The 144,179-nt window shown below is 43.0% G+C and overlaps 1 protein-coding gene across 1 annotated transcript; it reads right to left on the bottom strand.

Annotated features, from left to right (window-relative positions):
• Positions 1-40,017: 40,017 nt before the first annotated feature.
• Positions 40,018-138,325, bottom strand: LOC128939981 (contactin-3-like). The gene is made up of 21 exons (XM_054281301.1): positions 138,283-138,325; positions 116,488-116,626; positions 93,052-93,147; positions 79,381-79,584; positions 77,474-77,576; positions 76,339-76,523; positions 68,242-68,378; positions 66,138-66,267; positions 64,869-65,019; positions 57,202-57,329; positions 55,279-55,454; positions 53,046-53,163; positions 51,810-51,968; positions 50,938-51,087; positions 50,049-50,119; positions 48,712-48,946; positions 47,827-47,942; positions 47,018-47,204; positions 43,066-43,178; positions 41,412-41,577; positions 40,018-40,873 (listed from the first exon to the last, which is right to left on the bottom strand). Exons 1-21 carry the CDS (start codon positions 138,292-138,294, stop codon positions 40,770-40,772), a joined length of 2,880 nt encoding a protein of 959 aa, XP_054137276.1. The 5' UTR covers positions 138,295-138,325; the 3' UTR covers positions 40,018-40,769.
• Between the last annotated feature and the right edge of the window lie 5,854 nt (positions 138,326-144,179).

The raw sequence follows: 144,179 nt of genomic DNA, 5'->3' as shown, positions 1-144,179 counted from the left end.
AAAAATCCCAGCATCCCATAAAGCTCATCAGCCCATAGATCCCATACATCCCACCATCCCAGCCCAGTGTCTGGTGCTGCTGTGCCCATGGATACTGCCCTCCTTTATCTGCCCTGTGTAACTCAGCCCCTTTCCATTTCCATGCCTTGTTTGTCCATGGAAGTGTTGCTGTTTCACCCCAATTCTTCTCTGCTCTTCCTGCCCTGTCTCTGCAGCCTGCTCGTCCCCTATGTTTGGGTCCATGCCCTTTCTCAGGAGCACTGCCGGTGTCACCTCTCTGTCCCACTCACTGGAGCTGCCAAGGTGCTTCTGACTCTGCCTGACTTTGCCACCTCGACTCTGCTCACTCACATTTTCCACTCCATCACACTCAGATTCCTCATCCTCTCTTTTATTTCTGTCCAAAATTCTTCTCTTTCCTGTTTTAGCCATAGAAATTTTCACATCTCTTGCTTCCTTTTTGTTCCTCTGCATCAGTGCTGCTGCCTTTCTCTCCCAGAAGCTTCAGTTCCTGCTCAGAAATGCTCCCCTTGCCCTTTGAATTAATAGTTTGATTTCCTTCCTCCTCTTTAGCCCATGCCCTGGTGAATATTTGTTGATTTTACCTTACCTAATGAGCATTTGATGTACTTAAATAATCACTGGAACACTGCTTGGGACCCCATGTGTCCCCTTTCCTGGATGAATGCTCTGAAGAGGGGCCAGATGACGATGATTAAAAAAAAAAAGTAAAATAAATTCACTCTAGGCAGCAGAACAAATCTTTAGCTGTCCTCTGCAAAGTGGAACAGCTTCAGCACAGCCTGCAGGCTGGCAGCCAGGGCTGTCTTTTGGGAAACAGGAGATATTTTGAGCCCAGCAGCAGAGAGAACAGAACCTAAATTGCTGAGCTATTAGCTGAAGGCAGCTCTGCTGTAACACACCACTGATCTCCCTCCTCCCTCCTTTTGTCTCTCAGGAAAAGGTCTTGGCTCTGTGCTGTGAGGAGCTGGCTCAGTCCTGCGTGTCCTGAAGGGAGCAGAGAGCTCCCTGCACTCTGCATCCCCCCTTTCATCTCCTCCCTGCACTCTGCACCCTCCCTTTGATCCCCTCCCTGCTCAGGGCTGGCTGCTGGCCCAGCAGAGCTCCTCAGGTCACACTTTGGGTCCCAGCTGGCCCAACCCACCCTGGTGTCCCTGGGGACCATCAGGGGGGCAGGACCATCATGAATCCAGGCAAGGGAGGATGCTGAGATCAGTTTGAGTTTCGGGTCAGGTGCAGCCTGGATCCAGCCTGGGGAGGATTCTGAGCTCAGGGTTGGTTTTGGGGCAGGTCCAGCCTGGATCCAGCCCAAGGAGGATGATCAGGGTTGGTTTTGGGGCAGGATCCAGGCTAGACCCAGCCTGGGGAGGATGCTGAGCTCAGGGTTGGTTTCAGGGCAGGCTCAGTGCTGTCTGCACCTTGTGGGTTTGGGTTTGGATGTTTCTGGCACAGCAGGGATGTTCCTGGTGGCTCCCAGCTCCTGGAGCACTGGGCTGGACCTCCCAGGGCTCATCCACATTCCAGCCTGTGGCATTCACATTCTCTGAACAGAGAGAGAGAATTCTCTCTCCCAAGAAGCACAGAGAGAAGAAGACAGAACAATTTTTATCCCTATTCTCTGCTCCATGTAAAAACATGCTGTTTTTACACATGTAGAATGTCTTAGGAAGATTGTTTACCTGAAGAGATTTGGTAATTGAATTCTAGTGATAGTCGTTTATATTAATTAACCAATCACTGTGTCCTGGCTGTAGCACACAGTCCCAGGTTTTTCTTTAGCATATAATTTAGTATAGTATAGTATAATGTAATATAATATAGATTTAATAAACCAATTGTTCAGCCTTCTGAATCAATAGTCAGATATCAATAATTTCCTTCATCAGGGACACCCTGCCTTCAATCCCACCCCCATCAGTGCTCGGGACTGGCAGTGCTGCCTCTCCCTGTCCCCCCCCAGCCTTGGGACAGCTCTGTGCTCTTTGCCACTGTCCCTTTCCCCTGTCAGGACCAAACTGTGACTCCTTTCCATCTCCTTTCCATCTCCTTTCCATCTGCTGAGGCAGATCCCAGCAGTGGGTCGGGGGTTAAGGCAGCATCTCCTGGGGAGGGAAATCCACGTTCCTCTATCAATGTCTGCCCTGCTTTTACCTCTGCTTGACATTTTCTCTTTCCCACATGGTGATCCTCAGCCTAAAATAATTGAAAAGCAATATAAAGTGTCTTATTTATCTTTGTTCAAGATAGCAGCTTGTTCTACCCTAAACTCTCTGAGGACTCGGGGGCAGATTTTTTCCAAGCCCTGCTTTATTTCTGGGTGAGCAGCACAAAGTTTTCTAATGTCTATAAAACTTGGGATTGCTTTCTGCACACTCCAAACAGGTGATCGTGCAGCCCTCCAATCTTTCACTTCTTTATGGGGTTATCATCTTTTGCCTCTCCAATTTTAAGGATTTTTAAAGTGCTGCTTCTCTGCTGTACTTTCATTTTGCCAAGATCTCACATCTTGTTTGCTGCAGGTTCAGGACTTGGCAGACCTTGTCTTTCTGCCATAACTTTTTGGGATCAAAGCAGCTTTGTCTTTAAAAATGCAATTGGTATTGAATTATTTTATTTTTATTAAGAGTGTTGAAAAAATAATCATCCCAGCAATAACCTAAATGGAACATTGCAGCTCAGTTATGTAAATATTTAAAATTTCTGTCTCATTTTAGGTAGAGAGAATCCAAAATGTCTAATTCTTATGGAATGAGGACAGCTTTTAGGTATTTGTTCCTGAAAAACCACACTACTAATTAGTTGTGTGTTTTACTTTCCTTGATCTTTTTTTTATACCAGCAATAGGTTAACAAAAACCTGTGACCTTTTTTTGGTTGCTCTTGAACCTTGTCTTCTAGTTTTAGCAAGATACTTTAAATGATATATATACACACACATCTATATATCTATATCTATATCTATCTATCTATCTATCTATCTATCTATATCATCTATATAAAAAACTATATAACTATATATATATATAAACTATATAACTATATAACTATATAGTTATATGTAAGTATATCTTGATATTTTGTGTCTGTAATTACAGCTTTATAATATTTGCCAAACTAAGTTGCCTTCTTACTAAAAATGAGACAAAGAATTTGGGGTGTCACGCCTCAGGGTTTGTGTGGTTTTTGGGGTTTTTTTTGTTAGGCCCTAAAAATGTGTGTATGCTTCAGATCCTTTATGGGCTGCTGTTTTTGCTATTTTTCTTTAGAATTTTTATTTAGAGATGACTGAACAGGATCCTTGCCCCATAAAGTGCATGTAAGGTAGTGAAGTTGAACAGGAGCCAAGGGGCTGTGAAGTGGAATGGTGAAATGGTGAGGTTTGTTAATCCCAAATAAAAACCCTTAGCAGTGCAGGGAGAAGACAACTGTGTAAAATCAATCATTCAATCAACCAGAGCCCCACGTGCTCTGCTGGCACCACTTAATGCAGCCATAAAATTAACCATAAAATTAACAGTTCAAATAATGAGCACGTCAGCTCCAGAGGGGGAGGCAGAGCAGGAGCAGGGCTGGTGGAGGAAGCTCAGCACAATGAGAACATCCAGCCCTGAGCTGCTGGGAATTGGGTCTTGGAATGGTCTGCACAGAGCCTTGCAGTGCTGGGATGGGAATTCTGTGGTTTCTGAAGCTGTGGAAATGGAGTGAGGAAGAAGAAATGTCTGAGGAAAGGGTTGGAGGGCCCTGAACAAAGAAATGCCCAAGGAAAGTGTTGGAGGGCCCTGAACAAAGAAATGCCCAAGGAAAGTGTTGGAGGGCCCTGAACAAAGAAATGCCCGAGGAAAGGGTTGGAGGTCTCTGAGCAAGGCAGGAGGTGCAAAGCCAAGTCCCTGCAGATATTCCATGGTGCAGGTGTGGTCCCTGTCCTGTGTGGGACTGGGATGTGGAGCAAGGATGGATTTGGTGAGGGAAAAGCAATGGGCATGTAGGGTCTGCCCCTTCATCTGGCTGCTCCATGCTGTGTGTCATGAAAACAGTTCAAAACCAGCTCAAAAAAGTCTCAGGTTCGAGAACAGAACAAAAAGTACTTTGGCTACTCATTGGCACAGGTTCCTGCAAGGGGAGATGAAAAGCCATGAGGTTTGGCAGAAAGAGGATGGAGGGATTTAAAGCAAGGGCTTAAAAACAGGACAGGGAAGAAGGGAGGGCTTTTGGCTGAAAATCAGTGGATTTGGTTAAAGTGTAGATAGCAGTGGACATGAACAAGGAGAGGTGGGGATGAGCCTTGGTGACACCTCTTTGGAGCAGGGGAGCCTGTCAGAATGTCCACAGGGTTGTGCTGCCAATGTCCATCATGGAAATCTGAGCCATGTGATACCTTGTACATTCTCACTGTGTTCTCTGTCTCCTGTGATCTGGTGAGGAACTCAGGATCATTTTTAAGCACATTTCTAAGTCTCCTAATAAGCAAAAACCTGAATGAGGCACTCCAAAGCCAGGAGGCAAAGACATTGAAAAGCTTTTAGTGAAAATCCTTCATAATTCGGGGGTTTCATTAATTTTTTTTAAATTCTTCTCTCAAGTATTTAATTTCACCCTTTGGTCTTCCTGCAGCCATCATGTTTCAGCCATGCAGCATCCATTTGCCTGTAATTACAGTCGTGTCATTCAGCTTTCAAACACCCCCTCAGACACTCTTATGGCAAGTGGAATTTTAAATATAAAGCGAGAGTTAATCAGCAGCCAGATTGAAGCATTGCAGAAAGACAGAGAAGCTGCTTGATATTCCTAAGAACTCTGGTGGCTGTTTTATGTGTGTTTTAAACCACGCTGTGCTTGATGACCTTGTAATGATGAAGTCTGAAGGGAAACAGGGACTGAATGATCACTTCTGAGCCCGATGCTTTCGGCAGAGCCTGATGCTCTGTGTATGGTCACAGAGAAAAAAACTGTTTTCAAAGGTCAGGACGTGGATTTGGCACCAGGCCCAGCTACCTAGAAACATCTGCAGACCTGCTGTGGTGCTGCTGATGAGCAGCAGGAGGTGGAGATCCAGATGTGCTCATTAGCAGCTGCTTTCCCCAGTGCCTGCATTTCCCAGAGCTGTGCCATGCCCTGCCCTGCGTGGTGTTCCAGGAGTGACATTAGCACAAACCCAGTGTCACTGTCGGGGCAGAGCTGCAGGAATGGAAGTTGGGGGTGTTGTGTTAGGGAACAGAGTCCCACATGCTCAGGGATTTAGACTCCAGAACGGGCAGGTCCCAGCTCCTGAGTGTTTCAGTGCCCTTGCTCAGAGCACAGGACATCCAGCACTGCTCAAGTGGCAGAGCAATGAGGCACTGGGGGAGCTCAATCCCAAAATCCAGCCCTTGCTTTTGGCACCTTTGGCTGCCCCAGGGCCCTTCCCCAGGAGAAAGGGTTTCATTACCCCAGGCTGCAGTGCCAGCTCGACCTTTCCTGGCATCTCCCGTGTCCTGGCAGGGTCCAGCTCATCCCCTGGAGCTGCCAGAATTTCCTGATGGCAACAGGCTGGCTCCAGGCTCTGTGCCATGCTGAGGGCTTGCCAGCTCCCAGGTGTGTGCCACAGGGCTGTGCTGTCCCTCCTGCTGCTGATGCCTCAGGATTTCAGCTTTTCTATTTTCCATATATTTGTAACCCTGCAGTTTTTTAGTGTGTAACTCCAAACTCCACACTCAGTGTGAGCTGCTGCTTCCCCATTTGGGGCAGACACAACAATTCCTCTCCAGGCCTGGCAATCAAGGACACCTCACTGCCTCAGGCCCAGAGATGGGAACAAAAGGGAGTTGGGGGAGCAAACTTGGGGTCAATGACTTCATTACCTGAAGCTGGAATTGGCAGATTCACCCTCAATGTGCAAATGGACCAAACTTATAAAAGTGCGCAAACCCTGACCCATCATCCATTTTTGGGTGCAGCCCCTGGGGCTGCCCAAACTGTACCTGAAGGCCCTTCAATAAACAGAACAGCTTCAATAAATAGAACAGCTTTTTATTTCCGCAATTCTGTCTGGCCTCTGTTTCTAGGCAGCCCCATAAGGCATCACTGCTCTTGTCAGATATTCTAATTTGCAAAATCTATAAAAATTTTATGCACATAACCCAGTCTGTGCATCTTTGGCATTTTCCACCTGACCAATTGTGCACCTAAGGATCTTTATATAAAGGTAACCCCTTTTTATCACCCAAATTCTGTCCGGTTTGTGATTGTAGGGCCAGAGAAAAAGGCATCAGCCCCATCAATCCACTCTGCCCAACCCTTGAAATGGGGTCAGTGTGTTATGTCCCACCCAGATCTCACCTTCCTGCCACTCCACCAAGCCACCATCACTTCCCTGGCCCCATTTTTGGGTGCAGCCCCTGGGGGGGGCTTTGTCTGCCCTAAATGCACCTGAAGCCCTTCAATAAATAGAACAGTTTCAATAAATAGAACGGATTTTTATTCCCTTAATTCTTTCTGACCTCTGTTTTTAGGTAGCCCCAAAAGGCGTCACTGCCAATTCCTCCATCTCAACCTCTCCACTCCAAACAGCTGCAGGCTCCTAAAACCAGTGCAGGGAAAGCTCTGATCCCTCAGTGTCTGCCCCTGGACCCCACAAGAGCAGGTATTTGGGCAGGGGGATGATTGCTCCATGGTGAGACAGAGCTGGCACCATCCCAGGTAAAAGTGAGGGCAGGGAATTGTTAGCAGAGCCCCCCCGGCTGCCAGAACGTGTCTGGAGGGAGAGCAGCTGCTCCAGTGGGCAGCCAGGGCTCCAGGGAAGGAGTCCAAGTCCCAGCCAGCCTCTGGGAAAGGCAGAGATGCATCACCTTGAAGGCCTGTCCTTGGAGATGCTGGCTGCTCCCTGGTTTTGAAATGAAACAACCTGGTTTTTCTGTTTTTCAAAAAGAGAGCTGAAATATTTTGGATACTTGATTATATAATTAGCTTTTAGCTGCTCTGAATACCGTGGCTTAATTATTCTGGGTTCCACTGTTAAATAATTAGAGCTGTCTTGTTTACTAGGAAATGTTCTGTTTGTTGCTCCAGGGTGATTTGTTTTATATTAATTTAAGTACCCAGGGCAAGTAGCATTTAAGTGTCCCAAATGCCAGCAAAGAACTGGGCTGGTTTGTTTTGCCTCTGGTCAGGTTTGAGATGTTCCCAGAATGGACATAACTAACAAACTGTCTCTTGGTTTAAGATCCTTCTTTTTCCCAAAACCAAATCTTTCTTCTGGTTTGGTTTTTTTTTCTTTTTAAAAAATGTTTTATCTGGAATTCTGTGTTGCCTGAATTGTGATTGGAGTTAATTCCAAGCTGAGAATTGACATAAAAACTTTGGCTTTGCCCCAGCACCACTTGGATAAGTTGGGATGAGACTCTTCCCCCTTGGGACATGTGCTGTCAGCTCTTCTAGCACATCATTGAGTTGACAATTTCTTTGTGCTTTGGGATCACCATTGCAGCCCCAGCTGGTCCGAAACACTTGGAGAAAACTTGTAGGAAAAAGAAGAGGATAAAGGGAAGGTCAAGATTCAAACTCTAAGGATTACAATAATTTTTTATGAAGGTTGTGGGTGAGAGGAAAGTCTTGTGAGCACCCCCAGGTCCTTTCCCAGAGGAGAATCACAGCCATTAAATTATGAGTGTGTTTTGGAGAGGCCCAGGTTTTGTCACTCAGCCAGCTCTAACTGTGGCTCTCTGTTGACAAAACCTGCACAAATACACTTTATCTTTTATCTTAGATGAGGAAGAAAACAAAGCAAGAGAAGGAATTGTCTGAAGAAAAGCCTCTGTCTCTCATTTATAAATGTCTGTGCAGAAAACAGGGGGAGAATAAAGCAGCCAGGTCAGGGGCTAGGCTTTATACCAGGTGCAATAAATGAACCAAAGGCAGAATATTGACATATTTTTAGGAACAAATCCATTGCAATGCCAGGTGGGTGAGACCTCTCTTCCCTCACAGTGGTCAGCAGCAGCGACTCCTGAGAAAACCAGGGAAATCTATAGAGGATTTATATGTTTCTCCTCCTACATGGAAATTTATGTGTCACCTATTCATTTGGGGTTTTTCCAAGCCTCTGCAGCATCTATTTGATGCCTGGCAAGGGGGAGGAGTGCGTGTCCTGTAAGGCTTGGCAGGCAGTTTGGAGTTCCATAGGCAGTGTGCTCACTCAGTTATTTTTAGCCTGTTATTACTGGGCTGCTCTGGATTATTTAATGTTTGATATCGACACCCAAAATCCTCCTCCCCCTGCAGGCTGGTCTGGCTGGAAGGAGCATCACCCATCTCCCTGCCTTCTGCTGAGCCTGGTATTACAGAATCACAGAATCACTGGGTTGGAAGAAACCTTCAAGATCATTGAGTCCAACCCAACCCCAACACCTCAACTCAACCCTGGCACCCAGTGCCACATCCAGGCTTTGTTAAACACACCCAGGGATGGGGATTCCACCAGAAATTTATCTCCCTTTCTGTAAAAAAGCTTTTTCCTAATATCCAACCTGTATTTCCCTTGGTGCAGCTTGAGGCTGTGTGCTCTGGTTGTGTCAGTGCTGCTGGAGACAGAGCCCAGCCCCAGCTGAGCACAGGCACCGTTCAGGGAGCTGTAGATAAGGTTACTTTACCTTTTTGCAAAAATACCTGTCTGAAATAAGATCTTCACCTGTTGAAAGCAATGTGGACTCATTAAATAATTTCAAACAAGTGGGGCTTGAAAATTAAGCCTTTAAATGCTAGTTATACAGAAGAATTTAGAAATTTAAAGATGCAGATAGTCACCTTGTAGGGTTTTAATTCTGGCTGCTTCTGTCAGTATTTAAATATTTATGAGAAAGTTCTGGAATGTTCTGCCTGGGGAGGTGGTGGAGTCCCCATCCCTGGGTGTGTTTAACAAAGCCTGGATGTGGCACTGGGTGCCAGGGTTTAGTTGAAGTGTCAGAGCTGGGTTGGACTCGATGATCTTGAAGGTTTCTTCCAACCTGGTGATTCTGTGATTCTCTGATTCACTGTGAAAAGACCCTAAATTTGAATTTATTTGAATGAAATTCATTTGAATTCTCTTAGGGCTCACCATTGCCAATGGATCTATCCCTGGAGGGCTGCCATGGGCAGAGTGGGATGCAGCTGTGGGATACTCATGGTGGGGGAGCCCCACAGGGCCCTGACCCTGCCAAGGTGGGACCTGCTCCTGGACAAAGGTTTGAGTTTAGTGCCAGGAGAGAGATTCACTCCTGAGAGGGGGAAAAGCTCAGGTAGAAAAACCCCAGGTGTTTGGGTAGTTTTACATCTTTCTGGTAGTTTTACATCTTTCTGGTAGTTTTACATCTTTTCTGGTAGTTTCACATCTTTTCTGACCTGTGGGGTAGGTGAAGGCTCTGTCTGACTGCAGGCTATAAATTTTGCTCAGTTGTGTCTGTGAATTGCCATAAATTGTTACCAACGCTAAGTAGAGAGAAATGTGACTTTTTTATTGTTGTTTATTTTTTAGTCAACCCTGTGTAAACCTGTGCACACTTCTGTCATCAGAGACCCTCTTCCTTTTGCCCTTAGTGACATTTTTCCTGCCATCCTGAAGACTGACTGTCCTGGACTGGCATTTTTCCAGTGTCAGTTTTTCTTCTTGTCAGCTTTTCTCTTCTTTCTTTCCTTTTTTTCTTCCTCTCTCTTTGGTGACATTATTTCTCTGTTCAGCCTCATTCTGTGCTAGACTCTTCCCCACCAGAACCCCCATGCTGGGATTTGGCTGCATGTGCTGAGGAGAGACAGCAAAGCCTGCTTGCAAGTGGCTCTGGATGCTCCAACACATGGGAGACGTCTGCTAGCACAGGAAATGTTTAACTGCACAGAAATCTACACTTCAGTGGATTTATGGAAATAAATGTGACTGCTAGTCAGGCCTGGAAGGTGTAAAAGTGTGCTGGAAGGAGAGGTTTGTCAGAGGGGAAGTGCATGAAATGGCTGTGCAGGAGAAGGGAGAGCAGGGAACGAGGATGTGGATTTGGGGCTTTGTTTTGTTGTGCATTCATCCATCAGGGTCTGGATTTGTTATTTTTTCCTGTCTCACATGAATAGCAGTGTTTGCTCCTGGCCTGGCAGCCTCAATCCCCAGCTCTGTGCCATTCCTGACTGGACGTGGAGCTGGAGCTGTGCTTTCACATCCTGAGTTCCTCCTGCTGTGCTCCTGGGACAAGGAACACATCCACACAGAGGATCTGCTGCCTGTGTAAGTGCTGGATGTGGGAAGATTTTAGGCTTTTTTGAGTGCACAGGGCTGGAATGTGTGACAGTGTTCACGGGGGTTTTCAGGTGAGGGAAGAGACGAGAATGTTGACTCCATGTACGGAAGGTTGATTTATTATTTTATGATATTCATTACATTAAAACTATACTAAAAAGAATAGAAGGAAAAGTTTCATCTCAGAAGGCTGGCTAAGCTAAAAATAGAATGGAATGAATAATAAAGGGTTGTGTCTCGGACAGAGTCCAACCTAACTGGGCTGTGGTTGGCCATTAATTCTAAACATCTAAGATGAGCCAATCCCAGATGCACCTGTTGCATTCCACAGCAGCAAATAGCCATTGTTTACATTTTGTTCCTGGAGCCTCTCAGCTTCTCAGGAAGAAAAATCCTGAGAAAGAATTTTTAATGGAAAGATGTCTGTGACAGGAGTGTGTGTGGCTTTCCTGCAGCCCCAGTCTGCCATGTCCTGGCACAGGGCATGGGCTTTGCGGGATCTGTGTTGTGGAGGAGGAGAAACTGTTGTGCTCCCCCTGCAGAGCCAACTGTTGGTCAGGACAGCAGCTAGGAATGATCACAAGGCACCCAGGGAAATGGAAGGTGGGAGCACCTTCCAGTTGTGAGGATCTGAACATCTCTGGTAGCTGAGTTGCGTACCTGTGTCAGCCAGTGGGCTGACAGCCAGAGTTTGGGCTGCACCGTGGGCTGTCAGCACATCCATCCACTCACACCAAAGAAAATCTGGCTTGGCCATTTGCTTCAGACCTTCCTGACTTAGCTGTGCTCCCCAGGCAGCCTGCAGGGACCCAGCCCTGCCTGTGCTGGCCCTGCTCAGCGTGAGCAGCTGCCCTGGCAGGGTTTGTGCTTTCCTGTGCTCAGCTCTCAGCCCAGCTCCAGCCCCGTGCTGGGGGCAAGCTGCAGGCTGCAGCTGCCCCAGTGACACTGAGATGTTTTCTAGAAAAGCACTGTGAAAAGTGCTAGCAGCTTAAGTGCATGAAATTCAGTGGATATTGTCCTAAACAACGAGGGTGTGTCGATCTTTGCTTGGGCACATCATGGAATTTATGGGGTGTAAAACAGTCTCAGAACTGACAGTGCAGAGAGCAGAAAACATTGTTGTGCATCTGGAAATGCAAAGCAATGGGAGAGTTTTGTGCTGGGAGAGGGGTTGTGCTGTCAATCCCTTCCCCAGCTGAAAGCAGAATTGTTGTGGCAAAGAGTGACAGTCATGAAATCATCACAGAATGGATTGGGTTGGGAAGGACCTTCAAGTTCATCCCATTTCCATGGGCAGGGACACTTCCACTGTCCCAGGGTGTTCCAGCCCTGTTCAGCCTGGTCTTGGGCACTGCCAGGGATCCAGGGCCACCCACAGCTGCTCTGGGCACCTGTGCCAGGGCCTCAGCATCCTCATGGTAACAAATTCCTTCCTAAAATCTGATCTAAATCTCCTCCCCAGTGCTCCAAGTGGAGCAGCCTGGTCAGTGGCTGTGAATTTTCCAGTGGATGATGCCCTTTAATTGAGTTCAAATGCTCAGTCACATCTATGGAAATACCAGTAAACAAAACAGAACTGCAGTAATCAGTGGTGGCAGCAGCAGCTCTGCCTTTTCAGATGCTTTCCTGGCTTGGTAATTTAGGGGAGAAAATCAATTATGAGCTGATGGAGATGATTTGGGTTTGGCCTTTGGGGGATGAGGTCTCTGCTGCAGGTGCTCTGGACAGTGGGAATTTCTCTGTCTTGTCTTGGTTCAGTTGATCAAGCAATGATTCCTCCTAGGAGTGCATGGATAACCTTTTTTAAAACAACATGAGTGATAAAATATTTTAAGTCTGGCAATTTAGGGAGAAATGGGACTGTTTAATCCAGGCAATGAGAACTGGCAGCAGTACTCTGAAATACTGGACTGGTATTTTCTTGCAGGCATGGCTGTAGATAAGAACAAAGATAAATTTGTGATTGTTGCAGTAAAATCCCTTTTCTCTGGAAGACTTCCTTATAACTCAGCAGAGATTCAGAACCCCCAGTCCCAGCAGAGGGGAATGGGTGCAGGCAGGGCCAGGAGGAAGGGGGGATGTGGCAGGATGGAAATGCCTCATTTGGGAATGCCTGTGGGGTAATGATGTGAACATTTGGCCATTAATAGAGAATTCAAAGACTCTTGCTGGCGGGAAGAAACTTAAAATAGCCCAAACAGGTGAAATTAGCAACAGCAGGGGAAGCAGCAGAGATTTCCAAAGCAGGCACTTGGGAAGCAGGGACAATAAAGCTCAGTAAACAAAATGCAAAGCTGTTTGGAAGGTGGGTATGCTCTTGAGAGGTGTTTCCACAGTGGAAAGGCTCATTCTGCATCTGTTTGTACATTTCAGATGGCCCAGGGCAAGAGTCAGAGGAGGATTTAAGTGTTGCAGCTTTGTTGAGTGCAGCAGAATTTAGGAAGCTCATCCTCACCTTGAGCCTGCTGGGTGCAGGGGAAGAGTTCCTTTGGATTAATTACCTGTAATTGTCATTAAAGGAATGAGCAGATCTCATGTTTTCCTTGGCTCCAGTCTTCCGCTCTCAGTGGCAGAGAGTGTGGAATATGGAAATATTCCATTTATTGTTCAGTGTTGCCTCTCCTTCAACGCTCCCTGCAGAAGGTTTTCCTGAGGGAAATTTCAGCCCAGAGTTTTATTTTCTCAGGATGCTCAATTTACCTTTCAGAAGGAGCTAAGAACAGTTTTTTTCAGCTTTTGGTAGTCAATAGTTTCCCACATGCAGATCTTAAATGAAAATAAATTATTCTAGTAAAAGATGCTGTCAGAAATTAAGCTGGCGTTAAATGTGGATGAATTATTTTATTTTTTTATCCTTGTTTAGGCTATGTAGGGAGGAGACTACCAACCAAATGTGAGAAATCACATGTTTTTCATGTGTATATTTTTCATGATGGTCTTTAGCTGCTGCTTCCTTTTAGAGGATGAAACATTTCACCTCTTCTCCACCCCAATGTATGCAGTTGTGTTTGATTTCCCAGGGCCAAGCATATCGCAGACCTTGCAACCCTCAGTCAGGCAGAATAGAATCTGAATTCCTGACCTATCCCATCCATTCCACTGGGGCATTGCTATAAGAAAAGTTGGTATTTTCCCTGTCCATCTAATTACTTTGTGTAAAAAATATCTTTTTTTTTTTTTTTTTTTTTTTTTTAATTAATCCACTGAATCCAGGTTATGGATGGGTCCAGTGAAATTCCCAGCAATTCTGGCTGTAAATCTTACTTTACCAACAGCCAGAAATCCACAGCTGCTTTTTTTCTTTACAGTTCCATTACTTGTTATTATGATGTCAAGAATTAGTTCAGTTGCTCGAGAGTGATGTCCTTAAATTGTGCTACAAGCCTGGTTTTGGCCCTGGTTCTGAGCCCTTTATTTCTGTGGCTGGGGAGTTTCCCTGGCTGTAATCAATGCATTTCCTGAGCCCAGAGCTGAGTGCTGCAGGATGCAGCCCCACATTTCTGTGGCAGGCTCTGGAGTGGTGGCATTGCTGCAGGAGCTGCCTGGCAGCTGTCAGGCTCATATTGATGGCACAATCCATGCAGGGCTTTGCTGGAAATGCTGGCATTGATGTGTTTGTGAGCAAGGATTGGAGCCCTGGCTGCCAGGGGGCTCAGCTCTGCTCTGAGCAGCAATTCTCCAACATCCCCATGCCACCCTGGGTTTTTAAGATTTTCTGAGCCTTCTGATGTTGACATTTTTGTAGTGAACTTTCTCACACACTTTCTGTAAATAACTCATTGTTTTGCATGCCTTTATGGAGGAGGAGGAAATTGATGGACTGTTGGGTTGACCAGTGTCATTGGAGAGATGGCTCTGTCACCCTCCAATCCACTGTCACTTTTGGAAAACTATAAATGTTGGAGTCAGAAAATAAACTTCCCTTTTCCTTCACCTTGAGAGCAGCAGTGTGCACTTGTGTTCTTTCATGTCCTATAGTGACATCCCCATTTATTTCTCCCACTCTCATGTTCACCCTCAGCCTGACTTGGGGAATCTGACTAAACCCAAATTCCTGGGTGGAGGAGAGGCCTGTGCTCGTGGTGCTGCTGGGTTCCTTCTGAATCTAAGCAGCTTCAATCCTGATTTTTCTGGTGCTGTGCCAAAGGATGTTTCAAAATGGCTTTAAATAAGTGTTCTTAAGTAATTTAATCCTTCCCATTGTAGCACAAGCTGTATCTGGTGTCTTGGCATGGGCTCTGGGGCAGAGCTGAGGGGCTGCAGGTGCCAGGGAAGTGGTGGTGCCTTGGTGGACTGGCAGGAAGGTGAAATTTGGGTGGGACACAACACACTGACCCCATTTCAAGGGCTGGGCAGAGTGGATTGATGGGGCTGATGCCTTTTTCTCTGGCCCTACAATCACAAACCAGACAGAATTTGGGTGATAAAAAGGGGTTACCTTTATATAAAGATCCTTAGGTGCACAATTGGTCAGGTGGAAAATGCCAAAGATGTACAGACTGGGTAATGTGTATAAAATTTTTATAGATTTTGCAAATTAGCATACCTGACAAGAGCAGTGATGGCTTTTGGGGCTACCTAAAAACAGAGGCCAGACAGAATTGGGGGAATAAAAAGCTGTTCTGTTTATTGAAGGGCCTTCAGGTACATTTAGGGCAGCCCCAGGGGCTAGACCCAAAAATGGATGATGGGTCAGGGTTTTCACACTTTTATAAGTTTGGTCCATTTGCATATTGGGGGTGAATCTGCCAATTCCAGCTTCAGGTAATGAAGTCATTGACCCCAAGTTTGCTCCCCCAACTCCCTTTTGTTCCCATCTCTGGGCCTGAGGCAGTGAGGTGTCCTTGATTGCCAGGCCTGGAGAGGAATTGTTGTGTCTGCCCCAAACGGGAAAGCAGCAGCTCACACTGTACTAGAGTTTTACACTAAAGAATTGCAGGATTACAAATAGATGAAAAAATATAAAAAGCAGAACCCTAAGGCATGAGGGATGACCTGGACAATGGCACCGAGCTGCCCCTGTCCCTGCAGGCCTCAGGGGTGACAGCAGTGCCGGGCAAGGCCGCGGTTCTGAGGAGGTGCAGGGGAAGCTCTGCAGGACATACTGGGAGCTCATCTTCCAATTACAGCTCCTGCTAATGAAGTAATTCACCACAGATTTGCTGCCCCCACTCACTTTTATTCCCATCTCTGGGCCCTGAGGCAGTGAGGTGTCCTTGATTGCCAGGCCTGGAGAGGAATTGTTGTGTCTGCCCCAAATGGGAAAGCAGCAGCTCACACTGAGTGTGGGGTTTGGAGTTACACACTGAAGAACTGCAGGGTTACAGGTAGATGGAAAACAGAAAAGCTGAAATCCTGAGGCATCACAATGAGCACCCAGCCAGCATTGATACAGCCAGGCAGGGGAGGTGACAGCTCTGCTGGCTGTCCCTGGCCCTGGGGCTGGCACCAGGCTGGCCAGGAGGATCATGGCACATTGCCACCATGCCCTGCTCCTGCAGTGCTCCGTGCCAGCAGGGCTCCTCACCACAGTGGGACTGGGGCCAACAGGAGCAGGAATGTGTGCAGATTGAGCAGGATGTGCCTTCCCAAAGCCAGCAGTGCTGAGACTGAGCTCTCCTGGCTGTATGTGCAGCCCCTGGCACTGCCCCAAAGCTGCATCTCCACTCCATGCCACCATCTGTTGGGAAGGGCACTGCCTCCGTTTGCATGCCCTCAAGCCTAATTTGCACATGAAAAATAGTGACCCAGCTGCCCATATGCTCCTGCAGGTGAGACTGTGCCTTGGAGTGTCTGAAAACAAAGCCACACATTCTGGTGGCTCTCCAAAAGCTGTGCTGTGATTGTGCCACCTCAGTGCTGGGCTGTGGAGCACTCCTGGTTCTGGGAATGCTGCTGCAGACCCTACACACATCACCCTGATCCCAAATGTTCTGAGAATGCTGCTGCAGCCAGCCTGGCCCTACAGAGCATCCCTGTGATCCCAAATGGGCTGGGAATGCTGCTGCAGTCAGATCAGCATCACTGTGATCCCAAATGTTCTGGGGATGCTGCTGCAGCCACATCAGCATCACTGTGATCCCAAATGTTCTGGGGATGTTGCTGCAGCCAGCCTGGCCCTACACAGCATCACCCCAGTCCCAAAAGTGTGATTGGTGTTGAAAGCAGTGTCAGTCAAAGTGGGTGGTTTCTGCAATATTGTGATCTGCTTGGCAATTACCTGCTCCTAACTCAGAAGGGAGCAAAAGAAGGGACATAAAATTGCCTTTGTGCTGGATTTAATATTTACATCTCAGACTTTGCCAAATAGGTTTGTTATTTATAGCAGGAGCAGCAGGAATATTCATCAGTTGCCATGGACATATTAAGCTCACCAAGTACAAGAGTGGAGCACAATCTGCACTGGAGTAATTTTAAAAAGCTTTCATGCCGAGCGAAATAGTTTGTATTAAATTTAAGAGTTAAATGCTGGGTTCCTCCAGTGCTGTTTCTGGGGTTTCAGATATAAAAATGGAAATGCTTTATTGGAAATTTAATGGGAAGAGCAGTGCTGTACACAGGAACCCTAAGAACTCCCTGCCAGCAGGCAGCGTTCAGGATCACAGTTTACAGGGCTTAAAAAGCAGAATATGCAATGAGGGTGCCCAGAATCCCATTAATAGGGATATATTTTTTGATGAGTTGAAATACTAAATGTAAAATAACATTTTGTAATTTAAATGGAGCATTTTTAGGGGCTGGGCACTGCCTTATTGCTGTTGGCATCTGTATTTGAAATATTGGTTGGTGTTTCTGACCTGAGGCAGTAATCACACATGACCCAATCCTCCTGCTCTGTTTTTGGGCAAGCAACCCTCGTTTCTGAAATGCCAGGCTTCCAAAATATTGCTAGAGATGCAAGTTTTTCTTTCTTGGGCTAATTTAGGGAGAGAAAAGACAGAGAAATTATCCAAGGCTTTGTAGTCAGAGCCTGTGCAAGGGGTTAAACCTCAGCAGATATTTGCTGGTTCTGCACTGAACCTGCCCTTCCCCAGCCCAAAGAACAAATCCAGCAGTAAAAGAACAGCTGAAAGCTGTCAGGCTTTAATACCCACAGATAAGGTCATTCCTTAGGGGAGACCTGCTCAAATGCATAATAATATAACCAGGAACTGTAAAAGACACCGAGATATATTAAAAGATAAAATAAAGCAGACTGAAGTTCAAACGCAGAGAAATCTAAGCTTTATGTGGTGAAAGGTAAAATATTCTCACAGATAAGTGGAGGCTCTTGAGAGAGGAAGTGGGAGGCTGGAGAAATCCTTGGGGATGAGAATTTGAGGGCTTACATGATCCAGATAATGCAGGATGAGGGTTGGGAGGGGACCTGTGAGGGATGAACTCACCTGCCACAGTGGTCAGGGGGTCTGGGAGCACAGCAGGGACTGGAGCATCAGTCTGGAAGCACAACAGGGACAGGAGAATCACTCTGGAAGCACAGCAGGGACAGGAGCATCACTCTGACCAACTAGGGGAACATCAGGTACCTGGGGAGAACACCCAGGTACAGAACAATAACCCCAAAAGCCAAGGAGTACAGAATAATCACCCTAAAAGCCTCACTCGTGGTGTGGCACAAGCACTGGAGGCCAAGGCTGTCTCCAGGGCTCTGGGATTTTCTTCTCCATTGTAGTTTGCAATTTTTTGTGTTAGAACTGAGAAAGTCTGAATTGGATTGTGGGTATCTGTTTTGAAGGGATTCCTCTCCTAAGCCTTTTTGGCTTAACGTTGGCACTTTTTTGTTGTTGCTTTTTGTCTTTCACTTGCAGTTTTTTTAATGCAGCATCATCCTGTAAATCCTCTCAGTGGGGCTCCAGGCTGGGCTGGAAGCTCCAGCTCAGAACACACGTTTGATGGGGTGTCAATATTCCATCTGCCCTGGAAAGGAGCCTGCTGCTGCCTGGATTTAAACCCCTTCCCACCACACACCTGAGGGGCAGCCCAGGGATGGATTCTCCGGCCTTCAGGAAGTTCAGTGCTCTTGGACAGAATTTTCCACCTGGAATTTCTGCAGGGACCAAGAAACTGGTGTGGGATAGGGCTCAGCATCAATGGCTTTTAGGGGATGGTGCCTTGGGACAGTTTGGGGGGAATCCTCTGGTTTCTGGGAGAGCTGAAGGCTGCCAGGATGCCTCGGCACCAAGGTTGGAGCAGGTTATGCTGTGGGAGTGTAGCCCAAGAAGGATTCAAGGCTCAGTTTTGCCAATGAAATTGCCTGCACTTGGCCCAACACTGTGGAATTTTAATGGTTCTGTGGTTGAAGACACAAAAGTGATGATGAGCTGGACTGGGGGAAAACGAGCTTCTTGAAAGTGATATTGCAAATGGAATTACAGAGTTGGGAGTGTCACACCTTGTTGATTAAACTTTTGGTCCTTGCTAATTAAATTTTGGTCCTTGTTGATTAAACTTTTGGTCCTTTTTGATCAAAATTTTGGTCCTTGTTAATTAAACTTTTGGTCTTGGCTGAGTGGTGCCCCGGTCCTTGCAGGTTGTAAGTGGCTCATATTCCTCTCCAAACCCTTCCTTGCTGCCAGAACAGCCTGGAACTGTCACAGATATCTTTTATAGAAAATCCTTTCCTCAGGATTTTTCCCTCCTGAGAAGCTGAGAGGCCTCAGGAACAAAATGTAAACATTGATTATCTGCTGCTGTGGGATGCAACAGGTGCATCTGGGATTGGTCTCATGTGGTTGTTTCTAATTAATGGACAATCACAGTCAGCTGGCTTGGACTCTCTGTCCGAGACACAAGCCTTTGTTATCATTCTTTCTGATTCTATTCTTAGCTAGCCTTCGGATGAAACCTTTTCTTCTATTCTTTTAGTATAGTTTTAATGTAATAGATATCATGAAATAATAAATCAATCCTTCTGAAACATGGAGTCAGATCCTCATCTCTTCCCTCAACCTGAGACCCCTGTGAACAGGGTTACATGGAACCAAACAGGTTTCCCTTTTCTTCCTCAAACAGACCAAGACATACTGCAGGTATTTTACAGTTTTAGCATGGATTGTTGTGCTCAATGTGCAGTTGTTATTTCCTTGCAGCAATACTCTGCAATGAGCAGCCCTTTCACTGCTGCTGGGCTCCCTTCCCTCCCATACAATGAGTGTGGGAGGGATTGCTTCCCTGAGGTAGACATGAAATCCCACACTGAGCTCTTCAATGTGTTTTTCTTACAAAGAAAACAAATATGAAGAAGAATGGGGGGGGGGGGGGAAGAAATCAATGTTTCAGTTGTTCAGTTTTGTATTTTCTCAGTGAGTTTTTCATCTGCCATCTTTCAAGTGTGCAAAATGAAAGTAGAGGGAGAACTGTAGGTTTGAAAAACCTGCTTATAACATTCAGCGTGTCTTGATTCTTCAAATACTGTTCCTCCTCCCTGAAGTGCAGGGCAAAGGGGCTGAATTAACTCTCCAGATTATTAGGAAAAAATGATAAAACGCAGTGCAAATGATCCCTCCTAGGTGTGCTCACTGCGTCTCCTGAACTCCTCCTGCTGCCCCTCAGGGCCTCTTTGTGCAGCAGAGAACTCCAGCAGGACCAGTTTTCCTCCCTGGGTTCTGTCTTTAGCTATTCTCCCCAAATATGAGCACATTTTGTCTAGACAGCTCACTTTTGACTCTAATTTTAGAGTTCACCTGATTTCAGCTATCCTGGAATATTAAGCATGTCTTTCTGAAGGCTGGGAAATCCCAGCTGTGTGGGATTTAGTTAGAATGGCTCTTGTTTAAGCAGAAATGATCTGAATTGAGAAAAAAGAAATATTTTTGAAACCTCTTTGGAAGTGGGGAAGTCATCAATGAGGTTTGTGTGTGTTCACTGTTTCCATTTTGTATTCAATAGGCTTAGCCCCAGCTGCTGCAGAAAAGTTGGGGAATTACCACTTGCAGATAAATCTTGTGTCTAAATTGTACTTCTTGGTTGCTAATTTTGCTAATTAAAATATCTCTCACCCATGCACGGCCTCAGACGGGTTTAAGATAGGAGCATCACTGTCTGTAATTTAATGAGGAGCTGTACATGATCTCAGGTTCTTGCCTCTGCTGGGTTTTATCCCTATTTTGAGGATGTGCTGGGTGGATTTGGACAATAATCCACATTTTTGTGGGAGGGTTTGGTGGTGCCATCCCTGAACCACAGGGAGCAGTGACAAGAGGACAAGGTTAATGGTTTGAAATGAAAAGAAGGTAGATTTAAACTGGGTTTAAGGAAGAATTGTTTTGCAGTGAGGGTTGTGAGGCACTGGAGCAGTTTCCCAGGATGGTGGTGGATGCCCCATCCCTGGAAATGTGGAAGATGAGGTTGGGCAGCACAACCTGATGTGGATGGAGCTGTCCCTGCCCATGGCACAGGGGTTGGACACAGTGGCCATTAAAGTTCCTTCCCAAACCAAACCAAGCCAAACCAAGATTCTCTGGCTCTGGTTCATCCTTTGGAGCTGCCAACAGTGAGACACCAAAATGTGTGTCACTGAGCTCTGCTTGCCCAGCCTGGAGCCTCAGAATAATGTTTTTGTGGGAGTTCTCATCAGATTCCTGCTGGGTTGTCTCCTGAGGGAGGAGAGCTGGACCCTCCTGTGCAGGATCTGTTCACCTTGGGACACTCTGGGACACCCCTTCTCCCACTGGGGGGAGGTAGAAAAGTGTTTTATCTACCCTTATCTACCTTTATCTATCTATCTATCTATCTATCTATCTATCTATCTATCTATCTAATTTTTTCTACCTCCATGGAGGGAGAAAAGTGTTTTATCTACCTTTATCTACATCTATCTATCTATCTCTCTATCTATAGATATATATGTAAAAATTAGATATAATTTTTTCTACCTCCATGGAGGGAGAAAAGTGTTTTATCTACCTCTATCTATCTGTCTATCTATCTATCATCTATCGATCCATCTATCTATCCATCCATCCATCCATCCATCTATCCATCCATCCATCTATCTACTTTTTTCTACCTCCATGGATGTAGAAAAATGTTTTATGTTCTTTCTCTCCTGGACCCTCACCCTCTCACCCTGGCTGGCCTGGGCACCAGGAAATGTTTTCTGCTCTGCCTCTGCATTCAAATGGGAGCCAGCATTCCCTGTGCACTAATGTGCATCATCAGTCTTTCAGAGATGCTTGATTTCTGTTTGATTCTTAATTATTATAATAGTTAAGGCACTTAACATGCTTTAGTGATTTACTCCATTTAATTGGGTGTAGTGATTAGAATATCTTTTATATTGCCCTCGCTGCGGTTTTAATTTAAGATTATAATCTCATGGTTCTTTTCAGCTCCTCTGGCTTTCATTTAGATACTGCTTTTCTTTTCTGATTTCATTTGTTTATTCGTTTTTCCTGCTGATTCAGTAAACATGCTGCTAGGATGATTTCCTGGGAAACCTGAGTGTGGTTATAAATTCTTTCATTCAGTGCAGACATTAATTAATTAAAAAAAGATATGAAAATGATGCATGAGCCTGTGCTCAGCCTCTGGAGTTGTCTGTTGCTTTTTGCAGTAATTTGCTAGAATTTAAAAAAAAAAAGAAGAAGAAGAAAAATAAAAGAAATTACTCTCTTGATGGGGAATATGAAATGAGGAGATGGAAAGGGGTAAGACACTCTGTGTGTGTGCCAGTGAGGCTTTCCTGCCTTTGCATGTTATGACCCAGAGTCTGAGATTCTGGCATTGTTTCCCAGAGGAGGAGCTGCTCTGGTGAAGGGAATTCAAACCTGAGGCTGAAGGTTCAGTCACCAGTGCCCTGAGCTGAGCACACCAGCACAGGCACTGGGGAGGAGAGGACAGAGTGCTGGCCAAGCTCATTCTGAGTGATTTGAGGAGCAAACAAGCGTTTCTCTGCAGGCACAGTGGCAGATTCTCCAAATTAGTCTGACATGTACAAAAGCATGTTCATTTTTCCTCTTGGTGCTGCCCAAAATCACACAGATGAACAAGCTGGTTTGTCACTGTACAGATATACAGTGTCTGTATTTTTTCTCTGTTCCAATGCCAAATTCCAGGAGTCCTCCATGGCTGTGGTGCTCCTGTCAGAGGGGAAGGGCCAACACTTATTCAGGCATGCACAGAAACTTGGAGGACCAGCAGGAGAGGAGTGACTGCTTTGTGAGAAATTCCCACTTGCAATTAGGCTGAGAAAGCTGAGACATCCATTTTAAGGGCTGCTCAGTGCTTGGGGCTTTGTCCAGCTCAAATCCATGGAGGTGGAAAAGTGTTTTATCTGCTTTTTCTCCTGGCAGCACAGATATTGCAGCAGGGTTTGCTTGAATCCTAGCACAGAACAAAAATTGCAAAACCCCCAATCCTTATCTTTAAAGCATCCCAGGGATCCTGTTCAAACAGAATAAAGGATGGGGTGCCCTGTGCAGGGCTCCTGGTCCTGCCCAGCAGTGGCCACTCCAAGAAGGGAATTTCCTCATCCCCTTTGTCCCTCTGGCACCAGCAGTGCCCAGGGCTGGCAGCAGCTGCAAACCCAGGGCTCCTTTTTCTGCCAGGACACCTAATGAGGTGGGAGCCAGAGATCCATGCAGGGCTGAGGAGCAGCCTTTGATGAATTAGTGATTTAGCCTGGCTCCTCACACTTGTGTGCCCTTCCAGACTGTGGGAATGCACCTTCCCATCCACAGCCCCTGCCTTTCATCCCTGGAGCTCAGCTTTGCTCTGGGAGGGTTCCCAGTGAAATCAATTAGGGTTTGTGCAGATCAAGGTGCACCTCAACACGATTTCAGGTACCTGAGCCTGGCCCTGGGCCACCACAGCATCTGCTCTGGCCGTGCTGGAGTATCCCAGTCACTGCCTTGCCATGAGACATCAAAGTAGCTCCAGTGCTTGGGACTGCCAGCTGTCAGGCCTATGATACAAATCCTAAAGCTCTTAAAGGCTTGTTATGAGTGTAAAAATATTAACAAATCGTTGGTTATTTAAAGGGAATCATTTAGGGCTCATCTGGCTAATGAGGAAGAAAAACCAGAGCTGAGCACTGGCTCTGAGTTGTAGGGAGATGTCTGAGATCAGCTGTGGTGGGAAGCTATCAGGGAGCACACCTCGTTAGCTCCCTTGTGGAAAACCCCTTATCTGCCTCTTATTAGGCTTTCATTAATTAAAACTCCAGCATTCAGTATTTTTTTGTTAGCTGTTCTCTCAGCATGAAATTCAGCTAATTCTTCTACTATTGGAAACAAAGCTCCCAGGATGAAGTTTATTCTTGCAGTGTTCTTGCAGTTATTTATTTCATAGTGCTGTCATGCATGGATGAATTTATATGATGCTCTGATGACCTTTAGAAATTCTTCTGATTAAATGCTGTTCTACTTCATTATGACATTTCTGTACTTGTAGTACCCGATTTGATGTGTACAGCTTAATAACACAACTAGACATGAATGCTAATAACTTTACAATTCATTGCATTGCTATTTTTTAATGTAGATGAATTTTAAAACAAGTTTCTCTTGCTGCAGGCTTACATGAATCATATAAATTAGAAGGTAACAAAAGAACATATTAGCATTTGTTAGCCTGGATGCACAAATTTTGTAGTAACCATTTTAATATGTACTACAACTTTTCCAGCCTCGAGTTTAATATGTACTACAACTTTTCACCCTCGATTTTTCAACCAACATCATAATTGAATTGGTTTCCTTCTTGCCTAAGGATAATGATTTTACACTGATGGAATCATTATTAGATTCTAAGGATTATACTGATGATGCCTGTTTTACATAGAGCTAAAAAAAATTAAAATTATTCAACCGTAAAACGCTTTTCTACACAAAGGCTACTGTAAGTTGGAGATAAATGAATTAATTATTGTGTTTAGAGCTGTTGTTAATATCCAGCATCCATAACTGGAGCCAGCTCCTTGCTGCAGCTCCGTGCAGGGGGTGTGGAGGATTTTGGAAAGCCTCATCCCAGGGCGTGCCCTTGAAGTGCTGCAGGTGGGCAGGGGCTGTGGTGGAGCTGCTACTGGGCGAGCATGTGTTCATCCAGGCAGGAGAGAGCTCCTGCAGGCCTGCAGGGCAGGCAGGAAACTCCTCATCCACAGCAGCAGCACAGGAGAAGCAGAGGAGAGGTGGGAGAGGGGGATGGAGGAGGATTTACCGAGGGTTTTACTGGGTGTTGGTTCTGGTGGGCTTTGGGAGAGCTGCCCCTGCTCCACCTCACCTTGCTGAGGGGAAAAATGCCTTGAGTTGGTCCAGAGTGGGTGAGACCCAACAGCCCTGCATCCATCACTGCTCCCTGAGCATCCCAGCGCCGCTTCTGGGATGGAGGGAGGGGAAAGCGAGCCAGGTTAAGCATAAATGATGAATTTCTGCTATCCTGAAACCCATCAACATTTCATGGGTAATTACACTTCGGGCTGCAGAAATAGCTGTTGAATTAATTGATTTTGCAGTTCCATCCTGATGTGCTGAGTGGGTGTTGGTCTGTGTGGACGTGTCAAAATAACATCTTCAAAAGTCTCTGGGGTGAAAGACATTTCCCTCTGTCTGTTGAGTAATCAGCAATTAGAATGCAATATAAATATCTGAACAAGAGGAAGAAAAGCCTTTAAATGCATGAAATACTTTTACAATTTTTATCTGTCAAATATAAAAGTGCCTGGAACTAAAATTCAGCAAGTAGTCCTTTTCCTCTGGCTTTTTAAAGCTGGAGGTTAACCTCAATTAAAAATTTTTTTAAATCATGGTTTTTTAAGCATCTATTTAAAATAATTTTCAATCACAGGTGAGAGAGCAGTCAGTATAACTCCAAGGGACAGAATTTCTGCATGGTATTAAAAAGCCTTTGTGCTTCATGATTGCTGCTGGGTGTCACTGCTGAGGTCAGGGAACATGATTGCTTCCCCTCACTTTAGTTTTATTCACTCCAAAAACAAGAGCAAGGAGCTGCACCAGCTGTAAACTTGCACTTACTCCACTAATTGTGCACAGAGTGATCAATATAGAAATCAAATGCTATGTCTGTGCTGCATTAAAGCATTATCAAACCCCTGTGCTCCTCAGCTCCTGTGACGGGGCTCCAGGAGCAGCACAGGGCTCCTGTTGTGCCTGGTTCAATAGTTTCCCTAAGCTGAGATGTAAACTTGTCTCTAAAAGAAAAAACAAGCTGACCTACAGGTAACAGAGCTGCATTGAATTCATCTCCAGCACATGTTAAATTTTCTTGACACCATTACCCTTTTCCTGAGGAAACTTCAGAGTGGTTTTGATTAATAATGAAAATAAGGAAAAACAACCTGTAAAAGCAAACCAGGAGAACTCACTGGCCCATCTGCTTTCAACCTTTTGCTCTTTGTATTCTCAGCAAAAGAAACAAAATCTCATCAAGCTTTCTTTTCAGCACTGCACAGGACTTTAGACTATTTCCTATGCTCAGCTCTTTGGAACAACAAAACAAAATAATTAAGGTGTTTCCAGCAATGTTAAACCAAGTCGATAACAGGAGACAAGATCTCCAGATCCCAGCCCAGGCTCTGCAAAGCACTTATTGAACAACCTGGGCTAAATTGTTTCACCTATTTGCTGCTGCTCCCCTGTCTTTAAAGTGAAGGCACACGAAACTTTCCCTGCCCTGGCATCCATCGCTCAGGGTGTTGGTTTTTGTTTTGGGGGATTTTGGAAACCCAGGGCCAGAAACATCCCTGGAAAAATCCAGGGCTATTTCCAGCTGATTGAGGTTTTGATAGGCACCAAGGCACAGGTGAGACACCCTGAGCCTCAGCTGGGTGTGGATTCACTCTTTTTAGCTCAAAATGTAAATCCCCTCCAGCCTAGCTGTGGGAGCAGAGCAGCTCAGAGAGCACTGCCCCACAGCTCTGATCTCTGCTACTCACCAGCAGCATCAACCTTGGGGTTTTCTTGCTTCCCACAGCTTGAATTAGTCTAAAAATTGGCCAGATTTCCGTGGATCTCTAGAGGAAGAGTAAAATCTGTTGTTGCAGTAAAGGCGCATTGTAGACGTGGTGCTGTGTTTCATGAGGGATCAGTTTGGGAGCATCTGTCACTGCTCTGTCACACAGGGTGAAGAGTGGAGCTGCAGAGAAGCTTCAAGTTGAGTTTGGGGGATTGGGCACGATCAGGGACTCGCTGAAAACTTGCTGTAATTAAAGGGCTGCTGTCAGAGGCCAAGCAGGCAGAAAAATGTTCCTTCCTCAGCTGCTGTGCCCTCTGGTGAGTTCATCCTGACTTCCAGCCTTTGATGGAAAATTAAATTTGGAGTGGAAGAGGGGATGCCTTGTCTGAGGGAGGCTGTGGTGACTCGTGAGGGTGTCCAGTGTGCACAGGCATGGAGGAAAGGAGCTGGGGCCCTGATCTCCCCCCCAATCCCACAGATTACCCCAAAGGCTCTGCAGGGAGTGTGCTGTACCCCAGGGTCTGACTGGGACAGGCCACTAAAAAATCCTGGCCCCCAGGCTGGGAGAATCCCTTTTCCTTGGCACAGGTGACCCCAGGGGGATCTGTGTGAGGAATGCCCAAAGGCAGGAGCTGTTCTAGGGGATTTTGGGCACAGCAGTTCCTGAGTTGTGTCTGTGCTGTCAGGGCTGGGGTTGGGATGTGTGGGACTGCCGGGATCCTGCAGTTCCCTCTGAGGAGCTGGGGGCAATGGCTACATTTCAGCCATTTCTGCATCCTGCAGCCGCCTGCTGCTCCTGTCCCTCTCAGACCATGCCTTGAATGATTTGGGTGCATTCTGCTGGCCTTGTGGCCTCCCTCTTTGCAGAAAGTAAGATTCTGCATTTTTAGGAGAAAAGATTCATTCTTCTGTTGTTTCCTTTCCAAACATTTCCTTTGGTGCAAATGTGAATGTTCCAAGTGTGGCTTGGAGTGTGGGAGCTCATGTTAGTCTGAGCCTTTAGTGTACAATGCACATAGCTGGGATGGATGCATTAATCATATTCCTATTGCCTTTGTTATGGTAATGGCAGAAACAGGCTCTTGGGGTTTTTTTTAATTAAAAAAAAGGAAAATGGGTTAGTTTTTTTTTTTTTTTTAAAGATGTGTTATATTTCAGCAGCTAATGAAGAGGAAATAATGATGACTGTGCACTGTAATGTGTATTAGAGCACTAATTAGACTATAGCAGAACTGCTTACAGATATCTTTTAAACACCTGCCTGGTAATTCTCAGCCCCACGTGCTCCTCCATTCACCAGAGCAGTGGTGGGAGGACTGAGGGAACACTGAATCATGGAGCACAGCACACATCAGCCCCCAGCTCTGTCTTTTGTTTGCCCTGCTCCCTGTATATCTGTAAGAAAAGGATCAGGTGGATCATTGAGGGGCCCTTTGTGTGGGCTGGGATCTCCATTGCCCATGGCAGGTATTGGGAAAGGAGTCAGATACATTATCTTATTTCCTTGTGCCCACCCAAAGGCTGTGTGATTCAGGACAGGAATTCCCAGTTCAGACTCTGGTCCTGCATGTCTGTTACTCCAGAATGTTCTGTATTGTGCCTCCAGCATTCACTTTTCATTGATTTACTTAGTGTGTGTTTTTGAGACCGTTAGAAGCCCTAAATCTGGAAATAAGTTGCCCTTCATCTTTAAAGCTGTTTTGCAGTTGTCTTTTACTGCCATAAGAAACCACAAATATTTTCACTCTGTTATCTTATTTGCTTTTACATTTCTGTCAATTATGTAAATAATTGAAATCTAAGGATGAATTACAAATGTGCCCAAAATCGAGCAGACATTGGTGGGACAGTGTTCACAAGGGTCTGAGGATGAGGGAAGAGATGAGGATCTGACTCCATGTTTCAGAAGGCTGATTTATTATTTTATGATATATATTATATTAAAACTATACTAAAAGAATAGAAGAAAGGATTTCATCAGAAGGCCAACTAAGAATAGAATCAGAAAGAATGATAACAAAGGCTTCTGTCTCAGAGAGCCTGAGCCAGCTGACTGTGATTGGCCATTAATTAGAAACAGCCACATGAGACCAATCCCAGATGCACCTGTTGCATTCCACAGCAGCAGATAATCAATGTTTACATTTTGTTCCTGAGGCCTCTCAGCTTCTCATTTTTCATAAAAGATGTCTGTGACACACTAGAGTTCCCAACTCAACCACACCTGTGATTCAGCTTGTTTCTCCCAACTCTTCCCAAAGGAAACCTGCCCTGACTCCACGTTCAGGTGTTGGAGGGTGTGGAGCTGTTGGTGCCTGAGATCTGAGCACAGCCCAAATGAGGTGAGCAACTCTCATTCAAAACCTCTAATTTTTTTTATCTTTACAATGAGAATTTTCAGCAGATGCACTAAATCCTGAGATAGTCACATGTTTAAATGGAGTATGAGCACATTTTTCATGGGATAATGCATTTAACTGTTACCAGCAATATTTTCATTCATGGGTATGTCAGATATGTTTTCCTGTCTTTTGAAATTTTTTATAACTACCTGCAATTTTACAAAAACCCATTTCAGGTGGTCATTGAGAGCTACAACTGATCTCATCCCCTCTGAGGGATCAGCTCTTCCTTGCACAGGTGCTGCTGCTTTGTGTAACTTCTGCTGTGAACCCTGAATGCAGCAGCAAAATTTGGGTAACTTAATGCAACCCCCAGAGACAGGAGAGAGCTGAGGAGGAGAAAAGTTCTGGGGAGTTCAGCTGTCCTTGGTAGGATTGGAGTCCCAGAAGAGGAGAAGATAAAAGGAGCAGGTAAGAGGTGAATGCAAGTAGGATCTGATGCCATAGGCAGATGTGGAGGTAGAGAGAGAAAAGGAGAATCTCCTTTCCTCTTCCTCCCTCTTCAGCAGACCTGTCCAGGCTATGAGGCAGATGTACACATTTATACCTGCTGCAGAGGCACTCTGGGAGGCAGACCCCTGGAATTTCTCAAGGTGCTTTGGGGCTGGTGGCTGAGAAAATCCCTGAGGTTTCACAGTGCCCAATATCGATTGTCCTGAAGGGATGCCCCAGGGACTGCAGACTGCCCTTGGGTGGGTGGTTTACAGGCAGAAAGTAGGAAAAAAATTACTCCAAAAATAAAAGGACTTACTTGCATACAGCAAGTAGCTAAAAATGCCAGAACAAAGCCCCAGCAATCTTTGTCATGTTCCTCACTGGGATAAGCGATGCTCTCAGCACCAGCAGTGCTTGTGGAGGCAGCAGAGCAAAGCAAAAATGCATTCAAGCAGGGGACCTGGGAGGGCAGGAGCCAAGCCTGGCAGAGCCCCAGGTGGCTGCTGTGCCTCGCTGAGCAGCCTGGTGGCTTGGTGATGCCATCTGCCTGTCCCCAGTGCCTGGGTGGCACTCAGGAGCCAGGCCTAGGACCCCCAGGGCTCCTGAGAAAGGCAAGCTCATCTTCCAGTGATGCTGCTGGGGCTGTGCTTCCCTTCAGCTCTGTGGGAGGGGAAGGTGAGGGGACTTGAAATGGGCATTTTAAATGCCACTGTGGGCAGCTGTGCTGGGAAATCTGGGGGGTTTTGCCTCCACTCTCACTGCTGGATGGATGTGAGACAAGTCTGTGCCCACCTTTCCCTCCCTTGTGCCTTCAGAAGGTGTGTACCCTCTCCAGAGGAGATGGAACCATGTGCCACCTCACCAGCATGAGATAAGTGACCAGTCCTGAAGAGCTGAACTAAAACCCGTCTAGAGGGTGTGCGCTGCTTTATGGGGCTGGATCACTCCCTCCAGGGGCCCTTCCCTCCCCAGTGCATTTCAGGTGAATCCAAGGATCTTGGCTTGTATTGCTGTTTAATTGCTCACCTATCCTAAGACATGAGCCATATATATCTAATCACAAACCCAAACAAAGCAGCAGTCACTCCACTCCTTTATCTATTGGCAGGCAACAGCAAGCCCTCATCTCTTATCCACTCTGCATACACACAATTTTTCTGCAGCCTTCGCCAGCACCAGGAATTCAACAGCTGAGACCAACATTTATCTCAGTAAATCCAGCATGTGTGTCTGCCCCTGCCCTGACTATTCAAACACGCTGCACATCAGAGCTGCTCGTTTGGGAGGCGATGACAAGGGTCATCATTTTATTCTTTATCTCCCGCTCCTGGATGCCAAAGCAAGGCAGGAAACAGCATCCTGGGGAGCTCGGGGGTGTGCATGACAACCCTGCCGTGCCTGGCTGCTCATCAGGGTGTCACAGGAGGATGAGGAGCAGCGGGAGGCAGAGCTGAGCATCTCCCGTGCCCGCAGCCGTGGTGCCAGCCCTGCCAGAAGCCAAAGGGCAGAATTGCCATGTCAGGTAGGAAAGCTTCAGCCTGGTCAAAAATCAGCTTAATTTCTGACGATGAGACAGGTTTGAATTGAGTTTGAATGTCTCACACTTCCCCCAGGGCTGTATTTTTGGGAAGAAGGCTCCGTTTGGCTGCTTTCCACTCACGCGGCATTTACGTGCCTGAAAGGATTCAGCTGGCAGAGCCTGACAAGCGCTGAAAAGCCCTTGTTAAGGTCACTGGTATCAGAGAGATGTCTCTCCTACAACATCCCAGTGAAGCAGGGCCACTGGCACTGGGAGACAGGGGCTGATGTGGGGGCCCTGTGCTGCAGATGGGACCGTGCCCTGCTGTCCCAGCACGGTGCCTGCTCCCAAAGAGAGCCGTGCAACCCTGCTCCAGCTAAGTGCAAAAAACCCCAGCTCTAAACATCCCTGACCTTTAAATTCCGGCTGCAGCGAACAGATCTGCTGCTAACCAGGCTTGCTTTCATGTGCCTGAGCGTTCAGGGAATAGATGTAGCTTAACATGCAAATGCTGGGCTTCCTGCAGCACGCCGCTGCTTTTCAAGCTCTCTCGTTTCGTGCTGTTACCTCCATCCCTGCTGTGTCTGTGAAAAGAGCCTCTCTGAGGAAAAGTTTCCCACAGACACAAAACCTGACTGATACTGTTAAAAAAAAACCAAAAACCAGTGAGTTACAGTTTAATTTGTAAATGCAGTGTCCATCTGCAGCCTGGCAGTTGGCAGCATCTCTGCTGCTGGCGTGTGGAGAAACCAGCCCCTCGCTCCCTCAGGTTTCTGGGTGTGTTTTATGTATTTATCCTCGTGTTTAAGTGAAGAAATCCTGAATTTGTGAGCCAGGAGTCCTGTCCTGCCATAGGTGTGCAGGGGAAGGTTTTCCCTCTGGAGCAGTGATGCTCCAGTGCCCTTTGATCATCTGAGCATCTCTGTGTCTGAGTTCCTGTGCTCACAAAATTCAGCGTTCTACACAGAGTGGGAAACAGATATCTCTTGTCCCAGGTAACGAGCCATAAGAGAGGGAAAATGGCCTCAAGTTGTGCCAGGGGAGGTTTAGATTGGATATTAGGAAGAATTTCTTCCCTGAAAGGGCTGTTGAGCCCTGGAACAGGCTGCCCAGGGCAGTGCTGGGGTCACCAGCCCTGGAGGGATTTAACAGAGGTGTACATGTGGTGCCTGGCGATGTGGTTTAGTGGTGACCTCGGCAGTGCTGGGTTAATGGTTGGACTTGATGGTCTTAAAAGTCTTTTCTACCCTAAATGACTCTGTGGTTCTCTGTTCAAATGTTTTTTTTTCCTTACCACCACTGAAAAATGCCCTCCAAGCCCATGAACAGCAGCTGCTGGGCAGGTGGGACTCACCAACAAATAATGTTTTCTTGGCACTTCAAATACCTTCCTTGAACCTTTCTTGAATCCTTACAGCAACACATGAGGCATTATTGACAGGTGAAATAGACAAAATGTTCATTATTTCTCTAATTCTCTTTTTATTCTCTTCTAATTTCATTTTTTCCCCATTCTATGCCACCAGCATATAATCCAACATTTTAAGCAGTGTCCCTCATAGTGTCTGCTTAAATTTACAAGCTTGTCTGGTTATTTTGGGCACAGGAGACATTCCACCAGCAATTGCTCTCCTGTGCTGCCCCAGTAAGGGCAGTGAGTCAGGAGCAGCTTTGGGAATGGCAGGACTCACATGGCTGCGCCTCAGCTGGGCTGGGACTGGAGAAAAGAGCACTTGGAATATTGGAAATTAATTGAAACTTCATAGAAATGGGGGTGGGGGGGGGTGGGAAGATATTTAAACGTGATTTTCAGCAATTTAGTCTTGAAGTTGTGGCTGTATGTAAGGGAGATCATTAACAGATGATCCAGGCCTGGAAATCAAGCCATGGTCTCTGAAATCTGGGCTTCCATCCCAAATACGCAGCTGGGTGTTCATGCTCCCCAGGTGTAAGGGAGAATTCTGATCCATGAGGCTTCAAGAAAATCAAGAGATATTTGGTTGAAAGCCCCTGAGGAGGGGCCTGACCCTCGGTAGAAGAAATATCAATAAATGTTTTGAACTGCCCATTTTGTCTGAGTTTACCAGAGCTGGCTAGAAAAGAGGTGAATTCTTGAGAAATATCTTGTGAAAAAACGTCTCTAATTTTTTTACTGCAGTGGCCAGCCCCAATTCAATCTGTGTTATCTCTCGGGAGTTCTATTCATAGTCTGCTGCCCAAATTGGTGGCTGCAGCTGAGGAGCTCAGAGGAGGTTGAAGCAAAGCTCTCGTCTTGCTTCCCAAGCTCTGCCTGTCCAATTCTGCTGTTTCTGGCTGCCATTTCCCAGTCACTTGTCTGTGGTGGGAAACTTTATTTTCTTTTCCTCTTGTGCATCAAAATGGCCCCAAGAGATTCTTCTCCTCCAGGCAGGAAACACTGGATCTTTTCAATTAGCTGCATCACAAACTGATTCCCAGCCTTGTCTCTCTTCTCTTACATGAGCTATAAAATCCCTTCTCTCCTCCCCAGCTGAACTAAAAATGGACAGTTTTTAACCTGCTTTTTACAAGCGTGTCTGCATGGTAGAAATGAGGAGTTCTGGCTTATCTTGTGTTATGTAAATATTTTTGTGCTTCCCAAACAAAGTTTTTCTTTCCCTTTGATCTGGTTTTCTTGTAGCCAGTTTAACCTCCAGAAAGAGTCAGGAGATTCACAGAGATTGCTGCTGGCATTAGTCCTGAGGAAAACTGGAGAGAGAAAAGAAAACTCCAAATTACTGCTGTAAACAGCTCGTTTAGAAGTGGATGCTCACCAAAGGAAAAAAGTTGTCTTTCAGTGTCCTTTTAAAGCAAATTTTTGCTTAAAATAGCTGGGACCAATATAAAAATAGCATTTGCTTAGTGTGATAGAAGATGAAAATGGTGCTTTTCCAGGGAGGTGGCTGTGCCCCAGACTTGTGCTGTGGGCAATATCTCAGAATTACTGGAGTTATTTTATTACTGGAGATATTTTTATTCTTCCATACTTTCTGTGCCGAAAGTTTTCACTGATTGCTTTGGGCTGTGCTGCCAGGGGGGCGGAGCATTCCCAAAAGAAACTTTTGTGGCAACTTCTAACTCCTACAAGAAGAGGCTGATTCCAGTTTCACTGATTTCACAGAGTTATTTATTGCTAGAGTTATTTCACAGAGTTATCATACAGAGTTAGATTTCCTAATTGTAAAACTAGCACCAAAGCACCAGTACTAGAAGGAGAAAAACCAACATATGCATTTTTATCTGTAGATAGAAATGTTTAATTCCACTTAAAAGTTGTTATTATACAGAAGATGTAACAGTAAAGATTTTGGCAGTATTTTGTGTAGAATGACAGCAGAAGGTCTGGCTCAACTCCTGGTTCTGTGCCAGTGGCCAGGACTACCAGAATGGGTTTTATGTGGAGAAAATATAATTATAATATAATATAATATAATATCATATCTATATATTACATTATATATATTGTATATAATATTGCATATTATATTTTTATATAATATATAATAATATATAAAAATTAAATAAACATATAAATAAATATAGATTATAAAATATAAAAATAAAATAAAATTTTTAAAAATATAAATATATATACATATACACATGTATAATTATTCATGTATATATATTTATAAAATATATATATATACACAATAAAATATAATTTTATATATATATAGGACATATATGATATAGATAGGATATATATATTATATATATATATAATATATATAGGAGATATATATGATATATATAGGATATATATTTTATATATATTATATATATAAAATATATATTATATATATTTTTTTAATATATATATATATATATGGGATTTATATAGGGCTTGCATATATGTTTTCCTGGACGTTTATCAGGCCTGCTGCTAGTACCTCCTTGAAGAAAAAGTGCATTTATTATAAAAACCAACCAGCTGTAGATGTTATTGAGGGCATGGATGTGAAGGCAAGAGGAACCACAGCCCTGGGAGCTGCCTGGAGCCTCTGGTGCCACTGTGGAATCAGAGCCAGCAGGAAAACTTGGCAGAGTTTTGTTGTGCCTCAGCCCTGCCCTGGTTCAGCAGGGCTGATTGATCAGCCCGAGGCTGCAGAAATTGGGGTGAGGGATTCATTAGCCTGGGATCAGGCCCTCAGCACTGCTTGCTTGAAAATTGGTAATTAATGGTGCTTTATTTTTCACGTTTCCAAGGCAACACAAAGCCCCAGGACATTGTTTTCCAGCCCATGAACTGATGCTTTTGGCTGCTGCAGAAGCTCCCCCATCTCATCTGAAGCTGCTGAAAAGGTACCAGAGCCATATTTTTTGTCATGATAGTCTATTTAAATCCTATATCCAGAAAGTAATGATGATCAGATGGTGCTGCTGAAATGATGTGCTCTCACTGCAGAACTCATTCAATCAGCAGAGAGCTCTGCTATTCAAATAGATAATTAGTGTTGTGACAAGGGTGACTGTAAATGCCTCAGTTTGGTGGCAATGTTAGAAGTGTGACAAAAATTAAATTATTTGTCTGCCTTAAGCATGGCCCTCCTTGGATTGCTAATGAGGGGAATTCTTGTTGAACACATGTTCAGACTCCTTTAGAGGTGCTGGGAAAGTGATTTATTCTTTCTATCATCAGGAAGGGCTTTCCCCTGTTTTCTCTGACTCTCTTTTGTGCTTTCACCTAATGTAAGAGATCACTGCTTGTGTTCCAGCACTAAAGAGAGATCCCCCAGGGACAGCAATCCCAAGGGACACCTTTCCTGCCCATCCAGACCCCATCTTGAGAAGGAATTGGTTCAGGAAGATCCTTTGGGTGCTCCAGTCTGAGGGGAACAGTCACAGCGAACAAAACTCACCTGCAGCTCTCTCCTCTGTCACCATCACATTTTCTGGAAAATCCCCTTGCCCAGGATTTCTCTCCTGGGAAACTGAGAAGCCTCAGAGAAAACGAAAATAGTATTATCTCATTTGCTTCTCCTGTGTTTTGCTGCTTTGGAATGTGTGTGGAGATTGTTTATCCAACAGGGGAATTGGTTTTACTCGTTGGCCAATGACGCCCAAGATGTGTTGAGGCTCTGGAGAGAGTCACGAGTTTTCCATTGTTATCTTTTAGCCTTCTGTCCGTACCCTTTCTCTATTCTTTAGTATAGTTTTAGTTTAGTATTCTTTAATAGAATATAGATCATAAAATAATAAATTAGCCTTCTGAGAACATGGAGTCAGATTCATTCATTTTCTCTTCCAGAAAATGCCACAGTCCAGCATCCCAAGGAGTGTAGGATTTGGGAGGATCAGACAGCAAGGAGATGGACTCCTCAAAAGTTTCTATTCCCTGATGGCCATTTTTGGCTGTCCCAACTATCCCAGGAGCTGTTTTGAGTTTAAATTGTCACAAGCTGAGTGAGTGAACATCCTGAAGTTGCATCCTTTCACAGGCTCCCATGTGATGCTTTTGATTGTTCCTTTTTCAGCCTCTGCCAGTGCCTTGATGTTCTCCCCCCACGAGGGAATTAATGGCTGGGAAGGAATGGAGAGCACAGCACGAAGAGAAGGCATGGTCCAGGCCTCACAGGACTAATTATGCTCTTAAAGGGTAAGAAAATAATCTTGGGTACATTGGGAAGAAAGTGTCTCAGTGATGCTGCATGGGGTTACAGGCTTGTCTCCTACATTTGTGCATTTGGAAAAAAAATTAAAAGAGCCTCAAAGACACTTCCTGACCTCAAAAAGATCAGTGAGGAGTTCAAGAAAAGAAAATTTAATTCCAAGTTGGGTTTATCACGTTTTCTTGACCCTTAAGGATGGAAAAAGCAAAGGAAGGATGCACATGAAGGTCCTGTGAAATTCTAATACTAAAACACTCTCATGCACAAAGTGTGAAGTCTGAAAACAGAGTTCAGACCCAGAGCAGGGTATGAATTCCAACGAGGGCACTGCAGACACTGCAGCTCAGGCTCTGCAAGAGCAGCCAAAGCAAAACTGAGAGAGGTTTCTTTATTGAAACACCAAACTCCAGCTCTGTGGTGCAGCTGAGAGCCAGGACAGAGGAATGGCACCCACAGCCACTGGCACAGAGGGAAAAGCAGGGAATTGGATCCCAGACTGGTGCAGGGTTATTTGAGAGGCACAGTGGGCTGTGTTTGTGGCAAATACTCGTGCACAGACACACTGGTGCCCTCTGAGGGCATCTCCAGGGACAGTCCCCTGGCCTCAGCCACCTCTGGAAACTCTTCCAAGCCAAAGGTAAGACTTCAATAACTGCAACAGAGCTTGCTGAGGCTGCTGGGAAGGAGTTCACAGAATTCACAGAATGATCATGCTGGAAGAGACCTTCAAGATCATTGAACCCATCTCCAACAGCTCAGCTGAAAGGTGCCTGTGCTCAGCTGGGGCTGGGCTCTGTCTCCAGCAGCACTAACACAACCAGAGCACACAGCCTCGAGCTGTACCAAGGGAAATACAGGTTGGGTATCGGGGAAAAGTTTTTTACAGAAAGGTGATAAAGTTCTGGAATGGCTGCCTGGGGAGGTGGTGCAGTCCCCATCCCTGGGTGTGTTTAACAAAGCCTGGATGTGGCACTGGGTGCCAGGGTTGAGTTAAGGGGTTGGAGCTGGGCTGGACTCGATGATCTTGAAGGTCTTTTCCAACCCTGTGATTCTGTGAATTCTGTGAGCTCAGCCTGGAAAATGAGACACTCTGTGCTCTTTCCTTGGCTGCTCCCTCCTCCCCAGAGCCCCAGGCTGTGAGCTGTGGCATTGTCAGGAAATCCCTTTTCCCAGAGCTGCTGCAGAAGCTCCCCATCCATCCCTGCAGCTCCCAGGTTCCAAGTGCCTCTCTCCATCCATCCATCAGCCCTGATAAAGCTGCAGGAGGTGCACTCAGGTCTGTCTGTGCCGAACACATCCCCCTTTATTGATTTGCAGGAGTTCACAGCATTAGCATAAAACAATCCAGGCAGTTGTTTCCCCTAAGAGAGCCAGGGCCTGTTTACAAACTCATTTTATTTTCACAATATTCCATTGTTATTTATTTCAGGCAGAGCTGTCAGATGAATGCACTCCCTCATGCTGGACAGCTTGCTTTATTGCCTGTTATTAAGACATAACAGATATAACCTGACAGGCACTGCCCACATCTGCCTGCCACCACTGAAAGGCAAATTAAGTAGAAAATAGAGATCTCCAATATTTCTTTGGCCTGAAGTGATATTAGGTTTTGACTCATTTTGTATTCATAGAGGATCCTGCATGTTTGTAACATATCCCACAGTATACTGTTCAAAGGAAAAGTTGGGTTTTAAAGAAATTCTTACTCCAAGTACCTCTGAGAAATTCAGGCTTTAGAACACAGCTCTGATGTTGGATGGGGAATTGAAAAGAATGCAATTTTGAAAGCTATGACTGAAGCCTACCATTGTTCCTTATGAGATTTCAAATATTAGATGTGACAAAGTGTTGGTTATTTGGGGAAGCCCAAGCCCAATGGAATGGCAGAACCACCTTCCCCACCACCTCCAGTTCTCATTATATAAGTAATTCTAGTCACATTTTTCATTATTATTTTTCTTCCTTTTTTTTTTTTGCATCCCAGGACTGAGTTGCTAATTTGGGATGGTCACAGGAGCTGCTCTGGAAATGCCTGCAAGAGGTAGGATTCTCCCATTATCCCTTAGTGCCTCTCCACCTTCTCCTCCTGCACCTTCCCAATGCCAGCTTGTTTTTTATCAACCCACTGGAGAACCAAGACACTTCTATTAATGCAAATAACCCTGAGCTGCATTAACAGGATAGGAGAAAGAAAGAGAAATAATTTTAAAGAAAGATTAATCTGGACACTGGGGGAGGCAGAGCAAGGGAGGAGTGTCCACCTACAACCATCTGACGGGAAAAACCTGATTTACACACAAGAGTGGAATAATTTTTCTTGAGTAAGTACATACTTGTGATTTGTTTGGATCGTTAGTAACCCTTATTGCAGCATCTGGATCAGCTCCCTATTATGCAGGTAGAACCCACACTTTAAAAGCTTAAAATAAATACTTGTGCTGTGCCTGTGTTCCCAAGGAAAAGGTTTCAGTGCTGGAAAGCCTCAGGTTTAATGGGAAGCTGCAAGTGTGTAAGGAACAGGCAACTGCAGCAGCAAACAGGACCTGCAATTTAATGCTAAATAGTGATACACTGAATAAATTATTATAAAAAACTAACTCTTCTTCAGTGTAGTTACAGTGGGGTTTTTTCCACTTTAGGGAAGAGTAAACAGCCTGATTGGATAGATGGCAAATGAAGCCAGGGAAATGGAGGTGGATTTTTGCCCATCCTGATGCAAAGCCAAGCAGAGGAGGAGCTCAGCAGCTTGAGCAAAACCATTTTTAGATGTGTTAAACCCCCAATGTGTAATGTTATTGTTCCACGCAATAATTACGTAAATGTGTAACAGGAACAAGCAATAACACTTTGAGATATTCTATTATCCCTCAATGTAATAAATATTTTATTAGAGCCATAGAAAAGAATGCATACAGATAACCATAGGATACACACACAACTGGAAGTTCAAGGATAAATTTCAGCCTTTTCAATATGAAACAAGGTACTGGGTACATATCTCATGGAGATATAGAACTAGAAATCAAGTAATAATACAATGTAAGTGCATGAGAAATGGGCAGTACAGGAACCTGGACTAGAATTTTGTGAAACAAGAGAAAGAGTCACCCTTTGTTGCATGAAACAGAACTATTTACTCACTAGGAACACCTGGATTTCCATGTCCCACCCACCCCCCTGTTTGCAAGTGTCTGAAAACAACACTGAAAAGCAACTAATTTTAAACTCATTTATAGCTCTCTATGTACAGTATTTACAGCTCCTGCTTTCCTCAGCAGCACTTGGTCTCATCTGGAGCTCATCTGCCAGCTCAATGCACATCAAGGTATTTTTTCCAAAGTGCTACCATAATTTTATTAATCCTGGTTCTCCCTTTGTACTTCTGTGTGCTGTAGTAGTATTGTGAAATTTAAAAACCCCAGTGTTTAAGAGGAGATGATGCTTTATGTCATGTGAACAGGGAACAAATGAACCTAAAAAGGTTGATTTGACTGAAGCCACAACTCTAGAAGTCAAATGGACCAGGCTGAATGAATCTTTAATTTAGTGCCACGAAAGAAAGCACAGATTATTCTTCAATAGCAAGTCTGAAGTGTTGTTGTATAATTTTTTAAAATCTTACTATTGCCATGAACTTCCCAGACTCAGTGACAGCAGTGGGGTGCAGCTGAGAGCCAGAGCAGGTGGAACAGTTCAGAAGTGGTTCCAGAGCAGCAGGAAGGAGAGGCCTGGCTGTGGGTCTGAATTCAGGGTGTTTGCAGTGCAATGAGCAGGGAATTTGGGGCTGCAGGGCTGGGAGCACCAGGGAAGGAGGGAGGGATGGGTGTCCTTGTCCCCAAGGCCCTGATGCCCCTGCCAGGGGTGCCAGGTGGGCACCTGAGCCCCTGGACACTGGCAGCAGGGCAAGCACAGCACCCTCAGGGTGGGAGAGTTTGGCTGTGAACAAAGAACCTGGGTAGGGAAGGCATGGTGGGGAGATGAGGACATGAATTTCAGAATTTACTGAGAGGCAGCACAAAACCATCCCCAGATCACAGCTGGGAGATCATTTCTCAGCAGCAGCACGGAGCCTTTGCCCTGCTCCAGGTGGGATTTCTTTGAAGGAGATTTCTTTTGGGATTTCTTTCCATTTAGAGCAACTCCCACAAAGGGCAGCAGGGAAATGATCCCAACTCCAGGGTGATGGCACTGCCTTGGGAGCAGCCATTATCAACTCCAGCTGATAACAGCCCCAGCTCTGATTTCATCCTTTCCATGTCAAATGCTATTTTAGCAATGCAGAACAGACCCAGAACAATTCAGGGCCGCTGTAAAAATGTTTTTTCTCACTCTCCCTCATTGCCCTGACCTCACAGTGCCATCCCTCCCCCTCTCTCACACTGTATCTGAAGTATGTAACATGTAAACTCCTTTGGTTCAAGTATTAAGGCATTTCAGATTCCTTTTTAAAGGATTTGCTAAACTTTACATGGTATTTTTTACTTCAACTTACAGTGAAATATAAAGAATTTAAAAACACGTCAGGATAGAAGAAAAAACATGCATTAACCACTGCAGTTTTTTTAAAAAATGCACTTTAGTAACCAATTTTTTTTTCCCCCAGCAAATGCAAATATATCAGCACAACACAGAATTAAGGGTCAAGGAAAATATTGTTGCTAAGAAGCTGGAGACACTGAAGATACTCAACACTGATGGTCCAGAACCTCTTGCATCCATACCTGTGACAAAGGAAAAAATGAATTCAGGATTAAATGAAAGCAGAAGTATCTGCTGTGCCACATTATTACTCTTCCTAAATGCCAAGCAAAAATTACTGTAATTTTTTCTTACAAGCACAAAAATCTACAAAATCTACAAAAATGCAGTAAATATTTAAAAATTACAGAGACGCTGTGATCATGAATGGTTTTAGTGCTGTGGTTTAGCTCACAAGGTGGTGTTTGGTCAAAGGTTGGACTCAACGATCTTGGGGATCTTTTCCAACTTTAATCAATCTGTGAGTTTGCTTTCAAGGTAATAGTGTTTTATAAAAAAAGGAGAAAAAGCAGAAAAGGTAACATTTTTAGTACCAACTTAAATGGCAATTTACCAGTTCAGCAGAATGGAGTTTGCCATGCATAAGGGCATGAAGATTTTAATTGCTTTCCTTTTATTACCGTATTACCGCACAAGGCCTAAACATTAATTTTAGTTTTTTCCCCCCACCACCAAAGGAAGCAGAGAGGAGCTGGGACAAAGGGAAGAGGCTGAACGTACTGGCTAGCCTGGGGATGAGGATCTGCTGGCTGCTGCTGCCGTCGCCGCCCTCGGTGGTGGCCCTGACCTCGATGAGATAATCGTCCTGCAGCTGCAGCCACAGCTCGGCCGTGGTGCCCGCCGTGGTCAGCACCTGCAGCCCGCCCTGGCTGCTCCTGCACAGCACCTGCAACACAGCACAGGGCCTCAGCCCCTCCTCTGCCTCCAACACACAGTGCTTCAGCTTATAACAGTGACGGGATGAAGGAAAAGAGCTGATTTTTGGTTAATATTCCAGGGTGGAATTGTATTTAAGGGAAGAAGGGAGTATCAATCAGTGTTCTATTTTGAACGTTGACTCGACTCAAAACGTTCAAGAACATTTTTTGGAATGTTTTTCATTCCAAAAAAGAATAAATTTTTTCATTAATTTTTGAACATTTTTTCACCTTTAATTCAAGATTTAATTTCAAATGGCACAATGGATGCTAATACAACTGTACTGTATTATTATAAAATGTATATGTGCATAAAAATGTATACATACATGTAAAATGTATATGTGCATATAATGTCACAAACATGTTTTATGAAAGAAACCTTTCCTTAGGGTTTTTCCTCCTGAGAAGCTGAGAGGCCTCAGGAACAAAATGTAAACAATGGTTATCTGCTGCCGTGGGATGCAACAGGTGCATCTGTGATTGGTCTCATGTGATTGTTTCTAATTAATGGCCAATCACAGTGAGCTGTATTCATTCTTTCTTTTTTTATTCTTAGCCAGCCTTCTGATGAAATCCTTTCTTCTATTCTTTTAGTATAGTTTTAATGTAATATATATAATAAAATAAGAAATCAGCCTTCTGAAACATGGAGTCAGATCCTCAGACCCCTGTGAACACGGTCACACATATAAAATGTATATGTACATAATATGTATGAAAATAATACATATTATGTATTATTTTTATTACAATAATATGAAATAATGGGGCACTGGAATAACCAGTAAACATGTACTTCTTGCCAATACAACTCGGTGGGTCATCAGATCTTCAGCCTAGATCTTTTATTCAGGATTATATCATGTGGGATCCAGCTGCACAGAGTTTAGCAGGAGCATCCTCAGCTGTTTTTTAACACACTTATATGACATTTTTAAACACTTCTACATTTGTGTGCTGATCAGATTTAGAGCAGATGCAACTGGGTAATTTCTGTCAGGGAAATGAGCATGACCCATAGCAGGTAAGAGGAGAAATGTTTAAAAATATCAGTTTAATATATGTGATAATAGATAATAAATATAGTAAATGCACCTGGCCAGCAATGGAAGCTACATCCATCAGGCTAAATGTTTGTGGTTTCTTTCAATGTTTTATCCGTTTGGGTAAGTGTTACACATTTGAAATATGAGTTATGGATGTGGTAAGTGTTTAAATGTTCTCAGACCCAGGTGTGGGTGGGATCCCAAGAGCTGAGCAGTGCCAGGATGGGAGAAAAGGGGATTGGGGGACACTAATGGTGAGACACTGTTAGAATATGTATTTTATATATTTAAAATCCCTAGGAAGGAGACCCCAGTGAAACGTTTTAGGGGTGGGATTGTGCATGCCCTGAACATGCAGACAGACAAGGAAACCCCAGCCCTGGTGTCCCCAGCTCTGTCCCCACTGACCTTGTAGCCCGTGACCTGGGACTCGTTGTCCATGGCTCTGACCTCCTCCCAGCTCAGCAGCACCCTGGACTCTGTGACATTCCACACCACGTTTCCTGGAGGCTGGCTGGGTGCTTCAAACACACAACAAAAGCACAACTTTAATTCAATTTGCACTGGGGATTGATTCACCTGCTCAGGTAATTGGCCGTCATTGCATTCGGGGTGCAAAACCAGCTCCAGTGCAGGCTCCTCTCTCTGCACGTTATGGTTCAGAGGCTAAATCTGAAAAACAGGAGGAAGGAAAAAGCCAGAATGGCACATAAATGTTGTTTCTGAAGCTGAAATATCTGTTGCTGGTCCTTCATTCAATACAGTCAGACAGAAGCATGTGCCTTAGGACATGGGTGATTATTAGAACAAACTCTAATGATGGTAACAGACAATTTCTTGGTTTAGTACAGTGTCAAGAATAAGAAAATTCTTCACAACAGATTTTTAGACAAATTTAGTCTCAGTGAATATTCAAATTTACCCACTATGTTGATTTACTTTAAGGTGTCAGCTATGGAAAATATTTGCAGATTTTTTTGTCTGTTGGCTCTTCCAGCTCAAGTTGTGGTTCTGAACTGAGCCTGTGCCAAAAGTGGGGTTTGGCCACTGATATTTGCTGGGATTTCTGGTTCATCAGCAACCCAAGGCTGTTATTTGCAAAGCAGCTGCATGCTCTGGGCTCTGCCCCTTTCATGTACCTTGGAGCTGCCAAGCTTTCAGGGAAGTACAAACCTCCTCAAATGCCTCAGGTTGCTTTCCCAGAAAACAGGTCCTGCAGTGGCACAAATCAATGATTAAAATCTTTTCTAAATGCGTTAAGGAAAACAATTTACTGCTGCTGTCACCTAGTGGAGGCAACTGCTGCTTAGGTGGGCTGAGCTGTGCTTTGAGACTGGAGGTTCCAGCTTTAAGCATGAGAGTGCTTTTGAACACTTGTATCCATGCCCTTATAGAGTTTTTCCTCTTTTTCCCCCCTCTTTTCAATTCTCTCACACAGGAAGTTCCCTGCCTTCCTTCCATAAGCAGTCAGCTCAAAACCCACCTGATTATACTCAAAAAACAGAAAAAAACCACCCCTGAGACTTAAAAGAATTATTCCAAAGTCAACCAACCACCCCCAGCTATTTTCTTTTGCTATTTGTCTTGTTCTGTGTACTGAGGAAGGTTTAACCTGGTGTTCTAATAATACCCACTCCTTGTAAATGCAAGAGGAGATTGTTTCACTCCCGAGAATGAAGTGTTACAGCATGTATGAATCGTTTTCACACTGAGATATTACAGCTGAATTTCAAAGGAAATGACTCATCCTTGAAATCCACAACAAAATATTAAGATGACACGTGGAAAAAAAAAAAAAAAAGAAGAGTAATTATCTATAAAAACTTCAAGCCTCTGTCTGAGGGATTCAGAAGCTCCATTTGCTGCAGACACCAAAATCTCCAGCACTCAGCAGAGTTCAGAACTTCTCTTGTGGCAGGTCCTGGTCCATCAATCACCTCAGGACATGTCCAGGGAGCTGCAGGGATTTCTGAGAGCTGCTCTCAGGCAGGAGAATTGCTCAGAACTAAGAGCCGATGGACAGAACATTGGGTTTTATTTTAAGACTTCTGAAATATGAAATAATTGTCACAACTCAGACAAGTCTTCCCCACCCACCTGGCATTTTACATAGCAGGATTTAAACCTCCGCTTGTTATTCTGGGCTGTAAACATGCGTATTTCAAATTTTAGAGCAAAGATATTTTAATTGTCAAAGGCTCACTTTTAATTTGGAAATACACATTGCCAGCAGAACTGAACTATTTGTATTCCTTGATATGGCAACAGTTTCTGAGATTTACCTGGCAGGTCCTGTGGGGGATTGCAAATCCTTCACAGTGAAAACCACACCAATCAAAAATATTCAGATTTAATTACAAACCAGGATTGATTAAAAATTACACATTTGAATGAAAAATCAGTTTTTACTGCAGTAGCACGGAGAATTATTTCTCTCAGCAATTCAACTAATTTATCAAAATCTTCAGACTGACATTACATGCCTTTGCTCTCCTTATTCACCAGAAAGATCCATGGAGATAATGCAATTAATTTTCCTTTTTAATTATTCCAAACAGCAGCATTTTGCCCTGATCCAGATCCTGCTCACACCAGTGAGATCAGGGGCTTGCCCAGTTCTGTCACACACCCCAAAAGCAAGAGGCACAATAAAAAAGGACTGAAAATCCCTGACCTGACCAGCCTGGCACCACCTCCAGTGAGCAGCCACAAAGATGATTAATTAGAAAAAGATTCCTTTCCCCATGTCCTGTCCAGGCTGCAGGCAGTGAGTCACTTCAGATCAGCCAGTTCATGGTAATTGTGCACATAATATATTTAAACTCGGGCAAATCTGAGTTGGTTTAGTCCTCGGTGACAGACTGACACTCATTTCTGCATAGAATAATTTCTGATAAACTAGCTTATTTCATAATATTAATGCCCCAACTCTGCCTGCTCGGGGGATGTTAATGATTATTGCAGGGAATTTGACCCTTCAGACAGATTTAATTGTCTGTTCTTGTGCCTCTGACAGAAACACTTCAAGACTGATGACCCTGATTCTGAGCTGTATTACAACAGAGGAGCACACTAAAAATATTTCCACTTGTAGAAAAATTAGTGCAGCCTTTGACAATCTGTTCTCCAGCTTAATTTTGCCTTTGCATCAGGAGAGTGGCCTCTTGTGCAATTTGTTCAAGGGGAAACAGTGGACATGAAGGATTGCTTTGCATGAACTCCAGGAGGTTCATTGCATTTCAAACCCCATGCCCTAGAGAACTCATAAATATGTTATAGAACACTGAAAAATTCAACAAGTCTCCTTTTTTTTTTTCTTCTTCTAAATAACAGAGATTTTTCTTTTCAATTTCTTCCAGTCATTAGCAGCATAACAGAGGTTCAGTGCAGAAATTACAGATGTTCCCTGGGCTCCCCTGGCACCGTTGGGTTTCACCCACCCTGCTCAAGAACTGGTGGAAGCTCTGTGCTTGATTCACGTGACTACATGGAAATTCAGGTCACTCATACTGTGATTCCCAGGAATTCCACTGCTTTCCTTTCCTTTCCTCTCCAATGTCACTGTCATATTTTCTGAAAAATCCTCTTTGCCCAGGATTCTTCTCCTGGGAAGCTGAGAAGCCTCAGAGAAGAATGAAAACAATAATTTTCTGATTGCTTCTCCTCTGTTTTGCTGTTTTGGAATGTGGTCTGGGAATTGTTTACCAACTGGTGCATGTTTGATTGGTTCCATGTGAACTGTTATTACTTAATGATCAATTCCCAGTCCAGCTGTGGCTCTGGAGAGGAGTCACGAGTTTTCATTATCATTCTTGTTAAGCCTCCTGTCTGTATCTTTTCTCTATTATTTGATATAATTTTAGTATAGCATTCTTTAATTTAATATAATATACTATAATATACTATACTATTATATACTATACTGTAATAATATACTATACTATAATATAATATAATTACTATACTATAACATTTTTCATATTATATAATGAATAATATCATATTACATAATAAATATAAATCAAATAACATATATATAAATATAGACAATTATAAAAATATAAATATATTTATGTACACTATAAATGCATTATTTAATATAAAATATATTAATTAAATTTTTATAAATATATTAAATAATATATTTATACTATTATATAATATATAACATGTAAAATATAATAAGTATAATATAATATCAAAAAATCATAATATCATAATAAATCATAAATAAATTCTCCTTCTAAGAACATGGAGTCAGATTCAAGCATTCCTCCTTCATCCTGGGGATCCTGCAAACTCAACCCTGGATGTGCTGCCCCCATCTGTGCCTGTTCCCATTGCCATCTGAGGTACTCACGTGGCTTTTTGGTGGTGGCATTGACGGTGGCACTGAAGGGCCCTGCCCCAGCGCTGTTGTAGGCACGCACAGCTGTGTAATAATCCAGGTTGCTCCTCAACCCCGTAATTTTTATTGATGTTTCATTCCCTGCTGCTTTCACTCTGTTGGAAGATTCTTCTTTCTGGCCTTTATTCCAGTACCTAACCTAGGAGATAAAAACCAAAACCATTTAAATCTTGCATGGAAAGGGCTGTTCACCCACAGCGTTGTACTTGACTCTTTTAAGTGCTTTTTTTTCCCTTCAGCTGAATAAGATAAAAATACAAGTTAAAGTTTCAGAAATATGTTTACTGTGCAAAAAAACCCCATACTCTTATCCATCTGCTTCTCACGCTTGCTGCTCTTTTCATTGTGACTGCAGCAAAAAGACAATTGAAATATTAGATCTTGCTTGAACTACAGAATGACAAGAGGAAAACCATTACTTCATTAAGAAGGAAACAAGCTCAGAAAAATGTACCTTATAAAGAAGTTTCTTTAAAAGTAAATGTAATTCTGAAAAAATATTAGCTCGGAGTTATGTTAGAAACATACCTATCAGCACAGGCAGCAAAACACAACTTCACTCTTGCTTTTAACAAAGACAGAAAAAATTATCCACCATCTGGCTGTTGGCGGGGCAGGAAGAGCAAGATTTGGGGTGAATCTGTGTGGTTGTGCTGCAGCCTGCACGACCCTTCTGGTCCATGGCCCTTACAAAGAGGAGTGGAATTTATTTAATAAACAGGGTTGATTCACTGACATATATTTTATTTCCACAGACTCACCTCATAGCCCAGCAGCCTCCCATTGCTCATCTTCCAGGGAATGGCTGTCCAGGACACCTGGATGGCTGAGGAGGACAGGCTGGTGGCAGACACTCCTGAGGGGGCCGTGCTGGGCTCTGGGTTGGGAAATCAACACGGGAGAGGTGATTGGGAATAAAGCTGGGGATAAATAAATAAATCCTCATCCCAAGCCACCTCCCTGCCCCAAGCTGCCTCATATTTTGTGTGTGTGTGACTCTGAACTCCATACACAGTGTCAGCAGCTCTCCTCACAGCTCAGTCCCACAGAACAATCCTTTTCCAGCCCCAGAACCAAGGACACCGCTGCAGCTTCAGCCCAAAAAGTGCCAACAACAGGGAATGGAGGGGAGCAAACTGGGAGGGTGGGACTGCATCACCTGGAGCTGGAATTGGACAATGAACCCCAACATGGAATGGACCAAAACAGATTAAAGTGCGAGAACTCCTGACCCTCATCCACCTTGGGTGTAGCCCTGGCTGGGCTCTTGTACTGCTCAAGGTGAATCCTTTGAAGGCCTTTAATTAATTAATTAATTAAAATAAATTATTTTTCTTATTATTTTATATATATAATATACAAATAATACACAATAACATAGACATTATATATTATTAAATATATTTTTATTAAATTTATTTGTCTATATTTATTATTTGTATAATAAATATAAGCAAACAATTTATAATATTTATTTATATTTATTATTAAATATATTTATTTTACATGGAATAATAATAATAATAATAATAATAATAATAATAATAATAAATAATGCTTTATTTATTTAACTCTGCCCATTCTCTGCTCCAGGGAGCCTCCCAGGAACACCTGGTGGAAGGTTTTGGGGCAGCCCAGGGCTGTACCTTCCTCAGCTGAGAACACTGTGGCCACGGCGCTGAAGGGCCCCTCTCCTTTGTTGTTGTAGACGCCGACCTTGACCTCGTAGGGCGAGAAGGGCAGGATGCTCTCGTTCCTGAAGACGTATCTGGGGGTGTCAGGGGAGGTCACCACGGTCTGGATCCACGTCGAGGTGCCCGAGGGGCGGAAAGCCACCACGTACCCAAATCCTTCCCCGTTCTGCAGCTCCTCAGGGACGGGCTGGGACAGAACAACAGCTGTGAGCCACTGGAGGGATGGGCAGGAGACACTCAGGGACAGAAGAACACCTGTGATGCCCTGGGGAGGCTGGGCAGGAGACACTCAGGGACAGAAAAACAACTGTGTGCCACTGGGGAGGATGGACAGGAGAAACTCATCTCACATCAGGGACAGAACAACAGCTGTGAGCCACTGGAGGGATGGGCAGGAGAAACCCAGGGACAGAACAACAGCTGTGAGCCACTGGGGAGGATGGGCAGGAGAAACCCAAGACATGACCCAGGTGGCACTGCACTGGGCATGAAACCCTCAACCAATTAACTCTGGGCAGAACAACAAAATGTGCTCCCTATAACCTGTGTTAAGGTTTGCATTTCAATAAGAGGACAGTTTTCAGGTATAATCTCTGGTTTTCACTAAGTATTCTGCTTCAAGATGCTCTTCAGTAAATACAGCTTTTCTTTCATCAATGCACAGTTCATAAAAAATGAATGATTGCTTGGTCAGCTGTTAGAGAATTCAATACCACCTTCATACAGTGGTGAAACCTTCTTCTGATGTCATTATGATTAGATAACCACACAGAACAGTCAATGGTAGGGACAGAATATTAACAGTTCTTTAAATCATTAAAGAAGGGATACATAACATAAATGAAAATTGGTTAGCATGTGCATCCAGATTTAATGGTGGGAAAGCAAGAACTGCAAATCTGCACTGCAAAGTTCAGTTCTTTGGCTTAGCCCCCTTACCCTGCCCTCCTGCCTCCTTTTTAGCATCAACATTTGTATGAGAACAGAGGTAATCCCAGCCAAGCTGAATCCCCTGGGGATTTCCATCCAGCCCAGGGACACGAGAGTCAAAGAACAAAGGCCAATGTGCAGGGCTCACATCACACAGGGCCCAGAGCATGTGCACATCCCAGAGGAAATTCAGAGGGAGAAGAGAAAAAAAGAAAAAGAAAAAGAAAAAGAGAAAAAGAAAAAGAAAAGAAAAGAAACGAAAAGAGAAAAGAAAAGAAAAGAAAAGAAAAGAAAAGAAAAGAAAAGAAAAGAGAAAAAGAAAACAGTTCTGTGAAGAGAAGATCTCCCCACAAACTTACATCCCACGTTATGACCAGCTCAGACCTGCTGCCTCCTCCCCCACTGACCTCAGAGGGGGGAATTTCAGGAACTGTGGGAAGGAAAGGCAGAGATGTCAGCACAGAGTAGAGACAGGAGAACACAGCACATCACCCTCATGCTCTGAGTTTAACCCACATTCCTCAGGGGGAATGGTTTTGGGGTAGGGAATACTGGAGAGCCCCAGCCCTGTCCCACACTGATCCTTCCCTGGGCCAGGCTGGGGCTCCTCTGAGTTCTGAAGAACCTCAGCAGCTCACAGATTATTTCATTATTTATTAACCACTCCTGCTGTGTCTAGGAACTTCCAAAAACTGCATTCAAGCCTAATTTTTCTAGAGTTAATTCCTCCTGGGTTGGAAGAGACCCCAAAGATCATCTTGTTCCAGGACACCTTCCACTGGACCATGTTGCTCAGAATTCCACATCCTTGGGATGTTATGCAGATAAATTAGGGAACAGCCTCATTCCAAGTGAGCTGGGTTTGTAATTGATGGGTTCTTCTGAGCCACATGCCTGTTACATGGAAGGGTTTCACTGATCAAACAGCAGGAATGAAAAATCCCTGTCAAAATTAACCTCTTTGCATCCATTAATACCTTCACACTCTGCAGCACTGCCTGAACTGGCAGATTGTGCCACAGCAAATGCAGTTTAAATGGATTTATGCTTCTGTGATGTTCAGTAATGCAACACAAACTGTCCTACAGCAAAATGGAAAAATATGAACAAACTTGTTTCAGGCTTTTATATCCACTGGCAATTCCAAGCTTGTTTGCAAAGAGCCAAGAAGATAAAGATATGAACACTCCTTTTCCCTGTTAACATACAACATTCTTGAATTAAAAACAAATAGAAGGACCCACTAACCTGCCTCTTCAGTTCTTACTTTTTCTGAGGGCAAACTAGGCTCTCCACCTCCTATTTTGTTGGTGGCAACTACACGAAATTCATATTCAACCCAAGGATTTAAATCCACTACTGTGCTCGTGAAAGTTCTGCCGTCGATCACGTCCGGAACTGGGGGAGAGAAAAGGAAAAAGGAACTCAGGAAAAGGAGAATGGCTCAAGGGAAAAGGGAGCTCAAGGAAAATGGTTCAAGGAAAAAGGGAGCTCAGGAAAAGGAAAATGGCTCAAGGGAAAAGGGAGCTCAGGAACAGGAGAATGGCTCAAGGGAAAAGGAAAAAGGCTCAAGGAAAAAGGGAGCTCAGGAAAATGGCTCAAGGGAAAGGGAGCTCAGGAAAAGGAAAATGGCTCAAGGGAAAAGCAAAATGGCTCAAGGAAAAAGGGAGCTCAGGAGAAGGAGAATGGCTCAAGGCAAAAAGGGAGCTCAGGAAAATGGCTCAAGGGAAAAGGGAGCAGAGGAAAAGGAAAATGGCTCAAGGGAAAAGGGAGCAGAGGAAAAGGAAAATGGCTCAAGGGAAAAGGGAGCTCAAGGAAAATGGCTCAAGGGAAAAAGGGAGCTCAGGAAAGGGAAAATGGCTCAAAGCAAAAGGGAGCTCCGGAAAATGGCTCAAGGGAAAAGGGGGATCAGGAAAAGGAGAATGGCTCAAGGGAAAAGGGAGCTCAGGAGAAGAAAAATGTCTCATGGGAAAGGGAGCTCAGGAACAGGAGAATGGCTCAGGTGCCAGAGCCATTCCCTCAGAGGCTGAGCTGGGAGATGTGTGCTCACCTGTGCTGATGAGCTGGGCTCACCTGTGCTGATGAGCTGGGCTCACCTGTTTTGCCCGAGCTGGGCTCACCTGTGGTGGCTCTCTGCCAGCCCACGGAGAAGGGCGTCCTGGCCTGGATGGTGTAGGTGGTCACGGGGCTGTGGTTGTCCGTGCCCTCCTGCCAGGAGATCTGGGCTGTGGTGTCCGTGATCTCGTCCACCCTCACGTGCTCAGGGGGCCCAGGAGAGCCTGCAGAGGGGTGGGAAGCCAGGCACAGGTTGGGGAAGCCCTGGGAATCACTTCCTCTTTGTTTTCTTCCTCAGGGAGGAGGAAAACAATTCAGACTGGAATCAGAACACTCGTAATTGTGGTTTTATATTTACTAAACTCTGATAATTTCAACCTGAAATACTCTCAAGGGCAGAACTGATGCCTGGGTTTTGGCTTTTTTACCAAAACCTTTGTTCAGCACATCCCTCTGTCTTTTCAGCGTCTTTTCCTTTAGTCCTAAATGTCCTCTTTAGTCTACAGACAAATCTTTGTATTATGGAAATTTTCTACCTACAACTTCTTTACTTCACTTGTATTACTGGAACAATTTTTCAGCACATGTGACCAGCACCACAAGCAGTAATTCAGTCACACAAACTTCCTGCTGCCTTCTAGAAAATCCTAATTCTTTGCACTTCCTGCCCAAAATGCTGGGTTTTGTCTCACCTGCACCAGCAAAGGGGGTTGAAATGAGTAACAGTGCATTAACAATGAGAAAATATCTGAAATATTTCAAAACATATTGAGTAAGTGCTGATCACATAATGTGCTTTTCTAGATCAAAGCTTTTTACCTTGCAATAAATGTAGCTGTAACATCAGCAGAGAAAGCCACAGCTCTGGCTGAACTGTGAATGAAAAGGAATAATCCTGCATTATAGGCTTTAAACCCTAGGAGAAAACCTCTCCTGGGCTCTGGCAGAATTGCCCATTTCACAGGAGGGATTCTGGAGTCCCCAACACTTCATTCTGCAGAGGCAGCAACCCCAGAGCTGCCAGTGAGCTCCTCTTGGCAGCCTGAAGGACTGGCAGTGAAAAAGGATGTGAAGTCACTATTCCAACCCCCAGCTCCTCATTTCTCTGGGAAAAAATCAGGCTTCACCCAAAAGCCGAGCTGTAATTCTCCCTAGCTGCAGGCCAGAATGACATAAATCCAACTCACAGCCATTCATCACCCCATTCAAACCATGCATTGGCTCTGTGACCTCCACCATCAGTTATTTCTGCGGCCTGTAATTTGAAAAAAAGGTGGAAAACACGATGGGCTGGGCTGTACCTCTCACGATGAGGTCGGCAGCAGAGGCCACGCTGTCCACCTCTGTCTTCACCATGCACACGTACTTCCCACTGTGCTTCAGCTGGATGTTCCTGATCATCAGATCCCCTGATGCGCTCTGGGGACACACAACATTCATTAGTGCCAACATTAAAAGGGAAAGGGAAAAAAGGGGGAAAAAGGGGGGAAAAAAAAATCCACCAAAACTTTTGCAGTTGCTCAAAAGCTGCTCTGCAGGACAGCAAATTCCTGCCCATCAGCAGCTCCAGGCTTGTTGTCTGGGAGCATCTTCCCAAAAAACATGAGGTGATTGATGTCCCTTTTTTGGGAGAAATGAGCCCCAACACAGGGAGCTCACACTGGGAGCATCTCCTGCCTGCAACCCCCAGTAGCCTCAATGCCCTTAAAATAGGAAAATGTGTTTTTCTGTGGCCATTACCACTTTGATTTCTAAACAGAATTCATGGAGTTTTTATCTTCAACTTGTAAATAAAGCCATGACAGATTTTTAAGGAGTTCAAATGTGTAAAAGACAAATTTCTCCCTTTTTTAGGAGAAATGAGCTCCAACAAGGAGAGCTCCAACATGGGAAGGCATCTCCTGCCTGGAATCCCCAGTGCCCTGTGACCATTTGTCCCAAAGCCCTAAAAACAGAAAAATGTGTTCTCTGTGGCCATTACCAATTTGATTTCTAGACAAAATTCATGGAGTTTTTATCCTGAACTTTTAAGTCAAGTTATGACAGATTTTTAAGGAGTTCAAATGTGTAAAAGACAAAGTTGAATTCAGTCCATTCTCCAGGTTATTGTGAGCACTTTCATTTAAAGGTTGCACATTCTAGGCTGACTTTCCCATTTTACAAGCCCAAGTTCTGCTCTTTGCTATTCACTGAGTATTTAATCTTTAGTCTTTTTTCCCTGTTGTTCTTTCTCAGATCACAGCATGTGGTTATTTCCCAGATCATGGGAAAAGAAATAAAACCTAAATGAAACTGTAACTTCCTATCACATTTGTGCACTGTTTTCTACACCACTGAACAGAGAACTTGATATTAAACCTTTGCTAAACAGTGTCCCTTAAAAAAAATCTCCTCTTTGTGTCAGCTCAATTACTGCCTTAACTCAGTTCCAGCTGAATTTTCCAGGTGAAAAACACCTCAGTAAGATTTTAATTTTTAAATTACAATTATTCTGGACAAGCAGCATTTTCTTCAAGGACAGAACACTAATCTGTGGGTATTTTCAACTACTTTGGCCACTGATCCATGGGCAAACAGCAGTTTGGGAGAAAGGCAAAGCCATGACTCTGAAGTTTATTTTAGTCTTGGAAAAAACATGAACCTTTCAAAACATTTGATTATTTTCCTTTGTTTCAGCATTACAATGTCTCAATTCTTTACTCGACACAAGCTGAAGCCAATTCTGCCTGATTCCCTTCCATGTGTGTGCCTGATCTGCTGTGAAAGCACAGATGGAAGTTGTTTGCAGGACAATTCAGTGCTGATTGCTTACAATAAATTAAAAGTTGAGTCAAAGGCAATCTAAAATCCATCTCCTTGATTGGAAGTGGATATTCAGGGAATGCCCAACACCAGCAGAGAATGCAAGCAAATCACGTCCTACACAAATTTCAGCAAAGTCAACTTGAGACATCTCACCAAAGTGGAGGGGGGGGGGGCTTAAAATAGAACAGTTTTACTTGAAATAAACCTCAGCAAAATGTGAACTCTGCATTTCAGTAATTTGTGCATTTCAGTAATTTGTGGGGGTTTGGGAAGAGTCTTGAGGGACTGGGGGAGCAGCAGGAAGCTCCTCTGTGTTGCGGTAAAAGCAGATGGGACTCAGTTTGTGAGGGAAAAGCCAATTTTTGTGGGAATTTTTTGGGGAGGGGAGAGGAAGTTCTGGGAAAGAGAAGAGAAGGAGAAGAGAAAGAGGGGAGAAGGAGAAGATAAAGAGCAAGAGAAGGGGAAGAGGAAGGGGAAGGAGAGGGGAAGGGAAGGAGAGGGGAAGGGAAGGGGAAGGAGAGGGGAAGGGAAGGAGAGGGGAAGGGAAGGAGAGGGGAAGGGAAGGGAAGGGAAGAGGAGAGGAGAGAAGAGAAGAGGAAGAGGAAGAGGAAGAGGAAGAGGAAGAGAAGGAGGGGAGAATAGGAAGAGGAAGAGGAAGAGAAGAGCAAGAGGAAGAGAGGAGAAAGAGGAAAAGAAGGAGAAGAGGGAGAGAAGGAGTTTAGAGCTCACCCCTCCAACCTTCTCGAAGTGGGATGCGTCCCTCTGGAAGTCGGTGAGGCTCCCGTTGAAGTACCAGGTGAAGCTGATGTCCAGCAGGGGATCGTGCTGCACCTGGCAGGGCAGCACCACGCTCTCCCCCACGGTCACATCCAGGTTGGAAGGGGCCAAGGTGATCCTGGTTGGCTCTGCAGGGAGCACACACACTGGGTATTGGGTTTTGCTGCACTGCTGAGCTTTGCCTGCCACTGATAGCCCCCCATTCCTGCATGGGATCAGTGACAGACATTTCCAGAGGTGCAGCTGGACTGGGAATGCTGCCTGGAGCTTTGCGTCCTGGCATTTCCTATCACATTCATATTTTCTGAAAAATCCTCTTTGCCCAGGATTTCTCTCCTGGGAAGCTGAGAAGCCTCAGAGAAAAAGGAAGACAACAATTAACTGATTTGCTTCTCCTGTGTTTTGCTGCTTTGGAACGTAGTTGGAGATTGTTCATCCAACAGGTGAATGTTTGATTGGTTTCATGTGAATTGTTTTAACTTAATGACCAATGAATGTCCAGCTGTGTCAGGACTCTGGAGGGAGAGTCACAAGTTTTCATTATCATTCTTTGTACCCTTTTGTAAGAATCCTCAAGATAATATAATATAATATAATATAATATAATATAATATAATATAATATAATATAATATAGTATAATATAATATAATATAATATAATATAATATAATCCTTCTGAGAACATGGAGTCAGATTCATCTTTCCTCCCCATGATGGGACCCTGAAAATATCACAATTTCCCAGCAAGAGCTGCTGGGCACTGGCAGGTGAATTTGAGCCAATCCACTGCACCAAGCTGAATCCTGGGGCTGGAATTGCCATGGGAGTTTCTCAGCAACCCCACTGGGGTTTGAAGCAGCAGCAGCCACTGGGCAGGTGAAGAGGAGGGAGAAAGGGAAGACCCTAATAAACCCCAGAAACTGCAGGAAATCCACTTGAGGAGGAGCACACTGGATATTTGGGTCCATATATCACACAGAACATAAATAGTGTCTTTAAGAGCAGCTCTTTGTTATCCCAGAATCACATTAACAGAGAAAAATTTCAGGTACTGTAAATACTGTAACAATAAAATTGAATTCTAGGAATTCTCTGTATATAATTTTATTATTTGTATATAAAGGGATATGAATCACTGAGGAGCACAGGCTGAAAACATGAAGCTGTTAATTCACTGAACAAAATAATTCTGTCTGGACCTCTGAGATATACAGGATTTGTAATGCAGTGGGATATTAGATAATTCCGAGTTTGGGAAGTTTTTAGATATTAAAATCTTTGAAAAAGAACATTATGAGAGAAGACATTTTTCAGATAAACTTCACAAACTCTTGGCTCTTTTCATCCAGTATCTCAACCAGCAGCCAGGAATGGATGACTTGGAGGAAGGATCCCTCTGAACAACAATTCTGTATAAAATTTACTTTTCAAAGACTGTGTTCTACTGCCCGTGGAGTCCCTGAATGCTCCCCTGCAGCTGGAGTTTCCACCACATCTTTTTCCATAAGCAAACAGCATTTAAACCTCTTCTGGGCAAAAGATTTTCACCAGGAATACAAAATTGCCTCAAAGATTTTTTTGATTGACATGTTTTTTTCATAACAAATTAAAAACCCCCACGAACTTAAAAGCATAATTGCACTATTTAGTGTTTAGAGAAGTGAGAGGAGGGAGGGAAGTGTTCAGAACTCCCTCACATCTGAGAAATATCTTTGTCAAAGGCAGAAAAAAAATCCCTCAGCGTCTTTTACACTAATGAAAGAGCTGTAACAGCTACCCTTTTATCTTTATACATTAAATAAATAACTTCTCATGGCCTTTACATTGTACCACGGCACTGCAGGCTGCTGGGGCTGCAGTTCCAGCTCACCCACCTGTAACCACCAGGCTGGTGGAGCCCCTGGCTGTTCCAAACTGGTTTGTGGCCAGGCAGGTGTAGGTGCCAGCATCCCCCTTGGTCACGTTGGCCACCCTCAGCCCTCCATCCTTTAACAGGCTGATCCTGGAAAATTACGAGGAGATTTTGAAAAGTCGCAGCATTTGTAGACAAAATGCGCTCATGCTTTACTGTTACCTCTGACATACCAAACTCTGTCAACAATTACACAGAATCACACAGAATTTCTAGGTTGGAAGAGACCTTTAAGATCATCGAGTCCAACCCATGTTCTGGGAAGAAAATGAGTTCCATACCAGCTGAAACCTGGACAATTACCAGACTGGGGTTTGAAAATGTGACCATCCACAAATTTGAACTCAACCACTTTGGACACATCACTCTGGAAACCACTGGAACCAATTTTTTAAGAGATGTGGGCACATGCATGGGTGTGAAAGAGGCAAATCCCACGTGAGCTCCACCTCTTTTAGCTGCACCAATTGAAACTGGAGTAATTTTCAGCTCTTTTGTTGTTCAGCTCAAGAAATCCAGCACAGCACCTTTGAAGTCACTGTGATTACCATGACAACTCCATAGGGCTGTTCATGAACTTCCTCTGTGGAAGGGCTTGCAGGACAGAAAATTCCATTCACCCCACACAGGGAGAGCATGGAAAAGCAGGAAGGTGCTTATAGATGTGGAGAGAAGAAAACTGATAAGGACACAGGAGCAGGGATGTCCCCACAGCAGAGGTGACATCCCAGACAGCAGCACAGCTAAGGCTCAGTTGATTCCCTTTTTCCCTATTTCTTGTCTTCCCATCTGTTCTATCCTGCAAGGACTTCTACCCTAAGAAAACCTGCAGCAGCAAAACAATTGAATATATATAAATATATAAATAATAACACATAAATATATAGATAAAATATAAATATATATAAAAACCATCAAATTAACAAATTCAAAAAATACCCATTTTCCTGATATGCCCAAGTCAAAAGAGCTTCAGAGCTTTTCTCTCACAGCCCATCAGCCCATCTGAGAGGCACCAAAGTGGAGCACAGCACCTGGGCTGGATGGTGATGTGGAAATTTGGAAAGTGAGCAGCAAACAAACCCTCTCCAGGCAAAGCTCTGCATTAGCTGAGTCCTGCTCCTTTTTAGGGCAAGTGCCTGCTGAAAAGGCAGCAAATGTCACCAAAGCTGACAGTGCCACCAAGAGCTGGGAGGGTTCTGCCTGCTCACTCCCACCTGCTGCTCCATCCAGTACAAACGGAATGAATTCATCACACACCTCTGCTGCTCCTTTTATTTTCAACACTCTGAAGGTAAAATAAAGTCATTGAATCCCCACCACTCATCCCAGCTGAGTTCTGTGGCTGAATTCTGCTGGGTTGGGATCATTTTCCACAAGGCTGCAGTGAGGGGTGGCTCAGTCTCTTCCCCCAGGTGACAAGGAATGGCCAGGGAGGCTTAGATTGGATTTTGGGGTAAATTTCTTCATGCAAAGGTTCAGTGATCTCATCCTGCAACCTCTGACCCAAACCCACGTTCCCTAAATGCAAATCCCACATGGGAGAACTCCAGGGCTCTGGAATTCCACTGCTCCGCTCCCTCCCTCAGCAGCAAACCCTCCTCATCCTCACAGCCTCTGGAAGCAGCAATCTGCACTGCTCTGTGCAATGAAAACTGAGTTTCTGCAGTTACAGCACAGAAATATACACAACTTTTAAACGCTTTTCTCTTAATTAGCTCAAATTGCATTCTGTATTTCCCTAAAAAGAATGTTTGAGCTCTCAGTGCTGCCTCTGAGCTGCTCCTCCTCTGGGCAGAGGTGGTGCAATAATGAAATTAGCAGATGCAAATTACAAGAGATAACAAGTCACCCTGTTAGAACAACAGACAAAAGCATTTTATTGGGGTGAGAAAGAGAGCTATAAATAGGCAGTTTAATCCATTTATAACCACACAAAGCATCCCGAGGTAGCTCAGCTGCTGTGGTGGCATTTGAGGTGTTTTTTCAAGGGAGGATGTGCCTCACCAGTGACTTCCCTGGGGTTCATTAACTTGTTTTGGAAAATTCCTCAGTCATATTTCGCTGCACTTCATGTGAGATGGAACATTTAAAATTAATTAAACCGTGCCATATGGTTTATAGGTATTTTAAAATGTGTTAAAGACATGAGTGATACATTTTATAGGTAATTAGAATGACATCAAAAAAAGGTGTTAAAATATATCAATTATGGTTACAAGCAAGTGCTGTTGCACTTTCTAGCTGAGGCTTCGTCTGCTTTGATGCAATTTCCCACAGAAAAAATACAAAACTAAAGAAACCCCAAGTGTTGACAAAGCCCAAGATCAAACAGAAGAAAAAGCAGGATCAGGGAATAAACCTGAAAATGTCTATTGTTTAATTAACATGAATCACTTTTAGAGTGCTCTGAGCTACTTGCAAGCCTAGTCTGCCTAAAATAATTAAACAGAAAGCTTATTAAAGCCCTGATATAATTTAGAATATTTTTTAATAGAAGTAAAAACAAAAAGCAAACAATACATGGGAAAAATCAATTATAGAAAAATAATATACTTGAAATAAAATCTTTACTGGTAAATTAGAAAAAGAGCAATGCTCCACTTTTTCCAATTACTAAACAGGAAATGCAGCTCAGAGCCTGTGGAAACCCCAACCCCAAAAACAGCTCTGCCCCTCCTGCTGAAACAGGAGAGAAACCACAGCTTTCAGTTTAACTGGAATTATTCAGTATTCACACACAGTGCTGGAACACTGCCAGGAGAGACCCAGACCTGTGACACACACAAATAACAATCCAGCCTTTGGAATTCCTCTATCTACAGGCGTTTTCCCAATTATTTTGCTTAAGGGCAGCAATTTTCCATGGAAATTCCATTTTCCACAACCAGCACCCTTCTGGCACCCTGGCAAGTGGCACAAAACCTTCAGTGATGGTCCCAAACCCACCTCAATTCCAGCTGGAGAGGGATTTAGGACCTGTTTGGTCATCAGATCACAGCATCACTGACAAACTCAACATCTCTCACTAATTCCTGAGCAAAATTGGGGAAAACTGATGATTGTGGAGATTCTTTTCCTCCACAGTCAAATAAAAGCCCCTTAACTCACCCCCACACCTTGACACTGAAATCAGTAGGATGGGGAGAAGGATTGAACAACTTCAGGAGTTTGGGGTTCCCAATTTGACAGAAATTTTACCTCTTTAAACACTTATCTTAAAATTATACATCTTTAAATACTGATATTTAGAGAGAAGACAGAGTGTGCCTCCATTGAAACTTGGTGTCATTAATGCAGCTGTTGATGACTGCAAACCTGCTCACCCTCCCAAGGCAATTTTGTACTTCTGAACTATCAAACACCATCAAACTCAGGAATCACTGCCTGTTTCAATTCTCAGATTATTTAGGAAAAATAAAAAAACCCAAAAAAACCCAAACAACCAACTATTTTAGATCCTTATTGATATGGTAATGAACACAAACATATTCCTTTCCAGTTCACAACACCTCAGTGCAAAGGAACAGGGGAAAAGTGGGTCAAAGCTGTCTTTTAATGTATCAATCAAATTCCAACTAAATTAAAGCAGATTAATTAGCAGGCAAGTCAGCAAAATAAAATCCTATGCAAGTACTGGTAAGTAAATGCATTACTTTTCACATCACAGCATTTCAAACTGTAACACAAAATGAATAAAATTATTGAATTCAAATTGCAAGGAAGCCAAAACCATTAACTAATACTTCTAAGTATAGTGCAATTTTTTATCAGGAATTACTTCTTTCCTCCTTTAATTTGCCATCACTTGGCCACAATGGAAGCTGCTAAAACTGGAGTTTTCCTAAGGGAATTCTACTGGGAAATCTTTCAGTGAAGTTTCTGCAGAATCTTCTCATCTTTTTCTAGTCTTGGTAAATGTAGAAACATCTAGTGAGATTGTTTAAAGGTGAATTGTTTTTAAATGCTGCTCTGCATTTTCACAGAATCCTGGTTTTTAACCCTCTTGCAGTCAGGTATTTGAGCCAGGAGCTCAGACCCACCACAGCCCACAGGCAGCGACTGTTGAGCACAAATTGAAAATTAAAACTCATGTACATACATAAAACATTAAGGAAATCTTGGAAGGGGTTATGTCTGGACAACAGCTATTTCAGCATTTATTCTGGTTTTGGTGAGTTAAACCAGCATGAGGAACATTTAACATTGGTTCAACATCTAATCTTCCTTTTCTGGAGGACAAAAAGACAACAAAAATTCATCCATCCAGAGCTGGAGGTGTCTCAGGCACTAAATTTAATTCCCATTTTCTGTCTTTCCTTCTGCATGTTATCCTATGCTTTCACTGCTCTCTGCACTCCACTGCTCTTTAATGTTTAGCTCTCTTTATTAAAGATATTCTAGAAAAAAAAATAAATCACATACTTCGCAAAATTAACAAGAAACAAGATTGCTTTCTTCAATGCTGAGCGATTTCTCAGCCCAGAGCTCATGAATCCATTTTGAATTATATTTTCTCCCCTCCACAAGACACACTATATTCAGCTCATTTAATTAAAATTTACTGAGTCATTATCCAAATCTTCTACATAGGGAAAAAAGCAGCACCATTTAAAAATAAATTAAGAACACGAGCAAGAGCGCCATCAAAATGAAACTCTCTCAGGCTTTGCCAAAGCACTGTGGTCAGTGTTCAGTGAAACCCAAGTTCTCTGATGACAAGAAATTCAAGTATTTGTAGTTTATTTTCATTATTCAAACAGGAGTTTTCTTAAGACATATAAATTCTGTCACCAGGATATTTACTGAAAAATCCCTTCACCAGGATTTTTCTCCTGAGAAGCTGAGAAGCCTCAGAAAAGAAATGTAAATAATAATTACCCAAATGCTTGGGAATGTGGTCTGGAGGTTGCTGACCAACAGGTGCATCTTTGATTGGTTCCATGTGAATTGTTTTTAATTAATGACCAATCCTAGTCCAGCTGTGTCAGACTCTGGTCAGTCACAGGTTTTTATTATTCATTCTTTTCCAGACTTCTGATGTCTCTTTTCTCTATAGTTTAGCATATTTTTACTGTATCATTTAATTTAATATACTAAAATATAATAAATATACTATAATATACTATAGTATATACTATATTATACTATAATATAGTATATAATATAGTATAGTATAATATAACATAGTATAACATAACATAACATTAATGTAATATAATATATAATATAATATAATATAATATAATATAACATAACATAACATATAACATAATATAATATAATATATCAGCCTTCTGAGAATTTGGGAGACAAATTCTCATCTCTCACCTCATCCTAGGGACCCTCACAACAACACCCCAACATTCTGTCCATGCTGCTGCAAATACTAATTAAATTAAATTAAATTAAATTAAATTAAATTAAATTAAATTAGCTGCTGAATTAATTAAAATTCAGCTCCTTTTGCCTGCCCACATCTCCCAGTGCTGTCCATGCTGGACCTCCCTTGTGGCAGGAACCCATTCCTCCTGCTCACTGCAATTAAAGAAGAGGAAACCCTCCCCAGCAGAATTCTCCACTGGAAATGGAGCTCAGGGCTGAAAAATGTTCTGCTAATTTGAAACCCTCTTCCTGAATTGCAGGAATTTGTAGAACTGCATGAAATTCACGGATTGCAATTATTCACAGCAGACAGTAATGAACTCCAGGGTTTTCTGCAAAGAACCTCCCTCTGCTCTTCTCCAAAGGCAAGTTTATTTCATTTAGATTAATTCAGGATTACTGCCTTGTTATTGTGCTTCCTCTGGAAGCCATTTACAGTCTGTTGTCAGAAATGCACGCTCTGGGTCATATTTTGGAATTACCTGCACTTGGCAGAAGCAACAGCTGTAATTTATGTTCATAAACCTAAAGCAGGCAGCATCACATTCAATTCATTTTTGCAAACTGAGTGTTGATTTCTTCAGCCTGCTACTATCACCCCAAATGAAACTAATATCACTCTGCTTTTTATGGAAATGGAACGGGGACAAAAGCTGGGAACTGCCCTAAATAGACAAAATCAGGCGCTGTGTGTTCTTTGCACAAGCTTTACAAAAGCACTCATAAACATAAAACTGAGATCCATCAAAAGGCAACAAGTTTCACTTAAATGTTAGATGTCACTGTTTAATTTCATACATTAATATTGTTTAATTAAAGGCTAGAAGCAGTGCTGTTTTGGAAGGGATTTTGCTGGCCTGCTTGCAGGCAGGCAGCCAGGGAGGCTGTGGCATCATGTCCAGCTCTGCAGCAACAGATGCCCCAACTTCTGCCAAATTGTCACATTTGACAACACTTAACACCAGAACTCATGGAAACTCTTGAGGCTCCCATGAACAAAGAGCCAGGGCAGAGATGGCAGTGCCCAAAGCCTCTGGGTACAGGGAGACAGCTCCAGCCTTATGATGGCACAAATAAAGGTCTCCACTGATGTCCCTCCAGGTTTTATCTATCTGGGAGCAACTTCTATGTTTAAAAACTGCAGAGTAAAGCAGAACGTGGTGTTTTACAGGAACAGGACCAGAAGAATTTTGCCTAATTCAGAAGCAGGTTCCTGATGCCAGGCTAAGCTTTGTACAAATCACTCCCAGTCCTAGAGGAGCAGGGACACACTCCTTAAATCACACCACCATGGCAATCCTCCTGCTCACCCTCCTGTTTGCTCTCCTCAGTGTCATGCCTGGCCTTTGGACCCTCTCTGTCCATGAATTATCCTGCCAAGCACAGTGTGGGAGAGCCCTGCATTGTTTTTTTTATACAATTTAACCAGCACACTTGTGCCGTTTCAATTTATGACTAATTCAATAATGCTTTAATGGGTATTGCTGGAAAAAAACATTTATATGTTGTTGGAAATTAATAGCTGGGGGTGTGGGTGAAACCCAAACTCTCCCCTGAGAATCACAATCCCAAAATACATCCACTTTCACCCTAACCCTCACAAATAAACATGAACAATGATGGCAGCATCTGCTATCCCTGCTAGGATCATGGCTGCTTGGAAAGAACCTGGAAAACCTGGAAGTGCATTTTCCTTTTCTTTTTATGTTTTCATCTGCTACTCTTGACCTCCAAATTAACCAACCTCTTTTCCTTTCCCTTTCCCTTTCCTTTCCTTTCCTTTCCTTTCCTTTCCTTTCCTTTCCTTTCCTTTCCTTTCCTTTCCTTTCCTTTCCTTTCCTTCCCTTTCCCTTTCCCTTTCCCAGCTGAATCATCCCCATGGCAGTAACACACCTCAACTGCCCCTTTGCCAACATTTTCAGAGCATTCTGTTGAAACCTTTTAGTATTTTTGCACAGGCTTTACATTCTCAGTCTTCTATCAGTGCCTGGCTCTTTCTAAATCAGGCCCAACTCTACATTAAACTGAAAACAAAATCTGACCATTGACCTTAGAGAAAGCAGCACACTTGCCCTCTCAGTGCTCTCAAACCATCACAATAAAAAAACAAGCAAAAAACCCCAGGCCAGCCAGACTTCAGAGAGACTTCACAAGTGTTTGGGTCTACAGCTGACACGACTGCATAAAAGGACACACAAAAGCTTCTTGTAAGATTATAACAAATAAACCAATGTAATGTGGTACCTTTCATTTTCCTGCAGCTGCTCACCTCCCTTCTTCCAGGAACATTTGGCCTTGGGGAAAGCTTTGGGTTTGCACTCAAAATCAACTGTGCTGCCTATCTGAACCTGGATCAGTCTCTTCATTGGACTCTTGGAAAAATCTGGAGCAGAAGCTAGAACAGAAGGGGTAGTAGCAGTGAAATAAAGCACTTTTTAATGACATTAATGATACTACTAGTTAGCACTTACACGAGCACTCCTCAGACTCCAAATATAATTAACACCATTAATTAGTTCAGACAGATCTTCTATTGGGCAATTAGGCATTTTCTCCTCCTTTTCTGTACCTCATCCTGCTTCCAGAGGTCTCAGCTGAGCACCCAACACAAGACCAAAGCCACCAAAGCCACCAAAGCCCAAGGAACCCAGTTTCATGCTCAGCATCTGCCCAAGTGGATGCTGAGCTGAAAGGAGCAGATTTATCTGATCAACCTGATCAATATCACACCAGGAATCTTGCTGAACCTCAGGAAACTGGAATGTTCCCAGTTCCACGTGCCAGTGCCTGTCAGATGACAGGAAATGACAGTGCAGCTCATTCTGGGTGAACTTTTCATGAATTAAGAGTTTTGAGAAGCCTTGTGGCCTCTCCCTATGTAACACTGAACTTGGAAAGAAAATTCAGTGTTTGAGACCTTCCAGAGGTCTGAGCTGTGCAGCTGAGCACCCAACAAGGCAAGCACAGAAAATCAAAGCCACCAAAGCTCAATGAACCCAGTTTCAAGTTCAGCACCTGCCCAGGTGGATGCTCTCCTGAAGGGAGCAGATTTATCTGATCAATCTGATCAATACCACACCAGGAATCTTGCTGAACCTCAGGGAACTGGAATGTTCCCAGTTCCACGTGCCAATGTGTGTGAGATGACAGGAGATGGCTCCTCCAGGGCTGCACACAGAGGTTTTTAACCCCAGGGTGTCCCTGAGCATCCACAGGAGTGAGAGCAGCTGATGGAGCCAGCAGCACCCCCAGAGTGCACCAGGGGTTTTATCCCATCCCTGCTCTTCCCCTTGTGAATAATTTATCCTGTTCTGCTTTAAATGAATGACTGGCCTGAAAATCCTCAGGCAGCAGATGACTCAACTCCTCAGCTCTGCAGATAAAGACATCAGGTTGACAAAAATGCTTTATTTCAGTGACAGCAGCCGAGTGAGTTAAATCTGAGGTGCAATCTGAGGGGGTGTGGAGAGGGATAATGAGGTTTGTGTTTTAGTGAAAAAAGGAACATCTTACCTACAACCCTGAGCTCTGCACTCGAAGAGATGACACCATGCTTATTTTCAGCTATGCACTGGTATCTGCCAGAATCTGTCAGATTTAGATTTGATATTGTAAGTGCACCATTTTCAATTTGGATCCTTCCCTGAATATTAAGAAAAATATCTTTATTGATGATATATTTCCTGTGAAAAATTTAAAATAAGTAAGGAATAGAGATAAGACAGCATAAATACAATGAATAGGTTAAATGCAAAAGCAGAATAATGAGAACAGTTCTAAAAGAAGTGACAGGACTGCAGCAATGGTGATCAGATATGGAGATTGATGCAGTGCATGAAGTAATTCTTCTAATTTGCCCACTTGCACTGAGGTCTGGCAATCTCAAATGCCCTTTTACTTCTCCAGAAACACTGACAGAATCTACCAGCCCCCTCAGACAGACCAGAGTATCCAAACTGTGCAGATGGCACTGGCATTTCACACCATTTAAGGGATTTCACATGTGCCACTCGCTAATGAGCTCTCTGTAACACTGCAGAAAAAATTCCAGCAGCCATTGAACCAAAGGCACAAACTGAAGTGCTTGGAGCCAGCACAGCCACTCGAGTACCTGGGACTCCTCACCTTGCTGATTTTGGGAAGCTCAATTACAGCAGGAATGACTGATCTGAGTGGCAGAACTGGTGGCAAAAGGAACCAGGGAGGAAGACAAAACCAAAGGAGCAGCAGCTTTGGGGAACAGCTTTGGGGGAAACCAGGAATGCACAAAACCCCAAACTGCCTGCCCAGAAGTGTTTTCTAAGGGCTGCTTTTGGATCTGGCCCAAGCACAGGGTGACTCCAGGGCAGCTCAGCTCCTGAGTGCGAGGGGCTCAGACAGACAGACAAAAAGACAAACAGACAACAATCCCAAAGGGGAAAAGCTGAGCGCCCATGTCCTGATCTCCTCTGCAGCATCCGAAGCTTAGGGAAGATTTGTTCCTGAGTGGAACATGTTTGTGAAGGAGACCCAGCAGGAGGGATCAGTGAAGGAGCAGAGGACACCGGATCCCTGCACACACAGAGCTCCCATGGTCCTGCCAGGGCTGCTTCCCAAATTGCTCCCTCATTGTTTTCAGAGCAAGTCAAAGCCAAAACGCTGGGCAGCAACGCCCCAAACTGGACAAACAGGAGACTGAATGATCCCAAGGTGTTTTTGTACTTCCTGAGGTAACAGGAGCCCACTGCCTCAGTGGCTCTGTATGAACAGCAACAATGCTCTTAAATCTCCCCGAGGAGGTTTTGTGCTCCCTCATTTAACCTGTCCACAAAGCACCGGCACTCCTTTTAGCCAGCAGGGATGTAAGAAATTCTTTCCAGTGCTCTGCGCATTTTTCAGAACCACCCAGTGAATTCACCTGAGCAGGCCCTTTCTCCCCAAAATTCAGTGCTGAGCACAAGGCACGGGCCAAGGGCAGAAGTGCCTGCAGTTCATATTCCTGATAACCTGAAAGGGGCTGCTTTCCAAAAGTGAGACTTAAAATCAATAAATAAGGGGTATCAGATCCTGCTCTGCATTTCTGACCTTTCCCCTTCTAAGTTCAACTTCTCTGTTATCAAATGCTTTACTTGCAATTAACTTACTGTGGCAACTGCATTAAAGCAAATATCTATGTCATGTTGCTGTTTGTATTCCATTCTTTGCAACAAATCGCGGTAAACCCTTGAATCTTCAGGAGTTTTGTCAAGAAGCTGGAAAATATTTTCTTACTACCTTTAATGAAACGCCATCTGCAAATATAGTAAAATAATTCAAGCTTTCCATCCTTTATTTACAGTTCTTTATTTATAACATTATTAAACTTCCTTTTCCAGTCATTCCTTACATGTTTCTTTCTGTGGTTCTATTGTTTTTGAGTATGTTTTCAGCTGGAATTTTTTGTACAGCATAATTTGTCTTTGCAGCTATTGAGGCTTCATCAGGATGCTCTCAAAAAACACAAACCCAGTATCAAAACTTCTCTTGGCTAATACCAGGGAACTCTGGATGGATGGATGGATGGATGGATGGATGGATGGATGGATGGATGGATATTGTTAACTTTACACAGCACCACTCTTTCCCAACAGGATGTTACCTCTATTGCCAGCTGCTCTCCATTCTTCAGCCACCTGTAGGAGGGTTTGGGCTTCCCACTGGCTCTGCAGTCCCAGAACAAGGTGTCCTCCACAGCAACCTCCACATCCTGTATGGGCTGCACCCAGTGAGGCTTTGCTGCAGGGAGAACACACAACAAACACATGCAAACACAACTTACTGCTCCAGGTCACAACAATGGGCACAGAACTCATCCATTTTCTGCACAGGCTCATCTGTACCAACACAGCTTCCCACTGGTTCTGCTCCGAGCCCCCTGATGAAATAAATCACTTATTATTCCTCTTGTACATTTTTATTATGAGCACTAAGCCAGAAGAAAACTGAGAGTACAGATCACTGAAGCTGGACTGGTGAAACCAATATTAAAATCACAAATGATTAAACAACATCATTTTGCAATCGAGGCAAATGTAAGAGAAAGGCATTAATGGCAAGAGTGAAATTAAATAAGTGATGTGGCTAAATCATCAAATTAATGCTGGAGACAATCCTTTAAGTCTTAAAAAAAAATAATGGTATGTCAGCCTTAGTGCTAAATACCATTTAAATTGCTTTCTAATGCAAGGCAGCACTTAACTGGATGAAAACATGGATATATGAGATTGTTTTTGAAAGTAGAAGACCTGGCACAGAATTTGGGTAATGTAAACCAGTAGGACAAAGTCCATAAAAATCACTATTTTAAAGCCAAAATTTGAAGCAATAATACCAGGCATCCTTCAGAATTACCCAAAATGCAGTTAAAACTGTAAAGATATTTAAAACATTCATTACAGCTTTCACAGGAAGTAGAAAGCTCACTTGGCAAATAAACATCAGTGCATGAAAGACAACAGCAATTTATTTTTATTCCTTTAGTGCTGTTTCACACATCAGTTCAACACTATCTTATAGGTAATTTGTGAATTTTTAAAAAAAATTATTTGATTTACTAGAAGGTTTATTATCTCAGCCTATGCTATTTCTCCAAGAAAAGATAAATTCTGGACATGGCCTATGGAAAAGAGCAGATGAAAGAGCAAGATGAAACTTGGCTGCAAACATTTAGCTAGAATTTTCCAGAGTCAATTTGCTTCTCTTGATTCAGTAATTCAGGAAAATCTCCTACCACCCTCATGTGGAACCAACAGGGAGAAAACAAGTCCCTGGTGGTGTATGAAAACATTGTTTACTACACGAATTTAGGAAGGACAGGAGGTCAGATTAATTCCCATTGAACTTCTCACTGCAATGGAGCTCAGCAGCAATTAATTCAGGCCAGGGAAATTAAAGATTTGCCCATGGACATGAGGGAAAGTGGGCACAGCCAAGAGCTGAACAGCACCAGCCCAGCCAGGCCTGGGTCAGGGCTGCCACTAATTCCATTTTAAAAATTCCTTGTTTCCCAGCATGGAAATTTCCTCTCAATCCCAGGCTCTGCAATGCAGTGAAAAGACCTCAACACGACCATGCACAGCACCAGGCTTTTATGATAATGATGATTAATCTATTTATGATTTATGTACCCATATTTAGGGTTAACTGCTTACAGAAGAACTTGCTGAAATGTATTCACTGAGGTTTGAACTGCTAATAAATACTATACAATATACTACTATGCTATATTAGTATATTAGTATATAGTAGTATATTGTATAGTATTTGATAAATGCTCTATCTATATAGTATTATATACATATATAAAAATATATATAGTTTTTATCAAATATAGATATAGTATATAACACTATATCTGTATTTGATAAATACTATATATATATATTTATCCTATATATAAATATATGATAAATACTATACAATACAATATTTGCTGACAGTGAAACCCTCTGAATATTACTTTTTTTTTTCATATCCCAATGAGGATTAACACCTTTCACAGTTTGAGGATAATTTATTTTTTGCCTCCTCTTTAGCAAGGTCAGCTTGAAAAGACAGGATGATTTTTGTGTCCCATGGATGTACAATTTCAACTGGAAGAACAATGGATGTACAACTTACAACTGGTATTAACTGGGGTTAAATCCTCAAAATCCATGTTACAACACTGGAGTTCCAGCCAGCCCTTGCTTCATCCCACATTGTCACTGGGAGAATTTTAATTTCAAGGGAATGAAAGCTCAGGGTTCCATGCAATGAGCACTTTGCACACCTAAACATTTATGCAACATTCAGCACTGCTTGAATTACTGATGGATCCATACATGTGGAATATTTAACATCTGCTGCCCACCTCCACTTGAAAGCAGGTTAAATCTAAACTATTTTCAAGTCTAAAGACCTTGGATTCAACTCTACCAATTAAAAAATCATTGTCTATTTAATTTTGTTTTAGGACTGTGTCTCAGGCAGTCTCCATGGGAGGGTTTTCCAAGTTCCTACACAACACAATACAGCAGAAATGTGAAAACAGAGTAAAACAGAGCAGCTTCCCAAGGCACAGGGTGAGAAATTCCTGCTGCTTGTCTGTGCTGGTGGAGACTGCAGTGATTTCCTGGAGGAAGGCTCTTTTTTCTCTTCCAATTCCTGATGGAGGAGCTGAGCAGGAAGAAAAGCACCACTTTCAATCTGTCTTTGAAAGAGAACAATTCCACCAACCAGCTCAAAATTGAAAAGGCAGCTCAAGAGGGGCAATTCCAGCTGGGAATACTCCGACTCCTGGCCAGGATAAAGGTGCTTCATGTGCAGAAATAAAGTCAGGTATCAGCAGTTCTGACACCGTCCCAAAACAGGAGCAGGGTTTGCCAAGCCCAGCTCTGCCCCTTTTTGTTGAGCTCTGCCTGAGGACACCTGAAGGACTCTGAATAAACAGCTTTATTCCTCTCAAGGTTTAGCAGATCTTACTGCCCTAAAGATCTGATTCCACCATCACTGCCACATCTGTGCTCCTGAAGGAACACTTGCTAACAAAGCCTCATTTTCTGCTGGGATTTGTGAATTATTTGTGGGCTAACCACGCACAGTGCATCACAACACATATTTTTATGGATTATTTCCTTCAGAGTGAGAGAATCCAACAAAAATCAGGTTTTAATTTTAATTTTAATTTCTCTACAGAAACAAATTCTGTAGGAATGGAGTGAAGGGAAGGAATCTCCTGGAACTACTGCAGAGTTGTTGTGAAACCTGGATTTTCCTGAGGAGAGGAATCACTCCTTCCTAAAGCAAGGAATAGGTAGGCAGCACATCCTTGCTGAGATGAAAAAAAATTTAAAAAATTGACATTGTCCTGTAAGCTGAGAGGTTGGAAGTTAATTTTAAAGGAGTTCACAGTGCAGGGTTTGAGGCTGTGACAGGAATCTGTATTTTGGGATGATATTAAGAATTCTTGGGAACTTGCTGTGCAATCTTCATGAAAGATTCATCTGGAGCTCCCCCAGGACGACATGCTTGTAGGTAAAGTGATTTTCTGAGGCAGGTTAGCCGTCAGCTCCATGGCCAGTCACTTGGAAAAGCACCAGTCTGGATTTTGCTTCACTTGTTTTAGCCTAAAATATTCCTTGCAGTGCTCGTGGTCCCAGAGGCAAGGAGAGAACAAGTGTGTAACTCCATGAAGAGCATCCCAGGGAGAGGCCTCTCATCTTTTCTGGTGGTTATGATGACCCAGCCAGCTGAGCCTGCAGGAAACAACTGTTGCTCCATTACACTCCAGGCCTCCCCTGTAGGCCAAAAGGGAAGGAAAAACCATTTTTTCAGATTTTACAAAATCCTTTGTGATGTCCTGGGGGTTGATGTGAAGGAAGAACGACTGCAGGGATGCTTCTGGCTGAAGGAGTGACACTTTGCAGAGGCTGGGCTGGGATTTGTGAATTATTTGCGGCCTAACCACACACAGTGCAGCAAAACACGTATTTTCATGTATTATTTCCTTCAGAGTGAGAGAATCCAACAAAAATCTGGTTTTAATTCTGTAGGAATGGAGTGAAGGGAAGGCAGAACTGCTGGGAGCCAAAGGCCCTGGGGAGCTCCTCCAGATTCACACAAAATGTTCCATTCTTACACTTGCACTCTGACATTTCCACCAGGAAAGCTGGGCTGGAACTCTCTGAAACACCTCTGGGGAGCTCAGAAGTTGGGCAGGAAAATCAGAGCACAAAGAACTTCCCAGAGCAAAAGAAGGGAAGTTGTGAATCAAACAGGGGGGAAAAACCCATCCCAAAAACGTGACCTGCAGTTTTCCTGCCTCAAAGCCAGGCTCTGACACTCCCGCTGATGCCTGCAGCAGGGATGAACTCTGATTTCACCTCTAAACTCCAAGGACTTCAAGCACAAATCACTTCTGTTCTGCTGAACCAGCTGGGTCTGGAGAAGCAGCTGAAACATCTCTGAAAATTTCATTTTTTGGCTCCCATTGGAAAATCAGAATGCCCTCAAGCAACAGGTAATTCCAAATCACTGGGAAAAGCTTTAGTATGTAAAAGAAGAAAAACTATTTGTCTGGGCAGCAAGGAAATTATATTATTAGACAGCATTAACAATTAAACTCTAGGTGATCAAACTCAGCAACTCATTGATATTATTCAGTCATTTGTAACTTTGCTGTTGATGCTTTGAAGACTTGCCAAGCACAAGACAATCAGATAACACCTTTAAACAGAGAAATTCTTTAAATACACATACACAAAGAACAGTTTCAGTTTTGCTAATAGATTATTTAAAAAAAAAAAATCCAAAATATACCAGAATTTCTTAACACACTAAAAAAATGAGGCAGATTCTACTGATTCCTGGGGGATTTTGTCTTTGTTACCACAGACCAGCACTACATAGCAAAAGGAGAACAGCAGCAGAATTTCCTTCTCCCTGTCAAACATTTTACCTTGGTGCTGCCAAGTAGGACTGCTCCTCTATCAGCATGGGCTAATTAAGAATATATTTCCTTCAATTATACCTTAAATTAATTGCATTACATATCTTTACTGTGCTTCATGTTTAATTGCATCCTAAAAGACAAAAATACAATTGTTTCATCTCCTCTCCTTTTTCTCTGCCATGAAACACGTCTGTGGATTCTTTTTTTTTTCCCCTGTTATCTCTTTATGGGAAGCTAAAAGCGATGACAAACGAACAGGCTAATAAAGGGAAAGCAAATTATTTAAATCTTCAGGTTCTACATTCCATCAAAGTTGGATAATCTTCTCCTATTTTTAGCACAATCTGAGCTCTCCTGAGTAGAAAACTGGCATTTAACAAATGTTGGAACTGTAAAAAGGACAAAAAACTGAACATTTGATGTCAGGCTTTTCTTGATAAAATCCTTCAGGAGAGAAAAGGAAGATTAATAGTCTGTGAGTACTGTAATGAACCCAGAATATCTGGTTTAGAATATCTATTTTAATTATCAACGCCAACTATGGGAGGAGAGCTATATTTAAAACACACCATAATTATAATAAAACAGACTCATTTCATTTCTTTCAGGAGTTACAGATGTGACAGATTTATAGGAATTCTTGGGAAAGTGACTATGGACAGGAGTGAAGTTGTTCAAGGACTTTGTGGCTTCAAGGCTGTAATTCATTATTGGATGAAAAAGGAAGGCTTTTAACCAAACTGTTTATGAACTGGAAAACCTGATTTTCAGAGTTTAAACTTTTCAGTTTCAGCTCATAAAACAAATCAGAATAGGAGTGTTTCACTTTGTACCAGAGCAATGAATGTTTCAAGCTTTGCTTTAGGACCAGCTTTATGTTACATTTCAAAGAATCCTTAAAGTTTGCAAAGAAAGAAAAACCTATTTTTCAGGCACATGAACGATTTTTATCAATATTTTTTTCTGCCTAAAGATTTCTTTTTCATATGGTTTCACCACAACAACTTGCAAAACATTAACCCCAATCCTTCTCATACTGATTTCTTTTGGGGTCAGGCAGAAATGTGCTTTGTTCTGCCCAGAGGAAAATGAATGTTGTCACTATTGAAATAAAAAGACATTTGTGCTTTTGTAATGTTTATATTTTTCCATGTTTGATAAGCAGACTTGCCTTAAACTTATAAATGTTCTAACAGCAGCCACCATTCCCTAAAAACAGCAGATTTGTGGATTTTTGACAGCATTGGTATTTGTGGCAGATGGGTGATTTTTTACTCTATGTCTTCAGTTTATTGCATTAGTTTCCCCCAAATCCTCATCTGCTTTTAGAACAACTTCCTTAAATATTGATATTTTTTTGGAAAGCTGAGTGAGATGTGGTCAGATTTCCTCACCAGACAGATTTCTGGGCTCTGGCACCAGATGAGGTGGCAACCCATCAGAAGACATTATCTTCAGTTATAAAACTTTGAATTATCAAGAGAAGTTATAAATGCTCTCATCCCAAATCCAGGCTTGTTGGAATTCTAACTGCAACAACAAAGCAAGCACCAAAATAAGAAAGATTACTTAAATCTATTTAATTCTGCAGAATGGGTTCCATGAAGCAGAACAAATGAAATGAAACAGTTGGAGTGCCATTACTGCCATTACAGCTCTCATTATTCTTCTCAAGATAAACATCCATATCAGGGATGGCTCCTAACATGGGCAGCCACTCCTCCTGGAGTATGAGGGTTCAAATCCCTGTCTGGATTTGCACTGAAAAGGTTCACAATGATTCCATTGTTACAGAACTGCAGATGAGTTGCTTTTGCTCATTAGCAACATCCTTTATTTCAGCTCTGTGGCCTTTTAATGAGCAAAGAAGAATTTGGGCAGCAGGGCAGGAACCCCAGGAACGGCACTGCTGGAATTACAAGGACTGATGAACAAATCCACTCTATTTTAAGTCTAATTTCTCTATCTATTTTTTATCTCCTCTAATTTATATCTATATAAATTAGATATATCTATATATTTACAGTAATGTATCTCACAATTGTCCTGATTTAACACTGCCATAGGAATGTTGAGGCAAAACGATGAACAAACCCCAACTCCGGAACTTTCAAGCAAAAATTAAGGTCACTTAATAAAAACTTTTAAATTCTATTTAAAAATAAAACGCACAGTGCCAAGTTTGGCATGACAGAGGACACTGGCAGGTGAAGCAGCTTGGATTTGCTGCCCTATGTCAATCACAGGATTTCCCAAAAAGTCATAATTACAACTTGTGTTGCTTCAAGTCCCCTGCCCAACTTGACCTTGAACATTTCCAATACTGGGGCCTTCATTCAGTGTAAAGATTAATTTGGAAGTTGGCAAGGAGAGAAATTTTCCTTCCTCATTATAAAATCTATTGTGCCATAAAGTAAAATCTTCAAGGACCAAAATGTGTGTTGTACCAGCCAGCTGCTCCACATGGAGAGGCAGTGAAGAACCTGCTCTGCGCCTTTATCCAGCTCTAAACCCTCTCCTTGCTCAAATATTCCTCCATGAGGGAAACATTCCAAGACAGAGTCAGAATCACTGTTTAAATTGCCATTGAAGTAAAGAAAATTATATTTGCTGAGATCTGGCTTTAACAAAAATTGTCAATTACCACTTTGTTGCAAATCACTCTCGCTTTACACCACCACCAGTGTGCTTTGCTGATACTCATTTCACTCTATAGCTTCAAATGCACAAGAGACAGCTTTTTTTCCAGCTATAAAATTTCATATTATTTCATTTCCTATACTGGATTATATCCTCCCATTTATTTACTCATTTTAAAATAAAATTGCCTGTTTTGAAAGCACAGGATTGAGAATATCCATCAGTAATCTTTTCACAAAGCAAGACAAAATTTGTACTTCTCATAAATGGGAGGCCTAAATGATCCCCCAAATAAATCCAATTGACTGAAAATTGAGGGTTTTGCCAATGGACCAAAAAGAAATGTTCTAAAAAAAACCAGTCTTTCCATCAGAGAAAAAACCAACCACAAGCACACTATGCTTTACTCTCTGCAATTCTTGTGAACTTTTAAGCCATTTCTTGGAGGCCTTACCAAGAAACTGCTGCAGAAATTCTCATTTTCTGGAAGCACTTAAAATGCCATGGGTTTTTACGCCCAAATGCCCAATGGAACTGCAGAAAGCGGAAATTCCAGAGTACCCCAGAGCAGTTTGTGCTTCATGAGTAAAGAAAGGAGGGAGAGACAGACCAGAGGTTTCCTACCATAGTAAGTGAGACGTCCTCTTGCAATGTTTTTGCCCCTGGAGTTTTCAGTAATGCATTCATAAAGCCCTGCATCCTCCTGCTGGAAATTAGGGATTTCAATCATGCCATTGGATTTCCTCAGCTTTATTTTACTTGGAAATGGCAGCCCGTCAGTTCTTCTCCAGTTAATCTGAGGCACGGGGCTAAAGAGAGAGTAATGAGATTTTAAACAGTTTTGCTTCAAGTCCTTGATTGTCATAATGAGATACTTAAAGCAAACTAAATTCAGCAGTGACTTGCAGGCTGTGTTAAATGCAATAACCACACTGTACATGACAGATGGTCAGACACTCAGGCACCTGATTTGCATTCCCTGCTGATTCCTATGCTGCATTTGTGGTCCCAAATTTGTCAGGAATAGCTCTGTGGATGCCCAATAATTGCGACATTTCTTGTAAATCAGCACTGGCCTCCCCAGAGGATGGGTGAGATTTACCAGAGGCTTCCACAGAGGAAGAATCCAGGCAAGTCTTTTGGAATTGCCATCCTCCAGCAGCCTTTAATGCTCTGATTTGCAAACTTCCCCTCTCCAGGGAGCCAAAGCAAGAGTGTGTGATCAAGTTATCAATCTGACATGGGCACCTGACAACCTGCCTGCAAACAAACCCCACACTGGTAAATAAATACAGTTACAGAAACACAAATGCATTCTCAGATCATCTGTGAAAGAGAAAAGGTATCAGCTGCAAGTGAAGCATCATTCAGAAGAGAAATGCATTTCCATCTTTATTTTGGCCATAAAGAAAGAACAATATTATGAAAGCATCAAGTACATTTAAGGGGAAAATTCAGACAACATTCTCACAGGCTTCAGCACCACTTCCTTGCACAAAGAAAAGAGACTTAGCTCAAAGGTCATATGCAAAACTACAGAGAATCTACTTGAGTTAATTTGAAATGAAATGCGAATTCCTGTGCTGCCAACATACCCATCTTAATTCTAAACAAAATCAAAATACACTTCATGAGTCTCTGCTCTCTCATTTCACGGCAGGACCTGTGATGACCAAAATCAGGGAAACTCCAGAGCCCCACAGCTCTTGTGCAGGTGAACCCAAAGGTGCTCCAAGTTTCAGTGAAGATGAACACTTACTTTCCCAGTGCAAAGCACTCCAGCTTCACAGTGGAGCCTTTGGCTGCTGCCAGGGTCTCAGGGAACTGAACTTCTATTTTGGGCTCGTATTCCCCCATCACACCTGTGTGAGACAATTGAGAAGGTCAAATTTTCAAGGCGGTTTTCAAAGGGTTTTCTTTCCCTCTCTTGCAATTCAAGATTATTTCTCTGACTATCTGCTTATAAAGGGAAGCACAGTGATATCAGGGACAGAGTTAGGATGCAACAAGGTTTATCTTAGAAGAAAGTTTGGACTGTGGGAATTGGAAATACAGAAACTTGCACAGATACTGAAGGGTTTGATATGCAGCCCTGGGAGATGCGTGGATTGATGTAAAAATATACATTAGACACAGACATTAAACAGAAAAATAATATCGTTATGTTTCTATAGTTGTAGGTGAGAATATGACTTAAATGAGAAACTGTACTGATAAAATGGTGAAGGGTTTATAATCTAAGGGTGGGGTTGTATGGAATAAACTAAGAGTTTAGAAGTTATGATAGAAGCATATGTGTAATAGTAGCCCATTGGATAGAAGCATCCACAGTGCAGGATAAGTAAATAAAGGTGAAAGGTCAGAAAAGTAAAATAAACCCAGTGGCAACTGCTTATTGGGTTAGATATTTCTATACTGCCTTGTAACAAAGAACTTGTGACTTCCCTGAGCTATGGCCGAGTTCTTGCTCCTCTAAAACCTCTCAGCCTCTGAGACTGATGTTTATCTGAGCAATAAATCATTCTTAACCCCATGGTGGTCCCATTCCTTCATTACAAAGGTGTCACCCTTTATTACAAAGGTGACAATGACAGGACAACACTGGAGAATTTATGCTGCAAGAGCCAAAAACTCTGGGAACTGAGTGATGCTGCGAATGCAGTCGGGCTCCTGGCAGCTCCCTGTTGCTCTGTTCTTCTAAAGCTCTTCTAAGCCTTCTGATGTTTACATTTTTGCAATGGAGTGTAAATAATGATTGTTTTGCATTCCGTTCTGGAGGAGGACAGAACTGATGGACTGTCACTATAGGACATGAAACAACACGAGGACACACCGCTGTTCTCAAGGTGAAGAGAAAAGGAGTTTATTATCTGACTCCAACGTTTATAGATTTCCAAAAGTGACAGTGGATTGCAGGGTGACAGTGATACCTCTCCAATGACACTGGACAAACCAACAGTCCATCAAATTTCTCCTCCTCCACAAAAGAATGCAAAACAATGAGCTATTTACAGAAAGTGTATGAAAAAGTTTGCTACAAGAATGTCAACATCAGAAGGCTTAGAAAATCTTAAAAAACCAGGGCAAAAATGGACTGCTGGTTTGACCAGCGTGGTTGGAGAGGTGGCAATTTCATCCTCCAATCCACAGTCACTTATGGAACTCTATAAATATGGAGGTCCAGAAATAAATGCCCTTTTCTGCCTGGGACATCTGCTCATTCCGTGTTGTAGCCATGATATTTTCTGAAAAACCCTTTCCTCAGGATTCTTCCTCCTGAGAAGATGAGAGGCCCCAGGAACAAAATGTAAACAATGGTTATCTGCTGCTGTGGAATGCAACAGGTGCATCTGGGATTGGTCTCGTGTAGTTGCTTCTAATTAATGGCCAATCACAGTCAGCTGGCTTGGACTCTGTCTGAGACCAAAGCTTTTGTTATTAATTTCTTCTTTTTTCTATTCTCAGCTAACATTCTGATGAAATCCTTTCTTCTATTCTTTTTAGTATAGTTTTAATGTAACATATATAATAAAATAATAAATCATCCTTCTGAAACATGGGGTCAGATCCTCATCTCTTCCCTCATCCTGGGCCCCCTATGAACACCATCACACCACGTCTGCGTTCCCTGGCGTCCGTTCCATCCCGTTCCATTCCATTCCGTACCGTCCGTGCGCAGCACCAGGGGCGTGGGGGAGCCCAGCACGGGGCTCCTGCTGGCCCTGCTGGTCACCACACAGCTGTAGTTGCCCACGTCCGAGGGCTCCACCTTGGCGATGTACAGGTGCCCCGTCTCCTGGGACACGAAGCGCCGGCTGTCCTCCTGCACGAACGACGGGTACTCGTTGAAGATCCAGGCGAACGACAGGTCTGGGTGGGGAAAAACAACACAAGCAAAGGGGTTTGGTAGCATTTTTCCGACTTTTTCCCCTTCAAAGAGCACTTTATTACTATATTTGACAGCACTGATGTGGCATTCCATTCTCTGAAAAATCCCTTCGCCCAGGGTTTTTCTGCTGGGAAGATGAGAAGCCTCAGAGAAAAAGGAAAACAATTCTTATCTCATTTGCTTCTCTTGTGTTTTGCTTCTTTGGCATGTGTTTGGAGATTGTTGCATTAGTTTCATGTGAATTGTTTTGACTCAATGGCCAACTGACGCCAAGTTGTGTCAGGACTCTGGAAAGAGTTAGAAGTTTTCATTATTATCCTTTTAGCATTCTCTACGTATCCTTTCTGTATTCTTTAGTATAGTTTAGTATAGTTTAGTATAGTATAGTATTCTTTAATATACTCTAGTATCATAAAATAATAAATTAGCCTTCAGAGAACATGGAGTCAGATTCATCATTCCCCCCCGCCACGGGGATCCCTGCAAATACAATACACTGCATTATTTACAGTACTGTACTGTATAACAAACAGCCAACGACTGAGAAAAATACATTTTAAGAAGTACCAGAAACTAGCAAAACCCCCCATTTTCTTCACCAACTCTGGGGTGGGGAAAAACACATATGCAAAGGTGTTTGATAGGATTTTTCCACCTTTTTTTCATTCAAAGACTGCTTTATTGCTATATTTGACAGCACTGCATTATTTACAGTACTGTACTGTGTAAAAAACAGAGCCAGTGACAGAGAAAAATACATTTTAAAAAGTACCAGAAAGTAGCAAAACCCCCAATTTTTTTCTCACCATCTCCTCCAGCAGAACAAAAAAGAAAGGCAAAAGAAATCCAGACTATTAGCAGGTTTGCTTAAATCTCCTTCTTTTCTCTCTTTTTTTTTTTTGAAATTTAATATGCACAGAAATAGGAGCAGACAGCAAAAACGAGAGCAAACTTTGCTAAAATGGAAAGATTATTCATTCAGTAGCTACTTAACTGCTCAGCCAGATGATTAGCAGGTAGAAACAGGACAGCAGAATCCACGTGATAAGGATGTCAGAAGAAGGCTAAATTCCCAGTAGGGCTCATCACACAGCAAAACTATTTTTTTCACACAAAAATCCATAAAAAACTCCATTAAAAACATTTCTGTGTGATGTGGACAAGTAGCCCTCCCTACCACTCACTATGATTATTTGAAAGGGAAAAAAAACCACCAAACCCACACCTCGAAAGAGAAACGAAGAGATTTGGCAAAAAAATCCACTGAATTTGTTTTGTTTCCTGAGCATCACTCTGAGCCTTGTGCGGCCAATTTGAATTGGCAAAAGCCCCTTCCTGTGCCAGGCCACGTGTTTGTTTCATTCATTTCCTACAGGATCAAAGGAAAATAAATTTTTAATGGCATTCTAGGCAAGGAATAATTTTTTTTTTCACCCACGTGGCACTTATACAAAGATTACAGCTTCTGGAGGTGCTAATTAGCAATGATTACAGCCTGATTGACCTCTCTTGTGCTGCAGTGTCTGCAGCACTGGCACTGCCCTCACGAAATGGAGATCAGCCCCTCCTGCACAGCCTTAATTTGAGGGTGCACAAGTGTGGGTGCCCCATGGAATGAAAAGGTGACACAACCTGAGCCCTCAACCCCTCCCCAGGCTGCCAAAGCCAGCAGGACAATTCAACACAAGGCAAGACTGTGCAGGTGGAAAAAAAGCCACTCAATAAATGAAATTATTAAGATATTTATGGGCTGCCTAATGCAAAAGAGGCATCAAATGAAATGGCTGATCATTAACCTGCATTTAATTTTCTTCTATCAATATTTAAACCTCTTCCATTATGATAATTCTGCAGCAGTGGCCCGGGCCAACCATTAACAGGCTCAGGAGTTAAACTTCTGTCAAATTTAAAAATATTTGAAATAAATGAAGATAAATAAATAGAACAAATCAATAAATCAATAAAAAAGTATTAGAAATAAATAAATAAATATTATAAATATTTACTGCCAAGACCAGAACCATAAGGAGGAAAAGACCTGCAAGACCATCACCTCCATGGACCTCAGGATCACCAACGGCTTTCGCCACAATTCCTTCCTCCAGAACTCAGAGGTGCAATTCATTTATGGAAAGGAAGGCAGCAAGGATTTGTTATGAAACAATGGGGGAATTAGTGCAGTGGGAAGCATGAAATTATTTCAAAAATAAAGAAAAAAGAGAGCACACCTGAGGAGGTTGAAGGGGACTACGTGGTCTGAGGGAAAAAGGAATGTGGGGTCTTTTCTAAATGGGAAAGGCAGAAAATAGAGGAGAACTCTTTCTGAAGAAGAGCTGGGTGGACACAATGATCTCAGGGCTGAACACCAAGTTAGGGACCAAAAAAAGCCAATTTTCAGCTCCACACCAAACCCAGACACCCACAAGGCAGCCGTGGGTGACACCAGCCTTCAATGCTTCTGCTATTTATTGAACCACCTGTGCTTCCTTGCTCAAAACAATATTTCATGCTTAAAAATAGGAGAAAATAAAAAGAAAAAAGATGTCCAGAAGAGTGTGGAGATCTGGAGATGCAGCAGGAAAAGCAGCAGCTTCATTTCATTGCTAGGATATTGGGTTAAGTCAAGAATAAACGCACTGAAATCAGTCACTGGGATTACGGCAGCCATGCAAAGTGGGTTCCAGTTTAATTGGGTCCTTCAACCCATGAATAAACACCCCTGGAAACCTAATTCCCCATTCAACACTTATTTTCACTGACTCCCTTAAAAAAGGCTGGGGTACTTCTAGCCCTGTGCCCCACCACCTCATTTTATATTTATTGTCCTTTACAAAATTGCACTCTTATTTTCCAAAATAAATTAAAAAAAAAAAGAAAAAAAAATCATATTAAACAACTTGTGGTGTGATTTATTATGTTTACACCATTTGCCTGTTGCTGATCTTAGGACACCTCCAGGGACACAAACTCACTCCCTTTCTGTCAATTACAAGTTTTCAGTTGATTTTCTGTTATAAATGGAAGTAATATGTCTCTCCTGGGCTTCCTCTGAGTTCTGAGCCTTTGCTTTCCAATGCATTTTTTCCTTATTTGGCGACCATACATGGATAAGGTATTGGAAATTACAGTTATTACTCAATTTTTATTTGTTTACTACGTCTTGGTTGGCGGCCTCTCTTTACTTTGCATTATTTGATTATTATTTACTGTGCAGTTTCCAACACACTCAGCATGTTCAAACTGTTCCAGGCCTTTTGTGCACCTAAGTGCTCTATTAAAAAAATGCTTATAAAATTACCTGTCATTTTTAAACCTGAATTCTTTACAAAATTCAACAATTAAATCACCCTGGCCTTTGGGGTTTACCAGGGTCATTTCCTGCCATTTATGAACCTTAAAAAAACCCCAAATTACTGTTGCTAAAGGAACAGAATGGGGTAAAACCCACACATTTATGGGTTTTTAACTAAGTTCAAAGTCAAGGCTAAAGTTTATGCACATCCTTTTGAAAATATGGCTTTAAATAATATTTAAAGAATTTTAGAAATACAGAAATTTAAAGAAATTACACATTTCTTCTAAGTGAGACTGAATCACTTCACTGGGAGATCATTTACAGAACCAGGGTGATTTTACTTCTTGTAAACAGAATTTAAGTGACAACAGCAGTGATGGAAACCCCAAAAATTCAGAAGCTGGAAAAGCAGAAGTTCAGTGGGGAAAAAAGGCACACAGACCTATGATCAAAAGGAGAAGAACAATTCCCAAAGTTAATTTTATCTACTATTTGCATAAATAATGCCAGCTTTTGCTCCTTGTCTTCTGGGCCATCACTTCAATAAACCTGCTTAATATCTACCTGTCAGCCCTATAATTCACACAGAACTGAGACTTCTAAAATAGCCACAAGAAAGTGAACAATGTTCTCCTGCAACAGATTTAAAATGTTCCAAACTGACTGGATTTGAATTAGCCAAGTGGGTGTTCCCAGAAATAAAGCTGGTAAGAAATGAAAATTCTTGATTTTGGGGATCATGAAGCTGACTGAACAATACTTCAAGGTTAAAAAAAAAACCAACCAAAATCCGGAAACACAAACAAACAAAAAAACCAACCACCAAAACATAAAGAAGTTTCATGTCATCACTGATACCCAAATCCCAATTATTTAATGCACTTCTCCAGCTCTGATTTTACACTATTCTGTAGCAGAAACACCAGGAGAAGCTGAAATATCCCGACTTTTGTGTCTCCCAATGGCTCTCTGCCCATCCCACAGGATGGCACGTGGCTCCTGGAAAACTGTTTCCAAGAAAGTAATCAGACAGAATTTAGCAATGACAGAAACTGCAATTAAAACCATGGAAATGCGCAGCAAACAGCTATTTGGAATGATCTACCTTAGGTGAAAAGTGATGGAAAAGTAACACTGATTTTGAGAGGATAATAACAGACTCCCTAATTAAGGCAGAAACCAATTAGTTCATCATTTGGCCCAATTTCAGCTGCAAGTGTGATGAAATGGCAGAAAAGGGAGTTTGTGGATGAGCATCCCTCATTCAGGAGGAGCTCTGGGAGCTCACACTGAGCATTCAGGTTGGGATTTTTGGGACAATCATCCACAAAAATGTCCATTTCTCACCACTGCTGCAGCTGTCTGTCTGCACAGGAACCTCTGGGAAAGTGCAAACAAATTACCTAAAAGCAGGAAATTAATTAATGAGGTAAAAGTGCATTAAGGTCCCAGAGGATGCTCTGGGGTGCAGCTGTCCCCCCCTCACCTCCCTGCAGGCGAATCCTTGGATTACACTGCTGTGGGATTGGGAAAATGGAATGTCAGTGCTCCCAGGGGTATAACTGGTTTTATTTTACATAATTTACCTCAGATTTCTCCTTAATACTTTTCCTTTCTCACTTGGGGCCAATTTTCCTGCACTTAGTTCAGCACCCCATCCTCCCCTGGCCAGCCCCACCACCAGCTGCTCTTGGTGCCACCCTCCCTGTGCCACAAACCACATAACAATAATATTTGAGATCAATTGTAGATAATTTCAAGGGTTTGGGGTATATTCTTGTACATATTCAATGCTCAGAAATTAAAAACTGTCCTAGGTGTGTGCAGCTGGGAAAAACAAACCAAGCCAAGGCTCAGGCTGCATTTCCAGGGGGATCCTGGGCTGCTGGCATTCAAGTAGTTCCATCACTGATAATGAAAAAGTCTTCAGCTGCAGTCACACTTCAGAGAACAAATGGGGCTGGTATTTACTTTTTGTTCATGTTCTCTATATAAAAATAATGACAATTACAAAACCTCTGTGGCAGGGCTTGACCTGTGGCCTCCAGGAGTGATGTGAGACAGTGAGATCTGCTCAAAATGGGTGCAGAGATTTCCCAACCACTGGGATTTTACCTGAGCTCTGCAGAAGAACTCTTCTGGCTGAATTTTTGTTCATACCAAATGCAAACTGCGCGATGGGAATGCAAGTCCAGCTACCAAAATTGAAAAATGTATCCCTAGAAATTAATTTTATATTCCAGAGTATAATGGCAACACTCTGATTTGAAACTAATGTATAACATTAATTGTTTTGGCATAAAAGTTGAATTATTTCATAGCTAAAATACACCAGATCAATTTTCAGCCTGCTGTGCAGGTAATCAGGCATGCAACTTGTGTGTATGGAACAGCCCAGCACAATGAGAGCAGTGAGACACAAACACACACAATATCCTGCAATTCCAATCTACTCATTAAATGGGAATATTGAAATGTTTCAGCTGAAGCTGCAAGGTTCCTATATCAGGCTAAAACCCGATTTTCATTTTTAAACAAAACAGGGTAGGAGTCCACTTGCTACTTTGATTTTGGAAGGAGCTTTAGTTTGATGCAAAAACAGACGTAATTCTTTGAAAATACTGAATTGTACTTTTTTGTGCTGTCCCCCAGCCTAGAGCACAGCCACAGGAGAGGTGACTGCACGCAATGGTCTGTCCAACCTGTGCTCAGCTGCCACAGGGATGTCACACAGCCACTGAAGGTGGCTGAAGCCACTAAATAATTCCTGGATAATAACAATAATAATAAATCTAAATCATCCTAAGCAGTGTCACAAGCAAGGCTCACCACTGTAATTAAAGCACCAAGATTTCCCAGCTCATCCTTGGGAAGCAGATGCTCCAGACTGGCAGCTGATTTCTTCATTAACACCAACCCCCTCCTGGTCAGTCCCACCCCAAAGATTCCTGTCACTGTCACGTTCTCTGAAAAATCCCTTCACCAGGATTTCTTCTCTTGGGAAGCTGAGAAGCCTCAGAGAAAAATGAAAACAATATTATCTCATTGGCTTCTCCTGTGTTTTGCTGCTTTGGAATGTGGTTTGGAGATTGTTCACCCAACAGGTGGTTGTTTGATTGGTTCCATGTGAATTGTTTTGACTTAATGACCAATCACTGTCCAGCTGTGTTGGGACTCTGGAAGGAGTAACGAGTTTTCATTATCATTCTTTGTAGCCTTCTGTAATTATCCCTTCTCTATTCTTTAGTACAGTTTAGTATAGCACAATAGAATAGAATAGAATAGAATAGAATAGAATAGAATAGAATAGAAAAATAAATCAGCCTTCTGAGAACATGGAGTCAGATTCATCTTTCCTCCCCACAACTTCTGCCTGTATCCTTTTTCCATTCTTTAGTATAGCTTAGTATAGCATTTAATATAATATAATTAATATCATATCATATCTCATATCATATATCATATCATATAATAAATTAGCCTTCTAAGAACATGGAGTCAGATTCTCATTTCCTCCTCTTTTGGGGAACCCCCAAACCCCCACAGATTCCCTTGGGAAGGGCTGAGCACGTGGCCCTGCTGGCCAGGGACCTTTATCCAGGATCCTGCCCATGGCTTTGCACCCCCAGGTGCTCCTCAGCTGGCACTGGAACACCCCTGGGTGCTCCCAGGGCAGCCCAGATGTGAATGAGAGCCTGACAGAACAGCTCTGCTGCTCTGGGCTCCCAGGGCTGAACAAAAATCCCAAATTTGCTTCCCCTGGAGCTGTGCAGGGGATGGACTGGATCATCCCCATCACGTTTCTGCACTGATTGTCCCAGCCTGGCTGTGCCAGTGCAGGAGCCCTGGCTCTGAGCTCGCTGCTCCCGCTCTGGAGGCAGCACAGAAATAAGAAAATGCTTTAGGAAGCAATATGTAAATACATCCCCATTAGCCACATCCATTCCAAGTGACAAACTGTTCCTTTAATCACCTCCCTAGAACTTTACATTTAATTGCTGAGAGCGTTTCCAGGACTCTGTTGTGCTTTTTCAATAGCTGGAAGTATTTTAAAATTGCTTCCTGCCTGTAATAATTTTGAGGATAAAAAAGGCGATCGTTTGGTTTATTGAGGAACTAAAATAAATCTGATTTCTTGTGAATGTTAAATATTAGGGACATAAACCAAGGGAAACTAATGGAAATAACCCAGGAGTCAATTTTGAAAGTAAAGCACCAATATTTATACGTGGAAGCAGTAGTTAGTGACACTTTCATTTGGTAGGTACTCTTGCACTCTTTTAGGAGAAGGTACTTGATAAAACCCTTGCGAAAAACAAAAATTCCTTTCAGCACTCTTGTTCTGAGTGCTGGGACTGCAGCCACCTCCCTCCTGCCTCCTCCTAATCAATTATCCTGCTTGCAAAGAAAAACCCAAATATTTTACTAGAGAAGATAATAAAGAGCTGGAGGAGAAACACCCCACAGTCACAATTTAGGGATAAAAATAAACTTGGTGGAGAGTGAAATGCAGTTATTGTCTCCAATTTTCTCCTTTTCCCCCCAAGGCATAACTGAGATACCTGGGACTGAGTAAGTAAAAAGGTTCAACCTGAATTTTTTCTTGCAATTTGGTTCTTCCTAATAAACTTCTGCCTTTTTCTTTCCATCCCTCCATTCTTCCAAGAGATATTCCACAAATGAATGTGGAGTTCAAGAGTTCTGTAAGATTTTGGGGTAAGAAATTGCTAAAAGCTTCTAGGGCTGTTTATCCACCTCTCTGTCAGCTTAAAAACATGCACAATAAAGCAATTGAAGATGGTGCACAAATATATATATATATATAATATTTTATTATTTATAATAATAAATATATAAAAATATATAAAAATTTGTAATTTATAAATAATATGCACTAATTTCAGCCTGGATTATCTCTCTGTCATCTTAAAACATGCACTATAAAGCAAATGAAGATGGTGCATAAATATATAAATATATAAATATATAATAATAATAATAGTAATAATAATAGCAATAATAATAATCTATAAAATATATATTAATTAATTTATAATTTATCAATAAGATGTACTAATTTCAGCCTGGATTACCTCTCTGTCAGCTTATCTATGTTTATATGCTTATAAAGCAAATGAAGATGGTGCAAGAATATATAAATATATATTATAATATTAATAATAATAAATCTGTAAAAAAATATATGTTAATTTAAAATTTATAAATAATATGTAACAATTTCAGCCTGGATTACCTCAGTCTGGAAAACAGGTTTATCAAAAGAAAAAAGAGCTTCAGAATGACTGCATTTGACAAAGTGTACAGCACAGTGTCTCTGCAGCACTGGTTTGGTACTGGTGGTGAAAATAATGCTCTGGCAGGTAGAAATCACTGGAAGATCCAGCTGTGAACATGTATTATTTCCCCTCATATGGACAAACATAAGTGTCTCTCAGGTACCATTTGATTTCAAACTGTCAGCTGAAATTTGTGCAGATGATGATGATGACACCAGCAGGACTATTGAAAAATATGTTTTTAAATAAAAATGCCATTTCTCCTTGGCAGATTGAAACAGCACAGGAACACTATGGAGCCATTTCCAAGGCCAATGCTCTTACAATATTCAAGGTACCACTCTCCTCAAAATGCATTTTTGTGCAAGAACCTTTCCAAGTGTGGTTTATTCCTGATGCCCAGGCGTGTGTCATCCACAGCCTGCAATGGCAGCAGGAAGCAAAGGTGCAAAACAGGATGGGGAAAGGGGAGTTTAGATGGGATATTGGGAATTGTTCCCTGGCACAGGTGCCCAGAGCAGCTGTGGCTGCCCCTGCATCCCTGGCAGTGCCCAAGGCCAGGCTGGCATTGGGGTTTGGGGACTCCTGGGACAGTGGGAGGTGTCCCTGCCCATGGGGTGGAATCCCATCTTTAAGGTCTCTTCCAACCCAAAACACTCCTGTACACTGTGGTGCTGCTCACAGGGGTCTGAGGGTGAGGGAAGAGATGAGGATCTGACTCCATGTTCCAGAAGGCTGATTTATTATTTTATGATATACATTATATTAAAAGAAAATGATATATTAAAACTATACTAAAAGAAAAGAAGAAAGGATGTCACCAGAAGCCTAGCAAAGGAAAGGAATGATAATAAAATCTCGTGGCTGCTCACAGCCTCGACACAGGTGGCTGTCATTGGTCATCAAGTAAAAACAATTCATGTGCTGGGTAAACAATTCTCCAAATCACACTCCAAAGCAGCAAAACATGGAGAAGCTGAAGCTTCCCAGCTTCTCAGGAGAAAAGATCCTAATGAAAGGATTTTTTATAAAATATGTCTGTGACACTGCAGTAGGACAGAAATCCTATTCTGGAATCGCACCTGTTTAACTTCACTTTGTTTTAAAGGAATAAAACGTTTCCAAAGCCAAAAACATACAATTAATTCAACTTACAGTTCCCTGAAAAAACAGCACGTTGCTATTCAAGAGTTGCAGAAGAGAAGCAATCAGAGCATCCAAATATTTCTGGCATCTGAGACTCTTTCCATGCCATGTTATTCATGAAGCAGAGCCCTGCTGGAACTTGCAGGTCTCCAAATGGCAATACAAGAGGCATGAGCAAAAATTTGCAAGTCTAAACACTCATTTGGAACAGACATGACATTATTCAGTGAAGGATTTGTCACGGCAAACACTGAGCAATAAACTGGGATCTATTTTTCCATGATCTAATATTATTTCCTATCAGCATGTCACAACTCTGACACAATATCCTGTGAGCTGAATTGATCCCTGCCCTTCAAATCCTGCCTCATTTATGGATTAAACCCACATTTATCAGGGAGTTACATGAAGAGGGAGGACAAATCCTTGCTGCTTTATCCATGCAGGAACGTCCCTGCCACACCGCGTGAAACAGGAACACAGAGCACACAAGGCTCATTAGGAATACAGAATTTCCTTGCAATTTCCAAGCAACAGTTCCACAAAATTCTTGTTATTTATTTAATTTCTTGGGTTTTGGTTTTTCAAATAAATTTATTTATTTATTGGGTTATGGTCACATTCTCCATGGGAATAATGCAGCAGGATGTACACCAATGTATAACTAATGTTGAGTTTTTTCAGGCAAACCAAAATTTGTTGAAATGTTCAAATAACCATCAAGCAAATCTTCACTTCTACCATTAAAAATCATCTTTTTCTCTGTGTATAAAGCAGCTTTAAGCCACCCCAGACAACACAAAAGGACCATGCCTCATTGCCTGCTCCTCTCTCAAAGAGCAGAAACACCTCATAAATCCAAAATCAATGTCAGCTGAGGAAAACTGACTGTACTAAACAAATATAAATCACAATATACAGGAACAGAAATAACAACTGAAGAGGAGCTACACAATAATCACAATACAGTTCAGTAGTAACAGGAGGTAAAACCCTACAGGAACTCAGATTTGCTTTACTGAGGGCTTTGTCACTCGTTAGATACCAATTTTGGAACAAAATCAGTAGCAGAGAAAAATCATTTTTAGATCTCCATATGTCTAGCTTTCCCCATTCTTGGCAGAATGGGCAAAAATTAGCATCACATGAATGTTTTTTAACCAGCTGCACATTAACTGTGTCCAACATTAGGTTTGGGATATTGAGATGTTTGTTGGATTGACAGCCCTTTAAAACCATTAAAGACATCACAGTAACACAGTAAAAAGTCAAAATAGCTGTAGAGATTTCAGTGCAATTTAAAGGTTGTAACAACTGGAAAAGTAAAGTAGCAGGAGAGATACATAAATCCAATTTTGACACTATTTTACCTTTGGAGCATGTGGGTGAGATGAACTGCTGATTTTTGGTGGCAAAAAAAGGGTATTTTAACAGGTTCCCTGCAACAGCATTCAAAGATCCAGAAGTATGGCCATGCAGAACGATGACAGATGACCATCTTAATTATCCAAACATCACTGCTCAATTATGGCACAACTTTGGGTATTTAACATAAAACCAGCCTGGACCAGAAAAATATTTGGGGCAAAAAGTCTTCACACTCAAATCCAGTCATTTACCAAATCTTCCACTCAGTGAATCCCAAACAAGACTGCTAAAAAAGGGAATTTTATTTAATTTCCAGAAAGGGGAAATGTGGTAACTTAAAAGAAAGAGATTTGTGGTTCGTAAATGGAGTTTCATTGTTGGTTTAATGCTGGGTGTCCACAGGCCAGAGGAGCTGGAACTGCACACTCAAAAGGACAAAACCACTGCTCACTGCAGGAATAATTTGCTCCCTGTTGAAAAGGGGTATTCACATGACTTATGTAAATATCTGTGCCTAAGATAAGCAAGGAAAAAAATATGATAAATTGCAGAAGGGAAGCAATTTTCCTTTTCCATACTGTGAGCTGGCATTTCTTTGGGGATGAGCATTGCTTTCTATTGTAACTGGGATGCTGTACATGGAGGAATAATCACTATTTAATCAAGTCTCTTCTTGCAAACTCTTTGCAGAGAATGCAAGAAATAAGTGCAATTAAGTTAGCAAGATCTTAGAAACTGCACAACACACCAGAAAACAAAAGCAGAGTATTTTGGGGGCTACAGGGGGAGAGGAAACAAACTGGTGGAGCACGTTTTTAGAATTAGCATTGTCTGGAATTATTTGATAGCTCAGCGCAATAAATACAGACTCCAAGTACAAAAAAAGAGTCAGATCAGTGATCTGGAAAGGGCTGAACATCCCTGAGGGCCAGGTTAGCTGGTCCTAAACCATCCCTGCTCTTGCTAACAAACCACTTCTGCTTCCTGGCTGGATGTTTTATCCCAGGTTTCCTGCCCTGCATCCCACCCTGCAGGGCTGTTTGGTGTCACCTTGCTACAGCTTTATTCCAGTGAAGAAAGGGTTTTTTCCCACCTTGCTCCACATCTCCTGAAAACTTGAACATTTAATCCTCCAACTCTCAGACAGATTCAAGGATTTGAAATAATTCTGGTAGCATTTCTCAATGCCATTTGGTAACTCTGGGAGAGCTCGGCTCTGTTTTTGCGTGAACACCACAATTAGTGTGGGGGTGTCAATCACCTCCCATCTGCTGACTGCAGAGGGAATTCTCACCTCTCCCAGCCACTGTTCCCAGCACCAGGAGCACGTCTGGCATCACCTCCTGCTCCACACCTCAAACTGAAACCCTGCCAGAGCCAGGCAGTGTTGCCTCAGCTTGGCCATCACCTCTGGGTGCAAACCCACACACAGGACACAGCTGTAGGAACAGCTGGGCCAGTTCAGCCCTGGGGCTGCATCTAGAAGGAAAATTTAATCATTCTAATTCTTATAGATAGCTGGGAGAATGACCCATTTCCTCAGCTGCTGAAAGACAAAGCTGCTGCAAGGCTATAAAGATGATTTAAGGGTATGTATCAGTTTAGAGGGGGAAAAATTCTGCAAGCTCAGACAGTTGTAAAATTGCCACTTTATGGCTGTGTCTGCTTGGACTCTGCCAAATTTATGAGGCCACAACACCTATATTATTGAATATAATGTCTAGCTTTTATCACCTCGTCTTTGCAATCAGATCCAATGTTTAACATCACAGCCCTTCAATAATGACACACCGTATCAATTAAAAACAATAAAACCAGTTCCTTCCAGATATTACTGGAGGCTCAATAGCAATTAGTCCCAGCCTGAGGATGCAGAATGAGGGAAGAAATGCACTTGCAACTTTTGGTCCACCAAGAATCCATATATCCACTTTTCTCACCCCCTGAGTGCAGCAGTGGTTTAAATTACACAGCATCATTCCACCCCACCACAGAATGTCTTGATTGCAAGAACACAGGCACTGCTCAAGGCAACCTGCAATTCTCTGCTCACGGGGAAAACTGGATTCACTGAGCCTCAGCAATTGTGAAATTGGGCAGAATGCAACTCTAGAAGATACTCCATTAATTACAAGAAATCCCATAAAAACCAGACACATTAAGTGCACAGAAATTACTGGGAACGAGATAAAAGTAAATCCTCCTAAATACTTCCCTCCCCCCTCCTTTGTTTTTGGTTTCTTTCTCTCTGCTTTTACTCAGAACTCAAGATTTCATTATAATTCTGATTGTTAGCACTCCAGGGATGCTGCCCAGCCCCACCAGCCCAGGGTCCCCCTTACCTCCAGCCCGGGGCGGGGTCCCACAGAGCAGCACGACGCCCTGGCCTTCGCGCACCGACACCGCGCTCCTCATCCTCGTCCTGGAGCTCTCCACATCTGCCAGGGAACACCAACAGACAGCACAGTGACACTCTGAAACCCTGGCATTCTGAAATTCTGGCATTCCCAAATCCTGACAATCCCAAATCCTGACATTCCTAAATCCTGACAATCCCAAATCCTGGCATTCTCAAATCCTGGCATTCTCAAATCCTGAAAATGCCAAATCCTGGCATTCCCAAATCCTGACAATCCCAAATCCTGGCATTCTCAAATCCTGACAATCCCAAATCCTGGCATTCATAAATCCTGGCATTCCCAAATCCTGGCAATCCCATCTCTCGGTCTGCAGACTCAGCACAGCCCCTGCAGAAGCAAAGGCTGCCTGGCACAAGGGGGGATGACAGAATTAGTGCTGAAGGGATGTAATCTGCAGTAAAATAACTGATCAGATCCTGTGGCTAATTCTGTTCTTATGCCTGGCTTCTGCTACCCTGACTTTGATAACCAAAAAGGAGCCAATGACTTAAAAATGAATCCTTAATCCACTCTTTGGAAATGATGAACAGCATCAAGCTGCCATGTCCAGTGTAAAATTCCACTACTAACAGCTATTCAGCAAACAGACATGGATCTTTCCCAAGAGCAAGGAAGCTCCTGGAGCACATTCCTGCAGGAGAATCCCCTGGAGCATCACTAAGGCACAGCTCACTAAGGCAGAGCTTTGCTCCTCGGTGTGCTGACCCAGGGCTCTGCTCGGCTGGCCTCAGGTCTCTGGGATTATTTTAAGCTGTGTAAGGATCACAGGACACTCTGAGTTGGAAGGGATCCACAAGGATTATTGAGTCCATCTCCTTGTCTTTCACAGGACACCCCAAAAATCATACACAGCATTGTCCAGCACTTCTTGGGGGGAAGCAAACACTTCAGTTTCCATAAATGTAAATGTTTTATCATAAATTTATACAGGCTTTCCCTCTACCTGGTGAGTCAAGATCCAAGAAAGTTGGGCCTCATTATACCCTTAAACTAAATTAAGCTAAATACAACATGTAATACAAACCAAGATCAAAGTCCTACACTTACAAAGGCTTTTCCATAAATAAACCATACAATATTTCCATAACAGAAGACAATTGAAAAAAAAAATGTTTATAAGCTTGCATAGGATGCTAAACGAACACAGTCTTTAAATAAAGCTGTCTTTATAACCAAGCATAATAGGAGCAGTGAGTTGACCCACAGCAGCTATTTCCCCAAAATACAGCATTTTTTATTACTGCAAAGCAACAGCTGTTACAGTGAAAGCACTGAATAAGAGAGACCAGAATTTCAATGCTTCCTTTAAAAAATGCTGCAGTAAGAGAGTATTGTACAATCCTTTGTTAGTACACATAAAGTTCACAGAACATTTCTTAGAAGGGCTGTTTTCAGCTTTCCATGTGAATTTCCACGCAGGCATCCACAGAATAAACTCAGATCTTTTTGCTGGATGTGATGGAGAAGTCACATAAAACCCCAGCCAAAGTGATTTCACTCAGGGATCAAAACAGCACAGCCCTAAATTATTGTTTCAGGCCTTTCCAGCACCTTGCTCTTTCTCCCATAACATTATACATTCATCAGGTGCCCCAACACCATTCCTCAGAGCCATGGAAGGAAAAACCAGGAGCTGACAGCACCTCAGAGAACACACACTGTTCTGTTCCAAGATGAATCACACCCAAAGAATTAATATTTTACACAAAAAAATCATTTAAACCACATTGTGCCCTCTTACATCACAACCATCAGAGGTCATAAATCTCAAATAATACCATTTCCATAACTGAAATGGGTTTTTAAGCCCATGTGCTCATTTATTGCAACTACAGACCTTCAGGACCTTCCTTGAGTGTGTTGTCCAACAAATCCTATGGGCAGGATGGGATTGGGTTGGGAGCACCTTGGGAAGGGATGTGGGATATGCTGGAGGATTGGGAAGGCAATTTGAATTATTAATCATTGATTGCAGGTGAAGACTGTTGTCAAAGATAAACAGTTTTTGGGGAAACAAGAAGCAATGCATATCCATGCAAAAATGGAGAATATGAGCCATGCTGCAATAAAAGAATAATTTTCCACAAATTAGAATGAAGTTCCCCATCCCACCTTCCAGAGCAACTCAACCACCATCACACAGCTGCCCAAATACCAGCACTCAATTTCTCTATACAAACTTCTGTATTCTCTTGTCGGGCACAGCTTTGATAATGAAAAATCAGCATGCAGAACAGGAGCAGGGCTCTTCATTAGCATTACACAGTGAAGTCCCAATCTCTGACCTTGGAGAGCGCTGGCTGCTCCTGAACACGATGCTGGTCTGATTTTCTGGTGCTCCTGCAGCAGATTCAGAGGACTGAAGGTCAAACCCAGACATGTTTGGAAGTGTATCAAGAGTGATTGTTTATCCTTGAGCTTCTTTGTTGGGTTTTTGTTTGATTTTTTAATAAAGCCACTATTGCAATCACAATAACGCCAGGGAGGAGAGCTGGGTCTTCTAACAAAACTTATTATTACACGAACTCATTGGGAAGGGACATGAAGTCCTCAGGGTAAATAAAATCCCTTAAAAGGTGGGCTAATAATGGCACAGCTTGTTTACTTTTACAGATTGAACTGTATCCCTCTGAAATCAGAGGCTCTCATCCTGCTGAAATATCTGTCTTGATAGATAAAATATAACTGGAAACAAAGAGCAGAGATCAGGACAGAAGATGGTTTTGAGGAATGGTGAGTCAGAACAGGATTCACTTTCCAGCACCCATGGGATGACAACATCCCACTGATCACTGAAAGAAAAGGCCAGAAACACAAAAAGTGCTTCTGTATTTTATCTGCTGGACTAAAGACTGGTTTATCCATCAGCAGATCTTTAAAACTCCCTCAAACTGGTCACCAAACTGAAGTGCTTTCATTAGTTTCTCTTGCCTTATTCTTTTCGCTTCCTCCTTGCATTTATTACATCTCACTTCTAATCTCCTTTCATCTGAAAAGCAACTATTCATGGAAAAAAATGAACAATTTATTACTCAACCCTACCAGGCAAAGGCTCTAATCCTGCCACTGAAAATATTTTGGTGAAAATGTTACAAAAATCCTGACTACAAGGGGAAAAAAATCCAACATAAAAACAAAGCTAAAACTGTAATTTGCAAATTAAATGTTTTTATTGCCTGTTTATAGTTTGCCATATAGAAGGAAGTTTAAAATTAGCAACTGAGGCTTTCTGACTCCTGAAACAGCATTTTCTGCTCCTTTCCCCTGCTAACACATGTATTTGCCTCATTGCTTTAGTACCAAGTCCATAAAGTTGTATTAACTGAAATATACACACCATTGCAATAAAATGGAGAGAAAAACTACAATTCAGCTTTGTTGAAAAGTCTTTGATTCTGCCCAAAGTGAGAACAACAAAACGAGTTCCCACCCATACAAAAAGGATGTGAAAACTGCATATTCCACTGGGTTCCCTCCTTTCAAGGAGTTTATCAAGTTTATTAAGCCAAGTTTTTAGTCTCAAGCATTGAGACTTCAAGTGGCTGAGAAAGATTCCAAAATGTGGAGTGACAGTGATGTACCAAACCTGTAACAGCTGCATTGGAACACCCCTGCGATACTCAGGACAATTAAAATACAAAATAAAATTTTGTGGAGTCATGATAGGAAAACATGACCTGGAGCATCTCTGTAAGCAAAATGAGACTGAGAACAGTGACATTTTAATAAAAGAATAAATCAGAACCAATCTCAGAGGCTGCTGACCACGTTCACTGCAAGCACCTCCCAGAGGTTTCTGTTTTGTGATCTCATGTAATTGAGAAGGGACAGGCCAAGATCACATCAAACAACACAGCCATGCTTTGGAGAAACACAGAACATGGTGCTATGAAAAATCCAGAGCATTTCTGATGACAAAGCTGCTCCACACACACAGCTGCTGGCGTGTGGCAACGCTGAGTTATGGGGTGTTTTGTCAAGAAACCTCTGTGATATTTCACCCCCAGACACCAGTTCTGTACACAGGAACTCTGTAAGATTTGCAGGCACTGCTAGAACCTGCCCCAAATCCTATTTATTTTTTTAAGTAATACAAAGAACGCTTATTTTTCAAGTGAATACACAGAATTCGCTGCGAGAGGAGCAGGATTCAGTTTTCCAACTGTTTTATTTTTTTTTAATTCAAGTTTCCAGCTCCAAGTCCAGCAACACCCAAGCATGTCATCACACTTATATCAATTGCTTTTTATTGTCAACACACATTTGTTAGTAATTCTACCATGTTTTGAAAACTGCAGAACAAGGATTCAAGTTCTACAAACATAATTGTGCCTTAATAGCCATGAAAATATTTATTGTGTTGCTGCATCAGACCCACTGCTATTCAAAGGAGCAGAAGTTGTTAAATGTACTTTAGGTATAATTCTGTATTGGATGTTCAAGTGCCTAAATGAGTCAGACAAGCAAATCTAAGCTGTTTTCTTGAGTGGGTAATTCTGAAGTGGGGACTCTGTTTGATGTCAGCCCATAATGAAGCACTAATTCACAGCCCACTCGCCCTGGTAAAAGTCACATTATTTAAAAGAACGGAAATTCCACTCTCCCAGCTCTTGAGGGCAAATAACAGCCTCAGCACGTTGTAATAGCTATGCTGGTAATGAGAACTGCTGGAGAAAACAGAGGAACACCAATTTGTTTCTTTAAAAAGAAAAAAACAAACACACTTATTTAAAAAGAAATAAGAAAACCCAGCAGCCTTCACCACCATCCCCTAACCCACCTGTGTGCATGAACAAATCTTGTTCCCCATCCCCCCAAACCCCAAAATTGGCTATACCAGTGACCATGAACTTGGTACTTCTTTAGACAGACACCCAAAACTAAACGTGCACTTTGCATAATTATTTTCCACAAGGATATTTGGGATACACAGCCCGTTAACCCCAACAGGAATCACCACACCAGGGCTGAAGCGAGCCAGTGAAAAACCTCCTGCTGCCTTGCCAGGGCCTGGATGGAGCCTGGCAGAATCACACTGAGCTAGGAGCGAGGGATGAGACCAAAAATTATCTCTGTAATCAATTCCTGCTGGGCAGAACGAGATAGGACAAAATATTCACAGTGCAGGAGTGAACATCACTCGTCAGATTTGTCACTTGAGGAGAGATTCAGAAGCAGCTCCAGGGTTTCACTTGGTCAGGGGAATCACAGAATTGCACACCAACCTCTACAAAATCCCTTTCTTCCATGCCACATGGCTGAACTTGCATTTTATGCCCTGAAAGCTCCACGACAGAGCAAGCAGAACAACCTCCCATCCCTCAAGGCTCATTTTACACCCAAAATACCACTCAGACAACTTCTGAGTTTGGAATATTGTCCCCATCTCTGCTCAGGTCAGAACCCATCTGAGTGTCCATAGAACACCACAGAAATCCACTGAGTTTGAAATACAGAAATCCATAGAAATACTGCCGATAAAATGCAGCAGACCTCAGTGCAGAACAGACCCTGCAGGTTGTTTCCATCCCATGAATTGCTGAATATCTCACACGTGAACAACAAGCCAACAACACCAAAAAAACCCCTACAAATCTTTGAAACTCTTCCCCTGAATCAACTTGAGGTGCGGGAAAACATGAAACAGGAGACATTTAAATGCTCTTACACCAATTAAAGGAGAATAATTCAAATGTCTGTGTTTTATAAACACAAGCAGGAAAAGCTAAAAAATAAATTGGCACAGGTGTATCAGAGTGTGGTGAACAGGAGATGCCAGCATGGGGAGAGGCAGAAGAATTTGCAATAATGAGGGGAAAGATGGACAGAAAGGGATGAGGTGATTTGTGGGCTCTGTGGAACTGAAAGAAAGGACCAGAGACAGCAGAGATTAAAAAAAAAGGCAGAAAAATAATATTAGTAGCATAAAAGTTGAGTCGACATCTGATAAGCAAGGAGTATTTTTTTAAAACATGTTTTGCACTGGCAAAAATGCACTGAAAGAACTGGGGAAAAAAAAACCAAACCAAGCCCTAAGAGCGTTACTAGGGAAATGCATGTTTTGAAAGAAAAATGTTCTCCAATAGGTATTTCCAAAAATATGCCTTTCATAAATTCCTATTATCTGGGAATTACCACTCAACTCCAGGCAAACACAGCACTGAACAAAGCAATTCAAGCAGTTTGAGGAATATCTCAGGAGGCAAGGATGTTTGCTCAAGGAAATTATCCTACAGTCGACTTCTCAGATGCAACACAGATTTTTTTTTCTTCCCTCTAACAGTCCCAAAACAAGCCCTAAGAACATCCTGGCATTCAGTGAGCACCAGGCCTCGCAAGCACAAAGCAGGTTTAGCGCTGAAGAACACCAGGCTACTCACATTTTATTTGTCAAACAGATGGCTAAAGCCCTGCCAGATCTAGCTCTAATTATCTGAAGGTTTGTTTATTTATTAAATATGCAGCAATGTTCCCAAAAAGCCTTTCCTCAATAAATAAATCAATGAAAACCATCCTACAACAGCACAGTTTGAAAGCACTGGGAACATGCTGACGACAGTGGGATTTGTTGGGATTTTTTTTACTGTCACTGACTTCAGTCCTTTATGTTTCCAGAGATGGAACCTTCCACACAGAGAAATGCACAGATTCTGCTCTGAGTATTAAAAACTATCACCAGAAAGGATTCCTGGATAAGCAGGATCTGTCTCCAGGGTATGGAGCGGCTGGCACAGACCCCAGCTTTGACAGGGGCCACCTGGGCCAGCCCAGATGTGACAGTGGCAAAGAGCAGACCCAGCAGATGGAGAAGTGTCCTGCCCACACATGTCCCACCCTGGCTGCTCTCCACACCTCCAAACCACCAACCTGAGTCAGCAGAAAAACCCAATGTTCACAGCCATTCCTGACAGCTGTGTGCTCATCCAAATGTGGGGCCCTACCTGGGCTGAGCAAAAAATAATGTGAAATATTTTGTTGTATGTGCAATGAAACACATCATCTCCCTATCCATCAACAGTGGAATAATATTATTTAATTTATATTAGATATAAATTAATATACTATAATAAAAATTAATATAATAGAATATAAATATTTTATATATATTATAATATTATATATATTAATTATATATCATAATATATAATATATTATATATTATATATTATCATATATATCATATAATATATAATATACTATATGATATACAATATATAATATATAATATATAATATATAATATGTATTATATTATTATATAATGTATTTATATATTATTACTATTGAAAATAACAGTGTAATAATAATTATTTCATAACAGTGAAATAATAAACCAAGAATAAGAGACACAACATTTACCCATTACTCACAGAATCACCTGTGCCATTTTCTGTTCTAGGGTTTATTTCCAGGTCCAGCTGCTGTTCAGTATTTTTAACTGGATGTGTTAAACACTGGACATTAACACATGTTAATGGACTTTTATTTTTTGTATTTATTTTAGTAATTCTCCTCTTTACTGGTTCTCAACCTCAGGTATGTTATGCCTCAACTCTTTAATAAAAGGAATACAAGGGAACCTGGAGAAGGTGACTATTTCTACATAACTGAATTCAATAACCCACTCAAAGTAAGCTGTAGAGAGGATAAGGTGCAAGGATTGACTCACACCGTAACAAAAATAATATTTACAGAGGAATTTAGGAGAAATTTAAACTTTTAATTCTATTACTGAAGATGAGAAAGAGGCAGAAATAAAAGTAATATGTTTTCAGAGCACATTCGCCTGGCTCATAGGAAGAACAGTTCACTTATTAACTGTTCACATCACAATTTGAAGGAAGGGCGGGCGAATTTCCACGTCTGACAAATAAAGCACCTCAGACTCAGTACCCTGAACCCAGCATTTGGGAGTGACATGAATTGCCCCTGTGAAGTTCAAACCCACCATTTCTGAATCTCTGCCCTGGACTCCTCTCCAGCCCAGCAGGACCTGAGTGAGCACCAAGGTGTCAGCACAGCACAGAACAGGTTCTGCAAAATCGCTGCAAACATTTCTGCCTGTGAATCTCTGGGGTTACTCGCTGGGATTAGACTACATTAACAGGCTCAGAAGGACAGCAGAGATAAGAAAAATGATCTATTTCTATCCCAGCACCATACAGCAGCACTGAGGTTGTAGCTTAATGGATGTTCAGGAGCACATCAAAGCAAAGCAGAAGAGATTTTGTTCACTTCCTTCACAGTTGCAAAAATGTGGCTAAAGCAGACAGGCTGGAGTTATTTCCTTACAGACTTCAGGAACAGGAGTGCAGGGAAAGGCATTTCTTACCCTGATGTCATTTGCAGCTGACAAGCAAAACAGGTATTTTCTGTGGCAGATAAGGCAGAAAAATTGAAAGAAGCCCCACGTTACTGTGGTGTGGACAGTGGGGATGTTTAAAACAATACTAATTTGCCAGGTCACAAAAAATGCAAAAATGAAAATTAGAACTTTATCTCCAGGAGACAGACCAAGGAAGAGTCCATGAGGCAAAATCATTTCTCCAGCGCTGAAGATGAAAGCCAAATGATGAAGCTTCCCAACAAAGTCACATCTCCAGCCTGTGCACGAGTACAAGCTGTTAATTAATTATTTAATGAAAAGCAGAAGAAAACCACTGCATAACCTAATTCAGCATTGTGCAAACTTATTACTCTCTAGTCCCTAATAAAATTAAAAGAACACACTGAGGCTGCAAACTCAATTATTTGGAGGTAGAAAATGCCAGAATTAAGGTTGCCTAAGACCACAAAGGCTGGCAGAGGCACAAAGCAGCAGCCCCATCAGTGAGATTCCAGCACTGTGGCTCACACCAGTGTCATGGTGTTCATATTTTCTGAAAAATCCTTTTGCCAGGATTTTCTCCTGGGAAGCTGAGAGGCCTCAGAAATGAAATGTAAACAATGATTATCTGCTGCTGTGGAATGCAATAGGTGCATCTGGGATTGGTCTCATGTGGTTGTTTTTAATTCATGGCCAATCACAGTCAGCTGTCTCTCTGGTCAGTCACAAGATTTTATTATCATTATTTTCTATTCTGTTCAAGCCTTCTGGTGAAATCCTTTCTTCTATTCTTTAGTATAGTTTTAATATATAATTTTCTTTTAATACAATATATATCATAAAATAACAACTCAGTCTTCTGAAACATGGAGTCAAGATTCTCATCTCCTCCCTCATTCTGGGACCCCTGCGAACACCACCACACACCAGGGCCTCCTGCTATTAAAGCAGCCACTTTCCTGCCTTACCTGGAAGCCTCTCAAGTGCTGCTGAGTGTGTTTAATTATTTTTCAAGAGCCTGAGTGCTCAGTGGAAGGAGTGAGGCCATTGTGCACCCAGGCCCTGAGCTCTGGCTCTGTGTTTGGGGGAACCAGAGGAGCAGTGGCCACTTGTGGCTGCTCAAACACACACAGCTGGACCCGTGGTTGCTGTTCTGGTGATGGGGAGCTGTGTACATAACTTTCTCACACGTGTATTTGCCATCAGCAGCTCCCACAGGCAGCACAGGCTCCCTGGTGAGGGGTGAAGGGATTTGGGGGCAGCTCCAGGGGTGCCCAGAGCGGCTCTTTGCAGGATGCTCCCACCACAAGGTCAAAGCTCTTGATCCTGGAGGCACTTCTGAGGCAGGACAAACCCAAAGGCTGCAGCCAGGCAAGCCCAAGCCAGAATGACAGCCCCAGGTCAGCTATTGCAGAGTGGGGAAGGGATAACACCGGGGTCATGCAGTAAAACCCTGCTGTGATACCTGTGAGACAACACAGAGCTCTGAATAACCTCTGGCACAGCTGATATTCTCCACTCTAAGCACTGTGAGCACCACCTTTCATCCCTCTGCTCCTGACAGTGACAAGCCCAGGCTGATCAGCCCAGCCAGGGTGACAAATTCCACCTGCTTGTCATCAAGCCCAAATTCCCCGTGCTCGGCCACACATCCACTTGTGCCCCTCTCTAAAATCACAGCAGCCCTTTCAGGACATGTGCTAGAGCTTCACCCTGGTTACAAAAGCTCTCTTTCAATATTAATCATTGCTCTGACCCAGATGTGGCAGAGGCACGTTGAAAACCCAATCAGTGTAATCCCCAGGCAGATAAATCCCAGGTTTTGCTTTATGAACGATAATCATTACACAATTAAACAAAGGGTAAAGAGATAACAAAACTGCATCTGAGCTTTCTATTTCAAGGATCAGGCTGAACTGGGACCTGCAGAGTCTGGAGCAAGAGCAGGAGACCCTTGCAAGAGTGACTTGGAATAAATTAAATTCATTACACAAAATGGTGAGAACTCACTCAGTGCCTGGAGCTCCTGGGTCACCTTGTGCAGAGACAGACTGATGGCACACCAGGAGCTCCCCGTGCCCACATGTGCCAGGCTCCCAGCCCTCTGCCAGCCTCTCCAGACTCTGGGATGGGACAAACCAATCCCACCCTGGCCACAGAATCAGAAAACACCACACTCTGCAAGGATGTTCAGGTCTCACAACTTTAGTTATAAAGCTCAGACCTGCAATCACAAGATAAGTTGATTTTTTCTTTCCTCCCCCACTCATTCATTATAAGGCAATAAGGTTTCTTGAAGAAATAAAACAGTAATTCCACTGAATGCTCATCAGGAAAGATAGGAGAAAAATAAGTGAGGGACAAGATGCAATTGGCTTAAAGAGGTGCCGAAGTTACTTTTAAATGGAAGCAAAAAAGAGATACAGAAAAAGATGAAAGAGTGAGTTAGAGCAGCATGTGTTATTAAGAGCTGAAGTTATGAAATACTAAGGAGAAAAATGCTACATTTTGCTAACTAAAGCAGCATAAAAATTCTTCTGAAAAGAATCTGAAATAAAATCAGGAAGAGAGATGTGGTAAGAAATCAGAGGTTCAAAACCAGCTGAATGCAAAGGTGGATAATAAGGAAATGCAAACTACCACTGTTAAGATCAGATTATTAAAAATCAAAAGCATCATATCACACACTCATACTCTCATCTGATGCTCAGGGAAGCCTCTGGCAAATCACACACAAGAGTTCAGCCAGCAGATGAGAGGCTGTGGCAGGGCAGACCCAGCCCCTACACCCAACAAATCACTGCCTCATTTGATTTTTTAACTTAATTAGTGGGTAAAACAGCAGTGTGTACAGTAGGGGCAATCAATGCCATTCCAAGTCATTAGCTGTGACAATGACAGTAAGTTCACCCAGGGAACCTGCACCCAGGGACAGGATTAGGATTCCTTTCTGGCCATCCCCTCCCAGCTCTCATTCCCAAAATCAGGAATCCCTGAGACCCCAGCGCTGCCCCTGCAGACATTCCCTGCAGGATGGGGCTTTCCCGCAGTGGTGCCACTTGTAAATGACAAATGGCTGGGGACAAAACACTGCTGCAAGTTCAGACTAAAGTGATTCCCACACATCATTAATATTTCAACCTGGCTTAGCTTGTTTTGGGTAAAGAGGTTTTGACTCAGTTACTTCCATTTCAGGAAAACATCTGTATAACATTTTTGTGAAAAGCTGCAGAAATAAAAAGTGCTAGGGAAACAAATGAAGGCATTTGAAACACAAGTGTTCAAGAGAGTTTCTACCCAGCTGGTGAGTTCATCTTCCCAGCCTGCAACATCCCCCAAAAGCCAGTCCAAACAGATTACACAGGAACACTATTTTTTTGCACTTCTTGCAGCAAGAGAGCAAAAAGAAAAGGCAGGGATCATCTGAGCACATTAACCTCCCTGGAAGAGAAGGGAATGAGACAAGATCTTTAGAGAATTGCATTCTGTCTGCCTCCACAGTAATGGCATTACACTTGAATGAAAGCAAAATTATGTGGAAGACTGTTAGTGTACTGAGGGGTCACAGAGATGACAGCTGTGGCAGGAGGAGGCAAACCTTTAATATGCCATGATGGACCAATGTGCACATCCTTCAGTGGGTGAATAAATGTGGCTGAACAGGATTACACCTAAGCAAGCAACAGCACAGATTAATAAATGCAGCATCAGACCATCCAACAGCAGAGGCTGCAGGAGTGGAATAAAAAAAACAACTCCTGAGAAATAGCTGAGTTCTGCTACTCCATTTAGAGACATAAATAAAGTGCAAATGCTGCTGAGGAGAGTTTAATAGATTGAGACATGCAAGTAAGGAGAAAATCCCCAAAAAACAAGGAGACCTCAAATCTTTTTGTGGTATCTGAGCAGAATTGTTCCGTGGCAGATGCTCCGTGTGCAGCCTGATCCCCAGCCCAAGCCACACTGCTCCTTGCAGGGTGATGTAATCCTCAGAAATATATCCTTAACTACAATTGAATAAAAAGTCATGGGCTGAAAAAATACAGCTCCATAAAAAAAGAGAGAAGATGTCTCGCTGCACAGGGCTGAGAGAAGCAATAACAGGAAAATAAAATCAAGTACTGCATCCCTTCTCATAAGTACAGAGAATTTCCTTGGTTATTAAATGAGACTCCCCACAAGTCCCAGCCTGGGCTCTCTGTAACTGCTCAGTGCCACAGTGGATGAAAAACAAGACATAAATACATAATCAATACCAGAACAGAGACACCAGCAATGCAGTGTAACAGGAGCAGCTCTCTAACTTCCACTGCTTCAGTTTTAAGATGCCTACTTGGCTTTGTAATGAACATCAGAAAGCAAAATACACAAGCTGGCAGCAAGCTGGAACTCTGAAAAAGTATCTTTAAAGCAAGGTGATACCCAGTGAAGGCACTGAAATTGTTATTTGCAATCTGTCCACATTTATTGGGCTGCAGCCAGGGGTTAATTCAGCCAAACTTTGCTGTGTATTTCTTATAAATTCACTGAATGTCAGAGTAATTCTGCAGATCACAAGATCTGTGCTTGTTATAGATGACAGCATCATTTAGGCTGGGAAAGATCTCCAAGAGTCTCGAGTCTCCAGCACTGCCAAGTCCCACTAAACCACATTCCTAAATTCTCCTCTGTACATCTTCCAAGTGACCTCAAAAGCAAAGGACGTCTGCCCTATCTTATTGAAGGTGTTCTTTAAATAATGTAATGTTGTCTAAAACCATGGCAGGGCACTCCACACCTCAAAATAAATAAAAAAAAGAAAAACAAACCATATATCTACTAAATAAAGTCAAATTTTCTCAGCCACCCAGCCAAGCCTTCCCTTATTTCAGCTCCTCATCCAAACCCTTTTAACAACACCCTTTTTTCTACATCACAGCCTGGTGCTGTCAAAACACGTTCCAAATTGATATTGTAAATCTTTATTTCAGTTTGAGGAGGCTCCAGATCCAAGAGCTTTATGAGCCACGAAGGGTGGGGCAGGGCACAGCACAGTCGTGTTTCTGTTGACTGGAACAATTTTCATGTTTGATTTTTTTTTCTAACTTGCAAAAAGTACAGTTGAGAGATCAAAGCGTTCAGTGCCTACTGAACATTCCTATTAACTTCAATGGGCTTCAGATCAGGCCCTTAATGGGGTATTAATGTAATGTAAACATTTTTAACTATTATCTTAATATTATCAGGAGCATGTTAAACGGGCTAACAAGACCCCATTAGGGTAATTCTGACAAACAAATCAAGGGCTGAAATACTTTCCTTAGCAAGGACTTGCTTTGATTTCTTTAGTGAATATATGTTCTGTTTTCCCAAATAATCCATATATCAGAGTTTTAAGAACAGTCCTGCAATGCAAAAAGTCCTAAGGAACATCACTACTTTTCTTAAACAAAGAAACCAAGCACACACACAAAAGAATTAAAGTATTTTTGATTTAAAGCTTTACCAGGTGAGGGGAGCTGTGCGGGAAATGCCAAAATTTTTTGTCATTTATAAATATTTCTTATAGAAATGAAGCCAGCATTTCAAAAGGCTCCTGTTAAAAAGATTATAGAATTTAGGCATAAAGTCTAAAAATATAAAACCATACTGGTGTCCAGTGTCTCCCTTGCACTTCAGACACATATTAAGCAAGTTCAATCAAATTAAGTATTTAAGAGGAAAAAAAGATGTAGGGAGACAAAGGAAAAGCTGCATTTTCTAACTTCATTTAATGCCTGAGGGCAAGCAGCAGCTGCCCCTGTTTGAGGATGTGCAGCCTTTGGGATGAGCAGGGTTGGGATCTGGAGCCTCATCCCCGGCACCCTGAGCGTTCGAGCACCAGCATTGAACCAGTGCTGGACACAAAGCTGGGGGTCCTGCCCAAAACTCAACTGTGACCGTGTTCACAGGGGTCTTAGGATGAGGGAAAAGACGAGGATCTGACTCCACGTTTCAGAAGGCTTGATTTATTATTTTGTGATATATATTACATTAAAACTACACTAAAAGAATAGAAGAAAGGATTTCATCAGAAGGCTGGCTAAGAATAGAATCAGAAAGAATGATAACAAAGATTTGTGGCTCGGCTCTGTGTCTGAGCCAGCTGACTGTGATTGGCCATTAATTACAAACAACCCCATGAGACCAATCCCAGATGCACCCGTTGCATCCCACAGCAGCAGATAACCAATGTTTGCATTTTGTTCCTGAGGCCTCTCAGCTTCTCAGAAGGAAAAATCCTAAGGAAAGGATTTTTCATAAAAGATGTGTCTGCGACACTCAACCTTCTCCTAAGAGACTCCATGTGGAGAAAAACCATGGCAAGGCAAGATTTACCTCTGCACTTGTCCCAAGTTATAGAAACCAACTTTTCCCAAGTTATAGTGCTACAGAGCATTAAATCTGTATTTCAGGCTGGCCTAAACTGTTGGAGTTAAGCTCACACAACATCCTAAAACAGCACCAAAGCTTTAGCCTTCATGAAAAAAACTACATGGGAAAACGATGTACTAAATAGCTTTGCAAGGAAAAAAGTGGTTTTTGAGCTCTCTATTTTTTGCTCCAAAATATTCTCTTATTTTCTATGCCAAAAAGTCTCTGCTCTCTCCTTGCCATGCTCCTCTCCTTCACAAGCTATTCATGCACAAGCTTTGAAAGATAGCAAGAGACAAGCAGATTTACATCAAAAAAATAAAGAGAGATAAGGTTGCTATGGGAATAAGAAGACAAAAACTGTTACTTAATCCTACATAAAAAGGATGAGAACTGGAGAGAACTCAGATGGAATTGAAACTGTCACCCCCACCAATGAGGTTATGATCTGAAACAACTGCTTTTTCCCCCTCATTTCCTCTTTGCTTTTATGTAATTTCATTTTCTCCTCAGAATCTCTTTACAGAATACAATATTTCACGTTAAGATTCAAAAAACTTTAAAAAATGAATTAGAAGTAATATTTCCCATTATGTTGCTCACTGCTGTCACTCACTAGGCAAATTCTTGAAAAAGCTGAAATATGCCCCCTTTGCAGCAATGCTGTGGATGCAGATGGGAAATTGGAGGTGAATCTTCAGATTTTATATATAAATTATGCATAAAAAAATAGAGTCAGCCATGTGGTTGTCTCACTTTTAACTACAGTCTGTGGTCTGCAATAAAGTTTTACAAAGGCTCGCAAGCAAATTCAGATTTAGGGTTTTGCTACAGCTGCAATCAAAGGCAATTCTCGTGAACTCTGAAGGCAGAAAGAACTGTCACACACCCCCTGCCCAAAAAGCCAAGGCACCATTACTGTCAGCAGTTTATCTCAGGAAACACTCTCTTATCAGTGCTTGCTGGAATCATCTCCCAGCCAGCACAAAACATCGCGGCAAGGAATGAATCTGTCCCATTTTCAGGTTGTTGATACAGGATAAATGTCTCTTCTCATTCTGAAGAGCGCAGGGAAAATGTCTTTGCTTCCATTGCACACCCCCAGAGCTGCCCTGACTCAATGAATCCAGGGCCATGGCATCTCCCTACACAGCAAACCTCAAACATGAGAAATGGGATGAAACATTAAAATGCCCAATTCATAAAGTCTCTACCAGGGGATGATCTCTGGCAACATAAAGCCTGGAAATAATCTGGAATAATCGAGCTAAAAACTTTTCCTGGACATGCAGCACAGCTTGGAAGAGGAACTCTTTTTTGCACTTTATCTCTCCCAAGCTATGCCCATCATCTCCAGCACCCAAATTTGCACTCAGGTGTTTACCAACAGTGAGATCTTTATGTGCCACCCCTGAGGTACAGGAGAATCCTTCACTGAATCAAACATCCAACTACCTGAGGATTTTCTTTACTGCTTTCACACTTATAAATAGCTGTAGGAGGATAAAATACACACTAATCACCCTTGACTATGCAAATGAAGCTATTTTTAATTCAGGTTTAAACCATTTTTAAGTTCTCATTGCACAACAGCCGCCAAAGGCAAGGGAATGCCACACTTCTCTTTGCAGTCCTTGCTGTATGCAGAGCACCTCGAGTTGCCCCAAATAATTTTGCAAAGCAGGTGCAAGGTGTGATTCTGCAGCTCACAGCCTGTGAGGGTGGAGTGGCAGCACCGGAGATGCAAAAAATTTCTGATTATTTCAAACAGGATCCTGATACACTCTGCTGTGTCTAAAAGCGATGCTCACTCCTCACATGGTACTTTTCAACAAAATGACACTTCAGAGATAGAAACCAATCCTGATGTGTATTTAGGATAATGTGGCAAGTCTCAGCTTTGGGACTCTTCACCCAGACACAGAAACTTCCAAAGTGTCACTGGGCTTTTTCCTGGCAATTTAAATGGAAACCTGAGTCACCTACACGAGCTCACAGCCATCACAACCAAACCCAGGTCTCCTCAAAACTCCTTTATTGTGCTATTATTCCATATTTCTGTGTTCCTGCCTGTGAAAGGAGGTGGAACTGGATCTTCTTTAAGGTCTCCTCCAACCCAAACCATTCTGTCATTCTCATTTTACACACCCAGTTGGCTTCAGTATAGAATTCCTTCATTTACATCACTGCTCAAAGCCACTCTGTACCTCCCCCTCTTCACTAAGGTTTTCTGGCCCCATCTACTGAGTAAAATACTACAAATACTTGTAGTGGCTTCTTCAAAAAAAGGTTTCTGCTTCAAAAAAAGTGGTTCCTACACTCAAATGCACCTGAACATCTGACCCCCAACTATGCAGAAATTAAGGACAGCCAAGCACAAATACATTCACCTACACTTCACCTTCTGCTTTCTATTCCACAGCAGCAAAACTTGCCTGGAAAAAAGTTCTGCTTCCCTGCCCAAAGGCCTGGATTTGAAATGCCTTTGATTTTCTTGCAAGACCCCTAAAAAGTCACCAAGAAAGTCGTAACTCCATGTTCCACCCAAGGAGGGGAAAGGCATCATGCCCTGCTAGTCAACAGTATTTTAACATTCTGTTTATAGTTATGGAAATTTGGCTCGTTTTAGCATCAATAAGTTCTGATTGTGCTAATCAGACAGGAATATAAATGAGCTTTTATTCGCTTAGGTTTTCAAACACGTTTAGTAAATATGGCTGAGGTTAAGCTTTAGACTCTACAATGTTAGGCTATTTTGTTACTGACAAAACAGTGTGTAAATTGTGTTTTAATCCCTGATAAATACTGATCCCTGGAATCTCACTGCTGATATGTACATCCTGTGTTGGAGGAGCTAAAGGCTACTATTAACACATTTGTTATTACACAGAAAACTGAGAGGTTAATTATGGCACAAATAAAGCTTTTGTCCAAGGCGCTGGCAGCCACATATTTAAAATCACCAAAAAATTAAAAAACCTAAAGCATTCATTTTGAACATCATCATTAAGAACAACATGAAAAATCAGAACAGTTTCTACTGAAGAGCTTTTTTTAAATACAAACTGAATTATTCTCAGTTCTGCTGTTTTGCTGAACATCTGCCAAATTATTCAGCTTTAGATTTCAACCCACTGTACCTCCCCTGTTTTTCAACTGTCAGCCTCAGCCTCTTTAATCTGATTTTTTTTAACTCCACGGTGTCCTGAGCTTCCCAAGTGAAGGGGTGGAAAGGATGGAAGCAAAGAGTCTTCCAACAACTTTTAGGACCTCACTTCTTCTGAAACTCTGACTGTGTTATTTCACACTAAAACCCAAAAAACTGCCATGGAGAGGTTCCTGTGCTGTCCCTGTCACAAGGCAGGCAAACTGGGAATCTTCAAAAGTCACTTTTTCCAAGGGGTCTGGGCAAAAAAAGGCTGAAGTCATACAGCAAATAAGTAGCCATAAACAAAACACCTGGCTATGATCTATCTACCAAAAAATTCAGCAAACAGAAGACCTAAAGCACTGGGATTTACCTCAATTCCTACTAAATCAATATTTATTTGTGGACTGGACACAAATACTGGACAAGTATTCCAGTAGGGATTACTATTCAATGTGCCCAAGCTCCACAACCTTTTACAATAAATATATTGGAATTATTTGGTCTATTGTACTGCACTTCAAACTGCAGTAGGCAGAAGTACAAATGTGCAGCCTTCATGCTCAGTAATATTTGCAGTAACAGAATTTTATTGCAGGATAAACCGCTTGGAAATTCCTTCTTGGTAATTTATGTGAAAATCAGAATTGCCACTAGCCAAAATTCCTCCATTCAAATGCCATCAAATCTGCAATGAGCTTAATTAATGAAGATAAAGGCAGCATTTGCCTCGTTAAAATGAGACATTAATTGTCTGAAGGTGAGGATTCAGCTTTAAGGTTAGACAGCATCTGCAGCTGCTCTTCAGGAGGAGCCTTCCCTCAGCTGGAAAGATAAAGCAGAGACCAAGGAGACTCTTCAAAAGCTATTAAAGGTTTCTTGCAAAAAGAATTTGAATATAACAGCACTTCTTGCACTTGGGGAATTCAATATTCAACTGGTGAGAGCACACTCACTGTGGAAACCCAGACTCCTGGAAATCCATGACCTTGGAGAAAGGCTGGGATGCCAACAAAGGTCTTGGAACTTAAATTTATATCCAGCTTCAAGTTTATACTCAGCTGACCAGAAAGCACAGATCCTCATGAAGGAGATTTTTTTCAGCTCTCCTAATTCCAAGTGAATGGATTAAATGTGGTCACCCCATCCATGAGTGCCCAAGGCTACAGGAGGAATAAAGGAGCTGCAGAGGAAGGCAGGATTTACAGCAAGAGGTGAAGGCCCTGCAAGAATCAAAAACTGCAGGAAATTACACCTGGAATTAATCTATAACTTCAGCACAGCTGAGTTTGGCACTTTCACTCTTCACGTTGTCCTGCATATTTTACTTATTTTTATCTTTGAAGTTGCTCTTCACAGTAATCTAAAAATAATAATTCTAAAGTGTGTGTTTTGAAATGTTGAACAAGGCAGACGTTTTGAATATATACATACATATACATATATAAAAAAATATATATAATATAAATATAAATATATATACAATACACACACACACACACATATATATATATATAAAAATAATGCTCACTAATCACCTTTTTGCTCCCCCGACACTTCAGATAAAAGCACAACTCTCAAGGCCAGTTTCTCCCTTTGTAACTAACTGAGCCCAAACTTTCTGGCAGTGCAAGGAATGCTGGTGGTGCTGCACAAGCCATCCCAGCTAAACAATTCTGACAGTCACCACTGGCATAGCTGCACTTGAACATGATGGCTGGGCATGTATAATGCACAAAAAGGAGATTACTATTAATATGCAAAAGAATTATGCATCAAAAGCCAGGCTGGCTCTGGCTGAAGGCTGTAACTCTTAATGAAAACTGAATTTGAACAAGAGTAGTAAATGATGTTATTTATTTTTTTTTCCTTACAAATGGACTTTTACCCATAAAGAAATTCTCCAGCAAAGACTAAATGTGAAGGGGATATTTCTGCTCTCCTTGTGGCATGATTTAATCCCAACATCAGAGCAGTAAGAACACAGAAGGTTTGTTTTCATGCTCTTTGGGAAATAAAGAAAGAATCATGATTTCCAATTTCATAAGTCTCCTAAACTTGATACTCAAAGAGAGAACTGTGAATCTGATACATGACATTGCTGTGCCTGAGGGCTTAACAGTTTATTTCTGTATTAGACTGAGAAAACAAAATGAAAAAAATGAAAATGAAAGCAATAAAAATACCTCAATTGACATAAAGAAATACACAGAATATGATCTAGTTTTTAACTCAAATGGACTGCTGAATAAGGAATTAGAAGAAAAATCTCCCTATTGGCAAGTTTTAGTATAAAGTGACAGATGAGGAACTAAGCTTCAGTGCCCAAAAAATTTCTATATATTACATACTACATCTACATTACATCGATATTAATACTACATATTAGTAGTGCATTGGATGGGGTTTTTTGTTTGTGGTTTTGTTTGGTAGTTTTTTGCCAAGGCTTGCAATGGCTGGAGGAAAAAAAAATAATATTTATTTTTGTTTTTCTCTATGTAAATAAAGTGCAGCAAAGCCAGTGTTAGGAAACACAGTTTGTGATGGCAGGGAGTCAGAATTTCAGGAGAGAAAGTTAATCCAAGTGGCGTCTCCAGCCTCACCCTGGACAGGACGTTTGAAATGTGCCCCTTCATCTCCTGAAGGAGAAAAAATTTTATGCATTTACACACAGAGTCCTCCTTGTTTCGTTTCTTTGAACTCTCTCTTTATTCACAGCTTTCCTTCCCCTTCAACCACCCTTCAGAAGTTGTTTTTCTGTTAAACCTCAGAAGATTCAGGAACATCCATTCCTGGGGAGGAGAGCAGCTGGTCTCAGCAGAGAGAACAGCAGAGCACTGTGAGGGAGGGAAGAAAGCAGAGCCTGTGCTCTGCAGGGCTGGAGCAGCCCTTGGTGCCTTCTCCTGCTCTCCAGGAACAGGAAAATGAAGCCAAAAATGCACAAAAGTGGTCAGAAAATGCAGAAAATGCAGCTGCCTCACAAACTGCAGGGAGGTTTTTACACACTCATGAGACGTGGGTTCACAAAGGCATCAAACTGCTCATCAAATTCCTCCTCTCACATTCCAGACAGGAATTCTACCCCAGTTCCCCAAAGATCAAGCGCAATCAGCACTTTCAGGAGGGGTGAAAGTCCTACAAGAATCACAAGTTGCAAAAAGTTACACCTGGAATTAATTCATGACTTAGCACAGCTTAGTTTGGCACTTTCATTATTGATGTTGTTCTGCATGTTTTACTCATTTTTTTCTTTGAAGTTGGTCTTCAGAGTAATTTAAAGATAATAATGCTAAAGCTTGTGTTTTAAAATGCCTCTCCTAACAAGGCAGACATTTGGAAACCCCACATATACAAATATTTAATACTCAGGAATCACCTTTTTGCTCTCCAAGGTAAATGGACAAAAAACCCCCCATGGGATCATTAGTCACACAGATATAATCATACTTCAATAAACAAAAACCCAAGGGCCACTGGTGGCTTGTTTTTTCATTAAATCCTCTCACATTCTCCTCTTTGATGAACTATGAAGATTCACAACAGATAAAGGAAAAGCGATTCAATATAGGACACTGCAATAAGGGGCATAGTTTGAAATACATTATCTGCAAAGACAGACAATGTCAGGGTTCATAAGCCAAGATCAGCATCATCTCCTTTTCTGCAGCTGTGATGTTATTTCATAACACTGAACTGCACACAGCTCTTTCAAGAACTGTCTTTTTGCTTATAGGCAGAGCAAAAGAAAAATGGTTTTCTATGGGCAGGCAGAATACCTGCTGATCTGTCTTAATAAGAGCTTAAAACAAAATTCTCCAAACTGTTTGACAACATGTTTCCACATTTACATTGTGCTCTTACTAAAATCTGCTTAGAAATTAATTCAGCTCCAGGACTCCCAAGTGGATTTTAGGTCCACTGAAGAGATTCATGCAACTGAAGCACACGGGTGATGTTAGCATGAACACATGCCCAAATAACAGGTTTTTATGTCAGGATTGAGCCTTTCTGCAGAGTTTTGAGATGGGCCAGGCAGCTGGAAATGCTCAGCTCCTTGAACTACGTCTGGCTCAATTCTTGTCTCTGCAGGTGCTGACAGGGACTCCACAGAACCTCCCCAGTGACACCAATCCAAATTAAATCTGGGATGTGCATCCTTGATGGGTGCTCCAGGCTCCCAAGCGTGCCAGCTGGCTTTTGGAAACAGGAAAATCAGCTTTTCACTTGACTTCTAGCTGGCTCTCCAATTTACCAACTCCCCATGGCCACTAAAATGACATTTGGCATGTACCCAGCTGTAGGGAGTCACCTGAAATGGGTGCAGAGAGGGCTGGGAGGATGAACACTGGTTTAACAATGCCACTTCCCTCTCGTTAAAGTCCTGACTAAGCCAAAAACAAATCCTGGCCCTCTGAGCCTCCATGAGAAGATAATCCACCTACCCTGGAGCTGTGTGCAGGACCCCAGCCCTCCTGAGCACACACAAGGGATGGAAGGGGATGGGAAGGGGATGGGAAGGGGAGGCTGGCACAGCACAGGACCAGGAGGAGATCCCAGCCAGGGACAGCCCAGGGCAGCCACAGCACTTCCCTCCTGCACTGGAGTTCTTGGAAAGCAAACTCATCTATCCACAGCAGGTCCTGGGGATAAACCACTTGATTTTCATGCTCCACAAAGGGCAGGCACTGCCCTGCTCCCAGAGCTGTGCTGCCCATCCTCAAGAGGATGCACAGGGGGCATTTGGGCACTGCCTTGCTCTTGGCAGGCCTGGCAAAGTCAGAGGGCACAGAATTCACCAGAGCCAAGCCCTGAGGACAGGAGAGGAGCTGCTCCTCTCCCCTCACACCCTGGGCATCACAAGGGAGGCTGGAGCAGGAGAGAGGAGCAGAGAGATCATCACAGTGAGCCTTGTGCTGCTGGGAGTGAGCACTGAGCTCCAAAAGGGAAAGGAAAATGAATCTGCAGAGGGCTGGTGTGAGAGCAGAGAGGAGATCTCAGCAGCACAGAGGAGAGCTCAGCAGCAGGACCATCTCCAAACTCCCAGAATTGCCTGGCACAGCAAGAAAAGCCAATCTCTGCACCAATTCAGCAGTTCGGCAACAACCCGGGGCTGCTCCTCAGCAATAAAGCCCTTTCCAAAGCAGGGTTTTGGGAAAAGCTGCAGCAATCAGCCTCAGCAAGAATCTGAAGTGTCCAGTTAAAGACAAACACACATTGCAGCTCTTCCATCATCACCCACCAACAGCATCCTCAAGGTATCCCAGTATCTTCTGCCTGCTTGGAAAGCACATCTCTACCTGGCAAAGGCTCTTTCCATTCACTCCCTTTTAATATTTTGCATTATTTAACATGTCTATTGCATGCTTGGTTTCTAAACTCTACATAACTTGTGCATTTCAAAGCCTCTGGGTTCTCCTCCTCAAGTGCAGCTGAAACCTTGAATCTGGGAACTCATGCACGGCTCTAAGAGAGAAATTAGAGATGGTTGTTACCTGCAAGGCAGCCAACAAATGACACCAGGAACAGCTGCTCCCACAGCAGCAGCAGCAGCATCTTCAGTCTCCTGGATTCAGTAATTCTGGCTGTCTCACAGAACTGTGTGTTTGAGTCTTTCAGGTGGCAAGGATTAACCTGTTAAAAGAACAGACATAAAATTGAATCCTTGGTGATCCTTAAGAACCAGCTTCCTTGATAAAGCACTTTTAAATAAATACAAAGTTGACATATCCTTTAATATTCCTTTTTTTCCAGGCCTTAATCCCCCAATCCACCAAGAAGGGTGCATCCATATTTCACATTTTTTCATGTGCATGAGGTGCTGGAAGTTTTATTCTCCAGCAGGAGCAGAGCTGACAGCAAAGTTGATTTTGCAGTTTCCCCAAGCTGCAGCACTGATTTATTTGTGAGACACAGTGGATTTAAAGGAAGGGAGTAGATGAGGTGCAAACACGCACAGTTCAGCACTGAACACATCTGGGAGGAGCAGCCTGTGCTGCACTTGCCTTGTGCCAGCCAGGCTGGCAGCAACACAAACCTGGAACTGATTTAATTAAAGCCATGTCCAACCCATCCCTTTTCTGATGTACTGGACTGTGAGGTGCTCACTGGAGGCTTTTTCAGTTTTTAATTCCTCTTTGGACTCCTGCACCAGGTGCAATGAACCAATTTACTGCAATTTCTACCTCTGTCACTGGCCAGATGACAAACCTTGTGCCCAGCCTTACCAACCTATGACATTATTTCACTTGTATTTTTTTCCTAAAGCAGCTTTACAGTAATTTTTCTTTAGATGCAGGACAACTCTGACCCATGTATTTTCTGGATGTCACTTCCACAGCATCCTTTTCCTTCAGAGGAAGGGGAGAGAGGCAGGACACAGCCCAGTCACAATGATTCCATCTGGAATCAGCCTACAGATGACTGCATGGCCATATTAAGGTCAAGAAAGCAACTACCAAATCTGAGGAGCCAAATCTGAGCTGCCTGAACTTGATGTTTCCATGTGAACTACCTTTTTTGGGGGGTTTTTAACATTAGAATTAAAAGTTTAATATTACTGTAGAACAAGTGTTTGGATTTGTAGCTAAACTCCCCAGAAAAATAAGTCAGATGGTCCTCTCTGATACATCCCCAGCTTGTGATTAGCCAGGAGAATTTTCTCTCCTCCAAAACACATCACCCTTTGCCACAAGGTATTGTGTTTGTGTGGACCCTCGTGGCAGGAAGGAATGATGAATCTGACTCCATGTTCTCAGAAGGCTAATTTATTATTTTATGATACTATAATTTATTATTTTATGGTACTATAATATATTAAAGAATACTATATTAAACTATACTAAAGAATACAGAAAGGATACAGAATGCTAAAAAGATAATAATGAAAACTTGTGATTCTCTCCAGAATCCTGACACAGCTTGGCCCCAACTGGCCATTGAGTCAAAATAATACACAGCAAAACCCAATCAAACAATCACCTGTGGGTAAACAATCTCCAAACACATTCCAAAGCAGCACAACACAGGAGAAGCAAATGAGATAATTATTGTTTTCCTTTTTCTCTGAGGCTTCTCAGCTTCCCAGAAGAAAAGCCCTGGGTGAAGGGATTTTTCCAGACAATGTGAATGCCACAACAAGGAGAGTATTTTTTCCTCATCCTGCCATCCCTGGGACCCACACAGAGCTGGCAGTGCCATCCTCCATCCAGCGCTGAAGCTCTTGCTCTCTCATTTCTCCCACGTGCTTCTAAACCACAAAATAAGCAAATCCAAGCCCACACATCTCTGTCAAACACCAGGCATTGATCCCCCAGCAAAGCTGGCACAGAGGAAGGCTCACAGCAGCAATTCCCAGGCACCTCAAATGGGAATATCCCACCCCAGGGCACTCCTGGGTACCATCTGAGGAGCCTCACCCAGGTTCTCACAGATCTCAGATGGAAAATGTTGGTGACACACAATTAAAATGTCATTGGTTTCCATAAGGAGCAATGGGAGTACAATAAATTCTGTTCATTTTGCATGGTAAAAACCTCAGAAGAGTGCTTTGGCAAAAAGTTAGCTCCTCACAGAATATCCTGGGTTGGAAGGGACCCCCAAAGACCCTGAATCCAACCCGTAGCCCTGCACAGGACACACCCTGTGCCTCAGAGCATTGTGCAAACTTTTATCTGAGCCAAACAAAAAGTGAGGTCACAAAGAAACCTGCTCTGTGGCAGATCTGAAGTTCAAGGCTTTCCTTTTCTCCTTTTCTCTTTGGTTTTTGGTTTTGCTTTCCTTAGCAAAGCAAGCCAACAAAAAAAACCCAAACTAACAGAATCAAAACAACACAAAACCCCACGAAAGAAGGCCAAACTGAAACAACAAAAACCAAACCAAACAACATAAAAAACTTCTTGTTGAAGCTGTAAACTTGGAGTTGGCCATTCCTCACCCTGTGTTTCCAAGGGGCACCCACAGAGCCTTCCCAAGGGATGTTCTCCATGGATAACATCAGCACCATCCCAGCCTCTGGAACCCAGGAATTCCACAGCTGCCCAAAGCAGAGAGAGGGAGGAGGTGAAGGATAAATATTAAAGTGGGTCACTCTTGTGTCTCAGCTTTCTTGCAGTCTTGCAAGGGAAAAAAACAATGGAGAAGCCAAATTAATTTGGTTTTGTTCTCCAAGCGCTCTGGGCAAAGCAGAACGTGATAGATCCATTTCAGGCCAGGAAAAAAAGCTGCTTTGGTAGAAGCTAAAAAAAAAATTGAAAAATTGAAAGCTTTTTATGTGGGTATAAAATCATAAAAATACATTTCAACCTCTGGCTGCATTGTATTTTAATAAATTTTAATATCTAAAAAGAGAATAGCAGCTACCAGCCAACACTGTAAGACTTAAATTACTTTAAACACTTCATTTTCCCTGTGTTCTGTGAGGTTTTGCTAATCTAGGATCTACTCCTGAATAGCACTGCTTCATTCTGAAAGCACCACACTTAGGAGTGCTCAGACTCCCAGCTCTAAGCCAGATAAATGCATCAATACTATCTGGTCTTTACAAAGATGCAAACCCAGATGTACACCCATAGTGTGAATTTATTCAAGTTCCTCCCCAGCTCACTGCTCTCCTCTCAAGAACAGGAACCCAAGGAGTTTTTCTCTGCAGAGGGAACATGAAGGGCTGCAAAGCAGAGCTGCCCCTGGCCAAGTCAGTGGATCAAGCTGTTCACAGAGCTTTGGTCAATGCCTGGCACTGGAGAGAGATTCTGCCTTGGACATTCCTCCAAAAAGGAAAAAAATAATCAAATTCTGAGCACCACAGCACCTCAGCCTCACTGTAACCTTTTATTTCTTACCCCAATGATCTAAAAATGAAGATGTTAAAATCCCCAAATACTGTATTAAAAAGGCTGCAGTGATTGCTTTTGGTAATAGACATATTCCAGTTATTTCTGAGATAGAAATAGCCTGCATCAAAGAAATCCATTGCCCATGCAGGGATCCAGAATCCAATGACAACATTGAGCATCTCTGTCACAGCTCCTCCACAGCCCCAGCTGTTCCCCAGGTTCAGCCCCTTGCCTCTGGATTTCGTGTTCAAAATGTCCCATTTTAATATTACATCAAAATTTAATTTGCAATATATCCATATTAAAATATTAACAATAATAAATTATCAATTATTATAAAATTATTCTTAATATTAAGGTCATTTTATGTTCCCCTTTACAGAAGCAGAGGGGCAGATCCACAACATCATCTGGGGGGGTTTTGAAAATAAGATTTAAACTGGCTCCCCCAAAATTCAGCACTTGTATGTAAAGGCCAGGAAGAATAAAGGCAAACAGCACCTGATGTGGTTGGAAAAGACTGTAAAGAAACAAAGTAATAGCCACAGAACATGCAAAAGGAAATAAAACTTTATTTTTAAATCAGAAAGCTTCCTATTATTAGGCAGTGCTCTGTTCTCAGAAGCCAAAGTTATTTCAAGGCAATAAAAAAGCAAAGCTGTGAAGTGGTGAGAAAAACCCCAGGAAAAATTAACAGATGACCTTTCTTTATTATGAATTTCTTCAACTTTCAGAGAAAAGTCAATTCTCATGAGTTGCTCCAACCATTTTCTTGATGGAAACAACCAGTTTTCCAGAAAAAAAAAATGCCCAAACAAACTGCCAGCCAAACAAATTAAGTAGGATGGGAGCACATACACATAGAAAAAAATTCAGCTACATTTTTTTTCCTTTAAAATTAACCTTCCAGGCCTTTGAACTTTCAGATCATATAATATGACAAAGGATGCACATGAATATCTGAAAGAAATAAAAAGTTTGGGAAAGGTTCAAGAGTCAGTAATTTTACTCAGTGACCTTAATTTTTACTATACAGAGTCAAACATAAAAAAGAAGTCGTTCCCTAAAGGTGGAATTTTTATTTCTATATATAGAGAACTGGGACTTGTCAGAGCTGGCTGGCAAGTTCATTTTAAACTTGGAGTTTGAGCAGGAGGAATTTGTAGAGTCATCGAGTCTAAATTAATCAGAAATTCCTGGCACTCAGGAGAGCTGTGGAGACCCAGAACTTTATTATTATTATTTTTCTGTATTGATCACAAAGCCCAGCACAGAAAATCAAGCGATATCCTGACACTAGAGGTCAGCAGACCTTTGCTAAGGCAGGGGATTATTAAAATCTCATAAAATCATGGAATTGTTTGGGTTGGAAAGGGCATTAAAGATCATTTCATTCCCACCATTGCCATGGCAGGGACACCTTCCACTGTCCCAGGGTGCTCCAAGCCCAACCTGGCCCAACATTCCAGGGATCCAGGGGCAGCCCAGCTGTGCCAGGGCCTCATTGGATAAAATGTGAGATTTACCCTCCAGTTAATGCTGGAGTCATCTCCACAGCACAGCACGAAAAGATGAGGTGCTGAACATCCTACAAGAAGCTCAAGCAGCACATTTTATTTAATTTTTGAGAGGGGAGTTCTATCCATTTCTGATTACCCTCAGAATGAAATCAGCAGTTGTGGATGTGACTCAACCCACCAGGTTTCCATGGGGGAACAGCTGAGCTGGGAATTTCCTCATCACTGAGTCCAACCTCTGCCTCCCACTGTCCCTATCCAAGCCTGAAGGCACCAGGGGCATGATGAAAATAACATGATGAAAATATAAAAAATAATTAGAAAAATGCTACAGCCACAGGCTGTTGAAAACCCCAAGGAAAGAGAACTGAACCCCTGTGGTAATTCTCCATTTGGACCTGATTTATCAAGCTAATCTTTCTCTAATACCAGGGAATCCCCAGATTTTGCTTTGACACCAACACAGCCCAGTTCACTTTAGATCTGTGTTGAGGTGAATCCAACTCAAAAGTGCTACTAAAGGTATCTGCAAATACCCAGGCAAGGTTGGACTGTCCAATGGCACAGCTGACCACTAATTATTTACTAAAACCAAACTGGTATCTGTCATTTGTTGCACTGAAGCAGAGATGGTGCCAGTTTAAGAATTTAGCAAGGATTTTTGTCAGTTGAAGGAAAGAGTTAATTCAATTTGCTGTCATCCACCAGGCAGATCTAGAGAGTCAGATATCAGAGTAAATTCATGGGAGAGACTGGAAAGGCTTTGGAAAACAAAACACAGAGGCAATATTGGCCAGCACAGAGGCAGCAGTGGCAACAGCTTCTGAAAGGAACACAAATGCACCCACTACACCTGCAAGGCTGTAAATAAAAAAGGATTGACCAGTTAAAAGCCACAGCAGCAAGATAAAGAACAGAGTTACAAACCTGCTGAGCAACGCTGTGCCCTGCTCCTGAGATAAATTTAAGTAAGTTAGATAAGTTTGAAATGGTGCTCCAAGGAAAAACTGGGATTGCTGCAGCTCCTGTGGGGCCTCATTAGCCCCCAGTTGCAGGGCAGCAGCACTCATTAGGGAGCCCTGGCTGTTCCCCAGCCTGCTGTCCCTGTTTGGCAGCAGCCAAACCCCCCTGACCAAGCTGCAGGCACAAAACCAGCCAGGAACTTCCACAGAAACTCCTCCACTCCCGAGCACCGAGCAGGGTTAGAGCTCTCTCCAGCGCGCCATCAGCAGAGGCCTAGTTAACAGCATCATTTTATACAAAATTAATTTACAACAGCTTCATGTGGAAGAAGCAGCGACTGTTCTGTGGAGAGTTTGGTTACAGCTTCTCCTGTCAGGCTGCATTTACGGGCTCTGAGGCCTCCCCAGCCCATCCATCCTCTGCCCTTGATCCAAAGCTCCCTGGAACCCAGCTCACACAGGTGGTTCTGCTCTGCAGAGCCCTTTCCCCGACCCTGGAACTGATTCCAGTCCCTCCCTCTCCCAGAGCAGCAAAGAACATTTGCAGTGATTGAACGGCCACTCTGCCCACAGCCAGCGCCACAGAGCATTTCTGCTTTTTATCTCTGATTCCTCACGACAGCCCAGCCCCTGCACACACAGCAGGGCTTGCTGAGCTCCCTCCTGCAGCTCTGCCATCCCACTAATCACTACAACACCTTCAGCTCAGCCCTTACCACAGGGAGTTATTCACCTCAACAAAAGCAGCACAGCAGCAAGAAAAAAATAAAAAATTAAGGAGTGCTATTTATCTTAAAGTCCTCAGGAATGCTGCTCAGTTTTAAACCCATCAGCCTCTTCACACCCTGCCAGAGGTTTTTGCTCTGCAGCACCTGTGGAGAGATTTCAGCTCCATCAATCCTGGCACACCCATGGGAACACTTCACCCAACAACCAGCTCTACATTCTCCCCAAAGTTTTCTGGGAAACATTCACCAGGCTCTCCTTAAACTCTTGCCACTTTATCAATTATGAGATAAAATTTAAAATTAGTAAGTGAAGCAACAGCAACTCAAAACCCAGCAAAACGCTGAAGACCAATTCCCACCACAGTGACCCAAACTTAATGCCACCTGTGTCACGGATGTATTTTATGAAAACTCCTTTTGACAGGGTTTTTCCTCCTGAGAAGCTGAGAAGCCTCAGAGGAAAAGAAAAACAATGGTTATCTGCTGCTGTGGAATGCAACAGGTGCATCTTTGGTTGGTCCATGTGAGTGGTTTCTACTTCATGACCAATCACAGTCAGCTGTGTCAGACTCTCTGGTCAGTCACAAGATTTTATTATTTATTCCTTTCCTTTCAAGCCTTCTGATGAAATCCCTCCTTCTGTTCTTTAGTATAGGCTTAATATATCATTTTCTTTTAATATAATACATATCATAAAATAATAAATCAGCCTTCTGAAACACGGAGTCAAGATTCTCATCTCTTCCCTCATCCTGGGACCCCTGTGAACACCACCACACACGTGAAATTCATGGAAACTATTTTTGGTGTTGGTGCAGTGAAGGTGTTACACTGCTAGAGCAGATTAATTTTTCATGCAGATATTAAATTAAATCAGAATTATATTGCCCTTTTCTGCATTACATAGCGAGACATGCACACATTGAACTGCTGTGGAAATCTGCTTTATCTCATCTGCACACAGACTTTGTGTTTAACACCAAACTCACTCCCAAAACTCCAACCAAGACCTTCATTCAGTGCCAAAATTGTACTTCCCAAACACACAGGAGAAGGATGTTAAAAACCAAATAGTTGCAGGAAGTTCTTTATCTGTGGCAACCCAGAATTTTGCATTTTTAGCACAAAGGAAAGTTTGAGTACAAGTGTTAATAAAATTGAAAAGTAGATAATCATATTCAGCACTCAGTGCCAAAAGCCAACTTCAGCTGCTACTTTAAATACCTCCACTTATTACTCAGTAATTATTAAATGCCTTCCCAACCAGTGACAGCACTAACTTGTGCATTTAAACCCATGCTGATGAACACAAAAATGTAAAAACTGCAATGCACCCTTGATGACATGACCTGTGCTCTGCCCGCTAATTCTTCCTTTCTTAGAGTAACAATATTTTACGCTAATAATCAGAGACTAAAAGTCTTTTTTTTTTCCCAGAAGAGTGACCTGTCAAAAATCAAGCATTTCCTCTGTTAATTTCAGGCCTCTGTTGTTGTAATTTGTGTGCCTGAGGCTTTTCCCCTGTGACCTACCAATTCCAGACCCCTTTTGATAACATTTATGGGTCAACACCTCCAACCAGGCATCCCAAGGCAGGTACTACCAGAGGTCAGGAATTCTGTGAACCCACATGACAGCATGTCACAAATCGCTTCAAGATAATGCAAGGCTGGAGAATTATGATCAATAAATCAGAGGTGTTGGAATTTTTAAAAAAAATCAAACATGAATTCGGGTGAACTCTGACTTGTGCAGCTGCAGTGGGGGGAAAGGTGAGATGTGATTTTTATTTCCATGAGAGGAATGACTCCCATGTGTGCATTTGCATTCCAAATTCTGCAGGGCTGCCAGGAGCACAGGGAGCCTTGGGGTGGAGGAGAATTCAAAGCTGGGTCAATTTTTAGTCCCTATAAAGAAGGATGACTATTGGAATCAGAATGTTTTGGGTTGGAAGGGACCTTGGAGATCACATTTTCACATCCTGCCATGGCAGGGACACCTCCCACTGTCCCAGGTTGATCCAAGTCCCATCCAGCCTGGCCTTGGGCACTGCCAGGGATCCAGGGGCAGCCACAGCTGCTCTGGGCACCTGTGCCAGGGCCTCAGAGCCCTCACAGGGAAGGATTTATTCCCAATATCCCATCCATCCCTGCCCCTGCCAGTGTGAAGCCATTCCCTGTGTCCTGTCCCTCCATCCCCTGTCAATTGTCTCTCTCCAAGTTTCCTGCAGGCCCACCCTGAGCTCAGCCCAAAGCTTTTCCTGTGCAGGTGAGCAATGCCAGCTGTGCCAGCCTTTCCTCCCAGCAGAGCTGCTCCATCCCTGGATCATCCTGGAGCCTCCTCTGGGCTCTCTGAGCTCTGCAGGTGGGGTCTCACCTGGGCACAGGGCAGGATCCCCCCTTTCCTGCTGGCACCAGCCCAGGGTGCTTTCATTCCTCATTCCCGAGTCCGGAGCCTGGACCAGCACACTCAGAGCAGTCCCTGGTGAGGCACAAAAATCAGCATTTCTGTGCAAGCACCTTCCTGCCATCCCCCACAAATCACAGCTTCAAAAGCCTCTTTCATCCTGCACTGCTGCCCCAATAAAAACTCCTCACTTTCCCCTGCATACATAATTCCACTTTGATATTCCTTGGGCAGAACAAAGTTGATCTGTGCCTCTCTCTGGTGTCCAGCTGGAATTAACACCCACATCCCACACAGATTGCCAGGAATGCTGATCCATGCTGGCTGCCCTGGTTCCAAGGGTCACCTGCAGCAATTTGTCAACAGTTCCCTCCTCATCAAAAATTTACAGGCTGCTGAATTCCCAATGATGCTACAGCAAATGGTAAAACCATCTTCCTCAAATATGTTTTTCAACAGAATGTGCTGTTCTCCCTCATATCTCCACTCAAAAATCACAGGGTAGGACAAGATCCTACACCTGAGCAAATCCCAGAAGGGAAACTCAAGCAGATCCTGAATGAGGCAGCCAGGGAGCAAAGTGACAACAGGCCAGCAAGCAACTGAATAAACAGAGCAAAAAATCTGACACTAACATGAAGCCTGTCCTCAACTCCCTCCCAACAAAAAGACTGAAAACAAATTAAAAATGAAACAACAAAAATCAACCATAGACAGCCACATTAAATGCCACAAAACAGCGACACAGACACTCCACCTAAAAAGTGCTGACAGTATTACTCTGCAACTTAAAAGAATGTAAAATTCAACACAAAGCTACTCTCAACACCCGAATGTACCAAAACTGACATCAGGGCAGTGTTTACCTTCTCCTAAGAGGTTACTTTGATTTTCAGAGCTCCCTATTGCTGCTCTTAGTGCCAAAAATCCTCATCAAAATGAGCACTCTGCCTGCCTGGTCCCTCTCACTACAGGAGAGGCTCCAAGTCCATCAGAGCAGGCAGGAACAGCATTTCCAACCCACTGAACTCCCCTCACCCTGACAACTTAAACTGCAACACAGGAGGAAATCATTCTGGGCTGAATACCTTTAGAGCTGACAAATTAAACAGTCAGACACTTTGGGACTGACAAAATCCAGAGACTCTTTAGGGTAAACAGTAAAATGTGTAGCTACCTACACATACACATATATATATTTACAAATATATATATATTTATATATTCATTTATACATACATATATATGTATGTATGTATAGATATATTTACAAATATATATATTTTTATATATTTCTACATACATATATATATGTACATACATACATATATATATATATATATATTCTACATACATGCATATATATATGTATCAGTTTAATAATGTATATTAAAGAGAGAATGGCAGAAAAATCTCTTCCTTCTCACCCTCTCTCTCCTCCTCCCAAGTCTCATTAATGCTCAAGTGCCAACAAGAAAATTTATTCAATTTAAATGGCATTTTTGTCCTATGGCATCCCAATACAGGAAGAGACCCCCCATATACCACATCTTGAAAATACCCAACCCAACCCTAAAACATGACCTGTGCACTGCATCATATAGTCAACCCAGGACAATTAGCCAGGAATTTTCCAGAAAATGCAGTAATTTCTTTTTCCCAAGAGAAATTTAAAAAGAATTCCTAAGAGATGTTGAAGATGAGAACCTGCACCTCTCCCACCCAAATGCCACCATGGCACTGGGGCTTCCCACAAAGCCCTGGCCTCAGCTTGGCCTTTAAATGGAAAATGCCTCCAAGACAGCAGATTTTAAACTCTTAAATAATAAATTTTAATGCAGACTTTTCTGGTCAGTTTACTCAGAGCAAGACAGGACAGCTTTTCCCACTGCCCTGCAGATGATGTCTGATGGCTGGGTTGGTTTTATTTGGGGTTTTTAACATGAGGGAGCCTAATCCAACAACAACTCAAACAAATAAATGCATTCCATGACACAAAGGCAGATGACTGTCCTCTAAATTGATCCTACACATGGTGTGAATTTGATATTTTATTATATTTCACATTTGTTTCTTCCTGACCAACATCAGTGAAATTCCTCAGACCAAAGCTGACATAAAGTTGATGCTCCAGCACCACATTTGTTTACAGCCCAACATGCAACAGGTAAGGAGATGTTTTGTCTCTTTGTTTAATCACAAAAGAACAATTAATTCCCAAGAAGTAATTAAAGCAAGAGAGAAAAATGGGATAGATGCTTTGAGCAAGGAAGCAAACAAGAGGAATAAAGGAAAAAAATGTGAAGTTTACATTTCATATACAGCTTTGCTAGCTTCTTCTTACTCTTTTCAAATATATATACACAGAGAGAGAGTGGGAATGGAGGAGCTTGATAGAAATATTCACCAATTTCAGCAAGGAACTGAGCTTTGGGAGATATGGCCACAGGTGCCCCTAATCTATCCTGTCTGTGATTATCTCCCTCCGAGTCACATGCAGGAAAATAATCCCCTGCAGCACAGAGCACTGATGTGAAAGGAGAGAAAAGCTCAAAGTCACAGCTGAATGCTTAGAGCTGAACCCATTTCTGCAGTTTTTTTTTCCCCCCCTTCTACTTCTTATTTGAGACCAAGGCAGCTTAATCTGCATTGATGTCTATGAAGTTTCACTTGAAAAGTTCTTCAGTCTGAGAGAGTTTCCTCTCTCTTATGAACAGGAATAAAATGCTCAAATATTTTTGTGAAAAAGTTTCTTTTCTTTTTTTACAAAGGAAACTATGAAGCATTGCCTGAGAACTTGAATACTGCATTTCAGCCAAATTTCAAACCAGTAGCACAGATATTAATCAAAAAGTGAGATTGTAAGAGAAAAAACACCCAACCAGGAGGCAGAACAAAACCCACAGGAGAGCATGAGAACCCCACTAGAGATGCTCAGGGGATGATGAGTGTGGCTGATTTGTGTGCTCTCACACAGGAGAGCAAGAGAATCAAACCATTTTATGGTTATTATTAATAACAGAGAATATGTTATTTCAGTTATTATTTCCATTTTAACAAACGCTTTGCCACCTCCTCCCACTCCTCACTTTCTCTGTGGTTTGCTGTCCACATCCCTGCTCCCCTTCATTAATCCACTTAATTTCAGCATTAGTTTAGATACAGATTTGCTTCATTAACTCACTGCTGGAGGAGTCCAGCACCCTGAGATGGAAAGGGAATTTTGTCTCAGTTTTGTACAATCTAGATATTACAGTTATTATTTGGAGATCTTCGTTCCTTGTGTCTTCAGGAAAATGAGTCTCAGCATAAGACCAAAAAAGCAAAAATTAGAGGTTAAATTCCAGTAAGTTTTCTTCCACTGACACTAAAAGATGAATGCTACAGCCCATCCCAAGATTAATGCATGCAAATGTGGCTGATCCACCAAAAGCAGTAAAGAAAACTTAAAGCTTTTTTAGCCAAACAACTCTGGAACACCTCTTTTATCTTTCCCATGTAATGAGGCCTCACTTTCAGGGTGAAAAAAATAACAACCAAGCAACTATTTAAATTACTTAACAAGATCTCTTTAAATATCAGTACAAGGTTAGATGTGATAAAGACTCCACTGCCTTTGCTGGGCAAGTTTGACAGCTTTGGTTCAAAAAAAACCACCAAAAACCCAAACAAAACTGGAAGGAGCAGAGAGCTACACTGAGATAACGTTCAGTGGTGATGAACCTAGGAGTATCTAAAGAGCTAAAAAAAATCAATTTCTTGACTTAGGAAGTAAATTCAAATTAGGAAATCTCTGTCTGACGAAGGTCTGAAAAACATGGAAGGAAAAGAAAGATGGGGAGAGAGGTTAATTGGTTTGTAAAGTATTCGAAGTACCAAGATACAAAATGCCCTGGCATTCTGCCCTGGCAGGAAAACAAATCTGCACAAGGGTGATGCAGACAGAGCCCATGCAGGGGGATGGAGAAACAAGCAAAAATTTAAATTCTGAGGTTCAGGAGCTTTGTTTCATAATGATGATGACAATATTGTTGTGAGGTTCATTATGGCACCAAAGTGAGTTTGAGGTACAACTCCAGGAAAGTCACACTGGGAGCTTTACTAACCCAAAAGCTCCACTTCCCAAATACCACTTTCCTTCAGAGAGTAACAATTCCTTTGCACCATGTCCAACAGGAAAGCAGCAGCAAGCCCCAGGCCTGAGGAGATGCTGTTTTTCTTTCAGATCTCCAAGGTTCACTTCATGTCTTAATGCACTTGGCATTGCTCTCGCCATTAATCGTGCACTGCAGACCAAGAGAAAGTGCTTTTCCAGAAATGACCTCAAACTAAATTCATAATTCTTAAAAAACCAATAAACCCACTGAACCAGAGAGCTCAGCCCTTCTGCGCTGGGCTCCAGGCACACAAAGCTGCTTTATTCCCTTTAGCAAGATCCACTAGCACCTTGATTTAAAGCACAGGCTGGAAACTGTTTATATGGTGTAACAGCAGTCCTGTGCTTTGAGCCAGCAAAGGAAGAAGAGGCCAGAAGACACCAGAGGTCCTTTAAAACAGAGACTAGAGATGTGCTACATAAATTCAACCCACCAATAAATCTGTATTTGTCTGTGCTAAAGCACAGTCCTACCTAATACTTCTTTTCAAACCTCTCAGATGCAGGGGCAGCATCCCTTAACTCCTTCCAGATGTTCCCAGAGAACTCCAGATTTCCTGCATTTCATTTTTCTGGAATTACCACCACCAAGAGGAAAGGTCCTCTCTAAAGAATTTAGATATTTGTGTGTGTCATGTTCTCATCTTCCTCACAGGGAGAAGTGATTTTAGGCTGAATAAGGAATTTGAGGAGTCACATCCTTCTCACATGGCCTGAAAGAGGCTGCAGCTGCTGAAATATTTGGGACATCTCTGCATCCTTCACTGTACAGGAGAGAAGGTGAAAATCAGAGCCTTGAGGAACACATTGTGCCTGGCTTGAAGTGGTGCCATTAACACAAGAACAAAGTATAAACTCATCAACGAAAAAACCCTGCACAAGAGTACTTGAAGCTGTGCCTGCAATGCATGTTTTTAACTCATAAAAAAGAATTTTAATTCTACAAAGGCTTTTGGAGCCTTTAGCTTTTTTCTTTTTTTTTGACTAAGCAGACCATTAAATTCACCTGACCACAATGAATCAGAGAAGCAGGATTTTTCAAAGCCTAATTTTAAAGGAGACTTTCAAGACTTCTCTCACTTTCCTATAATACTAATTGGATCTCCGTATATTGGACTTCATGGAGAGGAAGAACACAACCACAGAGCTTTGCCAATTGATGATAAAGCCTTGCTGGGATTTTGTTTCTAGAAGTACCAACCCCTTTTAATCAGGAAAGTCTCAGGTACATAAAACAAAGGGCTGGGTTTTTTAGAAATCCTCCACATAATGCAAAGAGAACTCGTGAAATTTATCAGAATAATGCTTTCCTCAGGAGGGTTGGCAAGGAACCAGATAAATAACAAATAAAAAGTGTGCCCAGAACAGCAGTTTCCTGCATCTGGAGAGAGACACAGGGTGCCCAGAGCAGCTGTGGCTGCCCCTGCATCCCTGGAGTGTCCAAGGCCAGGTTGGACATTGGGGCTTGGAGCAGCCTGGGACAGTGGGAGGTGTCCCATGGATGGGACTGGAATGACCTTTAAGTTCCCTTCCAACCCAAACCATTCTGGGATTATCTGTAAATTCACTGTGAGTTAAACTTTACAAAAGGAAAGAGCAAAAGGGTTTTCCATCAGTGCAACATGAACATTTATTTTGCGACAGTAAGAAAACCACATCAGTTCTCTGCTGCCATCCCTGCCTGTTTCTCAACCCCTTTGCACGGGTGCCATTTAACCAGTTCAAATCACGTTGCACAGGAATAAATCAATCTGAGGATGGAATGTCCACTACCATCTTTAATTGGGCTTATTGGTTTTCTTTTCCAGAAGGCTTACTGCTGAGCCTTCTGGAAAAGAAAAATGTGGATCTTTACCAATCTAGAATTAAAAGAAATTTGCATTGGAAATGCAGGCACTTCACTGTCTGCAGTGCTTATACTGGGGAATAATGCACCTCAAATTTTCCTGAAAATACAGAGAACTGCTGATTCCTCTCTCCCTGCTGCAGGCAGCCAAGGCTGGGAGAAGATGGCCCCTGTTACAATATTGTAAAGGTGCATCAGGAGAGGAGACTTTTTTCTTCTGCTTCTTTTGCTAGGTTGACTGCAGGAAAAAAAAAATTATGTTCAGGGTGTTGTCGCATACTCCAAATAAAAATTCCAAGCCTGGTTCTCTTAAAAATGTCTCTCTGTACTATTTTCTGCTGGACAGAGAACATCCTTGGACACTAGAAGTAAGCATGCCTATGTCATTAGGGATTTATTAGTTTAAGACACATAATTTTTCAGGCTGGAAACTGAAAAATTACCTACTGTAACAATGCCCAAGGTTCCCAAGAAGGCAGCAGGTACCAGGTGAGGAATTAAAGGGATTCAATGATCCAGATCAGAACTGATGCCTATTCTGCATGAAGTAATCAAGAGCCCACCTCAGGAGGAGAACAGACTGGACAAAACTCCAGATTTAATCCCAAACCACAGCTCAGTTTTCTAGCAGTTTCACACATTTCACTGTTGTGTTTTCATTCTGTACCCACAGCCACACAAAGGTCTGGGAGCTTTTTGTGCTTGCAGGAGGAGGTAAGTGAGCAGGTTATCAAAATCTGCACCATCAGGATGCTCAGATGCTGGGGGAAGAGAGGACTGAGCTGAAACAGCTCCACAGGAGAAGCACGAGGTGCTGGAGCTTTGCAACTTCCTAAAGCTGCTTAGCTCCACATAAGCTGCTTATGCAACTTTCTTAACTCTGGAGAACATCCAGAAGTGATGGCAAACAGTGCTCAGGTTAAGTTACACTTGGGACAGACACTTCAGGAGCCATCCTGCCCTCTGAACAAGGAAAGAAGCAAAAAATCCAAGTCCCTTCCCAAGAAAAATCTGACCAGGAAGAGTCAGGCATGGTTTAGTAGAGGAGACGAGTTCCGTGCTTGTTTTCCTTCATGTTCCCCTTGCATGACTTGGGGAACGGCACAGAAGCTCCAAACCAGCTTCTGAGCCAGAGATTATTTCACATTTCCAACTGGAGGATTACAGATTTTTACACCTGACTATGAAGAAGCTGCTTTGGGGTGCTACCTTTGAAAGGAGAAGAGCTTTAGAAAGGAGTTGAAACTCTGCAGCCATTCCAGTCACCAAACACAACTACTGAGGGCTGTTCAGTAGTTCAGACCCTTCATCTGGAAATAAACCTGGAAATAAACCTGGGAACAAACCTATCAACCCACAATGGGCCTCATCAAGGGTATTTATGGGACAGGACAGGGACAAGGTCAAAGCCCTCAGGACTTACAGCAGGCTTGATTAAGTTCCATCCCAGCTGGGAACTGAATGAGTAACAAACAGGAGAGAGATGCTCCTGTTGAAGAAAGCCTGAAAAAAGCTTGGAAAAGTCCTTTCTTTCAGCTCAGTGCCTTCAGGAGAGGCACCAAGTGCCACCACCAGCATTCCAGGGATGTCACACACCAGGTGAGGGCTCAGCAAACACCCCAGGGTTGGCACCCCTCTCCTCTCCAGGGGCTCCCAGGCTGTGCTCTGGAAAAGAATGGGGAATTTCCTCAAGGTCCAGCTTATTTCAGCTGTTTTGTAAGAGGACACATCTGCAGAGTGACTTTCCAGTCTCCAAGTGCACCTGGTGAAAGACTGGAGCTTTCTAATCTCAGGATTTCAGTGTGTGAAGCACAGCTCTGTGGCGGGGAAGAACCTGCTGCAGAAAAAAGTGCCAAGTAAAACCCACAATCTCTTATTGCAGGAGCAGAGGGCATGAAACTTGACTTATCCTTCATTTAACAGTGGCAGAAGAACAGCACTGTTAGATGTTAACACCTCTTCTGTTTGCATTTTAAGCTTATTGAGGAAAAGAGATGCTCAAGGAGACAATAAACTGCAGCTTTTAAAGCATTAGAAACACAGCTCTTCACCAGGGCCACAGCAATTTTTATTTTCTTCAGCAATACAATAGCAAAAATAGTCAATGTGAGATTCAAAATCAAATAGCTACAAAAATTATAGTGAGAAATTGAAAAACTGCAAGATCCGTAACCAGATGAAGCTCCACAACTGAAAGGAAAACTACCAGGTGTATGCAACCCCTCCAAGAACTGCATTTGATTCTACAAACAGTTTGCCAGTGTTCTGTAAGGCTTCACTGCTTTTTCCTCTATAATCTCAACAGGATTTTAGAGCAGGAAAGATGTGACAATCAGTGAGAGGAATGGGGCTGTGTGAGAATGCAGCCCCTCAAAAATGGGGGGAAGAGGACAATAACTCTGGTTTACATTAATTTAGCTCCTTCTAGGAGGAAAGTTAACTCCTGCTTAGTCAGGAGTAGAAAAGAAGTCAGTGCCAAGAATGGGAAAGGGTTACAAGAGCAGCTGCTGCCCCTCATCTTTTCTAGAAGGATAAAAACCCATTTCAGTGCATTTCCCCTGCAGGCAGGCAGGGATGGCACAGAGCTCCTGGGGGCTGTGAGTGCAGCCCTGGGCTAACACAGCTCCAGGTAAACTGGAATTCAACTCCAACACACAAAACTCAAGTTTTCAGCATCAATTCAGCCAGCCAACTTCTACCTTTTTTAACAGGAAGACATTAGGGCAGGTAAATCAAGGTAATCTTCCTTCTCTTAGGATCAATGATGAGATCTTGAGTCTAAAACAACAAAACCTTTTCTGTGGGGTGGAAAGCTCAGTGTGCAAACAGGTGCCTTTCACACCCCACTGACACACACACAAACATAACAGCTCTGCAGCATCAATAAATCTTTATCCAGAGGAGGTGCACACTGCTAAAAACATCCTCTTAAATGCTCAACTGATGCTCTTGAAGGACTGCAAACCACAGAAACCTGGGGTCTTCTTCTGATCCTAACAGCAGCTGTGTCAGGGTAGATGCTAATGGTTCTTCATCATCTTTCTTTAGAGAATTTGTTTTTAAAAACTGAAAAAAGGTCATTTATTATTTAATTGTCCTGCTTGAGCACACAAACTTCAGAGGTAAAGAGGTGCTGGTGGTCAGGCAGTGACCTGGCAGGGATGTTCCCAATTACAGCCTGCTTTATAAATTACCCTGGCAGAGCAAACATGCATATCCAGCCTTTTCTTTTTATTGTCATTTACAAGCTGCACCAACCCACTGGACTGAGATGTTAAATTACCCAGGGGGCTGCAGAGAGCTCTCCTCCCACTCTGCTTTGCCCACACAACAACCTGCACCCCACTCCCGGCAGCAGGCACCAAAAATTTCATATTAAACAAAGAAAAAGTCATTACAGGAATGCTAATATTTTAGTAATGAGCTTTTGATGTGAAAACTGCACCACCCAGGGCCACACCAAGGGCTATTACCTGCTCCAGCATCACACAAAAATCAAGTATCTCCCCCATTCTGGCAAAACCAGACCCTGTTTTCATAGCTTTAAAATCCAACTCTCCTCAAGCAGCAGGACAGATGGACAGGTGGCACAGACACATCCAGGTGACGGCACTGAGCTTTAAGAACGCAGGATAAAATCAAAATATTTTGCAATAACCAGGGGAATAAACAGTAATTTCTACAGCTAAATTTGCTGGTTTCTCCCTGTAAAACACTCCACAGTAATATGTCATTAGAACAGTGTTTTTCATCTTGCACATTTCACCAGGAATGCTAAGAGATGCCAACTCCAACAAATGGAATGTCTTCAAATGCAGAGATGCGTGATCCTTCTGCAAATGAACTATGAAAATCTGTATGCTTGCAAGCTAAACAGAATTTATCATTTACTGATCCACCCTGGATTGGATTAGACAGGAATTGCTCCTTATGTAGTCAAGTACTGCAGTTCACTGGAAATTACTGTCCTGACCTCAGCACAAGCAAAAGGGATGCTGGACATGCTTCACATTAAGCCAGACTGTGGAAAACCAGTTGATTTTCCCCACTAGTGTACTCCAATGAGAGGTTTACAGCTACAAACAGCTGTAATTTATTATATTTTACATTTCACAAAAGGCCTGAACATGTTGAGCAGTAATACTCTTCAGAATTGTCAAGGCCTATTGAAGTGAAATATGCTTCCCACATCAGGAGCATGGCACTGTGATTTCACCAGGGCTAGAAAAGCAGTAGGATTGATTTTTTTATTTTTTTCAAACAGGAATAGTGAGAGGAGAGTTTTTAGAATAGTTAATACCAGGGTAGCTCATTACCACTTGAAATGTTGGGGGAAAAAGAAGCTGGATTTAACTGTAATGTTTCAACAGGGCTCAAACCACTTTTTTCAAAGCTACAGTAAAATTCAAGATTTCTCACTTCTCTGTTAAAATTAACTGTACAAGTGGGTTTTTCCTCAACCATAGATCTCAAAACCAAGGGAACAGGACAGAAATAGATCTATAGGAATCGTAGGAGATCTGCCCTTACCTGGTGCCTCTCACAGTGCTGTGTCCATCACCCCTCAGACAGAGCAGCTCTGGCCTCCAGAGCTTCCTTTATGCACCACACAAGGGGCTTACTAGGGTTAAAAACTGCTTTATTTAGTTTTCTTCATTTAAACCCAGTGTAGAGGGACTAATCTGGAAGAGCTGAACCAGTTCAGCCGTTCTGGACTCATTCTGCTGGGCTCAGGAAAGCAGAGAGAGCTGCTCACACACCTGGAGCCCTGCTCCATCCTGGAATTGCAGAATATCGGGGGGCACAAGGGTCCCCAGGGTCTCAGGCAGGTTGGTGGCACTGTATTTCAGTAGATATTTCAGTAGATATTTCAATAGTCAGATTTCCCTTGCACAGAGATTTTTTCCAGCTCCTTCCTGCTCACACCTCCTTGCCATCACAGGCAGTGCTTCCCCCTCACGCTGCAGCTCAGAAATGCACGATTTGTATTTTCCAGCAACCAAGAACTGGCTGACAAAAAAAGAAAACACAGACACGTCTGGTTCTCCCTGCTTTTCTCCTATCACCACTCACTCCCAAGCCTTTTGCAGCCCACAGCTCATTTTCTGGGAGCCCCCAGCTCTGCAGTCCAGATTTTAAGCGTGTCATGATTCAGTCAAACACAGATAAAGTTCCTCCTGTGTGCAAGCAGGATTAAGAAAACACAGAAATACATGTCCAGGTTTCAAATCCTGGCTGTTCCCATTAAATGGGTTTCTCCAGAAGAGAACGAGCTGCAGGTGGGATTGTCCAGGGCTGAGCACAACTTCAGCAGCTCCCACTGCTGCCTCCCCCAGCTGGAAGTGCAACACCTCGGCCAGCTAATTAATTATTCTTGACATTAATTAATAGATTAATTTTTCAAGAGAAAAATACCTGGATGTTATAATCTGTTAAAAATTCCTACACTAAGCTGTGCCAAATGAAAGTATTACTTATTTTAAATAATATTATTGTACTTTATAACACTTAAAAAGTGAAATTTTAGAGGTATAAAACTGACTGCTGTTTAAAAATAAAACCAATACTGTAAACACTATGACCGGCATTTCAACTGACCAAATTTCAACATGCAGATTTTAACTTTACACTAATAAAATACCACCTAACTCCACCAGCTGCCCACCACCTTCACTCAATCAAGACTGAGAATCCATAAGATTTTTGAACTCTTGCCACTTCCCCTCACTCTGTATTAAGTCTTTTCTTTGTATTAGCACACTAAAACAAAAATAAATCAATATAAATAAATTTCAGTTGACTGGAGTAAAAGCCCAAAGGTTTTTTCCCCCCTTCCCACTCTTGTTACCCCAGCAGTGCTCTCGTGGGCACATTTCTGTTTAAAAGGCCATCAGCTCTGATCTGGTTTTCATCTGTCTCAGTGGACCAAGAACTGTGTGGCTTTTTGAGCTCTGAATCAGGAAAGAACTTCTCAGCTTATGCAAACCTGCAGCCTTTACCTAATCCCTTCCTGGTTAAGGCACATTACAAGGTATCACTGGTAATTATTTCATTTTTTCCTGCAATTCATTTTCCTGCATCACATCCTACAAAATGTGGACCATCAAATCTCCAGCGCAAAGTTTGGGCTACAATTCTAAACGGCTTCACTAAATCAAAGGTGGAGATGTTGGCACAGGAGGGAACTACAGCTCTTCCAATTTCATTTTCCTGCATTCCAGTTGTTTTTCAATGGGCTAATCACTGAGTGAACTATCCCTGCTTTGGCTGAGACAGGGAAACTTCAGCTGCAGAGCTGTAAAACCAACCAAAAATACCTGAAACAAGAACTGCTGTCACTGCAGATATATTTTAAGGTCAGCAGCAACAGAGCACCAAGGCAAGTCCATTTCCAGAGCCAGTTCCTGTGGCACATTCAGTTCTGAAGAACCAAAACATTAAATTCCTAAGCTTCTCCAAACCAAAGTTAATTTCAGATATCCTGCCATTTAACCCATCCTGACATCACCCATGCACAACAGGAGCTTAAGCCAGGCTTGCATCACACAGGTCCCTTGAAAAAGTCATTTTTCATCACTTGTATCTCCAGCAGTGTTCAACTTCCATGTGTGCATGAACCCCAGGGGACTCTAATGCACTGTTCCCTGGTTTCCCAACATGAACTGGGAGCTTATGGGTCTGACAGCACAACAAGACAGACCTAGCTGCAAGCTGAGCACCAAGAAGGATAAAAAATTACTTTATACTTGAACAAACTTTCAATTTTCCCTGATTTTCTAATAAACCAAGACCAGGCTTATAATTCTTTCTCATGTCATCCAAAGTCAGGAGGGATGCTCACCTCCAGCCCCATCACTCCTCATCACTGATCCCTTCCCTGTCCCTGCAGGTTTGCTGGCTCCTGAGACTCCTCACACCACTTGAATACACAAAAAAAATCTCACTTGCGAACTGCAGTTAATCTGTGCCTTCTGGTATCAAAGAAAATCCTGATGAGCCCTTCCATACACATAAAACCACTGGCTTATGTCATTTGTAAGACTCAGCCTCTTCCAGGAAGAACAGTAAAAAGATTGAATCTATTTGCAGAAACCTCCCGTTGCTGTATCACAACAACATTAAGATGTTCTTGTGGTATTGCAATGGGAAAATTCCCACAAGAACATAAACATAAACAACATCAAAGACAGCAAAGCTCGCTCAGAAAAAAACAAACAACCAAAACCACCGCCCCTGCACAAGTGGTTGGAAGCATTTGTGGGTGGAAACTTCAGAAGCATTATAGAAAAGTGACAGGAAAATATGGCACTGCTCCTTAGCTACGGTGACGTGATCTTGAGGAATTTAAAGAACAAGTCGTTTAGGTAGGTCCATATTTCACATCCAGCTCAAGGGTTTGCAGGGTGGGTGGGTGCACGCTCGGATTTCTGGACAAGACCCCAACTTAGGTGACCAACACTGGAGCTGAGTGAGTGGCAGAACCACAGGAGTCACCACCAGAGCTTGTCACCATCCCACAGCAGCTCCAAACCCCCAAAATCCAGTGGTTTAACTTCTTTAACACAGGAAAAAAACAAGCTGCGGATCAGCTAGACAGCCCCTGTTCTATCCACCGAGGTGACATCCACAAAACCCACTCTGGAAAAACCCCACAGCCACTGGCAGCCGGCAGATCCTGCGCTCCCAGCAGCACCTCCCACTGCTTTACTGCAGAAAACAGAACTCCTTCCATCCATCCCCTGCTGGGCAAGGGATCAAGAGGCAGAAGCAGAGGGAGCAGGGATCTTTGGGAGGGTACTCTGGAAAAACCCCACAAGCACTGGCAGCTCGCACATCCTGCGCTCCCAGCAGCACCTCCCACTGCTTTATTCCAGAAAACAGCCCAGCTTCCAGCAGTGCTTCCATCCATCCCCTGCCGGGCAAGAGGGTAAGAGGCAGAAGCAGCAGGAGCATGGATCTTTGGGAACCCTGGAAGAGCCAGCGTGGCAGGACAGCGCTCACAGCACCTTCAGCTGCAGCCCCAGCACCAAGTCGGCAGCGCTTTGGCAAGAGTTAAGCACCTTCACCAATCATTCCCCTCAAATGATTTCACAAATGCATTTGCCAGATTACTGTGGGAAGTCTCTTGCATGATAAACAACTTTCTGGAACAATTCCACATGGGTAGTAACACACTTTCAGTGCTTACAAGTTCAGTATTTCCAGTCCTGATTTTAGTGTTTCGTTCATAATTTCCCACGTACATTTCAAAAATACATCACTGAACAAGCCTGGCATGCAGCTTAAGCTGGAGTTCAAGTTTCTCTTGCAAAATACAAAAGTCAATACTTTGGAGAGTTTCTTGTTCTTCATAAGGTCTTGGTTTTGATTTTGGCACTCAATAGAAATACTGACATTCTTCCCCCCGTGTAAAACACAACAAAAATCAGTATTGATTCTGTGCATGCGTCAGTGGCACCAATAAGGCAAACCTAACTGACCAGTTCCCACCCAAGGCTATCCCTGGATCACTCCCCATCAGGAACGGGCAGCTCTCCCTCAGACGCCTCCAACAAAATGGTGCTTAGATTTGGGTTAACCACAGCAGGCACCACGCTGGACTGCCAACAAGCTGACACACGACAGTGCTGGAGACACCAGCAGCTCGCACCCAGCCAGGTATGAGCCATGAAGTTGCAAGGGAAGGCAGATGAGCGGCCAGAGAAGGAGCGGCAGAGCCGGGAGCGCTGCAGGGGCTGCCGCGGGGAGCGGAGGCAGCGGCTGTGCCGAGCCACGGCTCAAACTTGGGGCCGGCTCGCTCCGCTCTGCCCGGCTGACAGCAAAGTTCCGCCCTGGCCACGACTCGGTCAAACCCGAACGGCCGAGGGGGACGTGCAGGAAGAGCGAAATTCTCATTCGAGAGGGAAAGGGAAGCGCTTTTCAACAAGCGTTCACTGGCGCGGTGCGGGGGCTGTTTCAGACCAGCACCGCCACCAGAGCTGGGGGCGAGCCCCCGTGCGCGCCTTCTCGCATTCAAGACAATTAGCACTTAATTAAAAGCAAAGCCAGAGCCTCTCAGATTTAGAACTTGAGCAACTCCAGACTCAGAACAATTTTACAGGGGAAAAAAGCCCAAACCCCGTGCAAACGCTCCGACCGCCGGCAGCCGCACGCTCCAGCGCCGCCGGACCCGGAGCGCATCCCCAGCCCCGGAGAGCCACGGGCGGCCGGCGGAACCCTGGCCCCGGGACAGACGGACTGGGGGGGACAGCAGCTCCCAGCAGGTGGGCGAGGAGCCTCGCAAACGCCACCAGCCAGGATCAGCCAGGATCAGCCAGGCGAGCAGCGGCACGTATCGAGCGCCCGTGCCTGGCGCTGCATCCCCCGAGCCCGGAGCGGTGTCTGTGTCCCCGGTGCCGCTGCATCCCCCGAGCCCGGCAGGGACGCGCCCGGAGCGGTGTCCGTGGCCGTGTCCCCGGTGCCGCTGCCCCGCTCCATCCCCCCCAAGGGATGCGGGGGGCTCTGCGCTCCCCTCACCGCTGCCCAACTTTGTTCCCCGAAGTTGCCCACCTGCAGCCGAGCCGCTCCGGCCGCCGCAGCGCTGTCCTTCCCCGCGGAGCCAGCGCCGTAATCCTGCGGCTCCCGCGGCTCCCGGCGCCTCTTCTGGAGCGGCGCTGGCCGCGCTCCCGGCGGCGGGGCGGGCCCGGCGCGATCTCCCGCCCACCGCCCCTCACGGCTCCTCAACTCACCGCCCCGGGGCCGTACAGCCCAGCCCGGCACAGCCCGGCACGGCACAGCCCGGCACGGCACAGCCCGGCACGGCACGGCACAGCCCAGCCCGGCACAGCCCAGCCCGGCACGGCACAGCCCAGCCCGGCCCAGGCTCTCCGGACACGGCCGGGCCCGCCGGCGCCGGGGATGCTCCGCTGGCGGCGGCCGCGGTTTCCCCGGGAGCCCCGCTGGACGCACCCGCTCAGGGAGGATGCGCTGCCGGGGAAAGTTGAGGCGTTATGGCTTAAATGAAAACTGCATCTCGTTTCTGGGCTGGAAGCCCAGGGAAAGAGTCAGGTTCACGTAGGTCGCTGTGCAGGAGTCGGATGGAGGTTTTATTGGATCTGGCTCTGGCTGATCGCAGCATTAGAGATGTGTGGTGCAATTAAGGCTGAGCAGAATTTCTTTAAGTTCCTTTTTTTAATTTCCTTAGCGGGTAGTATTAAAATTTCCTGAAACCTGTATTATCTTTCAGCATCCCAAAGCACAGTGAAGTGTGTGTTATAATAAAGTGTGTGTATTTAGCTCCCTGTGCCTCAGTTGAAGTCAAATTTTACCAGAGATGACTTCATCTTCAGAGCCACAGTGCAGTGCTGATGTAAGAGAAACAATCATAGTGCCACAGAATGTTTTGGGTGGAAAGGGACATTAAAGGCCCTCCAGTGCCACCCCTGCCATGGCAGGGACCCCTCCCACTGTCCCAGGTGCTCCAGCCCCAATGCCCAGCCTGGCCTTGGGCACTGCCAGGGATTCAGGGGCAGCCACAGCTGCTCTGGCCACCTGTGCCAGGGCCTGCCCTGACACAAGGAACAATTTCTTCCTATATCCCATCCATCCCTGCCCTCTGGCAGTTTAAAGCCATTCCCCCCATGTCCCATCACCCCACCCCCTGTCATTTGTCTCTCTCCAGGTTTCCTGCAGTCCCTTCAGGCCCTGCAAGGCCACCCTGAGCTCAGCCCAAAGCTTCTCCTGTGCAGGTGAACAATGCCAGCTGTGCCAGCCTTTCCTCCCAGCAGAGCTGCTCCATCCCCAGCATCATCCTGGAGCCTCCTCTGGGCTCTGCAGCAGCTCCAGCTCCTCCCTGTGCTGGGATCTCCCAGAAGGGAGAACAGATTTAATGGCTGTCATTTTGTGCACAGAAGAATTCTGGACAGGGTGGCAATGCTTTGCTGTCATGGCATAAGGAGGAAGGATGTAAGAAAAACAATTTGCTTCTTCAGCAAATAAATTTTAAGTCACTGCCACCTCTGTTTCCCTTCCTGTCCAGTTGTGTCGTGAATTATTGAAATGTGCTGGCTGAGAAACAATGACATCTCCTCTGGGGAAAGTAGAGACTTGACACAGCATCTGTTGACCCAGACTTGGTGCAGGAGCCCTGACCTGAAGAGATGTCCTTACTTCTCCATGCATGTGCAGCTTTATAATTAAGAAATGTCCAGCACAGAAGTGTAGCCACGTCTGTAATGAAATGTGGCACTGGTCTGAGGAAGGGATGTCAAAAAATAAATTATCTCAGGAAAACAAGATGCATTTTTAATTGGCAGAGTGTGATCAAATAAGACTCTTAGAGATGATAGAATTACAGGGATTTAATGAGCTACCCTGAGCTGAGCTCAGAGGTTTGTAGCAGCAAGGTCCAGCTCAGCCCTGGCATGGAGCAGGAGGGTGCTGCTGACTGTTTGTGCTGCTGTAACACAGTCTCATCCCTCCACCACATCTCTGAAACTCCGCTTTGGGCTTTTGGCTGAAGATAATCCTAATTTCCAGTTACTATTGCACTAATCCTCAGCTAGGACTGGGCTCAACCTTAGTTCCCCACTCAGGTAGAGAGTGCTGGCTGTGAGCTGCTCTGTGGGGCAGTGGCTGAGCACGGGGCAGGAGCCAGCCCAAAATGCAGATTTGGCTCCCTCGGAGCTGTGCTGCTCACGTACTCACAGCACCCCAGTCTTATGAGAGCTGACAAGGTCAGGGACCTGTGGCACAGCTCTCCACATGGAAATAGCAGCTTTAGCTGTGAAGGCCAGCGTGAGGAGGATAGCCTGTATTTTTATGCTTGACCAACCACAGAGGCTGTTCAAATTTTAAAAATGCATCCTGCAGTTTGCCTTGCCTGGTGTCCTTTGTCACCTCCAGCCCTATTTTGGACTCCTTTGGCCAACTAATATATTTTTTCAATTTCAGTTAAGTCAAGGACTTCAAATTCCTATCATAGGTATCAAGTTCAGCCACATAAACGATATTTTTATTTTAAGTTTGTCAGAGAGGCAGTTTATGAGACTGTGAGGTTGAAAAGATGACTCTAATCTTCAGGATGACAAGTTAAAAAGGACAAAACCCACTCTTCCCTTCACTTATTTTCCTGCAACCCAGGCATGCAGAAATAAGGGGTTTGAAAGTGCTTTTCCTGTGTTCATTTCAGAAAACACAGCAAAGGTGCAGTATCACCATATACTCACTGAAGGGAAGCAATTTGCAGTGTGTGGATTCTCTCAGGTTACCTGGAATGTTTTCACACAGCCCCTGAGCCTGTACTGCCCTTCTGCCATCTGGGGCTTCTGAACCCACTGCAATATTCACCTTCAATAATAACAACTGAATTACCAGTCTCATGCTCCTTCCAGCTAATGATTTTTTTTCATTTCAACTTGTCATTCAGACATCACTGTCGACAGCTCTCTGAAATTACATGTGAAGAACAGAAATGCTTCTACTCTAGTGTTGTCTAATTAAGGCTTCCTAAAATCAAAGTGGGAAAAAACCCTGCACAGGTGTAAGCAGGTAAATGAAGATTATATTTAAACTTCCCAATTAATCATTTGTTTTGAAGACCTGATTTAACCCTGTCCATCCTGGTGACAGCTGTAGACCTAAACTATGAATTGAGCTCTTGCTCCTATTAATTACACCCTCTGACTGTTCTCTGCTTTAGTTGCTGTGTCCTTTTCCCAGCAATTTTTCCATGTTCATCTTTTCACCACATGGATTTTC

Source organism: Melozone crissalis, unplaced genomic scaffold (genome assembly GCF_028551555.1).
Source record: "Melozone crissalis strain CALT ecotype California unplaced genomic scaffold, PUWL_Pcris_2 ptg000029l_1, whole genome shotgun sequence".
Taxonomy (NCBI): domain Eukaryota; kingdom Metazoa; phylum Chordata; class Aves; order Passeriformes; family Passerellidae; genus Melozone; species Melozone crissalis.
Note: the sequence above shows the minus strand (reverse complement) of the source record. Positions and strands in the feature narration are given on the sequence as shown.

Coding starts and splice junctions, on each gene's coding strand:
- LOC128939981 (XM_054281301.1), bottom strand. Junction 66,268..68,241: donor GAGAGCAGCTGGCAATAGAG/GTAACATCCTGT, acceptor CTTAATATTCAG/GGAAGGATCCAAATTGAAAA. Junction 51,969..53,045: donor TGCCGACCTCATCGTGAGAG/GTACAGCCCAGC, acceptor ACCCCTCTGCAG/GCTCTCCTGGGCCCCCTGAG.